The sequence below is a fragment of the Melopsittacus undulatus genome, chromosome 16, assembly GCF_012275295.1.
Source record: "Melopsittacus undulatus isolate bMelUnd1 chromosome 16, bMelUnd1.mat.Z, whole genome shotgun sequence".
Classification (NCBI taxonomy): Eukaryota; Metazoa; Chordata; class Aves; order Psittaciformes; family Psittaculidae; genus Melopsittacus; species Melopsittacus undulatus.
Window position 1 is genome coordinate 5,124,926 of NC_047542.1, and position 140,398 is coordinate 5,265,323.

Here is a 140,398-nt window from a genome sequence, read left to right on the forward strand (position 1 = left end):
CACCTCTGTGCAGTGCTCCAATGCTTCCTCTTTCCTTGGATTTACAAAGTGGAGCAGCACAGGTGCTGGACTCACCCAATCCAACACCACAAATCTGCCATCCCTCACACCCCTCTTCTCTTACCTTCACAGGTCAGGTCTGTTGGCTGAGGACAGGAACAGCATTGCTGTAACACAGAAGAACAGGAGCCTTTGGTGTCACCCTGGGGTAGGTCACAGTGACAAGAGGGCAACACGTGTCTAAGTTGGTTTATTAATTCAGTCTGTTCTAAGTTGTACAATTCTGAAAACAACAAAACGACTGCTGGAAGCCCAGAAATATTTACACTCTCGCCTTGTTGTAGTGAGGTCAGTCTATGTCGTTGCACAGATTGGTTATGTTTGGTACCACAAGATGTTTGAAAATTCAGACAAATTTGAACAGATTAACAATTGTATATACAGGAAATAAAAGGAAATTCAAGTATCAAAATACAGACAGATTAAATAACATTTGTAGTACAAATCAGTCCCACTGCCATACATCACAATTAGCAAAAATGACTACATTGCAAACTGAACGTGAGTGTTCTCTGCCCTCTTAGGGAATCTCAGGTTATTCTTCCATGGGTAAGAAAAATGTTTGAGCTAGATTGACTTTGCAAGAGCAGCACAGGTACTTTCTTTTGGGAAAATAAAAGAAGACAGGAAGTAATGCCAAGAGGAAACATAAAAGGGAGACCTTTAGCAACAAGAGTGTTGCAAACACCTCTAAAATAAAGGTCTGACTGCATGGAAACAACATCAGCAGAAGGAAGCTACAGGAAACTGTGCTGCTAGAAACTGCTCAAGTGCAGTGGAAGGAGCATTAGAGCAATTGCCTCCACTTCAGCTGCCCATAGAACGGGGCGGGTTCAGAGGGACTATTTGGCATCTGGTCTGTGTCTCAGCAGCCTTGTGAAGGTGCAGACTTGTCACCAGAGGTACAGCCTGGAAGCTGTGAGGGGACAGGCACATACCCCACCAAAGTTGCATAATTTCTTCATAAAAGAACAATCTCAAAGCAAGTTCAATGGCAGCTGAACAACTTGTTGTTTTTCCTTGTCAATAGAAAATGTAACAGGATAAAGCAGCTTCAATTCGGGGGAAAAAAACCCAAAACCAAACAAACCAAAAAAGTTCATCCCCTCCTATATAAAAAAGGACAACTCTGCATCTCAGTTACTTATCTTGAGTTCTCAGCCTGGACTCATGCCACGCACAATCCAAACTCTGTAAACCACAATCTGTCCTTAAAAAGGGGCCTGAGGCCCAGGGCAGCACCACCTTCTCCAGGCAGAGAATACAGCAGATGCATTTGGAGTCAAAAGTCATACTCAGCACCAGAAAGTTTGGGCACTTTCCTCACAGATACCATAAAACCCTGGAGGGAGGAAGAGGCAGAATACTGTGCAATGGGTGGGATAACATGACTGGGAGTCAGGGACTGGCATGGTCCAGGATCTGTCTCCAGCATGCAAGTACCTTGAGAAAACCCATTGAAATAGAAGGGGAATATGCACTGCCAAAACAACTGCTTTGCCTATGGAGTGAGAAAGAGAGTATCTGGCTAAAGAATTGTTGGATCACTAAAGACAACCACAGGATCACACACAGGACTGGAAAGGACCACCAGGGTCACTAAGCACAGTCCCCTGAAGATTGGAGTCTTCATCACCACATCACCTCCAAGCCAACCTTCCGAAAGCTCATGCAAGTAAAAAGAAAGGTGTCCCTCCTCCCAAGCAGAGGTTCAATTTGCAATCTCTCCAAAAAGACTTGTTGCCAACACATCAAATATTTACACTTAACACCAGTATGAATGCAACATATGCAGAACAAGGAATGTTAGGTTTCCTAAATTCATCAACTTAAAAAATAATCATCTCCACTCCCCCCTCCTTATCATTTACAGGTCTATGCCCTTGGGATTACGGATCTCTCTGCCTCACTGGCTAGAGAGTCTAAATGAAATCCTGACATACAGCAGCAACTGGAGTTAAACAGAAATTATCAGGGCATACCATCATAGTAAAGCAGCAGGTACCACATCCCCAACCATCATAATGCCTGTCGAGGTTACACACGTGCCATGCTACATTTGTGTGTCTGAAGAAGGAAAATCACATTTGAACACCTCTCCCTCGAGGGAACAGTCAGTACTGTGTGAAGACACGTCAGTCACAGCCCAAACTGCTGTCAGATACCCTGCTAATCTGGAAGTAATGGCACCTTTGAGATGGTGGTTTTGGGGATCCTGGACTGAGATGGGGGCTGAGCCATCCTCAGGCTGGTCTGATTTCTCCTGGGGTATGGACTGCTTCAGTGTAATGCCCCAAATTTAACTCCTTATTTGTTCACCTTCTGAATCGGTTGCACTAATTAAATAACAAGCTAGTATCAAAAAAGTGCTAAATCACAATTGAATAGACTTTAAAAAACCTCAAACCCTCAACCCTTCAGGGCATAACTGCATTTAAAACCAACTCAGGTGCACATGAGACTGGAGAAGGGACTCATCTCCAGGGGTTCAGTGCGGAAAAATGGGAAGAAATTGTGTCCTTGCCATAGAAACATCAAGTATTGCAATGCAAGAGTTCTCTGTAGGGGAAGCAAGCTCTGTACCATCGTCAGACTTGGCCACAACCACTCTGGGGTGAGAGATCCTTTGCAGACTCCTCAGGTTGTTTCCATTTGCACTTCCCCTGCCAGGCTTCTCACACTGGAGGAAGTGGTTTCCAGGAATTTGGCATTCTCTACTGTTCACCCAGAACTGAAGCAAATGTAAGTACCATTAGAGATGTGCACACCACTCCCACCACTAAGACTCCCTATTGTACTCAGGGCTGCGTGGATTCTCAGTAAATAAGGATATCGTTTTTTTCCTCACCAAAATACCTGCAGTGCTACATTTAAACTGTGAACTGGATTTGCTCTGCATCATTTTTGCACATTATTAAAGAAAGAGGTTGAAAAACATTTGTGTCAAGCTAGAAAAGGTGACATCGCTCTCAGAAGTCTCAACTTCCCTTTGCTAGACATGGAGAGAGCTGCTTTCCTCAGCTGGTGCCTGGGATCCCTTTTCCCCCCTCTGCTTTGGGAGCCCTCACTGAGCAGCCATGCACCCAACTCCAAGGCAGACACCAGATGGAGATGATCTTCGTGTCAGCAGGCCACTGCTTCTTAGGTCTCTGCCCCGTTACTACATGTCCGTGGTAGGAGACAGCTGCCCGGAGCTCAGCTTTGCAGAGGCAAACAGAAAGGAAGATAATGGAATGAATGATTTCTGAGTCATAAAACACAAGTGCTGGGAAAGATGAGGCTCATGGCCAGGATGTGACACAACCGTGAGGGTTATGGACACGCAGCGGGGGCTCTAGTTCAGGCAGAGCTGCCTGTGATCCCAGCTGGGTTTGGATGGTCACCCTTAGAAAGGCACATGCTATGGTGACCCAGTGTGGGAGGTGCTGAGGAACCTGCTGAGAGCAGGGGAGATGCAAGAACTCAGACCCTCTAGAGTCAGGCGTATGGGTGGGCTATGGCATGGTAAACACACATAGAAACTGCACTACCACACCAATCCTGTCTTTGAATGATACAGAAACCCTCAGGGCTTCCTCACAGCTTGGAAAGATGCTGATCAGACCCAACCACAGCCTCTCACAGCACCTCAGATGCAGCAATATTCTGCTGTCCATCCACCACACTGCAGTTGGCAGGATGGTCCTGAAATACTTCAGCTTCAGGGGTCTCTAAGCAGAGGAGCACTTGCTCTGTGGTAAGAGGCTCCTCAGCATGTGAAATACAGGCACTAGGCTGAGCCTTCCTGTTTCTCTGACTTTAAGACAATCTTTCTGTTCCTCTCACTTGGGTTCTTACCAGCCTAGCCCGCACTTTGAAATCAGTTTGCTGCTCAGTGCCATTAAGCCACAAATGACTTGGGAGAACAAATTTCACTTCTAAGAGCTGATTCAAGATTTTGAAACATCAGATTTCACAAGTCTGGGGAAAGAGAAGCCTTGAGGCAACAGCTCTAAGCTCAGACAAGCTGCTCCTAGCCCCTAAATACCAGGTGCAATAACCCAGGGCTGCTGTTGTGACCTCCCCACTGATGCCAACGGGTGACAACCAAGGAAGATGTGGGGTAAACTCTGTTATTTGGACATGGAGCTTTACTGGGGATCCAAGTGTGCCCCTCCTCCCCATTTCTATCTAAGGTGCCCAGCATACACATCACACAGAGGTGAGCAGGGAGCTGCTGTCCACTTCCTTCACAGCTCTCCAGGTGACACGGCTTGGACACAGCAACTCCAAGAGCAGCAGCAGCAGGGGGTCAGGAATTCTTCCTCCCGACACTGTAGAGTCATCAAATCCTCCTCCTTCTCCTCCATGTGAACTCAGTGAGTTTTGCAAACACAAGTGAATGGGCCAAAGGGGCTTTCACCACCATAACAGCATTCCCAGACTGCTCTGGCCTGTGACAGTTGCTCTGCCATCCTATGCAAACGATTCCCAGTCATATTCTGGAATTAAAAGCTGCTTCTACTGAGAAAGTAGCATTTCTACACAGAAATAGGTACATTTTCCCAGAGGAAGAACATATGCACTTGAGAAGCAGCCAGAAAAAGCAGAGGTGGCCACTGATGCAAGGGCCACTTCCAAGTGAAATCCTTGCTCTCAAGGATGGAAGGTGACAGATGTTTCAAGATCCCTATAGCCCTCACTGTGCAATGGTTTGTAGGCTGAAAATAAGCTTTGGGATCAGCAGCAGACTGATTTCAATTCCATTTCTCCCTTTGGCAAAAAAGTAAGTCTGCTCAACACAGCAGAGCTCCATCTGCTCGAGCAGCTCTCCAGCAGCGCAGTGTCCAGCCCCTCCAACACCTTTCCTTCCCAGCACGGGCTAACAACATGTGCCTTTAAAAGCTTAACCTCTTTATAACCTGCAGAGTAAGAACTATGCCCATAGCTCTGAAGTTTGTGAGTGTAAACAGGACTATGGGGGGGAGAGAATCCTACAAGGGATGAAATGCATGAAACCAAAACCCCAGCTCACTTCTGAGGGGGACAGAGCTCACAGTGGGAACGATCACAGCGGCCCGAACCAATGCTCCCATCAGAGCAGGTTCTCTGCTTCAGGCTGCACGGGGAGAGACTGTGGGCAAGGGTCCCCGTGAGGCAATGTAGTGACCGTGTGTTATTTGCAGCCAGCATCACAGTGGTTAGTGTCGGTTCGAACGGCAGGTAGGAGCGGGGTGAGTTCACTGAACAGTAGGCAGCCGTGGCTCAGTCGGGAAGGACAGGGTGTAGGAGGAGGGAGTGCACCGCAGAGACAAGAGGTCTCCATCAGTCCAAGGAGAAGAAGGTGAAATAGAAAAGGCCTGGGGGGTGTCACCTTGCCCCAGGGATTCACAGTGCCAGAGCGAGGGGAAAGACGTGACAACGGCCGGAGGCTTCCTGGCTCCAGAGCTCTGGTTCCCCAGCCTGCACCCCCTGCCTCACAGACACCTATCAGCGTGTTACCCTTGTTTCCGAGTAAGGAGAATTCACAGTGTTCAGCAGTGATCAGGTACAAAAGCCGGTTTTAAGTCTACAGTCTCCTAAGTGCTGCTGCCATTGACGTAGTGCCTACGCGGGGCTCAGTGCGAGCAGCTGGAGGGAGAGGGGGTTTAGAGCGGACAGATCAGATCGCAAAGGCACGGTTAGACTGGGTGGACACGGGGTGTGTTTGCTTTAGAAGATAGTGGTCTCATACTTAGTGCTGAGGGTCCGCTTGGAGTCCTGTTTGGGGTCCACGACCCAGGAGACACTGGCATGAGACTGGGAGTCTTGGTCCACTTCAGGGGGCTCCAGCTAGAAAATAAGGAGAGAAATGACATGTTAGGTCACCCTAATCTGGGATTCAAAGCACGGAGAGGCTGCTGCTCTGCCTAACACCCATCCCGAAAGCACGCACGTGTGCAGGGAAGCAGCTCCCCACACACACTGAGTCCTTAATGTGAGCTAAAATGTGTCTAGCCACATCAGTCTCAACCCAGCACCTTGAGCGGACCTCCTGCGTTAGGCCTGCAAACCCCTGTGACCATTAGTGACAGCTTCACTTCCTTTTACAAACAAGCATGAGAAATACAGAGTACTATAAAGATGGCACTATAAGAAGCAAAATAAAAGAGGCAGAGGGAGAGGGGACACAGCTCTGGCAGGTGAACTCCCAAGTGATTTACTCTCCTGACCAAGCATGGCTCTTTCATCTTGTCCTCCTAAATCAGGATCCTACAGGAAGGTTAACAACACCAGAAAGAGCAATGCAGTTAGTTGAGAGCTGCCACTCTGCATCAGCAGGCGAGGAGATGAGTGCTTCATCCCTGGGGTTCATCTGAGCCCATGGCATGGCCCTGGAACGAGCAGGGAGGGAAGACAGCAGTGGGGCAGGACACGGGAGCACAGCAAGAGGCATGGGAAGCAGGCAGGCTGGTGGCAGCTGGGGTGGCCCAGGTCGGATCACAATGGAAGGTGGCAGGAAGGAAGGTAAAGACCTTGGATCCAGGACTAACAGACTGCAGCGGCAGGTAGGAGGGGCGGTGAGTTGTACACGTGTGACAGTAACAACAACGGGTGTCGGGAGGGAGCGGCACCTGAGCGGGGGGAGCAAGCACAACACAGACAAAAGGAGACATTAAAGGAAGGCAAAGGCTTATGCAGCAGTCCCTGCTCCTCAGCAGCTCCAGTCTTGGATGGGTTTGGCTACGGGAGCACTCCCACACTGCAGACTGCAGGTTACTATGTCCTGTGGCCCTGCTGGGTTTGCACAGCGGAAGCTGTGCTGGACCCAGCAGGGTACTTAGACCCCATCCCACCCAGGCTATTCCCACCTTGGCTTGCCCTCATCCTATAGGGAAAGCCCTAACACTGCAGCAGGTCTGCTACCACAGCCACAGACACTGCAATATCAGTGGTGCCTACAGCTATGGGTGTCCTATCTGCACCCTGTCTGTGCCTGGGCTCCCCCCACCACCAAGGGGAGGCTTTAAGCATGTGTTTAAGCCCAAGGGAAACCCCAGATCCCGTGGGCACTCACTGCAGATTTCCTCATGCCCGCTCGTGGTTTAGGCACCGGTTTGGAAGATTTTGTTTCAATGGCTTCTCCTGCCCCAGCACCCAGGGGCTTTGCTCTCTGGGCTTGGAGGGCCAGCTGATAGGCCACCTCGAACGCCTGCCCCAACGTGAGGATGATCTCATACGTCAGGTTCTTTGGAGAGAACACACAAACACAGAGCAGTTTAGCAGCAGTTTGCACTGAAGAGAAAAAAGCCACATCATCTGGTACAGCTGATTCTGCCCGACAATAAAAGCAAGTTCTGCTTCCCCTCATTCAGTGAATGAAAAGGCTGTTAAATCAGCCTGTTACACTCAGCATAGCTGAGAGTGTATTAGGGCTTTGTGTATTCCCCAGGAGGGGAAAACTCTCTTTATACTGGAGACTGCAGTAATGAAGCCACATAAATATTCTGTGTTGATAGAGCTCCAGAGTAAAAGCATTTTGAGACAGGACTTCGAAAGGCTTATTTTGGGTGAAATAACCCCAGATCCTGGTCTATGACTTGCCAACAAAGCTGAGTGCTGAAACAAGGGGGCTGCAAAGGAGTGCAGCCCGCTGGGAGATGCAGTAACCCACTCACCACATCCACGGTGCTGAAGACGTGGCAGTAGTGGTGGCTGGTCTGCAGGTCCTTGGTGATGTAGGCGAAGGTGCAGAGATCCTCAGGGTCCTGAGCAGCGCAGGAGATGTTCCGGATCTCGTGCTCAGCAATGACATTCTGTCAGGGTCAACCACAAGCACTTCTCAGCCTTCTGGGGATGGCAAATATACCCAGCAAACCACCCGGTGGCTGTGGCACGTGTGGGCAGGAAGCAAAGCAGGTACTGGCAGAGGGGGAGTCTCCCAGCCAGACCAGTTCTAGCTCCCTCCCATGGCAGGAATCAATGGTGAACATGGCAGGAAACACGGTGCACAAACAGCCAGTCTGCCCAGCCTTTGGCTTTCAGGTAACACCACCACCCTGGTGCTCTCCCATAGCCCAGGTAGCTCCTTGAGCCAGGAAATGTGACCCAGACACCAGCTTCAAGGCACCTGCAGCTCACCTTGTTTGAGGCATCGATGAATTTCACCCCTTTGTACGTGATGGACAGTATAATGGTGGGGATCTTCTTCATATGCTCTGTGGATTTCTTGAGAAACAAGAACATTCAAGTGACCAGTTGGGAATAAATGCTTCCTCCTTCACCAGGGCCCCAGTCCATCCCACAAACCCCAGGCCCCACAAGGGCAGGCTTTGGGGGTCCTGGACCAGGAGGAGGAAAGCCTGAAACGCACCCAGCACCCCTTCCCCCAGGGAAAACACCAGTTCTCCCACTGCACAGACCTTCCAGCTATGGGGAAGTAATGGGGGAGTTCAGCATCACCAATACCTGTTATAGATGCCCTGGGCCCCTGCTCTGCCCATGGGCAGGGTTTGGGGATCCACAGCTTCACTGAGACCTCCCCAGCTCCCTGAGATCTCCACATCACTCACCACAGGCTGTGAGTGAAGCCCCCCTGGACCCATGGCTTCCATACCCTCATCTTGGCACAGGCGTCCTGCGTAGACTCTGTCCCCCGGAGGTCTTTGATCAACATGGAGCCCAAGTACTGTTTGGAAGAGGGAGAGATGTTAAAGGCTTCAGGCAGGAAACCCTGCAACAGCCAAGGGAATGTCATGGCCCCATGAGCCGCCATGGATTATAGAATCCCAGCCTGGTTTGGGTTGAAGCTCCTGAGCTCCAACCCCTGCCATGGGCAGGGACCCCTTCCACTGGAGCAGCTGCTCCAAGCCCCTGTATCCAACCTGGCCTTGAGCACTGCCAGGGATGGGGCAGCCACAGCTTCTCTGGGCACCCTGTGCCAGCGCCTCAGCACCCTCACAGGGAACAGCTTCTGCCTTAGATCCAACCTGAACTTGCCCTGTTTCAGTCTGAACCCATCACCCCTTGTCCTGTCACTGCAGTCCCTGATGAAGAGTCCCTCTCCAGCATCCTTGTAGCCCCTTCAGACACTGGAAGCTGCTCTGAGGTCTCCAAGCAGCTTCTATTCTCCAGGCTGAACAGCCCCAGTGTTCTCAGCCTTCTTCCATACAGGAGGTGCTCCAGCCCCTGAGCATCCTCTGGCCTTGCTCCAACAGCTCCATGTCCTTCTTATGTTGAGGACACCAGAACTACACACAGTGCTGCAGGTGGGGTCTCACAAGATGATGGATGGGGAGGAACAGGGCACTCAGGAGGGGAAGAAGCACAACCTGACCCTGGAGCCTCCTCATCCTCAACACCCCACGAGTCAAAAGACACTTACATTGGCCTCGTACCCGCAGGACTCAAAGATGAGCTTCTCTGGCTGGTGCTGCCAGTTCTGGACTGGGGCATAGGGGGCAGCCAGACTGGGGGGGCGCAGGGTCAGCTTTGACTCCCGACGGTCCTCCTGCAGGGCAAGAAACATGATGTGAAGCCACAACAGGTCCAGCCTGGGTTGAAACACAGATCCTGGGAGCGTTCTTGGGCTGGATGCAACTGAGGTTCAAACAGATCATGGCCAAGTCCCAACCCCAAGGGGCTGGGAGGAGGCAGGATGACAGTGACAGTGCTGGCTCTGATGCCTGATGGACTGACTGTGCCTGACCCCTGTGCATCATCCTGACTCCTCACTGGCTCCAGAGAGGTGGGAATCCTGCACTGAGCTGCACAGAGCCCCCAGGACACAGAAGCATCCCCTGACCTGGGCTTTGTAGCGCTCAGCTCTGGAGTAGGGAGCAGCCTCGAGGCCTCGGTCCTGCTGCTTCTTGCCGGTGTCCCCGCAGGGCAGCAGCAGCTCTGCAGATCTGCCCGTGCAGGAGTCGTTCTGGCTCAGGGGGGACGACGTCTGGGACATGAGGTCCTGGCACTGAAACAGACACCACGAACCCATCAGCCCATGCACAGCCGAGACACTCATCCCCTCAGCAGTGCCAGGGTGCAGTGAGCAGAGCTAAGGGGTCAGCTCTTGCTCTGCAGGTTCCCCCCTCCCTGTCCTCCCATCCCACCATTCATCTGCCACACGATCCCCCTGGATTTGCTCCAGGATGGCTGTGCAGGCCTTCTGCTGAGCACATCCCAGAAGAGAGCCTTGAACAGGGTGCTCCTAGAGGAACCAGCTTCACTAAAGCACTAAGCAAGGCACTTGAAGCTGCTGCTGAGCCGCCGCAGGAGCCCTGGGAGCCCTGCAAGAGCCGGACCCAGATGCCCGACAGCCTGGCTCTTACTGCAGGCAAGAGCCACCGCCTGGACGTGCCAACCAGCCCAGCAGACAAAGTGGAAGCTCACAGCTGCAACACACATTAATCCTATTCAACAGACTGGCTTAATTTGCCATTGACGTCCTTCCGCTCCCCATGCCAGAGCCAGGCTCCGGATCCCACCAGCTGGAGCACCAGGAAATGCTGTAAATGGCCCATTCTCTCCTACAGCCTCCTTGTAGAGCATAACAATCAGTGGAGGCTGCACCAAAGGACTCCTCTCCCCCCCAGATAACCCCCCTGTGCCTGCACGAATGGGTCCTCAGCTGGCTGCTGCCCAGCAGGGGTTCTGTAGTTGGAACAGGGCAGTGGGGTGAAGGTGCAGGGCTTGTACATGGCTCCTGAGCACCTGTTCCCAGTGCAGTATCAGGGTAAAACCCCTCTTTTTTACACCAGAACCTCAGCTCCTATGAAATCCCATGTAAACAAGCAGGGCACAGCAGCTCAGCTCACTTCAGCTCATTGAACAGCTCTGGGAATCCAAAGCAAGAGGGAAGAGCTGAGCAGCAGGGCAAGGACCAGATGTTTGGGATGGGGAACCTCCAATTCCTGCTCCAGGAAGCTAATTTGCAAGCACTGGGAGGAAGCAGGATGCTGTGCTCCCACTCTGTGGCACACTGCCCTGCTCCTGAGGCTGCAGGTGAACTGCAAACTCAATGGGGGTTTGCCAAACTCTTCTCTCAAATGCCAGTTTTCAGGAAGAACAGTGAATGAGGCAGCCAACCCCATAACCAAGGGCCTGACAAGAAACAAGCTCTTTAGATTTTATCCTTTCCTTCTTTTCCAAAGCAATGCAGTTTTCAAAGATCACTCCCTATGCTTATTACTCACAGTCCTGACCTTCAAAGGAGTTTTAACTTCAATATTGACATTGTAGTGGGGTTTTCCCCCCTTTTCTATTGATTTTGCTAAGCAGAATTTCCTGTGCATGAAAGCAGCAGAGGAAAGCTGAACATGGCTGAGCTCTGAGCCTGATACCCAGCCAGGACCTGAGCTCTCAGTAAACATCCTCAACACATCACTGAGTCCCCAGGGCTGAGAGCTGCTGATGAGAGAGGAACAATTATTCCTGACAGCCTCAGGTTCAGCTCTGTGAGAGAAAGGGATGGAAGTGAAGGGCTGAGGGGAGCACCCAGGCAGTGCTGAGCACGTTCTGCAGGGACACCAACACTGACTCACTCTCAGCTGCGAGAAGCGCGGTGGCTTTGCTGGTGGCTCCTCGTACGGTCGGTCTGCCAGGGAGGCGATGATCCGCTTGCGATGGCCCAGCAGGTTCACCTTCAGCACCTGCAGGGATAGCCCATGGTCACCAGAGGGTTTCCTGCCCCGGGCACTCCTCCTGGAGCTAACACATCTGAAGGCTGTGCTCCCATTCACAGGGACCTCAATAGGCTGGAGAGAAACCGAATGAGGTTCAACCAGGGCCAGTGTAGCTGTGCCTGGGGAGGAAGGACTCCAAGTACCAGCACAGGCTGGGGCTGACCTACTAAAGAGCAGCTCAGCTGAGAAGGACCTGGGTGTGTTGGTGGATGACAAGTAAGAATTGAGCTGCAGTGTACCCTTGAGCCAGGATGGACAAGAGTATCCTGTGGTGCATCAGGAGAGGGGCAGCAGGTTGAGGAAGGGGATCCTCTGCTTGACCCTGGTGAGGCCACATCTGGAGCACTGTGTCCAGTTCTGGGCTCCTCAGTACAAGACAGACAAGGAGCTACTGGAGAGGGCTCAGTGGAGGGCACCAGGATGATCAGAGGTTTGGAGCATCTCTTCTATGAGAGACTGTGGGAGCTGGGCCTGGTCAGTCTGAGGAAGAGCAGGGGGCTGGACCAGATGATCTCCAGAGGTCCCTTCCAACCTCAATGATTCTGGGGTTCTGTGACTCGCTGCAAGTCAGAGCCCCAGAGAGAACATGGGCAGGAGTTTGCTGCATGGCAGAAGGGGAACACTCACATTTACTATTTCAAGCTCCCAGAGGTTTTTCACAGTGTCAATAGAGCTGTAGCCACTCGAGAGGAAGGACTGGATGTAATCCTGCAGCCCCAACGAGTCGAGCCATGCAGGAACCGAAGGCTGACTGTTCCCATCACAGCCCAGGGGTTTCAACTGTAAAAGCACAAGATAGGGGTTAAAAGCCCCAGGGATTCCAAGGCATAGAGCACCAGTTAAAACCAGTTTAAAGGCCATCTTCATCACCACTAGAAGCTTTGAAGTAAAATAGTCACCCTATGAATAGGGAATGCACTTGGGATCAAGACTGGCAGAAGGGACAGCCACCCTCTCCCAGCAGCCATCCACATACCCTGGCAGATGAATATACTCTTCCTCCTCATTGTTATTCCCAAACCCCTTCCCACAACCCCTGTGATCCCTGGAGTGATAGGGACTGACTTCTGTGTCCTCTGCCCCCTCCCTGCTTCAGGGGACGGTGTCAGCACTGACCTTGGGGAGGGAGCGAGCAGCCTGGAGCAGCTTCCGGCGGTGCTGTGGGTCAGCGATCCCAATGTCCCGAAGGTCCTGGTCTTCCATGACATTGCAGCCCTACAAGGACAGGGAGGAGTGACAGGGGAGTGAAGGGCACCAGGAGCCACATCAGGTGTGGGAGCAGAGATCGTGCGTCACAGCAGCCTCCTGACCTCACCTCCCAGTATGGCCCCAGAGCCATGAGATCCGGCAGCCTGGCAAAGGTCGGATTCATCCCCCATTGCCTGGGCAGGCGAGCAGCTCACCCCACTCTGGCAGTGAGTCCCCACACACTGCTCTGTTTAAGCCCATTTTCTGCCCCCTTTTCTCCCGCAGAGCAGCAGCAGATGCATGCAGAGCACACTGATTTACCCCCCTTCAGACCTTCCATCACATCCTGCTTCCCAGCCCCTCGTACCTGGGGACAGCTCAGTGGGAAGCTCGGGCACATCTCCCCATGGCTGCAAGAGCTGTTTGAGAGGCTGCAGCTCGAGCCCAGAGCCCTCTCCCCAGCCCTGCCTCCCTCTGCTCTCAGGAGAGCCCCAGCTGCAGGGCTGAGCTGACACAGCCTCGCTGCTCCACATCCTGCTTTTGTAAGAGAAACCTAATTAAAAGTGGCCATGGGGCAATCTGCTGCTGCAGGGGATGCGGAGCAGACCGGCCATGGCTTCAGGAGCGAGAGGAGGGGGAGCACTGCCAAGAGACCTCTGGAAAGGGCAGCAAATGTTCCACATTCCACCCTTTTGGTATCTTCTGTAGTATTTCACCGATGTACTACCTGCTTTAAACACACACACTACATACCACACACTACCTGCTTTAAACACACACACTACATACCACACACTACCTGCTTTAAACACACACACTACATACCACACACTACCTGCTTTAAACACACACACACTACATACCACACACTACCTGCTTTAAACACACACACTACATACCACACACTACCTGCTTTAAACACACACACACTACATACCACACACTACCTGCTTCAAACACACACACACTACATACCACACACTACCTGCTTTCAATACCACATACTACATAGAATAGAATCACAGAATCATAGAATAGTTAGGGTTGGAAAGGACCTTATGATCCCCCAGTTCCAACCCCACTGCCATACACTACCTGCTTTAAATACCACAGCCAAACCTGAAAGCAGTGGGACCCACCAGAGAGAGGCAGAGGAGGAGGAGCAGCCCTTCCCTCTGCCCCTTCCCTCGCAGGTGCCCCCGGACAAGCAGCCAGGGCAGTGCTTTGGGGATGCCTTGAGGACAGTCATGGGTGCATTTCACAGAGCCAGGCCTGCAGCCAAGTGCTGCTGGCTCACGGAACCCTGGAACCATTCAGGTTGGAAGGGACCTCTGGAGATCACCTGGTGCAACCCCCTGCATGGGGCCACACTGCCTGTCATGCACCCCACATCCTGCATGTGAACCCCTGGGTCTCAGCCTGGGGGCAATGCTGCCCACAGAGCCCTCTGCAAGGATGTAACCATGTCCCACAAGTTGTTCTATGCAATTGGTACACTACAAATCAATTTAAACCTAATTTTAGAGGGCATTGTGTTGGTTTAGGCTCCGAGGGTGCCCGTCTGGGGCAAAAGCAGCACCAGGCTCCACTGCATTGAGAGCAATGCAATGTAAGGAGGCTGCTGCTGTCAGCAGCAGTGACAGCTCCAGCTTGTTGGCAGCAGCATCCCACCACAACAAATTACAACATCCCTCCCCTTTCTTGCTCACCGATTTTAAGCTAAAGAGCGACATTTAAATGTAGATTCCTGTAACAGCAGGGGATTGTGTGCTCAGCTCAGGGAAAGGATTAAAGGCAGCTTAACTCCCTGCACGCACCTTACCTTGCACAAGTGTTTCTGCATGAACGTCCTTGGGAGGCAGAATATGTGCAAGGAATTCATCTCCTAAAGGGAGAGAGCTTTTAAAGGGCTTTTTAAATGGTCAGGAGGGGGCTAGAGCAAGTGATGCGATTGCTCCTGTAAGCCTGGTGAGCAGAGCATTGCTACTGAAGTCCCTGCAGCAGGTTCATGGTACCTGGAACCTGCCGTTCCCAACACCTCAGCCCAGCCTGCCCCATCTGGGTGCTCTGGTGCTTAATGCCTCTGTTAGGAGATGGTGGCAGCAGGCACAGGAGCCTGAGGAGGATGGGAGCAAGGGCACAGCATCACACCCCAGCCCATACAGCAGGGATGGGCAGCAGCCAGACGAGCTGTGACAGTGGTGATGTGTAATTGTCCTGTATAAAAATGAAACAAGCTTGCTGATCCTATTTAATTTTAATCACACTCATTTGCCAGTGTTGAGCCTTCCTGGTGCTAATCCACTTTAGCACAGCCACGTTCCAAGCTGGCACTCTCCAGGAAGCCTGGTTTAGGCTGACACGGTGCCAGGCCCAAGGCAAGAGGTGTTCTCCCACTTTTGGCAACTCAGATTCAAGGAAAATGGCTTGCTATGGAGCGAGGATCCAAGCTAGTTAAACACTGTAAAGCCTTCAGCTTTCTTCAACACTCCTTACTTTTATGTGTCACATTAAATTCCCTCAGTGCCAGTCGTGTTCTCAGGGTACTTAACAAGGATAGACAGAGCATAGTTCTGAACAAATCATTACAGCCTACAGAGCATGAGCCTCCGCTTAGAGAAACGTCCTTTAAACCCATCCAGGTTTATCTCCTATGAGAAAGAAAATAATCTGCCACTAAACCACATAAACACAAACACACTGGAGATCTTTTAACCTTTCCCAACCCAACAGACGAGCTCTTTAAATCAGACCTGTTTGTATTTCACAGACAAAAGCCAAGGGGCAGGATGCTCTGCCTGGGTCATTGCCGAGCCTCTGGCACAGTGATGGCCTCAGGTTTAGACAATGCCCTGCTCCCTGCTCCTGCACAACCACCTCTGCTCAACCAGCAAGGGGGGTTCTCAGCCATGGTGACCCAGCTGGGTCCTTCCCTGCCTCTCCTGCCCAGGAACTAAAGCACAAGAGGTCTGACCTCAACAGGAGGAAGAGCTTCCCCCAGTGAGGGTGCAGAGCACTGGACAGGCTGCAGGGGGCTGTGGAGACGTTCAAACCCACCATGGACACGTTCCTGTGTGCCCTGCTCTGGGTGCTCTGCCTTGGCAGGGGGTGCACTGGATGATCTCCAGAGGGCCCTTCCAACCATAAGGGTCCTGGGATATCACCTGCTTTCAGCCCCATCCTTCCTGACCTCTGCATCACTGCTCGCACTGGACACTGGGCTCCTGAAGGGTCTGCCCCTGATCCAGGCAGGAGCCATTTCTCCGCTGTGCCACGGACGGGAGAACCACAAACACATCCAGCAGCTCATGGAGGAGAAGGGAAGGAGGCAACCACCACCCACGTGAAACAGCCTCTGGTTACAAAGTGCTGCTCAGACGGAGGTGGCCTTGACTTGGCTGCAAAGCTTCACCAAACCTGGTCCCTTTGGCCCTGGCAGGGGTCGGCCACAGATGCTGCAGGCATCTGAAACTGGGGAAGGTGAATCCCCCTCTCCTGCTCTCCAGACCAGCAGGGACTGGCTGCCAGAGAGCCTGGAGGGGCTTTATTTCCCATCCTTCCTCGGAGCTGAGCAGAGCTCTCTGTGGAAAGGCCCAAACACACACGATCATGAGGGGCACCTCTGAACCCCATCTGTGCCCTCTGCATTGCCCTGATGCAGGGCAGTGCTCTGCCAGTGACCAGTGTCCATGGCTGGGCTGCCCCAGAGGATGCTGGTGCAGCCGACACGCCTGCAGGAACACAGGCTTTTAGAGACAGGGTCACTTTAGTCACACTTCACATCTTGCTCTGTAATTAAACAGCCTGGAAGGCTCCAGGTTTCTCATTAAAGGCACAAACAGCACAGTCAGAGGGTACACTGTGGGAAGGCAGTGTCCCCTCCTGCTAGTTAGGTGACCTCAAAGGCAAGTGTGCCAAAAGCAGAGCTGCTGCAACCTGCCAGCATCCCTCCACCAGCAGGACGCTCTGCAGGCACTTAACTAGCCCATTTTCAGATGCTGGTCCTCACACAGAGCCTGGCTCCAGGCCACCCTCTCCTTCCAGCCAAGGAAGGGCTCCAGGCAAAGAAAGTGTCATATAGGACGTGTGGTCTTGTCCAGCCAGCAATGCAGCTGAATGAACCCCGACTGCTGCACTAAGCTCAGGCTAACGCAAGTGCTGCCTCTGTTACTAAGCCCTGTATTAAAGACAGGCAATGGACTGCAGGGATCTCAGGGACCAGAATGTGTTTGCTATTAAAAACAACAGATGCAAAACCCAAACACAGCTTTTGCAGACTACAAAGGCTCCTGAAAACATCTATAGCAGAACGCCTTCAGCTGCATGAGCCAAAGCATCCAGCTTTTCTTACATTAATGCATACAAAGCTCTTTTCCCCTTCAGTACATTCAAGACAATTTGCATCTTGTCAAGGATTTTGCTGCCACTGCTATTGCTTTACTTTTGGCAACCAAATGCCTGGATGTGGGAGATGGGAGACGCATCCGGCTTACCACAGACCCAGCCTACAGAGACAACCCACAGTCTGCAAACAGACTGCACCTTCCTTACCCTCAGCACCACTTCAATATCCCGTTTTCAAGCAGAATAAAGAAGGATCAAGAAGCCCCATGCTGGTCATGTTGGGAGCAGCCAGCTGCAGCCTCCAGGACCTCAGTGCAAGCAGGCAGCTCAGGGGTTGCCATCAATGGTGTGCCCAGCAAGGGGATGTGGTGAGTCCTGCATGGCTCTGCCTGCTCCTGCTGCCAGACTTGTCAAACCCCCTGCACTTCACAGCCCTGCAGCCCCAGGCAGCATCCCAAGGGTAAGGGAAGGCAGGAAGTCAGATGAGCTACAGCACAGGTATTCCGGGAGCAGAACAAGGTGCCGCAGCCAGCAGTGAGTGCCCTGCCCCACATCTATCAGTGGTTAATGACAAAGAGGGTTGGGAGGTTGCACATTTGGCCTCATCCAGCCCCTCTCTATGTCCAAACCCATCTGAGCAGGGTACAGGGAGGCACCACCAGCCTCAGTCTGCTGACTGCACAAGGGGTTGGATGGAGCTGTGCTTGAAGTAAAGCCCTGCTAATACGTTCTGCTCCACAGGACAAGATGAGCTAATGCCTTAGTTAATGGACTAACTTGTAAGCTTAACCTAGGAACAAGTTTGTGCTCTGTCCATCTGCGTGATTCAGACTCGCAGGCTTTTCACTTGAGACCCCCACTGATAGCTCAGAGCTTTAAGAGACCACCAAGAGCTAAAACCTTCCAGCTCAGAGCCTTGATCACACAGTGCTGAGTACCCACAGCCCCATGAACCATCCCTGGCTGCTCACCCCCTCCAACAAACCTGCACCAGTGGCTTGTTTATCTCAGAGCAGGCTCATGACCCCAGTGCTGGGTCCTGCACACCCCAGGGGTCACACAAATACATATTTGCAATTGGCCTCATGATCCATGGGGTTTTGCCTTGTTCTTTAATGCCATCCATAGTTCAGTGGGAACAAGGGGAAAGCAGGATTTGTTTAGCTAAGGGCATGACAACGAAGCCCCACTGGTTGTGGAAAAGGTTCATAGACAAAACCCCACAATAAATCCCAGATTAGCATACACCCTCTTCATTTCTGGTTCATTTTCTCCCCCATGCAGCCTGGCAGGGAGACAATGGCAGTGGAGGGTATCGGTCATGCTTGTCAAGTTCATGCAATTTTAGGGAGAGGAAGAAATTAACAGCTACTTTAATGGCTTTTTGAGTGTTTATTGGGCCCACAGCTACCAAGGAATCAAATGGGAGTATCCAGACCTGGTCCACCCACTTTGCTCCTCCAAATCCACTCCAAACTGGCTGCTCCCCGTGCAGTCCCTTTCCATCATCTGGGGAGCTCCAGGGCAGCTCTGCTGCCTTCCCCCAGCACAGCAGTAAGAATGCTCCCCCAGACCCTGGATCATTGCATGTCTCTGCTCTCCCTGCTCCCTATCAGGGAAAGCCCAATCCCCATAACCACAGTGGACAAAGCACAGTCCTCAGGAACCACCCAAGCAGCATCTGAAACCCACTGGAGAACTATCAAAACAATTCACTTCATTGTACAAATCACTTCCCACTCAGAAGCTAAGCAGAAGCCCTCACACAAGGGGCCAATTCCACCCTTATGTGGGGTCCATCCAGGGCACAACCCACACAGGGGCTCACCTGGGTCTGTACTAAAGTATTCTCCAACAGCTGTAATCACACCAGGTTTTCTCTTCATTTCATAGAATCCCAGACTGGTTTGGGTTGAAGAGACCTTAAAGCTCCTCCAGCTCCAACCCCTGCCATGGGCAGGGACCCCTTCCACTGGAGCAGCTGCTCCAAGCCCCTGTGTCCAACCTGGCCTTGAGCACTGCCAGGGATGGGGCAGCCACAGCTTCTCTGGGCACCCTGTGCCAGCGCCTCAGCACCCTCACAGGGAACAGCTTCTGCCTTAGATCCAACCTGAACTTGCCCTGTTTCAGTCTGAACCTCAGCTCCATGTCTTCATCACCCATTTGCTTGACCACACACACAGAAGAGAGGAAAACGGCTCTTTCATAACAGAACACTGCAGGTTACCCTAACACAGTTCTGAATTACATTTGATCAGACAAAAGCCAAGACTCTAAATGATTTGTGCACACCCTGTTATTCCAATGCCATCGTTTTTCTACCACTTCTGCCCAGTTATTATAAACAACAGAAAAAAGCAATGCAGAGGAGCCCACGGCACTACATGAGGAGAACAGATTTCCCTTTCTGATGCTGTCTCATTGAATCAGCATTAGATGCTTTCCACACACTCCATGGGCTTCAACAAGAAAATTAAAAGGCACCATTAAAAGAGGCTGAAGCTCTCTTTTACCTGCTCATTTGTGAATCAAAGTATCTCTGGACTGAATAAACAGTTCAGCAACAGGATAATGGCACAACTGCCAGAGCATGTGAGGTTTGCCCTTCTCAGATGCCAGCCTGAGCAGTTGTCTGGGGTAGCAGGGACCATTCAGCCCTCCCAGGGAAAAGCTTTTGCAAGCATCTCAGACACGTTTATGGGATCTGTGGGATCACAAAAATACTGTAGTGAGGGTGCAGGTAATGGTATTTCCTTCCCCATTTCTTAATTCCACAATGAATTACAGCAATTCCTTCTTATTACAGCAACAATGCCCCTTCTTCCCCCAGCACAGCAGAGCTCAGCTTGGCCTCTCCCATGGATCACTCCCATGTTTGCTACAGGGCACGAGGGTGCATCTCACAGTGCAAAACCAGCTTCCCATGGTCTTCCCAGAGGGAATATCTGCTGCAGATGTACTGGTGATCACAGGAGACATGACAGAACCAAGTCTAGGAGCAGCAGAACCCCTCTTGCTCCACATTCCTGTGAGCTCATTTCCAGTCAGGCTCACATGTGCAGAGCATCCTTCTGAATGGCACTGCTCACTCACTCCTGCATTTGTGTGATCTGACCTTTTCCTTCCTCCTTTGGTGCAGGAAGAGGCTATGGCTCTCCAGAACCCCCTCCACGTGGGAGGCAGCAGTGCTGGCTCCTCCTGGGTGGTGGAGTATTCTTGCTTCATTAGTCCTGTTAACATTTGGCAAGCAATTCTGCTGAGGATTTAGTTCTACTTGCAAAGCTGTACTATTGCTAAGTCAAGGGCAGCACAGCCAATGCCAGGAATACCCAGCTACCAGCTTCAATTCGGTCCTGTTTACTCATTGCACAAACAAGCCTTTCCCCTCTAATGAAAGAATTCCAGTAGGCTGCGGAGCAGAGAAGGGAATTTGAAGCACCATCTCCACTTTAGTCTTTTTTAATCCCCAGCTGGCTGAACAGACTGCTTTTTGAATTAAAGCCTCATATTAGAAGCAGAAGCTGAGTGTCACAGTCTGATTGCCCTGAGCCAGCAGTGCTGGCACTGAAGGTCACTCAGTGGCAAGGGAGGATGAGCCGAGGAAGCTGCTCCCTTGGACCATGGGGTGAGTGCTGGGGAGCAACTACACTATCACAATCACTACACATCAGTTTCCTCTTGCAATGCTCTTCTTGTCTACCCACTGGACAAGCTTCTTGTTTGCTCACAAACGAACACCTTGGGGACTCTGGAAGCCACAGGAGCCTGAAAAGCCCATGGGCCTCTATGCAGTGTGAGACCTGACACAGAAAACAAGAGTGCTTCTGTACCAAAAGACTCCAAGTGCATTGTTGCATTAATTAGCCTCACAGAGCATCTGGCAATTTGCAAACTATCACCAGGCATTCTTTGGACCTTGAAATACTTCACATAATGAGGCCCTAACAGAGACTAAGGCTTCACAAAACCCATTTTAACTCCAGGAAATCAATGACACTTGGTTTGACAGATTCTTCCTTAGCGACTGGAAGTGGCACTTCGGAAAGAAACTGTTATGTAAAACCAAAAGGAATGGACAGCCTGGAATGCCAGGAGCAGAAGCATCCAGGTCTTTCAGCGCTCGCTGCCCCAGCCAGCTTCAGTGTTTACAGCTTTAATAATTCATCTGAGAACATCAAAATCACTGCTAAAACCAAACTACTCATTTGATCCTCATCTGTACTGCATCCCAACGTTTTACTTCCACAACATCAGAAGCTGAAGGCAAGGAACACCACAGAGGAAAAGGTTCCTAATAATTAAACTTCCATTCTGGGCTGCCTGGATTAGCTTGGAGTTGCCAGGACTTAAAGGAAAGGATTTAAAGCCAGTCTTGCCATGGGTGCCAGAGTCAGCTTCCTAGTGAAACAGATAAGCAGCCAAAGGGAAACCAGCCAGGGTTTGCAGGAAATCTTTGTTACATTACTTGACCTTTTAAATTTGGGAGGGATGAACAAGGAGAGCATCCCATTCCCTGAGACCAGCAGAAGCTCATTTCCTACACTGGGAACAGCTCTGGCGCTGGATAGGAAAGAGAACCAGCCAGGCATGAACACTATTAAAAAGCAACTCCTACCACGTACACTATAGAATCCCACAGTGAGATGTATACAAGGGACCTTTGCTTTCATCTTAAAAGTAACAAAATCCTACATCAGTCTGCAATGAAGTGTTGCTATTTACTGCAAAGAAGCAGCCAACAAAGATTCCTGCTTCCAGCCTCCAGCTCCGACCTGGAGAGTGAATTTCCTTCACTATTAAACTCCTGTGCTGGCAGAGGTCCATCACCACACTCGACAGGCAGGGCCATCCCAGTAAAGGTGGTTTTATCTGCTACCTGATGGAGTGAGTGCAGCCCAAGACCATCGCTGGTCACCACCACTTCTTATACTGAAGGTGCACAAACCACAGTCAAATCCAGCTCTCTAGGGGAGTGTTGGCCCTACCAGGCTAAGGTAGGACAAAGGGATAAGGTGCTTGCCATACAGGCCAGAAGGAACGGCTGGATGCTGCCACACCACTCAACTTCTAGGATGCTTGGAGATCCCAAGCCATTCACAAGTACTGCTGACCAACAGTACTTACCCTTGCTGATACTTGTTCCTTCTCCAGCTGCCCCACACACACAGCATCACCACTGTCAGACAGCTGCCGAGTGTTCCAAATCCTGTTACCCAGCTCACAGAAGAGCTGGCAAGCACACACCATCCTGAATATCACCCCTACACACTGTTCACTCTACCAAATGCCAAGGCAGGATATTACATTAGCCCAAATGACTTTTCCAAAGGTTTACATCCATTTCTAGTAATCCTTTAGTTGCAAAACTTGGAGTCCACACTCAAACACCATTTCTTTAAGCCATGCAGCAAGAACCCTCCTGAGCACCAATATTTTCTGCCTTTGCTGGTCATCATTCCACATGAATTCTCCAGCTTTCTAACTGGTTATTTAATAACACTGGTTATCAAATAAAACCCCTCAACATTAAGCATTGCTGTGTTGTCACCGTTAGGATTCAGAGCCAACAGTGTCAGTGCAATTGGGTACAGCTCATTGACATCCTGTCTGCATGCTTACAGTAAGCATAGCTCCACCAAGAGGTCCACCACCCGCTTCACAGTCCACAACACAGACTGCCCAGTGATTTCTTCAAGATGCTACTTCAGTGTTTGAAATTCCCATTCAGAAACAGGAACTTCAGTTCCCCTTTCTGGAGTAAACTGGGTGGTAAAGATTTCAGAGGCAGAATAAATAAACCCGTATATCAAAATTACAGTGGAATAACTACATCACCCAAATTAAAAGTGAAGATGAATGACCCAGACCCAACACAATCCTTAGTTCTTCCTTTTGTCTGACCTTCCACACCCCCCAAGACCATTCTGCTGCACTGCAGAACCCAGATCTGCTCTGCAGCTGACACGGGGTGTCCATAACAGGTCCAGGTTTGACCAACACATCTGGCAGAGCCCGTAGGGTCCCAGCAGGAACTTACCAGGAAGCGGACATCATCAAAGCCGTTCAAAAGCAGCTTACTCTCATACTGCTGCAGGCCAATGGACTCCAGCCACTCCCCAACACTCTGCTCCAGCATCCGTGAACCTGACGAGAGAGGAATCGGCAGACGCTTGAAAAGGGAGAAACCATTAAGGCGGTAGCAGCGGCACTCTGAGGAAGACAGATGGCATTGCCACATCATAGTCATTACCATCAAGAAACTCAACAAATTATGCTCAGAGAACAACAAATCAGCTGGCAGACAATTCCTCTTGTGTGCACAGAGCATGGACAACGAGCTCCCAGTGCGTCTGTGGGCTCTGGGTGTAATCTGTGTCCCGGTTAATGCTCCAAACCAGAACCACCTTGCCCGGGCAGAGTGTTCAGAAGCACTGCTGGGACCAGGACACTTCATGCACTGCTTTCAGGGCGACTTTCTTGCCAAGCAAACACATGAAGCCCAACCCCATGGGATGCAGATCCACTCCTTGGCTCATCTGAAGGGGGCGGGAGGAGGGCAGCAAACTTTCACCCAAGGCATTCCCAGCCAGTTGGCAATGCGAGGGAATGAGGCAGAGCCACGCAGGTCCTCTCATCCATGCAACTTGGGATGCGCTGCCCCAGTCAGCAGGCCAGGAGCAGTGGAGGCACAAAGCAGCTAGAGAGGAAAGCCATCTTCATGCAGCTGAGACAACAGAACAGACACGACGGACGCTGAGGAAAGCAGCAGAAGCCAGACTAGAGCAGCTGTCCACAGGAGACATGCAAGACAAAGAGAGCACACAAACTGCAGCAGAAAGAAAGAAGGGCTTATACTTTTTTTCCCCCAGCAGTCCTCAAAGAGGCAAACCATGGTAAGGACTTTTTCTTGCTGTTATTGTGTTAAGAGGAGCAGAGGCAAGAGTGACCCCAAGCACGAGGCTGAGAGTCCCGGCACTGTCATTTTACCACTCATCCCGACACATGGCATTCCAGTACCAGCTGCACTGATGAGTCTAACTACACCCCTGCACTGGGTGACAGCAAGAGACAGAGGAATCAGTCCAGTTTCCACCTAATGCGTTCAGTCCTGTCAGGTATCTGGTACATGCCTGTATCTGCCCTTCCTTCATTTTCTTCAGCCAAGCTCAGCTGCTGCAGCCGAGCCCCTCACTCAGAGAGGGAGCAGCTCTGGAGGAGGAGGCATTTCAGTTCCTTGCTTCCAAACCATGGCAAAACAAAAAGAAACCAAAGGCAAGCACCCTCTTCTCCTGTCTTCCTGCAGCAGCTCAAGTCCGAGACATGCCCTGGCACCTCCCCTTAGGATAAATGGGATTCTTCCCAACAGCCTAAGGAAACTGCGCAGACAAGCTCTCCCTTCCCTCACCCCTCTGAAGGGAGTCCAATGACTTGTTACTCTCCTCTAGAAAAGCTTGAGACCTTAAATACGACCCCCAAAAAAGTTCAGAGATCTCCTTTAATCAGGGAATTTTCTATGCAAGACAGGCAGGATTTTTCAAGCTTCTCAGCACGTCTGTTTCAAGGGTAGATGCAAACAAAAAGATGCTCAGGAAAACCAAAGTTTGCTTCTTCGAACCTTCAGGTCAGCTGAAGCTGGCTGGTACCTTCCAAAGCATCCTCCCCCCCCACCTGCTGCAATGGCTGCACAAGGCAGAGCTCACGGTGCCATCTGGAGATTCTTGGGATAAGGGATCCTGCTGCTTCCATCCATAGCAGAGCTGCTCTGGTCCACAGGAGAGCTCCTCTGCCAGGCGAGTCCGACAGAGCTGCCCAGTCTAGTGCACACTGCAGCACGAGCAACGCAGAGATCACAAAAGGTTTCTGCCTCCCTCCCCTAACGCAGCCTCCAGAAGGGCAGCAGCTAAACCTGGAATCCATGCAACAAGCTCCTGCTCGGCCGGGGTCTCCATCCTGCCCCTGTGTGGGTCAGCATCTGTGTCCCTCCCGGAGCAGCGTGTCCTTGCGGAGCGCTGCAGTGCTTTGTCTGAAGGCAGCGAGCTCCACTCGCAGCCTTGTCTCCGGCGTTCGCATCGCCTGTCCCTCCCTTCATCCCCTTACCCCTCCCAGCTTTGCCATCCTCTGCACGAGCAGTGAGCACAAGCTGCAGGAGAGGGGAGGGAGAAGCAGCTTTCCAACTCTCTGGTGGCAGTGAAGGGCTTCTCACTGCTTCCTCGAGGATGCACTATTGGGGTTTCCAACGACGAGGTTACTGCTCTGCTCTGACAGTTCCAAGTGATTTGTGGCTGGCTCAGAATGAATTCATCAAGAGAGAGGTGAGGAAACTGCTTGCTGCCTACTACAGCATTGCTAGAAGCAGCCGGGGATTGGCAGGGGAATGAAACCACAGCTCTGAGCTCCTGAATTCAGGGTTTGAAAAGGTTATTTACTCTTCTCAGTCTTTTAACACACTCATAAATGTATTTCTGCTTTTACAGGGGAAACCTACAGTGACACCAAGTGCAGGGTTTTAAAACCACTTCAGATCAAGACAAAATGAAACAGGGGCTGGGTACTTGGAGGAAGGGGAGGGGTTTACTTCAATAAGAAAAGGAGAACAGATGCCCAAAGCATCCTAGGTGAAAATAAAGACTAAAGTACACTTAATGTATGCATGTTACAAGGATGGCACAAGAACAAATGAATCCCAGTCACTGTGCCCCCCCCCAGCAAGAGCCTGATCACAACTTCTGACTGAAACAAACTCCTGATGCTCAGCTCCATCCTCCTTATGCTCCACGTTTCATGAATCCTACCTTCAAACGGTTTGCAGATGCAGAGGGGGAAGCAGTCAATGGAGTGTAGTTAGAAATAATGAGGGTATTTCAAAGTTGCAAAGCAAGCAAGCCAAGCAGTTCAGTTCCTCTTGCAGGACATTTTTCATGTTACACAGCATGCTTCAAAGAAAACAGGAAAGGGAGAGGGCTACCAGGGCTCAGAAGGGCTCTTTGGGAAGTTACAGCTCCAATAATGACTGTTAGTGTAAAGTGTGAGGATGAAATAAGGATGGGGGCCATGCCAGACAAAAAGCATCACCCTGTTTATGTGAGAACAGTTTAACATGACCTGGTGTGGCCTGAGGACACTCAACCAAGCTTCACCCAGAAGGTAAAACTGACAGTCCAAGTAAGCACTGATGAAACCATCACAAAGCAAGCATGCAGGAGAACCCAGTCAGGCAGATATTGCCACAACTGGGAAGGATCATCAGCTGGAAGTCCTTAAGTCCACTGAGGAGCCATAGAGCCCATTGAGGAGAGCTAGAATCTCAGGCAGTGCATTAGGCAAGATGGATGCGCAAGGTAAATGCAGTCACTCCTGTCACCAGCTGCAAGGGAACAGCCAGCATCCAGCTTTACTGAACTAAGCTCAATTAGCCAAATGCACATTGCTAACAGATTTCCTCCTCTTTTGTCCAGTAAAACACTAAGCACATTCTTCATGTCTCAAGTCACAGGTAATTCACTGAGCCCCAAATGCACTCCCTGTCCCTCCTGCCTGTATCAAACTGATTTACTGAGCAGAGACCACTCACCTAGGACTTAATGTCACTGCTGCTGTAAAAGACAATAAAAAGTGTTTCTATAAATACATCAGCAACAAAAGGAGGGCAAAAGAGACTCTCCATCCTTTGTTGGATGTGGGGGGAAACAGTGACAAAGGATAAGGAAAAGGATGAGGTACTTAATGCTGCCTTTGCCCCAGTCTTTAATAGTAAGGCCAGTTCTTCTATGGGTAGCCAGCCCCCTGATATGGAAGACAAGAGACAGGGAGCAGAATAAAGCCTCCACAATCCAAGAGGAAAAGGTCAGTGACACCACTGAGACACACACAGGTCCATGGGGCCAGATGAGATCCACCCAAGGATGCTGAGGGAGCTGGTGAAGTGCTCACTGAGGCACTTCCCATCAGTTCTCACCAGTCCTGGCTCACTGGGAGGTCCTGGTTAGCTGGAGGTTCACAGAAGTGACCCTCATCTACAGGAAGGGCTGGAAGGGGGATCCAGGGAACTACAGATCTGTCAGCCTAACCTAGTGCTGGGGAGGTTTATGGAGCAGATCATCCAGAGTGCACAGGACAACCAGTTGGGTGGCAGTGTTGATCTGCTGGAGGCTCTGCAGAGGGATCTGGACAGGATGGATCAATGGGACAAGGCCAGTGGGATGAGGTTCAACAAGGCTTAATGCCAGGTCCTGCCCTTGGGCCACAAACCCTGCAATGCTCAAGGCTTGGGGAAGAGTGGCTGGAAACTGCTCATGGGAAAGGAGCTGGAGGTGCTGAGTGATGGAGCTGAACATGAGCAGTTTGTGCCCAGGCAGCCCCCAGCATCCTGGCCTGTATCAGCACCAGTGTGGCAGCAGGGCCAGGGCAGGGATTGTGCCCCTGCACTGGGCACTGGTGAGGCTGCACCTGAATCCTGTGCTCAGCTCTGGGCCCCTCACTGCAAGAGAGACCTTGAGGGGCTGGAGCGGGGACAGAGAAGGGAATGGAGCTGGTGCAGGGCCTGGAGCACAAGAGATGGGGAACGGCTGAGGGAGCTGGGGGGTTCAGATGGAGAAGAGAAGGCTCAGGGGGCACCTGATGGCTCCCTCCAAGTGCCTGCAGGAGGATGGAGCCAGGAGGGGCTGGGCTCTGCTCCCAAGGGATAGAACAAGGGTTCTTCCTTACAAGCTCTATCAGGATGACAGGGTTGAGCCTGTTGGCCAAGAAACAGCTTCTAGCTCTAAATTGTGTAAAGATGCCAGAATGCACCTAATTCTCCTACCATCCAGAGGCATTGCCCATAACACCATGGCAAGGCAGGGAAGCTTTGTTACGGTTTTAGGGAGGAAAGCTTTATGGTACAGAAACCAGTTATTTGCCCATTTGTGTGGGAAGTCTGGGGCATGGCTGGTACCTGAAACCAAGTGCTTCAGGGCCTGCGCTTGTTCCAACATGACTCCAAGGGTCCTTGCTCTCCTTGCACATAAGTCAGTTGTATGTAATACCTGCCTGTATCAACAGACTCCACAGGAAGCAAAGCATTTTGCCTTTCCAGGCAATTTAATGATTCCAGACACCAAACTAGTTAGGAGCCCCAGTACCTTCCAAGCCCACCCATGTTTGGGGATGAGAGAGCATTTGGGGAGTTCCCTGCAGCTCCCTGCACATCTGTGGTATGACCTGAAGTGTTAAACCAGCCCCAACAAAGCCAGGAGGAGCAGAAAACACCAATGTCCAAGGTGCAGGCACCCCAGGCCACCCTCTGCCTTTGCCTCTGCCCACTCTATGGTTCACTGTGCTCACAGGTAAAAGGATTAACAGGGAATATGTAACAGCAACAGGCCCCAAACCCAGTGTAACACAGGGGAAACCTGCAGGAAAACCCTCAGCTTAAGGACAAGGCAGCTCCTGGGGCTGCCCGATTCCAGGCTCACGGAATGGTGTCCATTTTGCTGGAATGCCCCTGCACAAGGCTGAAGTGCTGGCTCCTCCTCTCTCCTCCATGTTAGACCTCTCCACTGATGCTATCGATCCATCACACGTGCTGCTACAGCCACAGACTGGCTTGGGGAGGGCTTGTCATGGAGCAGGATGCTGAAAGGTTGACACTGCATTAGGCCAAAAAAAACCCCTTCTGACCCCAGAAAATATAAGCCCTTTTCAGTACACAGTATCTAGGGCAGGCACAGGTTAAACTCCCATTGGGGATTCCTTGTCACCAAAGCAAAAACCCAGGTGATAAATGGATGTGAGATAAGCTCTGCTATGGCAAGCGTGAGCTGTGTGTGCAGATCCATATTAGCATCTCATCAAGAGAAGACTCTGCCCAGCCAGAGCAGTTCTGATGCAGCAGGCTGGAGGTGAAGGATTTAAAAGGACAGAATCCCTCGTGGTGGCAATTCTCCAGCAAGCTCTTAAGTTCTGCTTTTGGTTTTGCTCCTGATTTAAAGGCAGAGAAGGGAATTCATGCTTAAAGCACAGGGGAAGCACATGTCCTGCAAGCAGCCTGGTTTAGCAGAGAGCAGTGCCTTCAAGCGTGCTCAGAAAAGCCTGGCACAGCCTAAGTTGAGGCACATGGCACATTAGCCACAACCAAAGGGCACAGCCACCACAACACCTGTGTTGTCCTGCAACTGGCATCACCCCAATGCTGCTCTCAGCACAGCCACAGTCCTAACAGAAACAGGGATGCCTTCAGTGCCATGGGTTAGTGGCGGACTCAGCAGTCCTGGGGTAATGGTTGGACTTGATGAGCTTAAAGGTCTTTTCCAACCTGGCTGATTCTGTATTTCCCCCACAAGAGGCACTGGGAGAAGGTGATGTCCCTGAATAGACAAGGCTGCTCTCAGCTATTGGGATAGTGGCAGTAGATCAGCCACAGAGTACCCCAGAGGGCAGTGCTGCTGCAGCTGAGCTGATCTCACCATCAGAAAGCATTTCCTAGGACAGTGTTTTCAAGGTGGAGATTTTCTAAACCCCTTAAGCAGAACATGACATTGAGGCACCTTCAGTCCCCAGGCAGCAGAGTTCATCAGCATCCACTTCATCAAGCTCTGTAGCTGTGTCTCACCTCCTGAGCAGCTTGGAAATGGAAAAGCATTGAGACAGTCACCGGGGGAAGGGGCAGGTGACTTCCCCACTCTGCAAACCATATGGAGACCTGTCCAGGGATATTTGCACCAATATCAAAGCATCCTTCCTCTATTAGCATCTCACCTGCTTTCCTCAAAAGAAGGCACAAAAAGTATAGGAAAAACCTGTCAAAATGATCCTGTTTGATGTGCAGAGCCAAGGCAGGCGATGAGGTCACTGCAGGAGCAATGGAAGAAGATTTTAAACCAAGACTTGGCTCTCTCTGCTGCTTCAGTCTGGATCCTGAACACAAACTCAGCACAAGGTTCACTATTCCCCATGCTCCAGCTGCCTTTACTTCCAATATTTATGGAAATGAGAGTGTTTTAACCCAGGATAGTCTCCCATCGCTCTGATGCTGCACTGCAGAGATAAGAGTTATAACAGTTGCAAGTGTGGCTGGAGGAGGACGTAGCTCTGTTCAAGGAAAATCAATGCACTAAATGACACTACCATTCCTCCTTCACCTTGTTTTATGGAAATGAGGAAAAGCAAAGACAAACTGCACCACTGAATAATCTCACACACTATTTATAAAGCTTTATAATAAAATTAATAAAACTACATTCTTCAAGCTCACAGAAGTAGGTGAAATAGCTACAAGAGAGGAACTGTAATGAGTTTTCTCTGACCTGAAGCACTGACATCTAGAGATTTATAGGTGAAAACTGGAGAAGTTACGTTAAAACATGGGCTGCAGAAAAAGCAGTAATTTTGCTAGGAAACTGCCACAACTCTCCAGCTACTCCAGGTCTGGTTTAGAGGCTGAGTGGCAGAAGCAGCTCTTTATACCCCATCCCTGGCAGTGCTCAAGGCCAGGTTGGACACAGAGGCTTGGAGCAGCTGCTCCAGTGGAAGGGGTCCCTGCCCGTGGCAGGGGTTGGAACCAGATGAGCTTTAAGGTACTTTCCAACCCAAACCAGTCTGGGATTCTGTGATGCACAAGGCTAAGTACAAAATTCCCAACCTATCCTCCCAGGACTGAAAGTATTTTGTGAGCCTTAAAGAGCAAAACACTAGAACATGGTGGGGTCTAGAGAGGTTCTGCCCATTTCCAAAGGGACAGACCCACACTTACATAATGAAAAAAGCCAAAGAGCATCTCCCTACTGCATTATGGATTTGAAACAAAAGCCAGGCTGTTTTGGGGATTGTGAGACCAGCCATCAGTCAAGTACATAGCAGCTCTGCTTCACATTGACTCCTTCAAGCAAATCTTGCTGCTGTCCACCAAGAAGAACAGAAACTTGAGACAAACACATTCTGAAAGGCAGGAGAGAACTTCAGTTCAGCTTTCCCAGAAGCTATGGTGAGAGCAGTAATTGGAGGAGCCAGGATCAGGACTTTCTACCCCTAGGACACTGGCCAGAGCCCTCACACCATCTTTCAGCTGCAAATTAGATTTCATTTGTGTGTGTGTGCAGAAAACCTGATCTTCCTCCTACACACTGAGCAGAGACCAGTTGGGCAGTTCCAAGTACCAGAACACGGTGGTTATTGGGCTGGGTGAGCAGGGGCAATGACACAGCCACTCCAGAGCTGGTTTTACTGCATGAACTTGCAGAAGAGCACAAGAAGCATCCCAGACCATGCACACCAGTCAACAGCTCTCACCTCCACCTAAAGGGAAGGACTCTAAGGAGTCACTTCAAGTATCAGAAGCCACCACTAATAACTGCAATTCTCAGCAATAAGCCTTTGTTTAAAGCTATTCACCTCAACATTTCCCATATCCTAAACAGAAACACCAAGTCCTAAAATTGATGCACAGGCAGTCTCAAGAAGCAGCAAGACCATCTACACACACACTGCTGTCACTGGGTGAGCATACATCACCACCACGGAGCTGGTCTCCCCTTTCCCAGCAGGACGGGGGTACCAGCTGCAATGCTCTTCACCCCAAAAGCCTGCTGTGAGCAAAGGGCAGCTGCTTTATGTTAAGAAGCTGAGGGGTCGGCCTCGAGTTACATGAATGCACCAAGGGGAGCACTGAATTAAGATTGCTGGTAGCAGCAGTGAGCACCACGCTGGGAGGCCAAGGTCTGCTCCTTCTGTGCCAGAGCCTTCCCCTCCCTTCTGGGAGCCAGAGCAGGTTAACAGTGTGCTCTCGGGTTTGTTCAGACACACGAGCTGGGTACCCTACCTGAGATCCTCTGCTGCTCCTGCGAGAAGTCAATGCCTTCGCCGATGGAACTCATGATTTTCTCAATCTGAAAAGGGAAAGAAGCACACGCTGCATTATTCATAACGCCTCAGAAAAAGCAAAGGCAGCCCTTGGGTTTCTCCTGCCATGTGACTGCCAAAGCAACGCAGGAAAGGATGGCAAGATACCTGTGACCCAGAAAAGGGACCTCAACACTTTGCCTGGAAAAGGCCTGGGAGGGATCCTTAGAGGCTGGGATTCCCTTCCAAAACCTACCAGTGCCTGAAAACAAATGGCTCTGGCAAAGCCATCCCTCTGGAGCACAAACCGAGGGAAGAGGAAAGGCTCCGCTCACCCTGCACAAACATGCAGCCCCTTCCACCAGCAGCAAAGCCCAAGAGAAACAGTTCCCCAGCTCTGTCACAGCACAAGAAAGTGAACTTGGCTTCACCTCCCCAAGGTTCTGTTGGGTATTTCTGGGTTGTTGGGGGGTTTTGAACCACATGTCCCAACCCTGTGCATGGGCGCTGTGCTCCTCACTGCTCCCACTGAGAGCAGAGATGCTCAGAACGAGTTTGAAAGTACATCAAGCAGCAACATCATGGGGGCAAATGCCGCAATTACCCAGGAGAGGGAGCTAAAGACAATGCCATCCCTTGATTTCAGTGATCCGCAGTGCAGAGCTGAAGGCAAACCTCATGCAGTAAGGAAAAAAGGGTAAAAACTCCTGCCTTAGAGAGTGCTTTTTCAAGTGTATGTAAGTGTACGTAAGGGACACCTCACACTAAAGCATGCCACGCAAGGCTTCGTCCAAACTGGCCTTGAACACTGCCAGGGATGGAGCATTCACAACCTCCCTGGGCAACCCATTCCAGTACCTCACCACCCTAACAGTAAAGAATTTCTTCCTTAGATCCAACCTGAACTTCCCCTGTTTCAGTCTGAACCCATCACTCCTTGTCCTGTCACTGCAGTCCCTGATGCAGAGCCCCTCTCCAGCATCCTTGTAGCCCCCTTCAGACACTGGAAGCTGCTCTGAGGTCTCCATCAGCTTCTCTTCTCCAGGCTGAACAGCCCCAGTGCTCTCAGCCTGGCTCCATACAGGAGCTGCTCCAGCCCCTGATCGTTCTCGTGGCCTCCTCTGGACTTGTTCCAACAGTTCCATGTCATTTTTATGTTGGGGACACCAGAACTGCACCCAGAGCTGTAAGTGGGGTCTCTCACAAGAGCAGAGTAGAGGGGCAGGATCACCTCCTTTGACCTGCTGGTCACACTTTTTTTGATGCAGCAATCCAAAGCACTAAGCCCACTGTTTCCCAAAGAGCAATGAGACACTGCAGAGGCTCAGGTCTGGCTGCTCACCCCCATCCTCAATCTATAACCATACAGAAAACTAAAGAGCCCCAGTGAGAGAATCCTGAGAGGAACCTCCCAAGCAAACCTTCCTGTGAGGCACTTGAGTGCACTGTTGCTGAATGCAAAGCACTGTCTGGCAATGAAGAGTGGGGGGAAATCAGCAGATTTTTTCCTCCTGGTCTTTTAAGGATAGGTTTTGGGAAGACATCCAAGTTTTCCTGACCTCATCCCGCAGCCGCCTCTGCACTGTCTGCATCCCAGTGGGATGCTTTGCTTGGTGCAGCTGCATGAGCTCCCAGAACTGCCTGACCAGCAAGGAGAGCTTCCGGAAACACTGCAAGGGGCCAGGACATTGACTTCCATTCAAAATCAATGGCAGCTTGAAGCTGAGCTCCAGCAGACAGGGGTTTATTTTGGTGAGACAATAACAACAGAAGAACCAGACAGTGTTAAAAGGCTCCTGCCAAGTCAGATCTCCAACAAAGTCCTTCCTGTTTGTGGGGAGCACACAGGCAGGGCACTGGTAGCGTGAAATCTCACCAGGGAGAAGGCATTCATGCCATCTATGGAAGAGTCATTAAAGGCTGTGGATCCTCTGCCCCTAGGAAACCATGAGGAAGAGCACTTCTGCTGGCTTGAAATACAGTTAATGCTACTTTACTGGGAGCTTTGAAGAGCAGCCTGGAAAAAAGAACCAGAATTCAGCATTCTGACATGTCTGGAAGGAAAGTACATTCTGAAAAGAAATGTCAGTTAAAGGATGAGTTTTAAGACACTGGATGCACAGAGCCTACCACCAACATGATGCCTCCCAGTACATAAGGAAAAAGCACCCATTGCTCTTCTGCCCCTGGACACAAGAACAACTTGAACATGAGAGCTGGGAGATACCCCAGAGCTGGAGCAATGCTGAGCTTCCATCAGGCTGCTGGAGCTGTGCAAGTCTCAGACAAAGGCCAAACACCATCAAACACTGACACAAGGGTTAGCGGAGTCACTAACAGGTGGCAGGAGGAGCAGGCAGATCCCTTGTTTCACAGGAGGGTACAAATGCCAAAGAAAAACTGATACAATAAGCCAGGAATGTGAAAGCTTTCACTTACAGAAGTCACTGAGAGCTTCAATCCAAACCTGCAGGTCAGCTGTCCAAGACATGGGGTTTTGTGGTTTAAACTCAAGTTTAAGACTAAAAAGACTAAAAAAGGATGAGGCCAAATAAAAGGTAAAAATATCCTGATTTCAAGTGGACAGAGCAGCCCTTAAGTGACAGAAATGACACCCAGGGTGGTTCATTCTGCAGCTGCTGGCAGTCCAAGCCATTGCTTCAGCTCAGAATGACACAGTCACACAGCATCCGATTGTGCTGTTTAAGACTCATTCTGGCCGAAAAAGGAAGCCTCAGAAATACAGAGAGTTGCAAGGGAAAGTTGGAGTTGTCATCTAACCTAAATCAGCAACTCTGCACTATCAGCAGCACAAGTAGGGGATCAGCTGAAGAGGAATCAGGAGGAATTCAAAGTCTGCCTTGTGATGCTGACCTTTTATTCTACCCCAGTTCTGCCTTTTAACTGTGTCCCCCTGTTAGAGGTGCTTGTGGGAGCCACCTTCCCTCCACCAGCCCCACACTCAGGTTACACACCACCTCCAACACCAGTTTAGTGCTCATCATCTGCATTTAACTGTTATGAGGCTGCAATAATAAGACTAGAGGGGAAGGACACAATCCTAAAGAGGGAACAAACGCTTTAAAGCATCCCTGCCCTCCACAGCTGGTCCTCAACTACACTGTACAGCACTAAGAGGGGCTGGAAGAGAAGATACCTTGAAAACAGCCTATGCCAGTTTTTTAGCCTGTTCTTTCCCAGTGGTTAATTATTAAAACACAAAAATACCATGTTTAAATATAGCACTGCACTTCAGACTTAGCTGGGCCTGAACACTCAGTTCCGATTTGTTTTGGCTTAACCTGGTTTTTTCCACTGAAGCACCAAGCATCCATCTCTGAACAGGTTACAGGGTGGTTTATTTTACCCACATAAATAAACCTAAATCTCCTCAATTAATACAATCATATCTGTTATTCTTAACCTAGAGAGGTACCTGGCTCCACACTATAAAGGTATCTTGGCCAATGAACCCTGAAACCCCATCAGGAAAGGAAACAAAGTACTGCAGAGCTGAAATACCTTGGAAGAAGGAAAGGCTGCAAGGATGGGAGTGTCCTTCATTGAACCCCAAACCAAGGGATGTGATGGGAAGGAGCTGCAGAGCAGTTACCAGGAGTGAAGCAGATGGATTTATTTTCACATTTGCCTATGTCCTGATGAACACTAAAAACACCCCAAAACCAGGAGCTGGGTGCGGCTGAGCATCATCCCGGGGCTGGGAAGTGGTAAGTTCTTCCATGCAGGCAGGCTCATAGCAACTGGGGATTTACTCCAAAACAGAGCTTTATCTTAAAACAAACACTTCTGACTAATGGAGCAAAAGGTATTTGTTTGTAGGCCAGTAAAAGCCAAGCCAGCTTGGAGGACACACTGGATGCTGAGGTTTGTTCTGCTGGCAGGAGGTCCCTGACACCACAGTCCTGCAGAGCTCACAGGGCTCACAGCAGAAGCATGAGGCAGGAGTGTGTGCTCACAGCTCAGGCTGTGCTGGGCTGCACCCCCAGAGCCTGAGCACAGGTCATGGAGGGGCTCCTGCCCCTCTGCTGTGCTCTGTGAGACCCCCCCTGCAGCCCTGATCCAGCTCTGGGGCAGCAGCACCAGAGGGACCTGGAGCTGATGGAGCGAGGCCAGAGGAGGCCATGGAGCTGCTGCGAGGGCTGGAGCAGCTCTGCTCTGGAGCCAGGCTGAGAGAGCTGGGCTGGGGCAGCCTGGACAAGAGAAGGGGAGAGCTGAGAGCAGCTCCAGTGCCTAAAGGGGCTGCAGGAAAGCTGGAGGGGATCTATTATCCCATCTAAATCTCCCCTCTTTAAGCTTAGAGCCATTCCCCCTTGTCCTGTCCTGACAGGCCCTTGTAAAACATCCCTATCGTTCTATGATCTAATGGCTTTCTACATGAGCAGGACGTAAAAAACCTTTCCTCTGGCACTACTCCTCAGGACCAGCAGGACACAGGGATGGATGGGTTCCACATCTCTGGCAACACTGGTGCCAGGTACAGGGCATCAAAGCCACCAGAGCCCCTTCTCGTCAAAGGCCAGGCACAGTTCTGCAGAAGCACCACTGTGTAGCCAAGGCTGATGTGCTCCACTTCCACCCCTGCCCTGATGGACATGAAGCCATAGTGCCCATATTAATCCAGATTTTTCTCCCCAGAGCCAGCACTGAAATTTGGAGCCAGTGAGTCCATTGAGAGAGACAGAGGAAGATTAAACAAGATCCGGGGCTTTTATCACCAATATAAAAGGCAGCTTCCTGCATCACGAGCTGCCTGCGGCAACTTATTTGCATGCAGAGAAAGGAAGCTTCATTCAGAAAGCACAGAACTGAGCAGCACTCCATCAGTGTGACACTCACCCTGGTTTGGGGGCATCTTTATGCTACTGCAGCTTTCTGGAAGAGGCTTAGTAAAACCTCACCTACAGCTGAGAAGTCCTTACACTGACCATCAGTCCAAATGCAGAAGTTTGGTTCTGCCTCTGTGTGCAGCATCCAAGGACACAGCAAGGTTGTTCTGAGGGAAGAAAAACACACACATGCACCTAAAGGGAGCCTACAAGAGATCTGGAGAACGACTTTGGACAAGGGCCTGGAGGGACAGGCCAAGGGGAATGGCTTGAACCTGCCTGAGGGGAGACTGAGCTGAGCTCTTAGGCAGAAGCTGTTCCCTGGGAGGGTGCTGAGGCGCTGGCACAGGGTGCCCAGAGAAGCTGTGGCTGCCCCATCCCTGGCAGTGCTCAAGGCCAGGTTGGACACAGGGGCTTGGAGCAGCTGCTCCAGTGGAAGGGGTCCCTGCCCGTGGCAGGGGTTGGAGCTGGAGGAGCTTTGAGGTCCCTTTCAACACAAACCAGGCTGGAGTTCTATGACATTGTATCCCTGAGGGTGGAAGCAAAGCTCCTCACACCCAGCTGGGATGTGTCCTCAGAGCAGAGGGGATGGCTGGATCACAGCATCCCCTAGGACGTCTGAAAGGGATGGAGCTGCAAACAATAGCAGGCAGGATCAGGGACAGTACCTGCTGGCTCCTCAGTGCAAGTGTAGTCCTGGGAAATTTGGATCTGGGCCATGAACCTCATTTCTAGATGGGTGACAGCACATAAAGCACTTCTGGTTTAGATTATGATGCTTCAGCTTGTGTTCTCAACATCACCATCCCAGAGAGCAGAAGCCTCATACTTCATCACTCAGTATATTCTGTGTATACAAAAGATACCAGCCTGTGTTATGAGCTCAGTGTAACAAATACCAAAGGCCTGGAGAAAAGAGTGCTCAATTTATTAATTCCAATTTAAGCTACAAAAGCAAGCCAGTTGTTTGAGGCTCATTTCAACACTTGAGCTCCCATGCTCCATCCTCCTCCAGCACCATGTGCTTTCCACATACAACACAAGGACTCACTAACACTGGTATTTATTTCTAGATGTTTTGCAACTGCTCTTTGCTGATCAGGGCACACACATTTTCTGGCTTAATATGGTCTCTGAGAAACTCATTTGGATCAGGATCAGGGACTGTTGCTTCATAGCACTCTCCAGTCTATGTTTTTGTACAAATCTGAACACAAACTGAAAGGAACTTTGGGTATAAATCTGCATTTCCCAAGCAGTGTGTGGTGGATCTGCAGTTTCAGAGCCCTCCAAATAGCAGGGGGTTTCTGACAAACACCCAGTAAAACCTGCTGTTAACATGACAGGAAAAATGGCCAAGTGCACATTGCATCTGCTCACAGCAGTGAGATGGGTGGATGCTGGTGATTCTGAACTCACACTAAAATTAGGCTAACCCCCCTTAAGAATATTGAATCAATTCACTGTCTTCACAGCTACATTTTCATGCTCTCACATCCTAACTCACAAAGCCAAAATGCCAGACTCTTGGTGCAAAGGTTGCCTCCAGGTTGCAGGATGCAACAGGGCATGGGGAAGCCCACTTGGAGACTTGAGATAGAGCTAAAGAAACTATTGGGTTATGATTTTAACAAGCCATTTGCAGGAAAAACATAAAAGCTTTCAGTTCAAAAAGTGAAGCAGGATGGAGGAAATCTCACCACTGCAGGCAAAGGGAAAAGGGACATAAAGAATGATGTAAGAATTCCTGACCTTAGCACAGGAAAAACAAGAGGAAACATTGGGATATGGAGATAATAGAATAATCAGCCTAATAATTAAGTTGATTCTGATCCTGATGGACACACTTGTTTAGAAGAGCAGAAACAGAACAAAAATACTGACCACATCACTGCCTTTCCCCTAAACAAAGCACAATCAGAGACCATTTCAAACAGGCAACGGGACAACTGGAATGAGAGCTTAGAAATAAGGGGCAGCTCTAGGCAAGGGAAGCACACCAAGCCCACCCCACACTGAAAACAGGCTCTGCCTGCACCCACCAGGGCAAGTGAGGTGTTAAACACCTGAACCAGATTCTGCTGGCAAGCAAAGAAGGAGCCCTGTAACCCACAGGGCATGGTCCTTGGCCCATGTAAGTGTAAGCACACCAGGTCAAACCAGAAATGGGATGTCCAGCCTGCATGCTGCAGGTGGGGTGGATACAGAGAGGATGAACATGTTATCTCTACTGTGTTTTTCACCTAAACACCAGTATTTTAACCTACAGCTTGGGCCATATGGGAGCCCTCACCAGGTGAGCTGCATGTGCTCCTCAGAACAAAACCCACTGAGCTTCCCCAACACAAACCAGCAGCTCTCCCCCTGAATAACAAGGAGGATATTTGCATTTTCTTTCAAGGCAAGCTGGCAGCTCTGAATTTAACTTTTGCGTGTCCTTTTTAGGCAGCAGGTTTTACATCAAGAGCTTTTCCTCAAAGTTTCACATTTCAATGCAAGTGTTCTTAATCCTCAGCTGTAAGCCTGTAATTGAGGCACTAACTCCACTAGGTACTTAAGCACCCAAGCAGCCCAAGGTTAATGGAGCTCAAGTACTTTAAGGCATCCCACAGCAGCCACAGCCTCTAACAACTTGCTCCCCAGCTCTTCACAACCCGCAATGGAAGGTATAACACATGTACCATTTACTCCTGGCATCCATCTTTATGTGACATTAAGAGCCCCCCAAATGGGTCAGCACCAGGTAAAACAGCACATCCACTGTTACTACAAATGGGAAAGGATTCCTTCTGCACATAGCGAAACATGGAGCACCATTGCAATGGTTCATAGGAGATGATGGTTGTCCAGTGCCATAATGAGCTGCAGAATATTCATTAATTCTTTAACTAATTCACTTGGTGGGGGGAATGCATCAGTGCCAGACTGTGCTTCTCATCTTATGCAAAGTGAAATGCACGTTTTATTCAGTTCCCTGCTTCCTTTGAAGCAGGTTTAATCTCCTCCTAAAAGAGCTACAGACAGAACACAAAGCAACTACCTCATTTCGTGACAGTGATGCTGGAAGCTCCGAGCCCTAAGGTTCCTTACAAATTCACCACCAGAGCTCACTTACTTGAGAGCAGAGAGTTGGAAGTGGAGGATTAAGGGATGTCAGGAGCCAGGTCTGAGGCTCATTCCTTGCCCCTAAACACTGCACAGATCATTTTCCTTACCAACACCTATGACCCAGAAGAGCAGGAAACTCAAAGAGCACCGTGCTTCACCTCCAGACCTCTGCTCTGAGCATGGATACCGATATGGGCTGTGACATCAGGCTGCACAGATGCATCTCCTGGATCGGGTCTTTATCAATAACAACCTCACTGCAATCCTCAAAACACCCCAAAGCAAAGCAGCCTGCCCTGGTGCAGGCATCGTGGTTGCACAGGCAGGAGCAGAAAGGAACAGAGATGAATCACAGGAGCTGCAGCACATCAGAAACCTCTATTATAAACCACTAAATCTGAGTTCCTGAAGATACTGCCTAACATCTCTGCATTCTGCCGAAGCCAAAAGTCTCCCTTCTTTTTCCTCCTCTACAGAGCCCATTTATCTGCTATGTGCATTTAGGGGGTTTCATTTCACCACCTCACTTCATGCTGCAAGAATCACCAAATCACTGAATCAACTGGGTTGGAAAAGCCCTTTAATCCCATCCAGTCCAACCATTCCCAGCCCTGCCAAGGCCACCCCTAACCCATGGCACTGAGGCCTCGTCTCCGCTGTGTGAGCACTTGCAGGGCCGGTGCCTGCAGCCCTGCCCTGGGCAGCCTGTTCCAATGCCTGAGCACCCTGTGGGGCAGGAATTGTTCCTCAGCTCCATCCAAACCTGCCCTGGTGCAGCTTGAGGCCGTTTCCTCTTGTCCCATCCCTTGTTCTATCCCTTGGGAGCAGAGCTCAGCCCCTCCTGGCTCCATCCTCCTGCAGGCACTTGGAGGGAGCCATCAGGTGCCCCCTGAGCCTTCTCTTCTCCATCTGAACCCCCCAGCTCCCTCAGCCGTTCCCCATCTCTTGTGCTCCAGGCCCTGCTCCAGCTCCATTCCCTTCTCTGTCCCCGCTCCAGCCCCTCAAGGTCTCTCTTGCAGTGAGGGGCCCAGAGCTGAGCACAGGATTCCAGGTGCAGCCTCACCAGTGCCCAGCAGCAATGCTGTGTGGGACACTGCTCCTCAAAGCCTGCACATGGCTTTTATCAACCTGGCAGCATTTAAGGGACAGGAAATGTTTGTCACAGCTTCTTCACAGTTTTTAGAGGACATCTCACAACCTCCTCAAGCCCAGCACTGCTCCTCTGCTGCGTCTCCATTGATTACTCTGTCAGGAAGCTGCTTCCCCAGCAGAGCTGTGGTAGCTCAGTGAGTGACTGTGATAGAAGTTCTACTTCACCTTGGTCTGTCTCTCTCCTTTGGCACAGACGGATCTATCAAATGGATAAAAGGACCTGGAAAAAACCCAACACAACAGAAGCTGGGGCAGGAGGAGAAGGACTTGTTCAACACCTAGACCTGGCTGAGGATGGTGAGACAGCATAGGCTCAGAATAAAGCAAAGCTCTTACACATCCCTTAGTCCTTGTTTAACAGCTTACTATTCATATCAGACGTGTATGTTGCCTTGCATCCAGAGAGACCTGGAACAGCCTATCAAGAGAGAAATGGGGTCAGCTCCTCCTGGATCACACCCTGGTTGCAAGGATTTGCTGAGCAAACACCAAGGGACTCCAGTACCACTGTGGAGGATACGAGGTTTGCCTGCCTGTAGCAGGGCTTGTCCATGAACCTGGGCAGATGTGCAGGGCTGGAGCTGCTCTATGAGGGAGGAAGGCAGAGCAGAGGTGAGATAATCCACCCAGGAAGGGGGCTGGCAGCCAAGCCAGGCACCAAACCCCCCCTTCCTCCTTCAGGAGCACAAACAGCTCCTCCTCCTATACAAACCCCACAGTGAGCTACAACTGTCCTGCACTCATCTCCCATGATGAAAACCCAATCTATCTTTTTAACCCTCAGCCAGCTGTGGGAGGATTCAAGTATTTATGCTGAGTAGGAGCTCTCCCCCCTCACACACTTCCCTGCCCCACCTTGCTTCCCACTCAGACATCTGAGCATCTTCAGTCCTCTCTGGGCAGTACATTGCTGTTTGCTTTCCTTGTTTCTCTGGCTTACAAAGAGTTTCCATGGGACAGCACCACACACATCCCTGCTCCCATGAAGGAGCTGGTGGGTCAGGAGGCAGATGGGACAAGCTCAACAGACTCCTCTGCAGCATGGAGCACAGCACAGTGCTGTCAGCATCTGTTCTTCAGGCCAGGTCCGTGGAGCAGGGGAGTTGCAGCTGGGAACAGGGATGAGCTTTGCCAAGTGAATCATTTCTTCCCCATCCCACCCTTTTGGCAAAGCCAGCACCACCTTTCACTTCCAACAAAGGGCATTGGCAGCATTCGGCTGGGGAAGGGACATGACCCTTTGCTTCCAAGCAGCAGATATTCCTACTGTCCCTGGTCACCCACGGCCCAGATCCCACGGATCCCATCTGCCCAGACATAAACAGGTCCCTCCCCACATCCCCAGCACCCCATTGACACACCTACTGCTGGCAAAGCCAGTGAGCAACACCCACAGCTTGTCTGCTGCAGCTGCGCCTTACATGGAGCTACACATGGATCACTTTCTTCTCCAGTTGCCTGCATAAAGACTATGAAAATTAACAGAATATTGCCCATAAATTTGCCGTTGTTTCCCCTCAACACACAGGAAGAGCCACCCCTGTTAGCAACCACTTGGCTCAACAAGGTTTTATATCAGCCTGGTAACTTCAGAGGCTGCAATCCTAATTCAGAGCAGCTGCATTATCCCATTCAGGGAATTAATGAAACCTCCAAACACAGCACTAACTGATGCTTAAATCTCACTGCTGCCATTATGACCAGCACATACAAATCACTGCAAAAAACCCCAAACGCTCCCCAAAGGAGCATCTTTACTGTTTCTTAACCATCATAACAGGTTTATTTTACAAAAGTATTTACCACACAAACTCTTATCAGCAGCTCCATTTTATGCTGCTTCTATAGAAGACTGATCTGTGAACCATACCCTTCCTGCTGACAGCACCAGAGTGCAACCAGGAGTCAGGAGACCCAAAATGCCCCTATAGTCTGTAGAAATCAAAGAGCAAATTAAGGTAAAGGCAGAGAATCACCAGCTGATGGCTTGTCCCCTTTCTTATGACACTATTTCACTTTCATACTGTTTCTCAGTGGGAACAAAACCATCCTGCAGGAAGAGGCTATTGCCATCTCACAGATGGAGAAACTGAGGCAGGGAGGAGAAACCTTTGTCCAGACTCGTTCTGGCTGGTCCATGACAGATGAATCAGTGCTTTAGGCAAAGGATGCTGCTCCCAGATTAAAGCAATTCCACAAATCATTTAAATTGCACTAGAAAGCAGGAAGACAAAGAAAACCATCAGGTTTTGACAGTACAAATCTAACTTAGACCTGGCCGCTGCAGCCAGATGAGAATATTCCACATTCCTTCTCTGCTTTCCTCACCTCAACAGAATGGGAAGGAAAAGCAGGTTTTCCTCCTGTGGCTTGTTAGGCTGACCCTGGGTGGAAATGATGCTCTTTGTTTACAAGCAGGGAAGCAGATCTGGGGGTTGTTCCTCTGAGCAGAGGAAGCACAGGCACACTAACACTTGACCTCTGCTACTACTGGAGTCATGCAGCATTGCAAAGCGAAAGGCTTCTTCCCTTTCAATATCCACTGTAAACAGTTCAGTTGAGCATGAAAAGCACAGTGAGAATTACCCCATCCTTTCAACTCTGGCTTCTGCTACAGGTTCCCTCACTAACATCATGCTCCTACTGACCCGGGTGATTAACAGCAAAGTCTCTACAATCAGAACTGCTACAGAGGAAACCAGAGCTATTTGGCCACTGAAACACTGCAGTGAGTGAGCGTATGAACTGAAGGATAGCCTCGTACCAAGGAGGGATTCCCACTTTGCTGTTAGCACCTTTGAATACCTCCCTCTTCCACAAAAGATGATTTTATCCCTATCGGAGGCAGCTGAGCATCACTCAGCACACAGAGGACAGGTGAGCAGGGGCACAACCAGCCCTTGCCCAGCACACACAGCTCCACACCCCCAGCACCATGCCAGGGAATTTATTCCTCTCAGTGTACAAAGAGTGGTTCATGTGAGCTTATCTCCTGTGCAGTGCTGCTGCTCCACCAGCAGAGAATCATCTCCAAAGAATGCTTCAGTAATGCTGCGGTGCTGAATTTCAGAGGGACACTTAATCTCGCCCGAGTGCTTCACTACGGCCAACTTTCTGAGCATGAAATATTTAACTATCCATAGGCTTCCTGGGCTATAATAAAGTGACTGGTAACAAGCCTCTGAAGTAAGTATGTGAAGAGGAAAGTGGGAGATATTAAATACATAAAACAAAGTCTAATTACTCTCTTCCTTCCATCCCCTGAACCCAGGACACTGCTCACGCCTCCAGCAGCAGGGACTCACAGCCAGAACATCTCCCCTCTGGATATAGGGAGAGTGCATAGGGGAAGAATTGGGAAGAGGAGGTCAACACAGATCTGGAAGGAGCACCATTATCAACTCTCCCTCATTCTGGGGATGTAAAACCACATCTGGCTTGCCAAAAGAAATCACACCCCGAATTTGAGCAACTTTGTAAAGCCCCTCACTTCTTCAGTTCTGCTCCTCCCCCATTGCAGTTAACTGCCTGTTAGTACAATGTGAGAGTCAGTACAAGTAATGAGAACCACCCAGAACCCCCACCTGTGTGGGAGAGAGGAGCTCGTGCTGTACACATTCATCCCGGCACAGAAGCTCTTAAGCAAGGTCAGCCTTACCTCATCCCACTCGGAAGCAAAGGACGGGGACTTCTCCAGCCTCTTCTTCCCAGTGCTGCAGTTGGAGAGCGATTCGCTGCGGCTCCCCATGGCATCGTCCTCTGTCGGAGAGCAGGTCAGGAGATCAGAGTCTGATTTCGACAAGCTGCGGCTGAGTTTGAGCTCAGCCTTGGGTTTGCTGCCGGGGTGGGCTCTGCCCACAGCTCTGTCCCCCTCGTCCTCAGCACCGCCGGGGTGCTGGGGCACGTGGGGCGTGCCTACAGCTCCAGGATCCGCCCGGTTGACGTGCGTGTGCTGCACGGTCGCGTAGACCACTTTCTGGGTTTGGTCTGGAGAGCTGGTCCGTACCGAGCCACAGGCAGGTAAGGCAGCATCCTCCAGCTGCATAGCACGTGCCTGGCTTGGAGCTTCCGTGCCGCCTTTCTCCGCGGAGGAAACGAGCCTGAAAGGGTCCTCACTTATCTCACAGATGGGGGAAGATCCGTGAAGCAGCCCCGAAAACTGCTCTGGAACCTGGATGTCCTGACCGTCAGCAGAGTCCTGGCTGCGGCTCCCACTGCTCCTCCTGTGGTCTTCAAGGAGATGAAAACAGGGCAGGGGGGAGGAAATTAAAAACATGGAAGAAGCAGCAAAATTCCATCTCTCCCCCCCTTGCCTTCCCTAGCAAGGGAGGCAGAGATAAAGAGAGAACAGTTCCGTATTGTTCCGCGTGCTCAACTTGTACCCAAAGTCATGGCATTTATGAAATTCCAAACACTGGCCTGATTTATGCAATCTGGCAGCTCTCCTTGTTGTTTTATTCCTGTTAACACTAACTATCAGGCCTTGCTATATAAGGCTAAGAGAAGTGCTAACTATATCCTGCAGAGAGAGCAAGTGAGGTGGGAGAAGCGGAGTCGGAGGCTCCTGGAACATCTGATAGATTTCCATAAAGGCCAAAGTGTTATTTAGAGCAGCGCTCCCTGCTCTTGGCACGAGCTGCAGGGTGGGGAAGCTTCTGGACTGTAATCAACCTGCCAGTTCCAAAATCCATCCCCCAAAAACAACCACTGCTTTCCTCCCTAGTGGTTTCTGAGTTTAACCTCTCCTCCCTACTCAGGGGAGAGAAATAAACAGTTGAGGCAATAAAGACTTGTTCAAGAAGCCTCTCTCTTGCAAGGGAAGCACTGAACACAGAGCGGTCTCATCTGCTAAGGCAATGGAGCACCGGCTGTCCCAGAAACACAACACTGGTACACCAACATCTTTAATATCAGGTACCACGCTCCTGCATCAATCATGAATAATTGACTGATCCCAACTGCATGCACTCAGCCTGGTCACAGATGAACGTGCACATGAACTGTAAAAGCAAGGCTCTGTGAAGCTAAGAGCATAACTTCAGCTCACCAAGGACTCCTATATCCACCCGTAAGTATTTGTAAGTTTTAACCACTTTCATGCAGTGAAGAAACACCCTTCATTCTGAAGACTAAAACAAGAACAATAAAGAAAAGCAGCCCCACAGCATAGCTCTGAAATGCAGGGAGGATGTTCAGCCCCCGATAACGTGGCTCAAACACAGGGAGGATGTTTAGATGTGAAGAGGAAACCGTTTGCTTTGCGAGACAGCAGCTCTCGGAAGCCAAGGCAAAGGAATCCTCATTTCAGTGAGGCAAAATACACTAATGAATTTTACTTATCTTTAACTAAAAGCATCCTATTAGTAACATGAGAAAGATCAACTGCTTCCCCAGAAGCGCCCCTCTCAGCCCTAAGCTTGACCAGGTCATTTTCACACACTAACACCCACCTGGTTTTGTGTCCTAATACCAGGAATGAGGCAGGAAAACTCAGTCATTGGTCTCTGCAAGCCACCTCAGATGGGCTGTACTGTGCCCCTGTGTGCTGAGCAGAGCTGGGCCCTCTCACAGGCATGTGTTTACTCCACAAGATGCTCAAAGCACTTTGCTCAGTTGGCAGCTGAGTCAGGAGCAGCAGAAGCCCGAGCGGAGGTTGACTGCCCGGGCAGCGTGCCGCAGACCACGCTTCCCACTGGGATCAAGTGATGCGAGGCCTCATTGCAGTCTGGATCCTATGAGTTAAAGATTCCAGGACAATGAAGTAGTTGTTGATGATCCTGCACGGGCACATAAACCACAAGTTGTGCAGCTGAAGTTGCCAAGGGGGAGGCACATTCCCTGCAGGCAGGTGGTGTCAGCAGCACCATCCCCAACACTGGGGAGTGCCAACAGCAGCACCCATCAGGAGCTCAAGACCAGACTATGTTCAGTTACTTTGCATAAAGTTAGGAAGCTGTAATGCTGGAGAGAAACCTAAGAGGAGATGAGACATGTTGCATTCACAGGACACACTGGTCTGAATAAGATAAAGCTACCAACGTGGGAAGGGGAACACAGCATTGAAGGGACACTCACAGTAACCTAAGGAGAGAAGGGAAAATCTCCTGCAAAATCAACAGCCTTTCTTCTCAGACTCACTCCTTCCCTGGGAATCATTTCTTCCATGCCCCAGCTTAACCTTTACTGACATTTGTGCTGAAGGCAGGGAGGCGGCTGGTGAAAGTTTGTGCCATGTGCTGGAACACTTGAGTCCGGCCAGAACAAAATGCTCCAAGCTGAGCTCCAGAGCCTCACAAAAGGACTCCTGTTGAACAGAAATCACAGCCACCATTCATCCTTGCGCCCATGAAGGACTTGAAACACAAGGAAGCTGCCAGGGAAGGAAGGGATGAAGCAAGAGCAACAGCACTTGCTCAGAAGATGTGAGGAACATCTGAAGGAGATGTTCAGAGCCTGCCCTGAAAGCTGCAGACACAACTCATGTAGGAACAGTCATCTTGTTTCTTCTCATCGAGGTGCATGTGGCAGGAACCCTGAGGGTTATCCAGGCCTTAGCCTTTGGGTTTCAACTAAAGGGGCCTCAGGATCAGCCAGAACAACCACTGGCCATGTCAGGAAGATAGACCATTTCAGGATAGGTTACTGACATGATCCAGTTGATGCACTGATCACTTTCCTTGTGGCACAAAGATGAAAACAGCAGTCACTTTTCAAGGATGTCGTGAATTTGGAGAAGGGAAAAATAATATTCAGGTGCTAGAAAAGCAAAAAGCCCCCAGCTCCATCCATCTGCTGCACCCTGAGGGATGTGAAAGCACCCTCCTACAGTTACATTGTTAAACTGAGAAAGGGAGACGTCCTTAACACAGGGACTTCTGTCCAGCTCCCTTAGCTGATCTTACACCCAAACATAGACATCTGACTGGTCCTGACTTCTTCAGCCAATGCCTGCTGCAGGTTTCACCAACAGGAGAGGCTGCTTCCAACACCTAATGGGAACAGGAGCCCCTTTCTGGGTACAGCTTCCCAGGCAGGATTCAGTTACAAGCGTTCCTGCCAGCAGCCTGATGATCCCAGATACAAAGCACTTCCTAAACTCCTAACACTGAGCTGCAATTGCCCTGCCTCAATTGAATTTCTGTCCCTGTATATCATCAGCAGGATTTGTTTCATGTCCCTGGATTAGGAGAATGAAGCTGTTATTGCAGCTGCTTTTTGCTTAAGCTCCCAACCTTAGAACTAGCAAGGGCATACCCTAGCTTCTAACTTTGATATAGGAAAGGCTCCCTATGCTACATCATGTCAGAATTTGTCAAGTGAGGAGCATGCAAATCTATCTCCTGTGTCACAGAAAGCCAGCAAGGAGGAAAGTGGCCTTTAGGGTGCACTTCAGAAGCACAAAAATAACCTTCAGCTGCAGTAAAACCAAACCAATGGCTCATTTACAGTGAGGTACTGCATGTGAAATCCAGACCTGTACAGTGTGCTCCTGGATTAGTCTCACCAAGCTCAGTCATGCTGGATAGTTTATGCTCCAAAAGCTACCTGAACTTGTGCTCTTCTGTACTCCCTCCTCTATTCCCTTTTAAGGAAGAGCAATAAAACACTGCCCTAGTTGCTTAATATGATTCTGAAGAGAAGCTTCTAAATACATCATGACAACAGAAATGAGGGCTTGGACCTGAGACGTGGAAAGAGATCTGTCCTCCAGCCATGATGAAACCAAGGGAGGGCATGTAGGCTCTGGTTCTACACTATCATTCACCTCATGGTAAACCAAGAGGTTTCTATCCCTTCCAACCTTTGTTTGTGATACCCATGTGTCCCCAAGGATCCCCTACAGTGATATGCATCCCGCTGTTCCTGTGGTCATAATTTGGCTCTGGGAAGAGATATTTCCTTTAAATCTCTTTGCAGCATGCTTTGGTTTTTATCACTGCCTCATTTCAGACCCTGGTTTGGAGCTCAGTCATACATCTGGTTGGACCAGTATAACCACAAAGAAAAACCCCAGCAATAGCAAGGGCAAAGTAGGCACTTCCTGCTGGGCTTCCTATGGAAACAGCACAGCAGAACCTCAACAAATACCAGGTTTTAAAACTATCAGAAGGGACCAGGTGAGTCCTACCTGAGGTGGTTACTGCTGACAGCCCTTGTGGGTGACTCTCCTGAAGCAAGACAGACATCAAAACTCAGCAGTGTTTTCTGCAGCCATCCTCTATCAGGTCTCCGAATGCAGGAGCTGAACAGTCTCCTGGTCAGTCTACACAGATTTCACCACTCTTGGCCTAGTTACAAGCCCTGAACACCCTGACTTCATGCATGTGACTGCACGGAGTTTCCTTACCAAAGGGGATGGGAAAGCATTCGGCTTCAACCACTTCTGATACTCTGCCTAAAACATGAGGCCAACTTTTCCCAGTGCTCCAGCATGTGACAGCAAACTGCTGCAAGGGACACAAAAAGCAGCCAAAGCCGGGCGGATAATACCACATTCATCTCCTCACTGCATACACGACAACAGCTATCCCATATGAAAGGCACCATTAAACCCAGCATGCCTGAAATTCAGCCTTTCAGCTGCCCTCAAAAGCCCTTCTCAATCCCCCACAAGAATCAGAGTCCTCCTCTTCTGACCAAAGGCTCCTCCAGAACGCATCAAGTAACATCTAGAAGCCCAGTCTCTCAGATCGAGAGCCAAGAAACAATTCAAGGCCATGTTCAGCCTGTTCCTTGTCCTGGGATTAAGCTGCTGCCTTTGATGCTCCAGGACCCTTCTGATCCAGAGGTGGGAAACTCCTCTAACACCCCAAGTAAGGCCTTAGTACCTCCTTCAGCCCTTGTTTAACTTCTTGCCAAAATGATTCTGCTACTCCCTAAATGCATCTTCTCCGCCAATCATATCAGTATATACCTCACATTTCATACTTGCTGCATCTGCTTCCACATGTCCTCCTGGCATCTGACCCCAAGTACTGCAAAAGCAGGAAACATTTGCTTTTGTTCCCAGCAGATTGCAAAGCTGATCCACCCTCCCAGAGCAGTTAGGAAATGCCTGTGCAGAAAGAAGCAACCTGTAAGGCTGGGACAGAAAGAAGGGATGAAAACCACACACCAGCAAAGCAGTCAGTGTCTCTTTTCATATTAGGGTTGAGAAGCCTGAAGTCCACAAGCAGAGGTGGAAGATGACATGGGGCCCTGTCAAAGCTCAGCAGCTCCTGCAGTGCAGGGAAAGCTTCCAGCTGGGGACACGGTCACACATATACTTGTGCCACAGGGATCACTCTGGGATGTCATGGAAAACAGCTGGTACGCTCTGGAGAAGGGGGATGACCAATCATGTCTCTTTCTCCAGGCCCACCATGAAGAGCAATGGGAGATGACCCAGACAAGGTGAAATGCAAGAGATGAGAAATGTGCTGGCTGGGCCACTTCTCTGAAGCAGCAGCTCTTCCCCTCCACCAGATCCATGGCTCCACCACATCAGTTGGTACTAACTGCATTTAAGAGAGCAGACAAGTCCTGCAAGATGAGAAAACTCAACTGCATCCTGGGATTTCTCCCACTACAACAGTGGGAAGGGCTCTAGGTCTGTTACAAACACAGTAACACTGTCCATAGACCGAACCCTAGCTGTTCATTATATGACTTTGCTCTGGATCCTTAACAGGCTAAAGCTGCTTCCTGTAAGCTCCCCATGAAATGAGGCTTAGATGCCTGCAGTACTAATGTCTTCATGTGTTCAGGGACAGAGATTTGCATCAAGGACAAGCAGATGCATTACTCTGAGGTTTTATTTTAATCTGACACACAATTATGACACACCTTCACTCATATTCATGAGGTCTGGACACAGTAACCAGAGAAAGGAGCAAAGCAGTCAGGAATAGATTACACTGAATAACCAGCCATAGCTGCACACTGAAAAGATAGCCTGAAAGCTTCTGGCTCAATGGCTGTCAGACTATTCCTGGCTGAGACCACAAAGCACCAACCTGAAAAGCATCCTAACGTTGCCTCCGGCAGCAAGTGGCTTTGGCAAGTGCTGGTGGGAAAACAGTGACCTCTTGTGCCACCCTATCCAAGCCTGGAGTACAGCAGGACTCAGGGAATGGAAGTTATCATGCTCCAGGAAGGGAGGAAAAAAAGCTGCAGGTCTTACAGAGCCATCAATGAGGCATCACATCAAGTCCTCATTATCCACTGTTCATCCTCAGTGAGACGGTTTCCAGGTTTACAGTCCCAAATTAAATCCTTCAAAATTCCTGCTCAGGACTTCGGAATAAAGCAAGACATGTTTTTTCCTTTAATCTGTTGTTGTTGTTGAAGGAAAGCCAAAAGCCCAGCACCAGCCAAACACAAGAGACAAGGTGTTCCCAGATCCTTTGCAAAGCACATAAGTCCCTCTGGGAGAAGGGAGACTAGTTTGATACTTAACCTGGCTAGGTGGTAGATTTTCAGTCAGTTCTAGACAGGGGCTTGCTCAATACGTGTTTGTTTTCCTCCTTTGTTAGTTTACATCTCAAATTAGCTTTAATACATGGGGGGATGTCGATTTTAAGACCAGGATAGCAGGGCAAATCATCTGCTGGTATAAACATGTGAAGCCAGCAGGGCTTCTAGTTCAGTTGGATGGAGAATACAGCTCATATGAATGCTTGTATCAGCTCATCTCTTCCACCCCTCTGCATTCACTTGACTCTGCCCAGGATTTGCTTAATCTCCAAGTTAACAGAAGAGCTCTTTGCAATCTCTTAGTTGTCAGAATAGAGCTGCCCTTCCTCTGTGTACATTTTGTACAGGAACATTTAGACCTCTCCTTTCTAAAAGTGAAGATTACCAGGAAACAAAACAATTGCAATGCTGACCCAGCCACCCCACCCAACAAAGAGTTTAACTGTTCCAGCTACTCTCTGCCCTCTATATTTTCCTTTAAATGCATCTAAGCAAACAGCTCTGCTCTTTGGATGGGCACTTACCTTTCGTTTTCCTATCCACTGCAATGGGCTTCTTAGTTTCTGCTGTAAGCAGCAGCTCGTAAGGGTGTTCCTCTTCTTCAGCTCCACTTCCCCTGCTCTTTCCTCGTGCACCAGAGGCCTAATGAAAAACAGCATAATGCAGAGCTCCACAAAGCAGTGCTATTTATCCCAGCAATAAAGCACAAGGCCTCTTTATGCCATGGTTTAAGCAAGGAATTGGCAGATGCAACACCTTCGCTGTGCAGTGGGATCCAAAATGTAATACTCCCTTTTTTTTACCCCCTCAAAAAACCCCCCAAACCCCCTTTATTTGATAGTATTTAAGAGTGCTGACAGCTTTCTATCACTGACAGATTCACTGTGCCAGGTTTGCAGACAGCCTGGAGGGGGGAAAAGAGCTGAGGCCCTTATTCATCAGATTTACTGTTACTACTGGAATTTGCATCGTCATTCACTATTTAGTTGCTGCTCTATTGGGACAAGGCTAAAGAAAATAAAAAGCCCAAATCCCTTCCTCCTTCTCAGAAGCCTCAGCTCTAGCATTCCTAACCTCAGGATGCACAGTGGATTTAGGACTAAAGAGCCTCAGGCAACACTGTATAAACCGGTGTAACCTCAGGATGTGCAGCAGTGACTGTGCCCATTTTAACCCCAAAAAGTCTCTGATTAGCAGTTGTTTGTAATACTGGGAGACCCTCCAGCAAGCTGCTGGAAAGCCATCATCCACGTGCATGGTCTTGAAGCAAGATCCAAATGAGTCTTGCCACAGATGCACACTTTGGTCTACCTCAATGTCAATGGTCTGACATCCTTACAGAGCCACATGTGCCATCCCAGTGTTAACTGGGCTAAACTGGGCTGTAGGGCACCTTGCCTCCATGGTCAGCTGCCTTCCAGCACCATCTCCTGGCCAGACCCTGATGAGTTGATGCAACCCTGTTTCAGGAGCCATGTGTGCCTACAGCCAAGGGTGCTGGGGCCAAATCCAAGCCAGAAAACAAGTGATCCCGACCTACTGCAAGACAGGGAAGTACAGGTCTGAACAAGACATCCTCCCAAAGAGGGCTCTTGTACTGCTCTGGAACTGCCACTGTCTAGACAGCAGACTAAGCACCACCTCCAATTTCCTCCCCAAGTGAAAGCATTCAAATTGCTTCAAGGGCAAATAGGTACCTACCTGACAGCAATCTAGCCAGGACCTCTGGAAGCCTAGGCAGCCTTGGGGAGGCACCAGGAGCCAGCAGCACAGACAGGATTCCAACATCCGTGCACTGCTTCTGCAAAGCCCAGCTGGCTTTTAAATCAATTTCTCAATGGGAGGAAATGGGGCATGTCCGGCAAAGAAAGTCTTTGTTTTACCTGCTCAAAGCAGGAGCTGTCGGGCAGAGCTGCTCCTTTTGAGGTGAAGATGCTCAACGTGAGCAAATTAAGGAACAAAACCTCTAAGCAGATGGTGGCACAAAACCATCAGACTTTAACAGTGGGTGATGAGCTCTTGCCAGAGAGCCTGGAAAAATATTGCCCAGCAGCAGCCTGGCAGAGCAGTTGCAGCCTGGACCTCGAGCAGGCACTAGGATACCTCTCACACTCTGCAGATGATGATCACTGTGCTCTCCTCTTTCAGATCCATTGAACATATTTGAAGGCAATAGCTCCTCAGCAATACACAATTCCCAGCTTTTGCTCTGTAAATGTTTGTGTATGTATTTATATGCCTGGTTGCATTTCCTTTTCTCCATCTCTCATCCTTCCAAGCTCTGTATAGGATTTTTAAATAGAGTTTCAGGTTTAAATTCACCCAAAATGAAGACCATTGTTTGCTGGAGAACTGTGCTTGCTCTGTAGGCTCTGCAACCAGGAGCAACAAAAGCAAATCAACTTCTCTTCCAGTTCATCTTTCATTTATTTGTACATGTTGGTGAGCATGTAGAAATATTCACTATCAGCAAAGCCCAAAAATGAGATGTTGTTAATAATGAGCATGCTCTTCAAAGTGTATTTAATCCACAGCAATGAACTCAAAGACTTTGAAAGGATACCTCATCTCTTTTCTCTCCTCCCTCAGCAGAGCTGCAGACCAAGCTGCTAGAACAATCATGGTGCCTTGTCTTTCATCTGCACTTCCCTTTTGGAGATGAGGAGTAAACAAGTGAAACTGCAGCCTCATTTGCCAATGCAGACTCTTACTCAGCTCCAACCCCAGAAGGTTTCTGCAGATAGTGGAAGGTGGCACTCAAGCAATCAGCTCTTCTGCCTGTTTGTACTCATGTTTTTCCATGATGAAAGTGAAAATGTTCTTGTTTATGCACATCTGTTTTGACTGATAGCCCCATCTTGGCAACTGAATAAAAAGACTACTTTCCAAACCAGAGCTTGGCCCAACCCCAGAACACTCAATGACTGACTGTCCTGGCTCTAATGTGAGGGCAGGTCTAGAGGATGAGACCAGGATGCTGCAATGAGACATTTACAGCATTCCCTAAGCTAATTCCTGTTCACGCCTGCCCAACCCAGGGAGAAGAACATGTACTGAGATGATAAATAAGGGGCAGGAGTCAGAAAAGCAAAGCACCCCAGAAGTAGCAAAGAATCAGAGCCAAAACAGCCTTATCAGTACACCGAGAAGGCAGTGACACACACACTGCCAGTAAGGTCTATCAGTGAACTTGGTGACAAATCCAGATCTCCCCAGCGGGTCACTCTGTACAAGTCTATTTGCCAGCAAGACTTCCTTTAATGGATCATATTTCCAAAGCCATTAAAACCAGGACAACCCAGCAGGTGCTTGATAATTAAATATGGCAAGATAACTCAGCAGGGGCAGTCAGGGCACATCTCCCTCCCTCATGTTTGTCATCATGAACACATTCTGCTTCCAATTATGCTGTGACCTGTTCCCCAGCCCTCTTCTGCTGCCAGCCAGCCATGGACTGGTTTTCACTCTGCAAAGCCATTTCAACAGCAGTGATCAGCCCACAGTTTCACATTTCAGGTGAAATTATGCACTGTTTGGAGCTTTCCTCTCTAGAAAAAGCCAGTTCTGTTAATGCAAATAATGTTGACTCATGTCTCATGTAGATGTGATATACTTCAGAAAACAGATCACATTCCTGCCTTGCAGAACTTCAGCAGATCAACACATTCAAAGCAAAGCATCTGGTGAATGGGAGGCTGTTACAAGACACTCCACTTGTTTTACATAGAAGCCACCGCACTTGGAAAAGCAAGGAAATCCTCAAGATCTGGGTTTGCTTTGAAGATTTTCCTGGGTGTCAGAAGTCACCAAGACACATTTGTGGTTTCACACCCCCCACAGATGGATCTCCTGGAGAGCCCTCACATCCAAGTGACGTAAAATGGAGTAAAAATGAGCAATTGGAAGCCCAGTGACAAAGATGCAGAACAGGAAAGCTTTAGCTTCATCAAAAAGCAGCTCACATGCATTGACCTCTGCAGAGACAGCTTTAACATATGCTGGGCCAGATTCTCAGCTGAATTCAAACCCCTGATCCCTGTTCACGTCAGTGGAATCCACAAGCCCACATCGTTCCTCCACATCTGGAAGCTCACTGGAAGCAGGAACTAATGGCCCTCTGGGTTTCAGTCTCAAGTGAAGATGCATTTGGTGGGATCATTACAAATGGGCAACAGTCCACATCACAATGGGATTCAGAAAAAACCCTCTTCCTAAGGGAATTCCCAGCCAAGAATAGGAAAGTAAGGCTAAAGGGCAACACAGAGGTGCCCTGGAAGAACTGCACAAAGGAAGTTCCCATGGCAAGTGACAGAAGCAATGCTGGAATGAAGGAAAATTTCCCACTCACAACCCAACTTGCAAGGTTAATATCATAGTTGGCTCCTCCCAAATTAATTAAACTGATCTTTACACCACACTCCTATAAAGGACCCACATACCTCACAGGAAGCACCATGGCCTATCTTCTCCACATGCTGCTCCTCCTCTTCATCAGGTGGTGGCTTGGCAGGTGGCGGTGGACGTTCCCTCTGTGGTTTAGGAGATCACAGTCAACTGTGCTGTGTTAAAGCACATCCCCTTCTGCTCCCACCACCGTGTCCATGCTGCTGTGGATGCAGCATGGGAGGGACCTCCTTAAATTCATGTGGGTGGAAAAGTTCAGTCCTACCAGCACAGAGCCTGAGACTGCTACTGATAACAGAGCACCCCGTTGTGCTCTGCAGTGGTGACACTGCACAAGGCCAGCTCTGGCCCACGTGAGCACCAACTGTGCTGTCAGGAGGATGAAACTGCTGGGGTGGAAGGTGCTGTTTACACAGGCTTAGTGCATTACCTCAGCCAGTCCATTCAGACCCAGACTGGTAATCTCAGCGCAGGGCAACACAGCCGAGGTCAGTAATGAAATCATACAAATGGGTAGAAAAGCGAAGACATCACTTGTGTCTTAATAAAACAGTAAGTGATTCCAGAGGAACCTTTTATAGAGCAAAACCCTAGAGATCAAGAGACAATGCAGCACTGCATTCCTCAAACATCCCAGCACTGCCTGTAGGCAGCGAGAGCTGCACAGCTTTGCCTCCATGCAGGGCTGAACACAACTCCGCATCATCTCCTGCCCTGCAACAGCTCCATCTAACGGCAAAGGGAAAGACGAAGAGGTGGATTGCTCACTCCAAAGCCAAGCAAGCTTAGGGATAAACTCCAGCAAGCTCCTGGAGCACATCCCTGCTCCTCCCTTTTCATTGCAGTTCAGCCTCTCATCTAACCTGGGACAGAGCTGAGCCTATTTCACACCAGACACCATCAACACAGGACAATGCATAGATGGATGTAAGCCACCAAGATTCAGTAACAGGATAGTGTACTGCCCATTCTAGAGGGATCTGTCTGAGATGTCAGGCTTCTGGAGCTTTTGTTTCATTTCTACTATACTTGCTAATAGCACAGGAAAAAAGATACCCCTCTGCAGGGTGAGAGGAATCATGGTTTCTGTATGAGCAGCAGTTTAATTATTCTTTGCCTTTTGTCCAGAACTGCATCCACAGAACAGGCTTTGTAAAACTAAGCAGAAAAGCACCCCTGAAGCTGACACAGCACGCTGCAAGGCCAGCATCTGCCCCATAGGCATTGGTTGCTAACGGGGCAGCAAATGCAAGTAACTGAAGGAAGGTAAGGAAGACTTCACTGTAGACAGTTCCAGGAACTTTGCATTGCTTTGTAAAGCCTTGAGTACCCTCTACAGATCTCTGCAAGTAATACACACACCCCAAAATAAAAGGTTCCACTGCCAACTAGATTCCAATGGGACATTCTTCATTTCTCGAGAGCCTTCTCTTGGGCAAAGCAGAGAGCAAGAGAGGAGAAAAATGCTGCACACAAGTTTCCAAAGCATTTTTCTACCCCAGTTAGCCCTTCAGCTAAGTGTAATGTCCCAACAAACCCAAATCCATTGGCACCCAAACTCAACAGCCAGAAAACAGATGGAAGCAACATGAGGTGAAAATCAGCACAAAGAAGTGGCTATCTGTAGGCAATACAAGAGGGGTTGTGTGAAGAGGCCAGTGAAAAGGAGAGGTACCTGCCTGCTGCAATCAATGTCAGGGATGGGTTTAAAGACTTCCTCAAGCTGGGGGATTGAGATTCTTTGCAAAATCATGACATTAAAGGCAAGTTGCCTATCCTAAGGCAAGCAGGGAGGAGCACACATAGCTACATACAGGCCTGACTCCTGCTGCTTTGAGACCAGTTGATTCAGGTTCCTTATTCAGAGACTCCCGATCTGAGGATCTCCCACTGGCAAGGCTGTCCAGGGAGTGGCAGGACGTTGCATTGTACAAAGCTTCATATGGGCTCTCCTCTTCTGGGTTCACATCAAAGTCTATGATCAGTTCTGTAACTGCTTTCTCCACATCACCTGGAAGAGGAGGAGGGACACAAAGACATCACTCAGGGCTTCTGCCCCTGGAAAGGCAGCACTTGAAGAAGAAGGGTGTTAGTGACTGTTGTGGTATGAAGCCTACCCTGAGATACCCGGCCCACAGGATCAGTGGGGGGAACAAGTGGTGCTTGAACAGTCTTCTCCACAGCTTTGGCACTTTTCTTCCCGATGGTGTAATCTGCAGTGAGGTGGGAGGACAGGGTCAGTTTGTGTCAGTCTAGTTTTACATCCACTTCAGCATATGCTACTTCCTCCCTTGTGGATGGAAGGCCAATTGTCAGCTTATGAACTCTCAAAAAAAGAACCCATTATTAAAACTTGCAGCTCAGATCCCAAAATAGAAGCAGGAGATCTCTTTAATCACATACACAAGATTAAGGATGGGCCTTTGAACTTTTACAGGAGTCTTTAATCAGAAAGCTGCAAAGCTCCTGCATGGACACAACGTCAGGAGCAGATTACTTCATGCTGTAGACACAAGCTACATCACTAAACAGAGACGTAGTCTGGTTTTCTGGAGTCATAAGAGAGAAAACAACTCTAGCCACCATTCAAATCACAGGCAAAGGCAGAAACATTAAACCTACATGCACAGTCAGCCAGCAACACCTCACACAGCCAGCTCACAGGAGCAAACTAACAGCATTTACCTGCAAGAACTTCAGTTATAAAGCCCATTTTTTGTCTGCTATTTCAGGATAGAGATAATACCCACCAGCCTCACAGGCAAAGCTTAATTAAAAGTCTGCAAAGTGCTTTGAACCTGTAAAGCTCTCCAATGCAAAGCATGAATAATGAACACCGGTTGCACACACTTCTGATCTCTCTCCCCACAGCTGAGAGGAAATGGAGACAGCATAATTACAAGGTATGAATTTAGCTAAAGTGCCACATTTCGCTCCCTAACTTGGACAGACACAATGGGCCAAGCTCCTTAATAAGCCACAAGTAATCAAGGCCTTTTCTGTAAGTCTCATCTGTGAAAAATCCATGCCCAAGCTTCAGAATGAAGTGAGGAGCAGGATTTAAGATCTGTGGACAACTATTTGCCTACAGAGCCACATGAAGGGACAGCTAATCCAAAACCATTTCTAAAGCTATTTACTTCACTTTCTGCAAGCAGATTTAGGCTCTCTTTAATTTTCAGTAACTTCTAAAGTGAGTTAAACAAGCCTCAATTAAGCCACTGGAACTGTAAAAGTTATGTCACACTCTTTCAGCAAAGGAGCCAATCCCCCTAAAGCCCATCCAAACATCCCCCTGCAAGAGTCTGGTCTGGAGACAATTCACCTGAACATTGAAGCCTCATTAATTCCTACACCTGTACGATTCTCATTGAGGGACCTGACCTGAAGCTGCTTTGCTTCCAGCATCTTCCAGGACTACAGAACAAAATCCTGTATGTGCACTAGCATTCAGCACCCCGAACTTCCCCCAGGCACAGAGCTACATCACTTACCTTCAATAAGAGCTGCTATGTGTTGGCTTTTCTGAGAGGGAAGCTCCCTCACAATATCCAGAGCTGTCAGTCCTCTGTTATCCTTTATGTTCACATCAATACCTATGGCAAGAGGTGTAGAGAAGGCAAAAGCAAGAATATCTCCTCACTATGCGCAAAATCATGTCTCCATGTTAAGTCAGATCTTACGTTTGTGATCATCACTGGGGGAGCTAAAAAATGCTCTAGAGAGACAGACCTGAAGCCAAACACTGAGAGAGAACTTCTATAGCCCTCTGCAAGGAACTCTGGTAGCTGGTTGGAGAAACATGCTGCCACTATAATGGGGTTTCCTCAAGTTCTGGGTGAAGGCATCACCACATTATTGCTTCAAAAGGGGATCAGTCTCTCACCTGCAGCCAGCAATATTTGTACCACATCTGTCTTGCCAAACAAAGCAGCTTCGTGCAAAGCACTGCCTTTTTCAGTCTGCAAATTAAATGGAAAAATAGCATGAAGCCAGACTGGGAATGGGGATGGAGGCATGTTTTAGAAGGTTACAGAAGCAATAAATATATGCCATCATATATAAAGCACAGGCAACAACATCTACACCCGAGGACAGGCTATCAACGTTATTACAATGCTGAGAATTTGGAATGGAAAATGGGGATGGTCTCCTCAGAGACATGCAGGCCCAGGTTAGAGACCAAGAACGGACTTTGTACAACTTAGAGAGAGGTTGTGTCCTGGAAAAGAAAGACAAGGCCACCCCATACAAGCTAGAACTGCAAAACCAGCGTATTCACAAATGGCTTGATAGGAAGAGACACAGTTTGCCTCCATCACTATCAAGAGCTCATGGTATTGCGGGACAGAATAGTTTCAGCTTTTTTTCTCCCTTGCCATGTGTCTGGGGCTCTTTATCTAACTACCAAGCAGGCGAGAAGCATGCACAGCACCAGAACCCCTCTGAGCAGCTTCTCAAAGCAACTAAGAGCTGAACAAACAGCCCAGAGGCAAACAAAGCTACTGCTTATCTTTCATAAAGGATCCCTCTGGAAAGAGGGTTAGGTGGAGCTCTCTGTATGGTAACCACAGGGATTCTCCATCCCCCAGCTATCAGAGCAGCTCTCCACACACAGCCACACCAGATACCTGATAGTTGCTATCCATGCCAGCATCCAGGAGGACATGGACTACAGTTTTGTGACCATTCCTAGCAGCCAAGTGCAGAGGAGTGTGTTTCTTAGTGTTGCAGCTTAAGAGATTGGGGTGAGCGTTCAAGAGCATCTTCACAACTTCCAGCCTCCCGTAGAGTGCAGCCAGGTCCAGAGGAGTCTCAAACTTGTTATTGCGCATGGTGGGGTCAGTCAGCTCCTCCAGAAGGACCTTCACCACCTCTGTGTGGCCATACTGTGCAGCACAGTGCAGTGCGGTCTCATTGTCGTTGTTCTGGGGAGTCACAAATGACAGTGCATCAGAACAGGGCATTACAGAGCTGCCTCATGCCTCGCTCAAACCATTGAAGTTTAAATGCAAAAACAAGACCAAAAAGGCAGTTGGGAAGCAGAGAGCCTGAAACAGCCTGGAGAGAGCTTTTCACCATCTCAGTAGCCATTTACCAGGCACAGACAGCCCCTCATGAACTCATCAACCAACCACTCAGTGAAAGCTTCAGAACCATCCAGAACAGTAAGCTTTACTCAGATATCCTAGATCAGCTCTATAGGAAATAGGTGCTATATGTGTAATAGCCTGCTTTTAAAGCACTGAGGTCAAAATCAAGGGACCATGCTGAGGTTAAAGGAAGGGATTGTTGAGCTGGATCTGGATTCCCATTAATCCTGCTAGCACTTGGGAAAGGCAGTCTGTTATTTGCTGGCAGCATCCCATACTTGGAGGTGCCACAAAAATAGAAGGCTGCAATGTGTGATAGGCAAACTGCAGCATGAGTTCTATCTGCTGTAGCTTAACTGTCATCATTTTAGATTTAAACTTCAATTGTTTCAAATCCTACTTATCCTGATTATAACAGTCATTCCACCTTTGCAATTCCAAAGCTCGCAAGAAAGGGTGCATTAAGTTACATGCAGTTTGTGAATTAAAGCAGTGCAATCAGATCATTCCACCAAGAAGCCAAGGTCTCAGGAAGAGCTGTCCAAGCAACAGGAGGACACCTCCACAGTGAAAGCCAGATCCAACCAATGCATGCAGCATTCGGCAGGGTAAAAATCAGCAGTGCAAAGCATTGAAAGACAAGCGACCCAACCCACTACACTTACAGGTGCAAAATCAGAATGTTGCTAGGGTTAAGAAAGCCTTTTCTTAAATTCACCTCAAGTTTCTGGTTTAACTGCTGTGTGTTACAGAATCGGTATGCACAAAGGGATTTTGGTTTAGGACTCTAGAAACAAGTATTTATCTAACAATTTGACCCCAAAATAACTTTAGTATAAACTGTTACACACTTCAACTTCAGCTGAAAGAATCACAGTTGAATTTGTCATTTTAGTTCCTATATAGGAAGAATAATTCCTATTGAAAACCAAAAACAAAACCAGAGAACAGACCTGTCTTGAAGGAGTTATAGGTACTACTTTAGAGACCAAATTTGATCACAAGTACCTTCCTTTTGGCTTTCACATGCACTTTCTTGGATACCAGCTTGTAGGAACAGTCATTTTGCACCACTTCACAACCACACACTGCAGAACTTACTCTGTTATACAGGTACTTTAATCTTATGACCATGGTAAGTCATCCTAAGGATTACAGGAGTCATGCATGTAACCCCCCACTTGTTTGGATCTGGTATGTGCATCATTCTTCAGCCATGTGAGAAGCAGAAGGGAAGTGAGGAGCTCTGGAGAGGCTCTGTGCAGCTGCAGCTTGTGTAAAAGCAAAGCCTAAGGAGGCAGGAAGCAGCATCAGCCACATGCAGGAGTGAGATATTCAGGAAGGCGAGGAAAGCACAGCATCACTGTTAGCACAGAAGGTCAAAGTCAAACAACAGACTCTATACTTGGAGTGGCAGAGGCAGCCATGATGAAGGAAGGCACACATAAGTGGACAGAAGTTACTCAAGTCTGCACATAAAATATACATATGGAGTGAGAAGGGGAGAGAATAGACAACTACAGAGATCACACCTATCAATCAGTTTCATCTGTTGCTCTCAAGGCATTTAACATTGGTAAATCACATATTAACTGACAGGGAAGGGAACCTGGGTATCAGTGAGCCCACAGCACAGGACCAAGGAACTCAGCCTGCCCCATAGCATAAAGGAGGCTCAGTACCAATTCCTGCAGGAGGAGATAACCCTGGTCCCTCTGGAGCAGTGGGTGTCTGCAGAGAGTCATGGCAGACACGCACTGCCTATGCCACATAGTCCTGGCTACCAGGGGTTTCCCCTCTCATCCCTCCCTGGCACAGAGACCACATCCCTCAAGGGTGCTTTAAAGCACACAGCAACTCCAAACACCCACCTGGTCGCTCAGGAATGGAACACAACATCCTTTAATAACATAACTGTTGGAGGCTTCCCCCATCTTCACTGCAACTTAGTCTGATTTCCATGAGCAGACCAGGGCTCTGAGATCCCCAGGTGGTAAAAATCCCCTGAATCATTCCAGCAGGTCCCCCACCACCACCACAGCCTGGGACTGGAAACCCCCATTACTGCTCAAGTCTTTATTGCCTCCATCCTGGGAAAGTTTTGAGCAGCCACAAATACTAGAGCTGACCAGGCAAGGGAGTCTGCTCCCTTCACATCACCTCTGCAAGCACAAACCAGAGTGGAGCCTGAACAACACGCAGGAGCTCTCAGACATACATATTTATTGGAGATGGAAGAAGAAAATTCCTTTCCAGCAGCCACAAGGCAAACGGCTTCAAATTTCAAACCTTCTTAGAGAAAGAGAGCACTTAAGAGGGCCCAGGGGCTGCATTCCTGCAGGAATCCTCACATCTCCCCCCAGTTCACAGCTGGGAGCAAGAAGCCAGGCTCGAAAGATGCCTCCCTACAGACCACAGAATGGGAACACAAAAAGGAATGCCTCTGCTTTCATATGGGCTCCATCAAGTTTTTCAAGCCCTGGTAACTGAATACTACATACCATAGGCCTTATACTCCTCATCAGATGCTAATATGGAGAATCTATAACCACTTAAAGTACATGGGTCTGCACCGCCGTTCCTAACGCACCAGAAGAGAGGTTCGACTTAAGCAGGGGTGATTGGGTTTAAATAAGGGAAAAGTTTCTACCCTTCTAACCTACAGAGATTTGAATGGTTGAATAAAATGCCAAGGGAGACTATAGAGCTGTCCCTGTCCAAGGCTTTGGAGAAGCTGCTACACAAACACTGGTCAGCAGTGGTTTAGGTAGATATGATCCGGCCTCAGGGCTGGGGAAAGAGGCCATAGGACTCTTCAGTCTCATCCAAGCTATTTCTAAGATCCCTGTGGAGGTCTTTTGTCAATGTATACACATCTAACAGAGCCCTGCCCTATTAAAAACCTACTCTGCTGCCCCAGTGACACATCTGAAACTAAAGCACAGAAGAGCCATGTCTCACAGGCATAAAAGAGAAAACATATTAAGCAAAATCCAAACTTCCCCAGGAGGTAACAGCTAAAGGACATCACCACCTGAGGCACAAAGCTGGCCAAAAGAGTTGGACCAGCTCCTTCCCTCCTTCTGCAGCATGTGGTGTCCACGGGTATCCCACGCAGCACACTGCCAGGAGCAGAGGAAGGATGAGCAGAACTCCTTCCTTTACAGCACCTTAAACCCACATCTGCAGGATTCATTTGCTTCCAACTACAAAAGACAAAGGTGGTTTGTGCAGTGCACAAAGCTGAGCTGTGTGACAGCCTTTTCTACACTGGCTCTGCCCAAATGGTTGGTTCCTTCATACACATTAAAGAACTAAATTCAAGATAGCAGAAGGTACTGAAGCAAAACTGCTGCTCTATCTCCTTTGCTTCTGACATTTGTTATTCAGAAGTCCTGTAACAGAGGCCTCCTATTGAACTAAGATGTTTAAAAGGGACATAAAAAGAAGCTTAGCTATTGCTTTAGCTCTTAGGAAAGCAAGAAGCTTCTGGCTCTCTTATCTCTTCCTCAACAGGGTATGAGATTGTAGTCCAGCCTTATATAAATGCTTCCTCCTTCTCCTAAATACCCCAAAATGTTTGGAAAGATGAAACATCTCTCAATTGTTCCTGCATAACATCCCATTCTGCATTGGAGTGGAGAAGCTGAAAGCATCAACTAAGAATGACACTCACACTTTACACCTGGACTTTTGTGGTTCTCCCACCTGCAGCCAGGCTACTGAGAAAACATCCAGGTTTGCAGGACGTAAGATTCCACATGCTCTTCATCAACCCTGGGAAGAACCTGGTGTAAAGCTCATCAGAACTTGTGAAGAACCTAACAGATTGTGTGTAAATCATCTCCTTAAACCAAGGCACAGGTTTCAAAACCACATTGCCTTCCTCTCAAAAGCACCACAGCCACCTCTGAAAGTGAACTGGAAGTTTAAAATAAGGCACTTATCCAAAATGTAAAGCCCAAATTAGAATACACAGTAAGAACTCCCCCAGAAAGTGAGTGGATTGTGCACTTCATTCATTCAACATTCTAATGCTGGAGTGCAGAAGATTTTACTCTGTTACTGACAATGATTCAGAAAGTCCCTCTGAGGCAACTGAACTGCTCAACTGTGATGCTTCCACAGAAGACACTCACTGTTGGAAGAATTCCCACCTGGATGTGTACGTAGATATATTTGTGCTTAAGAGATACGCACTGGAGCATCCTGAAACACAGGTCTGCAAACCCAAACCCAATTCCCAGTGGTGAGCAAGCTCGGGAACTTTGATATGTGTTTTTAAGGCACTGCAGATAGAGTAGAGTGAAAGTGCTAAGTGAACTCTGAGAGTTTAATCTGCCATGGATGGCTGGATCCCAAATAACTACCTGGAAACAACCACGAAGTGGTGGCTTACAGCAGAAGAACCTCATAATAAATCAGCAACTCTTCTGCCACCACTGGCCGGCAGCTTCACTATAAATAAGAATAACTAATGGTGTCTGAGAAGACACCACCAGGAACTCTCTTATCTGCTTCTTCAACTGCTCAGCCTCAGTGCATGGAAGTGCTGATGTCATGGCTCAAGAACAACTAAAAGCAAGAGGAGCAAAACAGGCAAGAAAACAGGAACAGAAGACCAGGGCTGAAGGGTCGGACGACACAACAGACTTAACATTCAAAAAAGAGAGACTGATGCAATAAGCAGGACATGAAGGACTTGGGAAGGGAGGCATGAACATTACTGCCTTCCCTTCTCCCCACCACCAGAGTTAACTGTCCATTCAAACAACAAATACAGCATTTTGTAGGAGGAAAGGCAGGAAAATCCACTCTAAACAGCCCACAGAGAAAACACATCCATGTTTAAGCAGGAAAAAATCCATCTCTTTGCATTTATCAGCAACATTAGCACACGAAACAAAACCTAAAGCATTTTTAATGGAAATAACATTACCTTTTGGAAGTCATCCAGCCCAATCAAGCAAACTGACCATCACCGTGAGTCCTACAAGGCTAAGCACTGAAGGAGCCCCCAGGAAAAGTAAGGAAAAGCTTCCCTTAAATTATGTTTCTATAACTGCTTTGAAGAAAGAAACCCACAGTAAATAAATTGTCATATTTTTCCCAAGCTGCTGCAAAGTGAACAGGTATTAACTGCAACTGGATGACATTGCACCTGGAAGCACACGACTGCAGCTTGGAGTAATGATGTAGTGAAATGCTGACAGCAAAGTACACACCTTGGCATTGATATATGGGTCAAAGGGGCCGTACTTTTTGAGTTCTTTGATCTCAAGAGCATTCTACAAAAAGGAAGAGGAAAAAGAAAACAAAAAATGTGATCATGAAATGGGTGAGATAAAGCAACAAAGCAATGGGTGACTCCCAAGGGGTGGAAATGACAGAACACAGCATCTTGTTCCAGTCAAAGCTATTACCAGCAGAAGCCATTCCAGCTGCTGATTCCTGTAACTTGAACCACTGTGCATTTCATTGACAAGCCTTCAAACACAAGCAGCATGGGCTACTCAGTTGACTTTTCTCATTTAGAAAGGTTCCTACTAATCAGACATTAATGAAACATTACCTGGAAGGATTACACTACTAAAGCTTTTAATCTGTTGCAAAGGTTTGCCTTATACCTGTTCTACTCAGAGCAGAAGAGTTTACAGTCAGGGCCCTCAGTCAGTTCTTATCAGATGGACTGCAAACAGCTAACTACACATCTCAAACCTATTTGAACAGACTGAATGCCTGCAGCTGTGCCTGAAGACATTATTAACCACAGCCCCAAAGGGGAAACCTATCCACAGACATTAAACACACCCCCTTTTTTTATTCCAATAGAGGAATGGTAGTGAATAGCATTACCACTGTATCACTCATTTTGTGATGCTTCAGAAGCAACTGTTCAGCCCTGGAGCAGCCCAATGCATCAAGTTAGCCACCTTATACCAAGGAACAGAACTTAAGAAAACTTAAGCATGGCTCCCTGTTGCCATAAAGTGTGGCTGGAAGCAGTATTAGGACTCCTAAACCCAACTCCAAAGGGAGGTTTTGCTCCTCAGTGGCTGAAAAGTATCCACCTTAAATCAAAATTAAACAGCAAAACCCACAGTTACCAGCTGCTCATCTGGACTTGGATTTTGCTAAATTTGAGCCCTGAGTATCTGACCTACTTGGGAATTAACTTCTGAACATGTTTAGCCTTGTACTACTAAGGCAGACAAACTTATTCTGTTTTACTCCTCTCCTCCTGGATGAAAACCTGAGGGGTTTAGGAGTTGATTCACAGGGACATGAGATATTCCTGCCTCAGGGACAGGACAACCAAGGGCTATGGTCGCTTTAACCATCTGATTTGGATGTATTTCTGCATGTCTGCCCAAGCTCCCTCAGCCATAAGTGGCTCAGTAACACTGCTCAGTTGGCCTCACTCAGTAAACCAGTCCCCTATCTAAAACTCTTCAACAAGAGCAATATTTCGGTCTTCCAGCAGTAGCTTTCCAGAAGTTCCCTACTGAAAGATATCTGCTGACTTCCACAGGGAAGTTACATGGAGCCAGCCCCCCAGTGTGGACACAGCAGCCACTGTACAGAACAGCTGTCTCATACCAATCAAATCCTCTGCATCCCAGACCAAAAACCCATCACCTTGACAAAGGGAAGGAATCCACCAGATTGTTTATCTTGCCTGATTGCAAAACAATTTCTTAAGATTAAGCTAGGAACTAATCTGGGGGCTAATAAGGTTACAGTTATCTTGCAACTTACAAATTAGTTCAGTGGAGCAAGTGCTAGAGACAAGCCAGGAGAGTAGCTAAGAGAGCATGGCCAAACAAAGACTAAACAAAGCTGCTTTGATTAGTTCCCAAAGAAGGGAGCCAATGTATCTTTTGACAGAACTGAAACCTTCTCTGCTATCCAGCAACTGAAAGGAAATGTGAGTTAGTTTCAGAAGCCCGGTACGAAAGCAGCAGACCACTTTCTAGGTGCTGAATGGTTCTCATACTTCTCTATCTCTTTATAAACATATATTCCTTACTCATTCAACCACTAACCCAGAACTGGAGGTATTGCTTTAGGCAGTGCTCTTCTTATCCCACTAGCAAGTAGGACTTCATAACCATTGCTACTCCTTTGGCCAGGAGTCAGCTGAAGTAGTCTCTCACCATCCAAAGAAAGCAATTCAATAGTATATTAGAGTAAACCACACAGACCTGCTCATTCACTTTGGTATGTGAAGGTCCTTGGTGGATGAGGAGCTTCACTATGTCTGCATCTCCTTTCCAAGCAGCCAGGTGAAGAGGATAACAGCCTTTGCAGTCTGCTACGTTGGTTAGTGCATCATTCCGCAGCAGAACTTCCACAATGTCCCTGCAAGAGAAGGAAACTTCAACCCATAAGATACTCAGTCCTTGCTCCACAGCTTCTGCAGCAAGTGCTGCACAAAAGGCTAATCTGAACGGGAGTAGTTCAGAGATGCTCTTGAAATGTGTTTTTAAAGCATTCCTATTACATGCTGCCCAAGGAAAATGAAAGACTGCTGAGATGAGCTCAGAGAAGATCTGTGTCACCTTCCTACTAATGGAGCTGAACAGGGACTGAGGTCATCCACAGGCCACTCTGGTGAAAAGTGAATTGCACCAGAACAATGAAGACAAAGGTTTTAACGCTATTCAACCTCCCAGTATCTTAAGCAGCAATGAACACCATGAGATTTACCACGCTGAAGACCAGAGTTACTTAAAAATGTTATATACTTGAAAGCAAACTTGAAGTGTTGCAGGCACAGCAACACACTGGACACCAGACAGACTGCAGAGGACTGTTGCTGGAGAAGCCATCTTTAATATGTGGTTATATCTTATCCAAATTTTCTATAAATAAAAGAGTGGTTGAAAACTTCAGTGTTTTGCCCAATTTTAAGAGATGCACGATCATACTGTGCAGCAGGCAATGCCTCTACAGCTTCACTGCACTGATGTTCTTCACTTCTTGTCCTCAAGATGGTGTAGTGCTGCACCACTGCCAGATTTTTAGTGGGAACAGCATTAGAATGAATTACATTCATTAGGTGAACAAATTACACAGAAACCATAGCTTGTAAAGCACATAGTATCCCCTAAATCAAAGGCATTATAAGATGACTCACTTATGACCATTCAAAGCAGCATGGTGCAGTGGAGTGTATCCAGTACTGTCAACGCAGTTCACATTTGGCCCCCTCCAGATGCTGCAAGACAGAAAACGTACAGGGAACACTTAGGCATACACCAAACAGATGGACAGCTGGCAAGGACGAGTTTGAGCAGAGTTTTCACACCAAGTTGGTTATCTGGAAGCAAACGAGGGGCTGGACAGCTGTGGTTAAGAGCAGTAATAGAGTACAGACCACAGAGAGCACTGCGCCAAGCAGAGGGGTTAGCGGCACAAAGCACACAACTGGTACAGGAATTCACTACTCTGTGCTTCATCAGACCATCCTGGTTTTAAATCAGGGATGTTCGCCTGCTCCTAGACTGCCTTTCAGCCATACACGTGCTTGCCAAAAAGCATATTCAGATGAACACGTGTCTATTAAATTTAACCACAAGAGACAGTAAATCATCAACCCACTGCTAACTGACACCCCTCTGGAGAGCTCTGATGGGTCTGGGAAGCCCTCTTCCCTCTGTGGCAGGAGCCACTAGGAGTGGAAGTCCAAGACTTTGGGGTACAGAACCTGCTCTGCATCACCAGTGTGATTCCCTGCAGACTTCTTACTGTCCAAAAATCACTTCCATCTGACAGCTGCTGCAGTCCATATCAAAGAGGAGGTGGTCTCTGAGCTCCAAGGATATTGTTCACTTCCCTCCCTTGTTCAGAAGTTGAACACCAAGGATTTAAGGATTAACCCTGTAGAGCATTAATCTTCCCTCTAACCCCTGCAAGATGTTCTATTTAAACCAGTGGAGAAACATGTGTAAGGAGCTGGCACTGCTCTTGAGCTTGCTGATAAAGGAATTGGGCTTCCACTGCCACTCCTCCCAGGGCTACCACCCTCTCCCAGAAAGGGCATGTGAACACACATCAAGATGCTCCTATAAGCAAATTGAAACCATTCACCTCTTTGTCAACCCACCTTCCCTGTATGCTGGCCCATGTTAATACTGTCAGGAATTATACAGGATTTATTATAAGCCTGGACAATCATGCCTGTGCTAATACAGTACACTTGCCTGCGCTGTTTTCTTTAACTAGGGGTAGAACTTACCAGCATTCTCTAATCCCCCGTTTAATTGGTTTAAAATAAAGTCAACTGTTGTTCTTTATTAATTAGGCCTTTCCTGATCATTTCATTTCCTTCCCAGCATGTAACTGCTATGACTCATTGTAGGATACAAAGGCAGCCCGAGCAGTAACCAGGTTTCCTAACAGTCATTAACTAGATGAGTCCCAGCCAGAAAAAACACTACACCACAGTGTGCAGAAGCAGCAGGAAAGGCACCAAACCAATGGGAATCTCATGCAGACCAAGTGGAAATTCAGGAGTAAACTCAGCATGTTTCAGGTGGGATTCAGAAGCACACTCTGAAATGGAAAGTCTCAACCCCTCCTGAGTGACTCCTGATCCAGCAGAGCATTACAAAAGGCTTTGCAGCCCTGAGACAGACACAAGCTCCACTAGAGGAGAGGCAGCTGAGGGGAAACTTTATCCAAGAGGACAGGCAAGTGAGCCACAAAATCCAATTTGCAACAGATCAGGCTGCTTATCCAGCAGCATTCCCATACACCACCACTCACTTCAGAAGCAAACAGCAAACCCACCCATGATGGAATGCATTTCAACTGCTACTAACATCATTTGCAGGATGATGGCTTCAACTGCATCCAGAAGATATGCACCAAAAAACCCAATCAGACTGAGTCCAGGAGGAGCCCTTCCCCATCCAGCAGCAACAGTCCTGAGGTATGAAGGGGATCTGAGTAATTCTCAAGCTCTGGTTTATTCTTGGCAGTGGGTTCACGCAGTGTGGTTGCCCAAATAATTTATTGCTGGATTTAAAGTGGTGATTAATGGTTAAAACTAGTGCCAGAAAGACTTGTGTGTAGTCTAGAGCAGTTCTAAATGCTGCACCTGCACATCCCCTTGCACAGGCTGCTAACCTGAGACCAAAGCCAGAGTTCAGTGGTTTTACATCCTAAACAGAGCTGTGTTTTGATGCTGAGCTCAAAAAGCTTCAGGGTGCATGTATGAAAAACCAGCAGCATTTAATGCAAGTGTTACTTCCAGCTGAAGTTATGAAGGAAACCCCAAGTTAGTGGTGCAATGGGCATAAACCAAGTCATCTGCTCCGGCAGCAGGTCTGGGGACTGGAGCACAGGGTATCCACCAGAGACCCTCTGATGGGAAACAATTCCATAAAGAACACGCTTCCATAAACTTCCGGAGGAATTTTCAGGTTAATGCTTTAGAGTAAAAGCAAAGTTCACTCAAGGCACTAGGAGAAGGAGAGAAACTGGAGCCCAGCATGGAACTGGTTCCACAGCAAGCACCGGGCACTGTGGAAACCAACGGGCAGGATTTGAAGATATTAACTCAAACATAACAATCTGCTGTGTCCTTCCCTCCCCTCTGCCCTTTTAGTCTTGCAAATAAAGCAAGCTTTTATCAAAGAAAGGTCAAATGAGCCAGAAGTTCAGACTGAACGGATCCGAGGAGAGAACCAGTTATATTTAGATGAGGGCTGCACTGAAGGATGTCAGTCTCTTCCCTCCTCTTCCTCCCCAGCCCTGCCAGGAAGGCCACAGCCTCCTGAGTTAACAGAAACCAAAGCTTCCATCCCAATTTTATTTATGCAATGCACAGCATTAAAGTGTCAGACTAGGAAGATCCCAACTTAGATCTAAACACCAGAAAATAACTCTGCTATAATCGGCAGAAACTAGGAGCTGGAAAAACACTGGCATGTCCTTCTGAAAGACACCGATGGTCCCTGGGCACTGTCTGCAGGGCCTGGTGCATCCGATTTGAATGACATCTCTGTAGGAACTGTGGCAGAACTACTGGAAACAAAGCCCAGGCTCTAATCTAAGACATTATTAGGAAACCCCCTCAGATCACTCTGGGGAGGAGGTGAGAACTCAGGGATGAAAATGACATCTTTGGAAGTGAGGAGTTTGCCAGGTCTTTTCAGGCCAGACAAGGACATTTAGAGGGGTTTAAGTCACCAGGAACAACTCAGCAAGACTCTGAGATGTCAGGCTCATAGGTATGCGAAGCCCTGTTCATCCAGCCCACTTTGGGAGCTCTTACAGGAACAGTGTGCAACACAAACCAGACTGGGTTGGGCTGGAAAGGACCTTAAAGCTCCTCCAGCTCCAGCCCCTGCCACGGGCAGGGACCCCTTCCACTGGAGCAGCTGCTCCAAGCCCCTGTGCCCAACCTGGCCTTGAGCACTGCCAGGGATGGGGCAGCCACAGCTGCTCTGGGCACCCTGTGCCAGCGCCTCAGCACCCTCCCAGGGAACAGCTTCTGCCTTAGATCCAACCTGAATCTCCCTTGTTCAAGTCTAAACCCATCACCCCCTGTCCTGTCACTACAGCCCCTGATGAAGTCTCAGTGTGAGCACATTTCACAACACAGAGAACAATAAAAATGCTACATTAAGAATCAAGCAAGCTGCTTTTATGGAGACACAGAAATCCTGCAGGGACATGAGGCATCTGCAGCAGCTGGGCAGGCTCCATCCCCTTTAGAGGGGTTTCCCCTTCAAGCCACTAACCTCCTGCTAAGGCACAGATGCTCACATCAAGGCCAGGGGCTGCATCTCCACCTAGAATATATTATCTCCAATGGCTTCCAGATGAGAAATTAAATGAGAAAGAGATGAGCACTTATTTATGGTGCTGTGAGATCACGCAGTGGCAAAGCCTGAATCAGTTCATGTTAACAATACCTACTTACAGACCTGCTGCCCTGATTTTACAAGGCAGAGGGGAAGTAATTCAGAACAGGGCACTATGAACTCTGCCTTCAGCAGAAATAGACAAAATGCCAGGAAATCCTAACACCAGATCACTGTGTGATGTTCGTGGAGCCTGGCAAGCCAGGGCATAGATGATGACTCTAGCATCACACGGGCTTTACTCCCTGCTGTGCTACATAGCCCTGGGGAAAGCCCTACTTCCAGACCTCAGTTTTCCCCATCTGTAAAATGGAAATACAGAACTGAGAGAAGCAGAGCACAAAGCCAAGTACTATCTATGGACAATGTGATTTGGGGGCTGTTTGTGATTAAACAGAACAACAGATCCCAGAAGAATGCTGTAAATACAAGTCTCCAATAAAGCTCAGGGAAGGGCTGGAGCCAATTCCACCAGCACCCCTTCACATCAAGGGGGGGTTGTTTGTACATTAGCAGTCTGTTATGAAAGCAAACTCCTCAAATGATTACCTGGATTTCATCTCCCTTTTGCTCCACCACAGCAGTATCCTAACCATGTCCATGATGGATCTGTTTGAGGCAACTGAGACAGAACATTAAAGGTGTATGAAGAGCCCTGAAAATGACAAAATCTGCTCTGTTTAAGCTCATTCTCCTCTCAGCTTTCTCTTGCTCCATGATTCAGCAAGTGCTGGAGCTTTTTAAATAAAGCTTCCTGTTTGTAAAAACTGCTGAATAAAGCACATTGCTTTAGGTCACGATAAAACCCAGCATTTCCTTTAAACAAGACCATATTTGTCCTCTTGCTTTTCCATTTATTTCTTCCTGACTGTAGTAACTTTGCTCACAGAATCATCTGAAGCAGCGGGTTAGAGCAAAGGCCAAGCCACTGAAAGAACAACTCAGTGCTTTCAAGTCAAATGATGAGTCTTTAAAGCTGATTGACAGTCTCACTTGCATGGATTACAGAAGCCAAGACCTCAGGGACCAGTACTCTTACCTGTGCAGAGCAGACAGCAGAGCCCATTGCTACCCTCTGTATTTACATACCCAACACTAAAGACACAAAGCACAAAACTAGTGCCATCCCTGGTTCAGATACCAGAAGCCAGTGTATGTGAGTGGCTTGGCCCAGGATCACAAAGGAAGCTTAAAGTAGCTGAGAACTTGTCCCAGATGTTTGTAGACTTAGTTCAATGCCTTAGAGACAAAGTGTCACAAGGGCAGTGGAGGCTGGAGGCGGATTAACTCCTAGTCCATTGCCTGGAGGACATCACAAGTTGATACACACATATCAGCTATTAATATCCATGCAACTGTTAGATCCCTGCAAGGAACACAACCCCCTTTTGGTATTTCCTGCTTATAGACTGGTAATGCAAACAACTCACTTGCTTTGTGCAAGGCTTTAGGTTTACAAAGTGTGCTTAAATTCCTCTGCAGAGGGAGAAGAGGAGCACTACACCCATCTCACTGATGGGAAGGGGTTTGGTGTATGGAGTAGGGCTCACAACGGAGCTATGAGCCCTCTCCTTGCATGCCTCAACCACAAGATAATACAACAGCCTTTCCAAAAATAAACTGCTGATGCAAGGCTGGAGCAGATTAAAGCAGAGGATTCCTGGGGCAGGGGAGAACGTGGCTACATCCCAAGCAGCACTTTCTCAGCCCCTTTTGGCAGGCTTCAGGAAAGAGCGTGGAGAGCACTGGTTAGATTCCAGCTAGCGGAGAGGCTGTAAAGGAAGCCGAAGTGGTGATAGATGATACATGGCTTCTACACTCAACTTCTGTCCAGACTTTTTTTGCTATACATATAAAAAAACAAAGCAGTTAGTTGGATGACTGCTCCCACCCAAACCCCTTGGCTGCCCTCTTCCTATATGCTTGTTCTCACCATCATCCTCTTATGCCTTTCACATCCTCCTTTCCTCTCTGTTCAGCACATTCCCTTCCAACACAAGTGTTTCCCACACAACAAACCATGGGACATACCATCTGTGCATCTGCTTGGTCTGTTCTGCTCAGGCCAGGAGAGTTCTTGGAGCACCTAAGCTCAACAGGAGCTTCATTCTGACTACCACTTCCAGTTCATTGTAGAGCTGACCACAAAAGTCCTTTCTGCCTTTGTTAGTGTTTTCCTCTAATTGCAGCTCTAAAAGCAGAACACTGAAGAGTTTGGCATTGCCATTATCAGTCACAAAACCAAACTCAGACATACTATAGGAAATGTGGGTGGCCATTTAATACAGAGGCTAATGATATAATGCTCTGCAGGGAATGCAGGCATTTTAAATGCATGCAGAAGTCTCACTTCACATTCCAGTCCTAGGCAGGAAGCATTTGCTGTATATAAAATTCTCTAACATTGCTGCCTCCATTTTGCTATTGGAAAAATACAGTCATTCACATTTAGCACTTCAAACATGATGATGTTGCCAAGCATTTTACAACCAAACACAGATGTTACGTTCTACCTGATGTAGAAGAGCACTGTTAAGAGCCATGGGGCCAAAGGGGAGAGGTACGGACTGGTTTGGTTTGATATGTTGTTGGAGTTTGGTTGTTTGGTTTGATTTTTCTCTCTCTTTTTTGCAATAATTCAGAGCAAAGTTTTCTTCTTGACTGACAAGACTAAAATGCAGCTTCAGAGGCTTAAAAGAAAGGGAAGAAGCTGAATGATCTGAGCTAATACATGTGCTTCTCAAGTGCCTCTAGACTTGGCAAAGACACATGCAAGAACAACTGTCAGCAAGGATGTATCCATAGATCATACAGCCCACAAGGCCTCTTAAGAGCTGAAGCTCTCAACCAGCTTTTCACACTGAAAGGAGCAGGGAAGTTAGAGCAATGTATTGCCAAGGCTATCAGGGGAACACTGGAAACATCCTTTACACAAACAGTAAGTTACCTGGATAGATCTTGATGGTACAATGAATACAAGCTTGAATAATTAGGGGTAAATGAAAGAGCACATCTGGATTTACAGGGTAAAAGGTGTAATGCTGAGTAACAACATTGTAAGCTGCCTAGAAGATGTTTCTGCCTATGTTTCCTGCTGCTGGAATTCACCATGTCCTCACTGCTGCGCTTAACAGTCTGCAATCAGAGGAAATGAGAGACCACTGACTCCACATACAAGAGTTAACACACTGGAGAGTACAGCCCAGCCCTGCTGTTACAGCACCAGCACGGAGTTACACGCTGCTTTACACTCCTACTTCCAGAAAGAGCCTGTGGTATGTGAAAAATCACCACTGGGATGCTGTTAGTTCTGCTAAGCAGCAATTTCCCTGGCAATGAACACACGAGCAGGAAAGCAACACCTATAAGGAAAGAGCATTGGGATCACAAACATCTGTGCAACGCATCAGTTTTCAAACATGAAAAGACCAAAACTGCCAGAGCAGACAGACTGATCCTCCTGGGATCTGGACATACCATTCCAGGAAATCTAGATATACTTGAGACACAGGACATAGGTTAAAGTCAAAGGTAAGGGGCACATGCATTAAACGTGCAGCCACTTGAACTGCTGAACTGAGACACAGACGACTGGTGAGCATCACTCCTGAACTGACAGAACATACCACAACAGGAGCAACATGGACACAGCTCTGCAGGGAAGACACTGTCCATGTGGGATAACTCGAGTTATCAGCTGAAGTCTCCATCTCACAGCTATGGAGATGGTGATCAATGTTATGTCAGCCCCACACAAAGCTGTTTTCAGGGATTCACAAGGCAGTGATATGAGATCTCACTGTCTCTGTTCTTCCACACTGTCAAAACATCCCTTCTTTCCTCACAGCTTGCACCAGCCAGAGCTGAGTCAGGCACTCAATCTACCAAGGAATGACAACTGTGTTTCCAAGCAGAGCAAACAGGTAAAGACATGCAGAATACACACTGCAACACTAATTCAGTGCCTGCTGGAGGTGCTTTTCCCACTCTAAGTGCAGGCAGCTCTTTCCAGAAAATTCCTTTCAAGCACATGAAAAACAAGAGTTTCCCAGTGCTTGTATTCCTTTGCATAGATACAGAACAAATCCTGACAGCTGAACTCAGTGGAAGCCTGCTGACAGCATCACGCTGCAGCATTAAACGTTCTCCTTCGACAGGTAGTGTCCTCACCTAAGAGAAACTTCAGATTTATGGACATGTTCATAGGGAGAACTTATTTTGTAGCTGCATTTGTGCAGGGACCATAATAAGGGCAGAACACGTGAAAACAACACAGCTGACACTGCACAACACTACAACCCAGTTCCAGAGCTGCTGGAGTTTAGGCTATCAGAGACCTGCTCTCAAGATAGCCAGGAGTGAAGGCAGAGCTACTGACAAGGCATTTGGGTGAAAATGCTCAGCTTCAGTCCACTTGCTGTCACACAGCAGCCGTCAGACTCTGGCCCTCTGCACAGTACAAGACCAACTTCCCAGCCCTCAAATGCTTCCACTTTGCCAGCTCATTTTCAGCATGAAGCAATAGCTGCGAACAAAGATTGCTGACAGCTCCATCCTCATTGCCCAACATGAACACTTCAGCCGGTGTAAGGTTAGCAGCATACTGTGAAAGAGCCAGCATTTCAACCAGTGGAGCAACATCATGCAGCAACTGATCCTCTGTTGGCCAAACAGTTCCTTCTCTTTATGAACAGAGAAGAACCACTGGGTCTTCAGTGAGTAGTGAAGAGCAGGCGGCAGGAAACCTGCATGAGTTTTCAAAGTGACAGCAACCCCATGAAGGACCAGATCAGGACCCGTAAGAGGCAAAAGATAAGCTCATTTCTCTCTCTCAGTACCAGCCTACCAACTCCCACTCCTCATTTCAGGAGGCTGTTTCAGGTTGGCACAAGAACTATGACAACCACACATTTAACCTCTGGGCTTGCAGGCTCACGCTATAAAGGAACAAGACATGGCTGGCATTGCTAATAGAAAAGCATCCATCCAAGCTAAAATTCCCCACTAGGAAGAGGGCAGCCCCAGCCTCACAGATAGCTCCTGGCAGTGGAAATGCATTTCTTTAATGTCTGGTGGGGGGTGACAGTGGGCTCTGTCACCTGCATTATGAAACGAGAGGCAGAAAGGAAGGGTCAGGCGTGTGTGTTATGTTACATCAAAGAATCCCTCCGAGCAGGAGGCAAAATAAATAGCTGCAGGAGGGGAAAAAACCAGGTCTGGTTTGAGTGCATATGCTGCCCTTTATTCTTAAAAGCATTACAGACACTCAACTCTGCAATCTGCTCCCATTACGGGAGCATTTCCAGCTGATTACATGCAACGGAGCAGAGTTCACATACAACACAGGCTCTACCTGCTGGTATTGACTACAGGGGCCAGATCTGAACAAAGCTGTTCTGAAAGAAGTGCAAAAACCTTCAGTCATCAAGTCAGGGAAAGCCAACCAGTGTCCTCCATGGGAGAGCAGCCAGGAGCTCTGGTTTCTGATGCGTACAGTGTCAGGAGCATCCCATTCTCCAAGCATGTCCAAGGGCAGCCTGTTCCCAGGGCAAGAGAAGGGATAACAGGAAGGTAACACCAAAATGGCATCAGCCACAGGTCCTTCACGTTTTCAGGTCACAAATGTTACCCTGCCTGATGACTTTGCACTTAGCTCAATTGAAGGCAAAACTCAGAAGAGATGAGATTTCAGAAGGAAAGAGAAGGAAAATGCCCACTGGAGTAATTTAAAAAGAGAGTTTGAATTTAGCTTCTAACACACATAACTGAAAGGAGGGCACAGCCTCTACTACTACCTTAATAACAGTATTCTCAACCCAGAATGCCTGTATGTAGCAGGGAGCAAACCCTGAGCACACAAGACACAGATGTGGGATTTTTATATGAGGCCCTGAAGTAGACAACGCTGCCTTGGTCAGGAAACTGAGCTCTAAGAAAGTATAGAGATTTGCTCACAAAATGCCCACAGAGCTCTTAAGGAGGTTTACTAAATACCAGGCTTGTGGTGCATCTTCCTTTGCATCTGACTAGATGGGATTTTGAGGAATAGGAGCAAAAAGCAAGCAGAACATCCCTGCAGAAACTCAATAAACTGAACAGCATTATGAGGGTCAGATACAAGAACCTGGAACTGACCATTTCATGGAATTACAAACTGGAACCAGCAGGGCTGCTACCATAAGTGTTCCTCACTCTTCATCTGAAGCTGAGCTCTGCTGTTGCCACAGTAATGGAGAAGATGCAACTAAGTGGAAGAAAATGCAGTATTAACAGGTAAATAATCAGATAGAGAGACAATTAGCAGGACACATCTAGTTGGGCTGTGCTGAAGAAAGGTACAAGACCTTCCCATTGCCTTCCCTTCATCCAGAGCTTCCAGAGAAATGGCAGCAAGCTGCCTGGGCAACCACAAATTCCTAATCAAAACCCCCCCAAGCTGCAGCTGGCAACAGTGGATTTTCCCTCCCCCTTTTCTCCTTTGTGAGATGATTTAACAAGCTACAGCATCCCAAGAGACATGACAACCAACCAACAGAAACAGAGCAACGTGGCTTGAACTGTACATGTCCATCTGTGCTGTTCCCTTTTGACAGACACACAAAAGGTCTGAGTTTGGAAGTAAAAGTGTTGCCAAAAGGAAGTTGTGCAGAAAACCATTGTGGCAGCGTGCACTTCATTCCCATGGCCTATTATTCCTGTATGGGGGGAACTGATGCACCAATTATGTGTTTTGGGATGGCAGGTAATGAGTCACTCCCTGCTAGCTGTCTATGCTGCAGGACAGCTACATGTTCATTCTAAGATGAAATCAACAGGATTAAAACAAGTCAAAATTACTTATTTTTTTCCTAGCACCCAAAGTGATCTGATCCTACATGATCTCAGTGGGAATTTGGGAACCTTGCACCTGGAAGCATATAGGAAAGGTGGTTAAGTCTTAAACACATTCTATACAGAGAAATTAAACACACCTCCATGTTTTCCACCATCTCACAGTGCCAAACAGACCTGTCCTCTCCCCACTCTGGCCCACGGGAGCCAAGCTCAGATGCTCCACTTGGCCACCGTGCCCTCCAGCCCAGGCAAAGCCATCTCCATCCCAAGTCATCATGGAATGACACCAACCTACTCGCTCCCACAACAAGCCAGCTCTTCCTTTCCAGCAAGGCTGCTGCCTAGAACTGCTGCCCAAAACACTGACGCTTATGTCTGACCTGGCGTAGATGAGAAACGGGGAAATAGGCCAAGTAAAGCAGAGCCAGAGAAACAAAGATCCAGAGACTGAATCAGCTCTTCCCTCCATCAATTAAAAAGCAAATGCAATTATTTTGTATCAATAACTGCAGCTGGAGTGCACTTTTGCCTTAGGGAGACTGAAAGAAATGAGAACATGCCATTTCCCTTGTGACACTGCGAAGATCAGCGACGTGAAGGCTTTGAATTTACACTGGCATTGAAGTGCTTAATTGTTGAGACAGATGGGGAGTGCACATGCAGGGAGAGACCCCACATGCCTTCAGCAGGGACCCACAGGGTGCCAATCCCTGTGCATCAAGACAACATTCAGCTTCAGTAAAAAGGAAATTAGTTGCTCTGATATTGAAGACCAAATGCAATGGGATGGGAGAAGAGGCCCTCAAGGAACAAAACACAGGACTGGAGAATTAAGAGCCACGACAAAGCTTCCACTTAAGCATTTGGAGCAGACTTTGCCCTTCAACACAACCCACATCAGCAGCAGAGCTGTTTCACCCACACAGCTCAGTTTAAGCATGTATCAAATCCCAGGGCTCCAGTGTAATCAGAAGGTCTCTGAAGACTAAAGAAAGACAGGGCCAAGCAAGAGATGAACTGGCAACAATGTGGGACACAAACATGCCACTACTCTGACTCCAGATGAAATTCTTTCTTGATGAGCTTTTTAATTGGATGCCCAAAGAGCAAGTAACAAGGAAACAAGAGAGCAAAGACCGTAAGGGTAAGAAGGGAAACAGAAAAGTGACCCTGCAGTGGCTTGGATGGGAACACTATAAGGACATACCTCACCCATCCTGTTCAAAGAGCACTGTGATAAGCTCCTGCTCCCCCTTGGTAAGCATCAAGCAAACAGAGAAAGCATTAACTTAAGACACGAGTTCTTAAGAAAGCTTAAAGAACAGTTGAATGGACATGAAAAAGGATGTCCTTTTCCTCCAGAAGCATCTGAGAAACCCAGCCTGTTAAAAAGCAGGCACAAGAGTGAATGGCCGAGGCAGGAAGTTATTCCCAAATCCTGAGATAGCTCCTATAAAGCTGTCATTGCTTGTCTATGCTATGCAGAACAGAGATAAGGTCTGAGCTGAAAACCAGGAGTGGATAAGTGAGCCAGCAAAATGATATGTATTAAATGCTAACTAAGGTCCTTTCCCTGCTAACTGCCTCCAAAGAGCTGTGGGGAAGGCCAGAAGGGCAGGGAGCTCCTCAGAGAGCTGACAGGCATCTGTGGAAATCTCCAGCATCAGTAAACAGAATAAATACTGGATCAGGCAGCAAAGAGAGCTCTTTCCCACACATTTCACTGTGCACCTTTAAGCTTCCAGCTTTCCTCTACCTGCTGCATTTGATTTCACCCAAGATGACAAACCAGCCTCAGATAGCTTCTTTCTTCACCAGGTTTCTTTGGGGCACACACACAACATGAAATAATGTGTTCCAAATCCCTTAAAACACTTCTGCCTACTTATTTGAAAGCATTTAAAACAGTTCTGGGCTTTTCTTTCCTCTGATAAATACAGTTCTCCCAGCCAGGAGCTGCTTTTAGTGGCAGAGCCTTTCCCAGCCTACCGTCTTCAACACACAGGAGGAATGTCTCTATGCAAGTCAGGGTCCTAAATTATAAACTTATGCAGGGATAAAACTCTCCATTACTTCAAACAATTTCAGGGTCATTGCAACTCAAAGAACCATCTCTCAGCTGTGACAACTTAGACCCACAGAACTACCAAGAACCTAAAGCATTTCAGATGGCTTCAAATGCTTACCTACTGACAGTGACAGCTTTTGAGATGGAAAGCACAAAGTCCTTTCTGCAGCTCTCCATAGTTGCCTTGGAGCTGCACTGAAGACCATTAAATTGTACCCAACTTTCCTGAGGAATTTCAAATAAAATGAGTAAGTGAAGCATGAGTGACTTATAGAGAAACCCAGCCTTCATTCTGAATCTGTACTTAGAACCTACAGCATCTCTGAGCTCTCTTCTCTAGGCCTGGCAGGAAAGCAGGGCTGGACTCCTCACAGCATCTCAACCACTGAGTGGTTTCAGCACTAACCTCAGCACAGACACCCAACACCACGCTTGGATGACATCCTTCACGCTGGACAAGCACAAAGACTGCAGTTTGCTTTTTATAACCAATTCTCTTCTTTTTAGGGCTTTATTCTCAGCAGAAAGGAATGTCAAGAAGACATCCTGGTTCACTCCTTCTGTGAAGTAATTCCTGTTGAGGTTAAAGGAAATAGTCTCCAAATGCCAAATCCAGCACTAATTATGCATGGCAAAGTTCTCTGTGTTTTCAGCTGTTGCTGACTCAATGGAGATGAGCCACCGGAGTTCAGACATATGGCTTCAGACTCCACAAAGCTGTAAAGAGAGCCCAATGTCACAAGAGGAATGCAAGTCATTTTAGATCATGCAAAGGTAGCTACCAAAACACTCTAAAGACAATCAGAAATCAACCATGAGGGCGTCTCAGGATGAACTGAGGTAATTTAAACAACTCTTATGTGACATCCAACACTATGCAGAGAGAAATCATGGCTTGAAAAAACACTGTGAAGAAGTACTAGCAGAAAGGAAAACCTCCACTGAACATACAGAGTCATCCAGGTTGGAAAAGCCCTTTCAGCCCATCCAGTCCAACCATTCCCAGCCCTGCCAAGGCCACCCCTAACCCATGGCACTGAGGCCTCGTCTCTCCAAATCCTTCAACAGAACCAAGACCAGAATGCAAAGCTTTAAAGTCTCCAGAATTTACGTTTTCAGTATAATCCTGTTCCTGCTTCCTAAAAACCTTGCTCTGGTGCTGAAATTAAGAGCAGTAAGGAAGGCTCTGGGAGCCCATCTGCATCCCTGCATGGACAGACTTCAAACCTCAGCAGGCATCTTTAACCAGATTACATTTAAACCCAGGCAATTTACTTTGTGATGCCAAACTTGAAAGGATTTTTCAGTGTCTTAATTAGGATGAGGCAAAAGTCGTATCACCTGATTTCCAGCCCACTTCAAGGTTAGATTTAAAGACCATCTATCACATCTTCAGCCTGGCTTGCCCTAAGAGTCTGGAAAACAGCAGGCAATAGGATAGATATAAATCTAATGAGATCATGCATTTACATAAAATTTATGGCACTCACTTTTAGACAGGGCTGTGTTCTTGTGTCCTTAGCATGTGGCACTACAGACACCTCCTTTTAGCTGGAAAAAGGCTTATTTTCAACTTTAGTTTCCCTTTAAAAGAAACCGTGTCTATAAATAACAAGGGAAGAGCACTAACATAACATGGGTTTACCAAATCTAAGCAAGATGAACTAGAGCTCTGATTTTCCTTAAGCTAAACAGCAGATTCTCTCTGAGAGCCCAGTGAAAGCCTTGTGCAAGCCTTGGGTACACACACTCCCGTTTCAAAAGCAACTTCTGTAACTTCATCAACATCCTGATAGTTTCAGATGCATTTACTGGTACAGTCAGGCAAGGTAGGATTCATCATCAACAATGTACATGGCCTCAGCACTTGGCATCTCAGGGCCTCCCAGACAGAAGTTCACCTTTACTAACTGGGGGGGGGGGGGGGGAAACAGCCACCTTAATGCTTGTATGTGCCAAAGACTGCTAAAAGGCTTGGTTTAGAAAAAAGTAAAGCACCACACAAATGTTCACATTGTACAGATAAAACCAGTTTGAAATCCAAAGCCATTATCCAGCAGTCTGGATGCTTTACTGGGTTTTTCCTCCAGGATACAAACATCCACAGCAAACTCTGCCCTGGCACACACTGCTATGGAGCATCAGGCTGCATCAGAACTGGGCTGCATCAAAAGGAGCATGAGCAGCAGGTTGAAGGAGGGGATTCTGCCTCTCTACCCTGGGGAGACCCCACCTGCAGCACTCTGTGCAGTGCCAGTGTCCCCAACATAAGAAGGACATGGAGCTGTTGGAGCAAGCCCAGAGGATGCTCAGGGGCTGGAGCACCTCCTGTATGGAGCCAGGCTGAGAACACTGGGGCTGTTCAGCCTGGAGAAGAGAAGCTGATGGAGACCTCAGAGCAGCTTCCAGTGTCTAAAGGGGGCTACAAGGATGCTGGAGAGGGGCTCTGCAGCAGGGACTGCAGTGACAGGACAAGGGGTGATGGGTTCAGACTGAAACAGGGGAAGTTCAGGTTGGGTCTAAGGCAGAAGCTGTTCCCTGTGAGGGTGCTGAGGCGCTGGCACAGGGTGCCCAGAGAAGCTGTGGCTGCCCCATCCCTGGCAGTGCTCAAGGCCAGGTTGGACACAGGGGCTTGGAGCAGCTGCTCCAGTGGAAGGGGTCCCTGCCCGTGGCAAGGGTTGGAGCTGGAGGAGCTTTGAGGTCCCTTCAACCCAAACCACTCTGGGATTCTATGATTCAGCTTGAGTTAAAGGGAATCAAGAAAATTCAGCTCAGCTAGTCATCCAAACGTGTCAAAGGTCACCTCCCAGCCCATGCCACAGAGAGATTTCCTGATCAACCTTGAACTTTCCCAAGCAAGCCCTGGAGTCACTGCAGGACAGAAAGGGTTTAAAACCAGGTTTAAAAATGATGAACAGCATCAAAGCTCTGCCTTGCTGTAAGCAGAGCATCTCCCCCCCGATGTGAGGTGCAAGCAAGTTCAGAAAACAATCCTTTGGGAAACAGGCTATAAATAGTCCTGAGGACCTAGCCCAGGCTCTCCAGGTCCGGCAGAGGAAGAGGGCACATTCACACACTCCAGCAGCAATTCCTCTCTGAACACAGCTCCCATCTTCCTGCCCTCTGCCTTTAATTAAGCTTTTTACCCCTTCATCAGTCTATCAAAGACCTTCCTCTTGCTGACAACTACAGTCCCAGGTGGACCAACAGTTCAATTCCTGTTTTCCTCCCTTCTGCAGAAGCAGCTGGATGAGCTTCTCCAGGCTGTTGCCATAGAAACAAACCAATCCTCAACACTTATTTTTACCAGTTTCTGTGAAATAGGATTTATTCCATTTCCATGACTAAGCTGTACTCCAGAGCAAGCTCTTTGGGACATCTCAGCATGACAGGACCTCACACCTGGTGTCAGTGATACAAAGAAATGGCCTTCACTCTTACTCAAAAGCACCTTCTTCATTCAAGAGGACACTTCACCTTGAAATGATTGGTGCAGTCAGAGTGTTACTGAGTTGTGCCTGGATCTGTGAAGTGGAAAAGAGCAGAGGAGTGGCTGGCACAGCCTGGAAGACCATGGATATGCTGGGAAAGCTCATCTGAGCACCCACCAGACATCAAACACCCCCTGTGCAGGCAGAAGGATCACCACTGAGTCCCTACAACCTGCTGCACTCACAGGCTGAATGTGGCTCAGTGGAAGCTCCTCATGGAAGGCAAAGGGCTCACACAGGGTCAAGGCATTAGCACATGTTACCTGCTGCAAGCTTCCAGGAATTTGCCTTATCCTTGTCCGAGTGCAGCTGGGAAAGGCCTTTCCCTTTCAGTATGAGATGAACTGCACTTGTTACCCATATTCTGTACCACATCTTTCATTTACATCTTTTACATCCTGCTTTCTCCTTCAATCTCACTAAAAGAATGCATTATGTCATAAAAATCCTACTGGATGAACACTGTTTTTTGGCTCAGCTGCTCCTAAAAGATCAAATACTGTTTCCCACATTCATCTTCAGAAATTTCAGCTATCTGCCAAACAGCCTTAACCAGCCAGAGTAGGACCTACGTCATGAAGTAGAGCAGCTCAGCTTCCACCAACAGTCCATATGCAGCTCTGAATTACTACATAGACAGCTGCAGCAGGACAACTGCTCCGCAAGCAAAGGAGAAAGGAAGGGGAGATCCTGCTCCTCTGTGCTGTCACCTGCAGGTTTCTGCCATTTCCCTCCTATTGGATCTAGGAACTGCACAGCCTCATGAAACAAGAGTTGTCTGTTAGCTCAGCCGGAGTGATTCATCCTGGAACAACACTGCTGGGGAGAGAAAACAGGGGACCTTCATCAGGGACTGTAGTGACAGGACAAGGGGTGATGGGTTCAAACTGAAACAGGGCAAGTTCAGGTTGAATATAGTCAATGGTGGTGTGTAGGAATTCAACTATATGGTTGAATATATTCACTGAATACAGGGAAGAAGCTGTTCCCTGTGAGGGTGCTGAGGCGCTGGCACAGGGTGCCCAGAGAAGCTGTGGCTGCCCCATCCCTGGCAGTGCTCAAGGCCAGGTTGGACACAGGGGCTTGGAGCAGCTGCTCCAGTGGAAGGGGTCCCTGCCCGTGGCTGGGGCTGGAGCTGAAGGGTCTTAAGGTCCTTTCCAACCCAACCCAGTCTGGGATTCTATGGAAACCTTTGTGTTGAGCATTCAGTGCCCAGCTGAACACTGCACAGCTCCTGCCTTTGAAACAGAGAGCTCTGGATGTACTCAAATCCACAGTGACATTTCTTCAGTTTTGGGACTGCAGACAAAAGTAGAGGGGAATGAAGCTGTGGAAATGTCAGTATCTCATTGCTCAAACATCCCATATTTGTTTACATGCATAGCTGTGGTCTGGGTCCCGAAATTCCTACACAGAGCTCAATGGCAGGACAATAACTTGGGGGATATAGATTGAAAAGCCATCAGGGATTCTCACAAACATCCACTCACTCCACTCCAGTGCCACAGGCATCCACTCTGCCACCAAGGTAAACACAGAGACACCCCTTGCACCAAGTGCTGAAGGCAGCTGCTAATTCCAGCACCAACAAAGCCAGCCCTAAAGTCTTCAAGATGCAGATGTCAAGCCTGCACCCAGCATTTTAACCAAAGCATCAGTGCAGAGCTCAAACTGCCCCTGCAGGCACCCCAAACACAAACAACCTCCTCAGTCCTCAGGCTTCCTAGAGCTTTTTGGGATCCTCCAGCCAGCTCTGAAGCCAGTCTTGTTCGAGGCATGGAAAGTAAGTAAACTGCATGTCATGGATGCAATTCACTGCTCCTCCCATGATGGGGCAGAGCATAAATCTTGTGTGCCTCGTGAATGCTAAGAGCTGCAAAATGATGCTCCTGGGAAGGAGTGTAACCTAGCAATTGGAAAAGCAGCCCAGGAGTGCTGCCTCCTCACCCTGCTCCTGGCCCTGAACACATGGGGATACTGCAGCTATTTAAATCCTGAATCCATCACCAGGCAGTGCCTGGCTTGGTTCTGACATCCTCAACCTAAGCTGACCTATCTAACATCCTGACCCACCTGCCACCCCTAACATCCCATCTTTGATCACAGTAACTCCCCCTTGGAGTGTTTCAAGTATGAGCATATGGATATATCCCAAACCTGTTTGACACTTCAAAACACTCTGCTGGGAAATTCTCAAAGCAAAGCAAGAATTAAGCTGCTGTGTTCTCACCCTCCATCTGACACAGACACATTGGTGCTCCCAAGAAAGCAAGTCCCAGGACACCAGAGGACTTGGCATGTGGGTAAAGACTGATGGGAACTCAACAGCCAGAAGAATCCACCCCAGCTTGGACACCCTCCTATCTTATAGTGCCAATGTCCTAACACTGCCAACACAGGACACTTTTACTGACCATTAGCAGAGATTTCTATCCAATGTGCTGTGCCCAAAGCATTTTGCTTGAAGGCTGTGACACCTCAACTGATTCAAACCTGTTCCCAACTCCTCACCCATTGAACTCAGCTCCTCACAGTCTCCGTAGCACCACTGCCCCTCCTGTCCACTGCCAAGCAAACCAGCAGGCACAGCATGGAAACCTCAGCCTGCGCAGCCCGTCTGAAAGGAAGCAGGACAAAACTCTCCCAAGGGAGTTTCCCAGAAAGGAAAACCACCTACACAACAATTTTCCTGTGCACTCCAAGCAAGCCCTGGGTGCTACCTAAAAAACGAGTCCATTCTGAAGAGGAAAATAGGGGAGCAAAGCAGGGCATGGATAACGCAACTTGTCTGAGGTCCCATGGCAAACTTATGGCAAGAAAACCCCAGTCCATCCCAGCCACATCCCCAGCCACAGAACTGTGCCAACCAAAGCAAGCAAATAAAACGCTCCAAAGCTGAATTAGAAGATCCCAAAGATCCAAAACACCTCAGAGGCCCTGCCAATAATTGCAGCCTTCCTGAAGGATTTGAAAAGTGCTTAGAAAACAATTCACAGAACAGAGCTGGTGCACACCTAACGCCCATGGCACTGATACTCTCACCAATCCCAGAGTTCAGTACCTAATTAAAGAGAGCTCTGTCCTGCTTTGCTGTTTGCAAGCAGGGTGTGGAATAGAAGACAGTTTAAAAGTGGGTGAGATTATTAATCACAGCCCCAAGAGCAGTGAAAGGCCCAGTGGTGATTTTCAACACAGCCCTGGTTTATGTGAAAACAGGAGCACCTCCTTTCTATGGGGGGAAAAGAGGGAAATATTCTGCTTGTACCTTTACACTATCTTTAAGCTCAGACCTTGGAGCTGCTGCTCCCTATCTCAGCCACACACTGCAGGGCTAGCTCTTAAGGACACAATGTGATAACAACACACCTGAGAGTGGACACACACACAAACAGCCTTTTCCTTATCATGTAAAGAGCAATTCCTCTCCTCCCCAGCTGGCTGCACCATCGGAATGGGACTTCCCTTCCAAACGGGAACACAGGAGGCAGAAAGGCTGCAGCCAGACCTCGGATCACCAGGAGAACATGTAGCACTAACACATCATTCCTTTAAATCATCCGGTCACACAAGAACAAGTGTGGAACCCCACTTCTTTTGAAAACAGAAATAACTTTCCTGTCTCCTAAGCATATTTAGAGCGTTGGAAGATCCTTGTTCAGCCATTACACCATGTTTCCTAAACCAAACAAACTAGTCACCAGCAATAAGTGCTGCAGATTGAGTAGAACGCTTGCTGTGGCTTCCCTAAAGCAGCAACCAAATCCCTTCCCACAACAGATGTATACAAAAAAGTCTGGATCCACAGCAGAAGTCTCTCCTTGCTAACTTACAGAAGATGGTGTACACAAGCTGGGGTGAGCAGCAGCCTCAGTTTCCCCTCTCGCCAACAAAGATCCAGTCTTCTCACATCAAGAGATGAACAGAAAAAGCTTTTGCTGCAGATTTGGCTTTAACACAATTCATCCCTTACTGCTCCTGGCAAGACCTACTGAATGCAGCTTGATATTTCAGGCCACAGATTGGTTTGCTACTTCCTGTCTTTAACTTCAGTGAAGCAGTAAAAAAGAATAAATAAAAAGAAATCCTAATTCTGCATCCTCTGTGCAGAAGTACCCCCAAAACCCGACTAAAGCTCATGGATCCACAAAGCATTTCTAACAAGCATTAAGCTGTGGTTACATTAAGTTGTTTTTATCTCCAGATGCTCACTGATCTCCAAAAGCCACTTTTGCCCATGTTCTGTGAGAGATGCTCTGCAAATGAGGCAGGTCAGAGTGTGCTCAAGGAGCAGAGATGTGCATCAGGCTCCTGGATCCAGCTTTCCACAGATTTCCAGGCCCTGAATGGATCAGCTTTTGGATGGCAGCATGAAGCCAAACCTCCCCCAAGCCTGGCAAACCACCACCTCTTTGTAAGCCCCACCATCTGCTTTGGCAAAACCAGAAACTGGTCTCCCTCTCCTCTACTGCTGCTTGTCCTCCCCGGTACCTCAACCTGCTGTTAGTGTCCCCTCATTCACGAGCTTTATTCTCCTGCCTAATATTCCTAGTGTTACACAGTGGCACATTCGCCCCCCAGGGAGAGCCTTTATCTTTAATTGTCCTTGCATTTCCTTTTCATTTGGCTTATCACAACCTGCTTCCTGCTTACCTGCAGAACCTGGTGATTCCACTGGAGTTTGTGCACGTCTCACACCCACAGGGCTCAGCTCAGTGATCTAAGCAGGAAGTACGAAAGCCTCAGATCCTGACAAAGTTCACATTGAAATTATACTAAACATGGGGGACAGTTAAGTTTATGTGATAAACCAACACATTCCACAGACCTTATTGCTGGAGGCATCTTCTATGACTTTGTGGACTGGCATTTGCTCTCTTTAGAAAAGAAAAAAGGTGCAAAATGTTTCATACGCCAGCTCAGAGCAGTCCCTCGGTCAGCACAAACACCAGGTATAAGAAGGACATGGAGCTGTTGGAGCAAGCCCAGAGGAGGCCACGAGGATGCTCAGGGGCTGGAGCAGCTCCTGTATGGAGCCAGGCTGAGAACATTGGGGCTGTTCAGCCTGGAGAAGAGAAGCTGATGGAGACCTCAGAGCAGCTTCCAGTGTCTAAAGGGGGCTACAAGGATGCTGGAGAGGGACTCTTCATCAGGGACTGCAGTGACAGGACAAGGGGTGATGGGTTCAGATTGAAACAGGGCAAGTTCAGGTTGGATCTAAGGCAGAAGCTGTTCCCTGTGAGGGTGCTGAGGCGCTGGCACAGGGTGCCCAGAGAAGCTGTGGCTGCACCATCCCTGGCAGTGCTCAAGGCCAGGTTGGACACAGCGGTTGGAGCAGCTGCTCCAGTGGAAGGGGTCCCTGCCCATGGCAGGGGTTGGAGATGGAGGAGCTCTGAGGTCCCTTCCAACACAAACCAGGCTGGGATTCTGTGACACAAAGGAGTGTGTTTGCTGCCATGAGCTCAGAGCCACCTCACAGCCACACAGGACACTGAGCAGTCACTCAGATGAGTCCACGCTACAGAAAACAGTTTTGAACCTGCCCAGCGTGTCCAAGCTGCTCTCCAAACAATCATCTCACAGCTCCATTTAGCAGCTGCTTCCACTAAAGCCTCATCACTATAAAACAAGCAGAAATCTTCCCAGGTGGAGTCAGCTAAAGCAAAGTAAAAGCCCAAGAAGCCGACAGATCACTGGAAGCAATCATAATGCCTCTGAAGCACTGAAAGTCCACTCTGCATATCTCACATGCAGCATCCACCACAGCACCCAAGCCTTGGAAGAATCCCCAGCAGCCTCCTAGTTCCCAGTGCTGCACCCACAGATCCTGAGCTCTCCCACCACTGCCAGTTTGCCAGAGGTGACCACAGACTATCCTCAGGGTCACTGCTGGCATCTGGAACACTGAGATACAGGAATACTGCAGCCACTGCTCTACAAACAGTCCCACGACCCACATGGGCTTGCAATCACACTGGGAATGAGCATTCGTGCACATGTAAACTCTTGTAAACGCAGGGAGGCTGCAGCAGATTTCACACAGCAAGTTAAGGACTGCAGTGACTCCCAACGTGCTGGAAACACCAACACGCCTCCAAAACAAAACCCACCATCATGAGCATGCAAAAAGCCTGACATTACTCAGCAGCAAGGAAAACAAAACACAGTTGAGGGATTGGGAAGTTTTGGTACATTTGGTGGGAGAAGGGTCTCACTGACAGACATTTTAGACGGTTAATGAACACAAGAGCAATGAATGACAGCAGTGGGATTCACCATCCTTCAGGCACAAAACCACATTTACACGTGGAAAACCGTGTTAACTGCTCAGATCAAAGCCTGCCCCACTCCCCAGCCCAGCTGGAATCACAAGCACTTCTCCTACCAGGGAAAAGGGGTCGCTGTGTCAGCCCCACGCATTGCCGGCCAGCGCGGCGGAGCTGTTAGAACAAGAGGCTGATAACACTCCTGGTGTGTATTTAACTCCACTGACCCTCTTCACTTTAATCTGAACACCCTGCAAGTACATCCACCTTCTAACGCAGACGAGCCTGAAGTGGTCAGAGCAGCCTCTCACTCAAAACAAGGGCCCAGGGCATTTAACGTATTAAAAGAGAATAAAGCTCAACCTGAGATTACATTTTGGAGGAGTAACGTGTGCACTGGGGAAGAAAAAGCTCTCAGAGTCAGCAACAGCAAGAACTGGTAAGGTTACGTGAAAGACAAAATGGATCAAATCTGGCCACAAATGGGCAAGTCATACCCCTGGAACAGTCAGGTCCTACAGTGACAGTGTCACCTAGCACCGGACTCCAATCTCCTCCCCAGTATAAACCAGCTGCTCAGGGAACAGGAACAGCAGCATTTCCAGGAGAGCAGCTGAAATGGCAAAAAGCTGCAAGTCAAGAAATGCACCAGCAAGTGGTTTCACTGGGAGATGCTGGGGAAAAGGGGGAGGAGAAAAAACTAACAAAGGTCTCAGAGCTTCAAAACGGAGCAAATTACACAGCACAGTACTTTAAATGCTAAAGTAAACGAACATACCCTCCATCTGCTAGTGCAGCCCCAGCACAGAGCCCAGGGCAGGCTGCTGAGCCCCAAACCTACCCTACCCACAGCAGAGGAGCTCTGCAAGCCATGAACATTACACTGAGGAAGGACAAGAGCAGAGAGGATGCCTTGTCCAGCACCCAGCTGCACATCTGCTCCATTAAATCCATCCAGCAGCTCTCCTCACCATGGGAACATACACATGCCCTGGCTTCAGCCAGCAGCCTGACCCAGGGTCCTCCTCCACACACACCACGTTTCCCAGTCACACCAGTCTGCAGCTACAGATGGTAACCAGCAGCACCCACAGCCCTGCAGCACTTTGATCCCCAAGGGACATGCCACACCTGAGCAGAACCCAGCACTCCAAAGAGCCTCCTGTCCTCTCCCAGCTCCAATCACTGCTACTCCTCACCTCAGGGCATGTGAGCCTGACGAGCTCCACCACCAGCCCCTCCAGCATAGCCTCCTCACATCCCTGGTCCCACAGGTAGCATCAAACCCTCAGGGCTCCTCCAGGCTGTCCTCACACTCCAGATCCATGACAGCCCAATGCAATACCTCATCCCATCCCCTTAACCCTCAATTCCCATCCAACTCACCCCTTCTCTGACCCACACTGGCCCAGGTGCCCCGAGGACTGGTCCCCTCAGTCCCTCTATCCCTGCAGTGTTGCAGCCCATATCTGTGTTCCCTGGGGCTCCAGCCCTCACCACTGAGCCCCAGAGACCTTCAACACCCCCTTGCTCACAGCCTCTCACCCCGGCCTCCACACAAAGCGCACACCCAAACCCCTGCAGCTGCCTCCCTTCCCTACAACCCCTGCCCCAATCCCCTCAGCCCCACAACCCCCACCTCACGTCTCCTAACCTACGGACCCACAACCTCTTGTCTCCTCCAGCCCCTATCAAAACCACCCCATAGCTCCAAACTCCCAACCTGCTCCACAGTCCTACAACACCCCAAAAGCCCACACCCTCCTGCCTCACCCACAGCCCCCCAAGCCCTGTAGGGCCCCCAGCCCATACAGCGTCCCCTTCACTCACAGGCCCACAGCCCCTTCCTGATACCCCCACCTCCTCCTCAGTCCCACTCCCACAGCCCCCCCATCCCTCAGGCCGCGCCTCACCTGAGGAGACTGGACAGCGGGTGCCCCACACCGCCGCTGCCGCTGCCTCCACCGCCGCCTCCCCCCCCGGAGCCGCCTCCTCCTCCTCCGCCCCCCGCGGAGCCCCCGAAGCCGGAGCTGAGGCGTTTCCCCGATAACAGCTTCTCCACGGCGGGCAGGTTCCCGGTGCGAGCGGCCTCCAGCAGCTCCTGCTCCTTCCCCATGGCCCGGCCCGGCCGCCGCCGCCCGCCGCCGCCTCCCGCCGAGCCACGCCCCCCCCCGTGCGCGGCCTTCCGGGGCGGGGTCAGAGGAGGGGCGGGGCTTGTGCACGAGGGGGCGTGGCCTCGCTCAGGCCCCGCCTCCGGGGCTGTTATTCCCAGGGGCACGATTATGTGCATAACCTTTTGGCTCGTTTTAGTTCATTTTATTCCTTCCCCGTGTGATTAACACCAAAGTGAGGATCCAGCACGAGCTGCAGGGTGAACGGAGCCGAGGTTGGCCAAAGCAGTGTGTGCTCACAGCCCAGAATCCCCCCCATGTGCCGGGCTTCACACCCAGAGGGTGAGCACAGGTCATGGAGGGGCTCCTGCCCCTCTGCTGTGCTCTATGAGACCCCCCCTGCAGCCCTGATCCAGCTCTAGGGCAGCAGCACCAGAGGGACCTGGAGCTGATGGAGCGAGGCCAGAGGAGGCCATGGAGCTGCTGCGAGGGCTGGAGCAGCTCTGCTCTGGAGCCAGGCTGAGAGAGCTGGGCTGGGGCAGCCTGGACAAGAGAAGGCTCCTGAAGGGGAGACCCCAGAGCAGCTCCAGTGCCTAAAGGGGCTGCAGGAAAGCTGGAGAGGGGCTTGGGACAAGGGATGTAGGGACAGGCCAAGGGGAATGGCTTGAACCTGCCCAAGAGAGGGCAGACTGAGCTGAGCTCTTAGGCAGAAGCTGTTCCCTGTGAGGGTGCTGAGGAGCTGGCACAGGGTGCCCAGAGAAGCTGTGGCTGCCCCATCCCTGGCAGTGCTCAAGGCCAGGTTGGACACAGGGGCTTGGAGCAGCTGCTCCAGTGGAAGGGGTCCCTGCCCGTGGCAGGGATTGGACCTGGGGGAGTTTTAAGGTTCCTTCCAACCCAAACCGGGCTGGGATTCTAGGATTTTCCATCTCTCACATCTCTGATAGACTGGAGGAGCCAGGTGTAAACCATGTGCAGGCACCAGCTCAGGGGTATATACAGAAGGTATGCATGCAAAGGAGGAACGTATGTAAATGAGGGTACATATAAAGGAGGAATATCTTTGCCAGAGTTTTCCTTCCATGTGTTTATTGGGAGGATGAATAATCACAAGCACTTTTGCAGCTGTTTTCCCACAGGGAAGTCTCTGGGGTGCGTGGCATTCTGCACTGCATGCCAAGGAAGCAAAGCAGTTAGAAGCTGTTATCCACTGCATAATGCTACAAGCCAGCATAAAAATCATTTCGATATGGTCAGATGGTTTGTTTGAACACACTCTTAACAGTATGAGCCCTCACAGATGGCTGCTCGCCGCTCGAAGGGGATGAGCATGGGTTGATGGCAGCAATTTTTGGGGGAAGCCCTTTACAGCTCTGTTTGCACTTGAAGAAAGTGAAGGGAGCTCGTCCTGATCCTGTGTTGTGCTGCACACAGGGATCACGGCATTGGTGTCCAGCACACCCACTGAGTGTTCATTTGGGCCTTCGCATGCACTGCTACCTTCATGCCGGGGGGCTCAGGGCCACCAAACCTCAAGGATGAAGAGGATAATGCACAAAGGCTGGAAATTTCACTTATTTAGCACCTTTTGACAAAGGAATTCCAAGTCTTTGCCTGCTGGGATGAATCCTGCAGCCCTATATTAACATTATCCCACTTTCCAGCACAGCAAAGACACAAAGCAGTAGGGTGAGAATCGCTATGCCAAGGAGGGGCTCCCAACAGCTTCCAGGACACAAAACTAGCAGGAAACCCACAGCCATACCTCGAGGAGGTCCATGTCACTGTTCACTCCCCTCTGGGCCCAGCCTGGGGCTGTGCTGGACACCTGCTGTAACGTGGCTCCTTGTCACATCCAGCTTCAACTACCGTTCAATGCAAAGGGCTTGCGCGGCTGGAGGGAATCCCCGGTCCTGGCCTGCAGCCGCAGCCCGGCTCCCCCTGCGCCCTCCCACACCCCCTGCTTGCCCCTGGCCACCCCAGTGCCCCCAGTTCCGCAGCTCTTGCCCTCCCAGCCCTTCCCACCCCACACTCCTAAGACCCCCCCCCCTTTCCCATTCCAGTCCCCCCCTTTCCCCAGCCCTTCCCACCCCAGTCCCCCCACAGCCGCTGACCCGTTGCCCTGGCGACAGGCCCCGCCCCCCGCATCAGCCCTACGTCATCAAGAGGCGACGCCGCTGGGAGCGCCATGGCGGAGCCTGACGGTGCGGGCCGGGAGGAGCTCGGGGCCGGCGCCGCGCAGGAGCCGCCGCCCGCGGCCCCGTCCCCGTCCCCCGATGGTCCGGCCATGGCCGCGGAGGAGCCGGCGGCCGGAGCAGGGGAGGCCGGACCGGGAGAGGCCGGAGCGGGCGGCGAGCCCAAGGGGGACGGGCTGGACGGAGAGGTGAGGCCGTGCTGGGGGCGCGGGGAGCGGGGTCCGGGCCCGGAGCTGACCGCTGCGCTGTCGCGCAGGTGAGGAGCGCGGAGAGGGAGGTGGGGGACGGGGAGGACCCCAGCCTGCAGCAGGCAGCGGCGAAGAAGGTGAAGCTGGAGCTGAAGGAGAGGAAGGAGAAGAAGCACAAGGTGGACGAGGACGAGATCCAGAAAATGCAGTGAGTGCAGGAGCGCAGTGGGGCTGGGGGACGTCGGTGCTCGGGGTTTGCTGCTTTGTGTGCGGTAATCAGTGAATACAGAGAGGAGCTCTTCGTCAGGGACTGGAGCAATAGGACAATCGGGATCACACTGAAACAGGGGAAGTGCAGGTTGGATATAAGGAGTAAGTTTTTCTCTGGAAGGTGTCCCTGCCTGGGACAGGGATTGGAACTGGATGAACTTTAAGGTCCCTTCAACACAAACCAGTTTGGGATTTAGTAATTCTGTGATTGCATCTGTGTGTGAGCCCGTGGTGAGCAATGGCTGTAGCTCCATCCTGGATCCCTCCTGAACAGGCTTTGTGTTACAAACCTGAGCACTGCCTTCCTGGCTCTGGCAGGAGGCTTGGGAGGGTCAGAGGGCTTTGCAGGACTTGCAGCAGGCTGAGGAGCTTCAGGATTCTGTGCTAATTTTTGCTGTAATAATCAATGCTCTCCATGCAGAATACTGGTCTCTTCCTTTTCTGAAGAACAGCTGAACCGTTATGAGATGTACCGGCGCTCTGCTTTCCCCAAAGCTGCCATTAAACGGGTATGACATCAGTAATGCTTCACCACAGATGGAGTCTGAGCAGGGCAAGCAGGCTGAGCCTTACTAAGCCCAGCTGGCGTCTTATCTGGGCCTTGGTGTGCTCTCCTCCAGTTGCATCTCAGCCCCTGTGGCTCAGACCATTGTCCTTGGCTCTGCTGATCTCATTGTGTCCCAGCTCAATGCCCTTGCATGGCTTATGCAGTTAAATCAGAATTTACTTTAAAGTGATGCTGGTTTGGAGGGCTGTGAGGCAACGGGAAGAAGCAGTGGCTGGTTCAGGGTCAGCAGCTGAACAAGCAAAGCTAAAACCTTGACAGCCAGCATGTACCCAGCCCTGTAGATCTAATTCTAAAGATCAGTCACTGCTGTTCTCTGCATGTCTTGAGCTGTCAGTTGATACTTGACAGGCTCAAACTGCTAAATACAAGTTAAAATGCTTCACCATTGCCATGTGTACCTCACTCAGCTGACTCTCCTCCTCATGTCCAGCTGATCCAGTCCATCACCGGCACCTCCGTCTCTCAGAATGTGGTTATCGCCATGTCCGGCATTTCCAAGGTCTTTGTTGGGGAGGTGGTGGAGGAAGGTAAGTGGCAGATGTTGAGGAGGCAGTGGAAAAGATGGGATGAATGCATTGCATGCAGCAGAGCAGGACAATGGAGTAAAGCTGGATGTTTTCTGGTTTTCTGCCCCTGTGGGGCCCTCTGAGCTTCCAAATGCTGTGGTTAAGAGCCAAGCAGAGAAGGGTGGTTTATGGTGTTGCCATTAGTCCCCTTTAAGCCTGTTGGTGTCACTGCTCACCCATCAGCAGAGGCTCCTGGTTTATCCCTTCTGAGGAGAACTTAGCTCTTGCTCTGCAAGTCAGCCTGTGAGCAGGGCAGTAAGGATCTTCTCTTGGTACTGCTGTGGATAAATTCAGCCCAGAGGGAAATTAGATACTTAAGTCTCTTAAACCTGTAAATGTTTTCCGTTCCTGGGAAGAGCCAGGATCTTTCAGGGACATGGGCTGGGAGGCTGACCAGCTGTGTCCCTGCTTGCTTGGCCTGGATGAGGAAGAGGCACAGGCTTTGCTGCCAAAGTTTGTATAAACTTGTCAGGCAGAATGTGGCCTGTGTGTGCTGGGGTCACCCTTACCAGGGCCTGCTGCTGTCTCTGAGGTGCTGTGTTGCCTGAGGTGGTTTCTATAAGCAGCTTCAGTGCTGTCCTTGGTAATTTCCTGTGGTTATCTGCTTCATGTCCTTGGCAGGTGTGAATGATACCTGAAATGATAGAAAAGAAACTGATCTGTAAGTCCACTTCTGCCACTGCCATACATAACACCCCAGAATACACCATCCAGCCCAGGGCTGGCTTTAGAGCAGAAGGTTTAAATAGTAAGTGCTTGTGTGGCTCCAACCAGCGTAGGCCTTAGTAGCTAAGTGGTTTGGTCTGGTATTGATGTCCTTAGGACTGACTTTTCACTCAAAGAGAAGCCCAAAAAGCATTTCATTCTTATGTGTTAAGCTAAATGTGAGCTGTAAATCCCAATGTTAACTGTTGCCTTTAAAATTTAAGCTCAAACAGTAGGAAATGGACTAAGCTTAACTGTCTTGCTTATGGGAACTCTTCTTGGTTTTTGATGTGTAGCACTGGACGTGTGTGAGAAGTGGGGGGAGCTGCCACCCCTGCAGCCCAAACACATGCGGGAAGCGGTCAGGAGGCTGAAGGCACGAGGACAGATCCCCAACTCCAAATACAAAAAGATCATCTTCCACTGAAGTGTCCTAAGAGCAGCAAGAGAAGACAGAAATGGAAACAAGCTTCGTGTTAACCTCACAAGAGCCACAGCAGAGCTATGGGACTGGAGCTCCTGCAGGAGTGTTTTGGAGAGCCTTGAGGGACTGCAGGGAGTCTTCAGGCCATTGCTGCTGCAGTCTGGCATGGGATTGGAGCCACATCCCTGACCTGGAGCCTTGAGCACCTCTGCTTCAGCAGAGCAGGGGCAGGAACATTCAAGGCCTTCAGTGCCTTTTTACCCCCCAGGATCCTACTTTCTGCTGGCACAGATGTAGAGCTGTCCACATACAGCAGTGTCTGGGTTTGTACATTAAACTTATTACTGTGTTCTCAGTCTTGCTGGGAAGCGCCAGTTGGGGTTTGATTTGAAGCAGGGGGAGTGCAACATGATGATCAGTGTCAACCAACCCTGATGTGTTCAGGAGGCTTCACCTTGCTTTAGGCATGTGGTGTTCCAACTGAGAGCTGATGCTTTCAAAGGTGGTGCTGGGATAGTCCTCACTCAACTCTTCCCAGAGTGAGTTTTATGGAGCTGTCTAGGAAAACAGTACAAAAGGAAGGTGAAGGGCAGGGAAAGGGGGGTGGGAAAAGCATGAGCCTGGAAGGAAGTTAGTAAGTTCAGAGAACCAATAAAGACATGAGTGGAAACACACTGCAACAGAGTTCCAGTACTCAGCCAGGTCTGATTTGCTTATTACCCACCTGTATGTACACTGGTCCCCTATGAGCCTGATACAGTCAAGGGCCTTTTCACTGTCCAGCTCATTACACAAAGGAATTCCTTAGGTCTTGGAGCAGCTGAGGGGATTGGGAATGGGGGGGAACCTCCACACTCCTCAACCACAAGGCTTTCCAGTGGCTCACACATGCAACTAATGGAGGCATCAACCTCCCAGTACCATGTGCTGGTGGTGCTGTTAAGGATGGCTCCAGGAGATCCTTGCTTGCAGCAGGGACTGGCTGTTCCCTGCTGGAAGCAGCTGCCTCTGGGACTCCCAAATTCCCTCCTCAGCCAGGGGATTAGCAGCTATAGGAGTTGGAAACCCATGGGAATTACAAATAAATAAATAATTTTGCTCACCAGCCAGAACTCTTAAAAAAACCCCAAAACCAACAAATAATGGAAATAAGTTAAAGTCCCAAATAAGTTTTAAAAAATGGAGCAACAAGAAAAAAGGCCAAATATCACGATTAACAACCGTACAACAAATTACATACATATATACATACACAGAGACATCATTCCCTTAGCCTGTGGACCAGGGGACACACACACACTGTGTCACCCGGTCCCGTCATCAGCACGTGACTCTTGTTGACAAACTTTGGGTTGTAAGGAACAGCCGCGGTGCCGGAAGATGGCAGCAGGGAACCGGGGGAGCACCGACCGTTACCGCGGGGCTGATGCTGCGTCCCGAGCCACGTGTTTGATGGCCACCTGCAAGCCAAGGGCAGCGTTGGGCTGAGCCGGCCCCCGCCGCGCTGCCGTCCCCCGCCCCACCGCCGGCCCTGCCACTTACCGGGGCGCTGTCGGACAGGCGGACCCCCGAGTACACGGACCCGAAGCCGCCGCTCCCCAGCAGCGGTCCCACGCGGTAAAGCTGCTCCAGGGGCTCCTTCTCCTTCCCTGCGCGCCAGACGCGGCCGTTACCGCTGCAGCCGGGGCTCCAACCGGCCCCTACCCGCCGCCCCGGGCCGAGTGTCGGCGTGCAGCTCCCCGCCGGTCCCGGAGCGCACATGGGCCAACGAGCTGATCTTCGAGAGCAGCATCCCGGTCCCGGAGCGCCTGTGCCGCCTGCCCGTGCCCGGCCCAGGCTGCAGCGGCCCTGAGGGCACCGGGCCCTGAGGGCTGCACCGGGCCCAGCGCCGCCACAACCGGGAGCCGTCCTCGCCCTCAACGGTATCATCCGCGCATGCGCCGGGCTCCCGGTGCCACCGGCGTTAACGGCCGCGGTGCGGCACTTACCGGGCTCGTTCCTTCCGCTCTCAACGGCAGCATCCCCGCAGTGCTCCGCGTCCGAGCTCGCTATGGGGAGCCCATTCCTCACTGTATCCCTCAAGCCCCGCCGGTCGCAGGGGTTCCCCCCACGTGGCTGTGCTCAGGCCGGCCGAGGGGACTGCTGCAGGGTGAAACGGGAGTTGTTGTTCCGGTTTGGGGCTTGCGTAACCCCCTCCCAACTAAAACACGGTGACCGAGTTCACATACACATGACCCTGGAGGAAGGGAACCCAAGCTGGGGAAAGGAGGAAGGAAAGAGGGGAATAAACCCCTTTAAAAACGTGTTTCTTTAGCTGAAGCTGCTGCGTTTGACTGTACACAGGGAAAGGTTGTGCAGCTGGCTTTTTACAGTGAATAAGTAGGGGGTTTCCTCATACAAAGGCCCAGGAACTCTCACTCTAAGTGATGTCCTCTCCTACCAAAGGGCAGTGAACTCCCCATCAAGGAGAAACAAGGGGTGAAAACTCCTTTTCCCCCAGTCTGTGTGTGCAGTCCCCGTGCCACAATGGGCAGCAAGGAGGGAGCCATGGGCAGCCATCTGCAGCTCTCCTATCTCATCCACCAGGGCTCCTTCCCCATGGCAGAGGTCTGGGACATGGATCTGGTGTCTCTTGGCCTTGTGGAGGTCTCACTGCCCAGGAGAAGCAGAACACAGGGGATCAACCAAGATCATTTCCCAGCACCCAGAACTTGCAGCACTCAGGCTCACAGGCAGGACAGGATGGGACCTTAGAACAATACTGTGCTCTGACCCAGGAGATGGTTACCTTGGCATGACCTACGGCTCTGCTTCACCAAGCAAGCACAATGGTAACCCCTTATTTCCAAGTATCAGCTGGGCAGGGAAGGATGGTCACCAGGCAGGACAAGATGGAGCCTGGGCATGATAAGAGGATGTACCTTAGAAGGACAGGGTAGTACCTCAGAAGGACAAGACAAGAGGATGCACCTTAGAAGGACAAAATAGTACCTGAGCAGGACAGAACAGTACTTTAGAAGGACAAGATTGTGGCTCCAGAAGATGAAAGTGTAACTTGGGAAAACAAGATGGCGCCCGGGCAGGACTAGATGGTGCTCAGCAGTGGGGTCTTGTCAGGGGACACTGTGCCCCTCTTCCCGTCCTGCAGCACAAGCCCCATGAGCACAAACCCACCATCAAGAGGCAGACTTGAGCTGGTGTAAATGTCTTCCAGGAAAAGCAGAGAACAGGGGATCAAACAAGATCCTTTTCCAGCACCCAAAACTTGGCTTCGCTTGAACACCAGACAGGACAAAATGGCACCTGAGCAGGACAAGATGGCACCTGACAGGACAAGATAGGACCTTAGAGGGACAAAATGGTACCTTGGAAGAACAAGATTGGCCTCTGACCCCAGAAGATGGTACCTTGGCAGGACAAGATTGTATGTGGAAGGACAAGATGGTGCCCAGCAGCAGGGTTGTGTGGGGGGACACTGTGCCCCTCTTCCCGTCTGCAGCACAAGCCCAGTGGGGACAACCCCAGCAGCAAGGGCACAAACCAAGTGCCTGTGAGCACCCGGCCTCACACTGGACCTGCTTGGCTGCTCTGTGGTGAGGTTCCTAAGGAACAGCCATTGGTGAGTGCTGAGGGGCAGGACTGGGCCGAGCTCAGGCTGCACCAGTGCTTTGGGGGTGCTCAGGGACATGGCGGCCACCCGAGGAGCCTGGCCCCTCACAGCCACAGCAGCAGGGGGGAGGTTTGTGCTGAGAGCAGCTTGGAGGGGCAGAAGTGAGAGGGGAGGTTCAATACAAGCCACAGCTCAAAATAGGCCTAAAAACGGAGGGTGTTTGGAGCTGCACTTCCTGCCCCTCACAGCCCCAGAGAGGAGGTGAAAGATGCAGCTGAGGTAAAGAAACCCAGAGCGAAGGTTTCTCAGCAGTGACCCACACACCAGTCACACTCCAGGCATCCCTGTTCCCACAGAGCAGCCCCATGGCTCCCAGAGCGGTGCTGGCCAGCCCAGGGTGAGCCGGGAACGGGATCCATCCCTGGGGCAAGCCAAGGGAAGGAGGCTGGAAAACAACCTGCAGACAGGGAAACGTGTCCCTTCTTTGAGCAGACACACAGCACTGGGCACACAGCAGCAGGGGCCAGGAGGTCAAGCAGGAGCAGGGCTTCCAATTCAGCACAAAGTGATAAAATCCCAAGAAAGAACAGCAAATAAAGGACCCAAACCCAGCAGCCCCTACACCAACACACCGCAGGGCTGGAAGTGGGGCCTGACAGTGTGGAGAGTAAAAGCTCGAGCGAAGCATTAACCACTGCTGATCCCAAGATCAACTTCCTCTGGCTCCACACTCACCGCAGCCGAGCTGGAGGTGGGGACAGCCCATGGCGGCTTCCTTCACCCCCCAGCACCCAGCACCCGCTCTGCTCCGCGCCAGCAGAGCCGGAGCAACAGGATCTGCCTTACCAAAACTGACAACATCCGGCGTCTGTCGGGTGCTTTGATGTTTGTTTACTTGCCAAACCCAGCACCAGGATGGGAACGAAAGGGATCCAGCACCTTGATCTCTCCATGAGACCTGTCCAGAGCAGTGAACGCTGGAAGCATCCTGCTGAGGGATGGATCCATCCTTCCCCCTGGTTAATGTGGCCCAGCAGCCTTTGAGTCAGCCCCGATAGGACATACACTGGTGGTCCCTGCAGTAGCCACAATGTGGTGCTCAGCACCCTGCACACTCGCATCCTTCATCCCACCCTGCAATACACAGATGGCTCCATCACATCAAGTGGTTCATTTTTATTTAAAACCGCATAAAAAAAATAAGATTTCTGAGTTCCCCTGTACAATATGAACTATTAACACAAATCCACCGGCTCAACACTCGGCTACACATTGAGACTTGACACACAGACAGCCTGGGCCAGCTCCCCTGGCCCAGCCCCAAACAAGACACCCCTGGAGACAACCAAACCTCATCTGCAGACTGAGACCCTGCCCGTGGCAGGGAAACAGCAGCAAGCCCAGCTGTGGGCACAGGGAGCTGGGAGCAGGCAGCCGCTCCACACCCCCCCAGGCTGCTGGCAGGAACACTACGGACCTGGGGGCAGACACAGGACACACACGGAGGGAAGACCCCAATGGAAAACCAGGGGATCAGCAGCTGCAGGAGCAAGGCTCGGGTTGGAAACCCATGGGAATTATAAATAAATAAATAACTGCCCACTGGCTAGAACTCTTAAAAAAAACAAATTCATGAAAATAAGTTAAAAACCAAAACTGGAGCAACAAGAAAAAAGGTCAAATCTTATCACTATTAACAACTGTACAACAGACTTTGCTCCTCTCTAACTTTGTCCATATTTACAGCTCTGTTGGTTTGCATTGTTTGTGCATTTGTGAGGGCACAGATGCAAGGAACCCCAGACGAATCCACGTGAGATGGAGGCACCGGAGGCATTGCCCGCTGGGCTCCCGCATGTCCTCTGACCTTCCTGGGAAGGAGCTGGAGATCCAGGCGAGTCTCAGAAAAGCACCAGAGTAGGAAAATTCAAGTATTTCCTCCAGCACAGCCCAGATGGCAACTGAAGGCACTGGAGCAGGGGCCAGAGGAGAAGAGGCACCACCCTGGACCTGCCCCCGCCAGCAGTTCTTCCCTGTGGAAGCTTTCCTCACAAGAAGGTCCCTGTTCCTCTTGTGTTCCTGAACCCAGCAGGTCAGGAGACACTTGGGAGCCTCCAAGCCCAGGAACAAAACAGAAACAAAACAAAGAAAACAAAACAACAACAAAAACCAAACCACAAAACCTACACCCAAGCCCCAACCCCAGCTCCCTGATAAAACCCACCCCCAAAAAAGCCCAAATCGCCCAAAATCCCAAACCTCCCCTGAAAAGCCAATCCCAAAACTCTACCGCAGTCCCCCTGAAACCCAAAATGGACAAAGGCAAACACCGATCTCCCCCAGAAAACAAACCAGAACAAACCAAAACAAAGCAAACTAAACAACAACACAAAGCCCAGGGTAGCCGGGCCGGATGGCGGCCACTGGTGCATGGAAGACGAGGTCCAGGACAAGGTGTGCAGGTGCCACCTGAGGATCCTTGCTCAGTTCTGTGCTCACAAGGACAAGTCTGGGATTCTGTGCCGCTTGTGGCCAGGAGCCGCCTGGAGCTGTCACTTGCCAGGCTCCTGGATGAGGCTGTGCAGGTGGATGTCGGCTGTCTCCTGGGGCAGGTGAAGGGCTTGCAGCCACGTGTGGTTGAAGATGTCTTCCAGGGATGGTCTGTCGGAAGCGTGCAGGGATAAACACCACCGGATGAGGTGCTGGCACTCTGGGGAGAGAAGCGGGACCCACCGTCAGTCACACGATGCTCGTGTGGAGCCACCTCCCAAACCCCATTCTCCCCTGTGCCACGAAGCCAGGTACCCACCGACAGAGACCCGGCGCCGGAAGAAGACCTCCCCACCGATGATGTCCTCATCGCGCTCAAAGGGGACGTCCCCGCAGACCATGTCATAAAGCAGCACTCCCAGTGACCAGATGGCTGCTGGTCGGCCGTGGTAGCGGTGGTAGCGGACCCACTCCGGCGGGCTGTACACGCGTGTTCCTATGGGATACAGGCACAGCTCAGCGGGCGGATGCATCCCTGGGATCGCAGAGGCTGTAGCAGGGCCCCACGGGGACACACACACTGTGTCACCCGCTCCCGTCATCAGCACGTGACTCTTGTTGACAAACTTTGGGTTGTAAGGAACAGCCGCGGTGCCGGAAGATGGCAGCAGGGAACCGGGGGAGCACCGACCGTTACAGTGAAAACCCCACCACGGGTGGGGAAAACCCTCCTGCCCCCCCCCCCTCAGCTATGGGAAATCATCAGAACAAGCCTCGGCAGACGAAGGAGCTGAGCAGCCCCAGCGCTCCCATGCCTGCAAACCGGCCCTAGCACGGGTTTGGCAACCCCCAGCCAGGGGCAGGGCGGGTGGCAGAGGCTGTCGGCTCCCGTTTCACAACATCCGCCCCTCGCCAAAAAGCAACTTGGCAGCTGCTGGAGAATGAACTCCCCCTCCAGCAACGCAGGGAACTGCCGGTGCCCAGCCAGGCTGGGCCCTGCACTGTCTGGGACTGGGAGCATCCCCCCAGCTCTGGGCTCACCGTCAAATTCGGTGTAGGCTGTGTCCTTGAGGAAGGTGCTGGAGCCAAAGTCGATGAGCTTGAGCTCTCCGGTGGACAGGTTGATGATGATGTTCTCGTCCTTGATGTCTCGGTGCACGACGCCGCAGCTGTGGCAGTGTCGCACAGCCTCCAGCACCTGGAGGAACAGCCCCCGCGCCAGCTCCTCAGGCAGGAACCTCCGCTCCGTGATGAAGTCAAACAGATCCTGTGACGGCTCCGGACGCTCCAGCACCAGCACGAAGCTGTCGGGCAGCTCAAACCAGTCCAGGAGGTGGATGATGGCGCTGCAGCCAGAGCCCACCTTCTTCAGCATGGCTATCTCCATTGGTACTCGAGTGCCGTTGGGCTGCGGGGGGACCGTGATGCCATCAGTTGGGCTGATGCTGCGCCAGGGGTCTGGTGCCCCCTGCCCTGGGGTTGCTGCTGTTTTGCCCTGCCTGGTCCCACTGGTCCTGGGCTTCCCCCGATCTGGGGAAAGCTCCACTGTCCCCCTGCCCGGCCCCTACTGTGCTTGGATATTTCCCGGTCCAAGGGATACTCCAGTACTCTCCTGCCCAGCCCCACCAGTACCAGGCATCCCACAACCAGGAGAAAGCTCGGCTGTCCACCAGCACAGCCCCAACGGTGCTTGGGTATCCCCCAATCCAGGGGATGCTCCAGTACCCTCCTGCCTGGCCACAACAGTACCGTGCTCCCCTGCACCGAGGATGCTCCGGTGCTGCCCTGCTCGGCCCCATCGGTACCGGGCATCCCCCACTCAGCTGCTCTGCGTTCCCCGGTGACGCCCGGATCCCCCTCCCGCTGTCCCGGTGGTCCCGCACTCACCAGCTCGCCCCACGAGGAGATGCGGTCCCGAGCCACGTGTTTGATGGCCACCTGCAAGCCAAGGGCAGCGTTGGGCTGAGCCGGCCCCCGCCGCGCTGCCGTCCCCCGCCCCACCGCCGGCCCTGCCACTTACCGGGGCGCTGTCGGACAGGCGGACCCCCGAGTACACGGACCCGAAGCCGCCGCTCCCCAGCAGCGGTCCCACGCGGTAAAGCTGCTCCAGGGGCTCCTTCTCCTTCCCTGCGCGCCAGACGCGGCCGTTACCGCTGCAGCCGGGGCTCCAACCGGCCCCTACCCGCCGCCCCGGGCCGTTACCGCCCTTACCCGCTTGCAGCTTGGCGGCGTGCAGCTCCCCGCCGGTCCCGGAGCGCAGATGAGCCAACGAGCTGATCTTCGAGAGCAGCATCCCGATCCCCTCGCCCGGCCGGGGCCGGTGCCGGCACCTCCGCAGCCGCTCCGGGGGCTCGGAGCCGGCAGTCGCGGTGCAGAGCGGCCGGGGCCGGGCGGGGCAGCCCCGGGGCGGAGGCGGCCGCTGCGGGGCGGGGAGGGAGCGGCCGCGGCCCGGCTGCTCCGCGCGGCGCCGGGCCCCGTGTGTGGCGGCGGCCCCCGGCCGGCCCCGGGCGTAGCGGGGGCTGGGGGCGGGCCGGGGAGCGCCAGGGGGCGGTGCTGCCGGAGCCGGCGGCGGGGCCCGCCCAGCGCTGCCACCGCCGGCACCGGGAGAGCCGGGGCTGGGGGCTCCGGAGCGGGGCACGGCGGAGCAGCGGCTCCGGGCAGCACCGGCTGCGGTCGCGTCCCGGCTCTCAGGGGCACCACCCCCGCTACCGAGCCCTCCTTGTGCCGCTTACTCCTCACGTTATCCCTGCAGCCTCGCCGCTCGCCGCCTGTGCCCGGCGTTTCCCGGTCCCCATCCCGCCCGCTCCCCCCTCGCCGCTGTTATTTCATCGCGGGCAAACGTGTGTCTAAACTTTTCCCTTTTCTAGTAAAAGTGGTGCTGCCAGCTGGGACTCTTGTCTGTCAGCGCACTTCTCCCTGCTTTCCCCCGCAGAAGTCGCTGGCTGAGATGCTTTCCCGAGTTCCAGAGATAAGATAAATAATTTACTGGATGGAGGTCTCCGATTACTCACTCTATTAGCATTTAGAGCAAAGAGCTCCAGCCACCGGGAACTGAATTATTCCAGACGAGGTCCATCTGGACTCCCTCGCCCGAATGAGACCGAGGAGTTCCCAACATCCCACACATACTTGTGGGATGAATTGCTTGAAATCGAATGGGGTTTACTGGAAAAGCTGGTGAGCTCCTGTCTCCTTTAGTACGTCTTGAAAGAAAAATAAATAAAGAATAAAACACAACCAAAAGCAGCCTCCAAAGTGGTGCCTGGAGCTGTGGCTCAGCTCTCGCACCAGCCAGGAAGCACTCACCACCGCTGTTGCCTCCTTTAGATTTACCAGGAAAGCAGCACATCCCCTTTCAGGAACTGAGACAACTAAAAACCTAAAACCTGAAAAACCTCCATTGGTTTTTACTCAGAAGGTGGCATTTGATTTTGGGGACAAAATTGGAAAACCTGACCCTGCAGCCTTCATCATCCCCCCCCCCCTTTTTTCCCCCACTTATTTATTTTCATGTATGTTATTGTTGTTATTTGGGGTGATGCAAGTTGAGGGTGGAGGAGAGGGGTGGGCAGGGCCTTTCTCCTGCCTTATTTCCACCCAACACCCGGGCATATTTGGGACAACTGGTTCTGCCAGTCAGCGCTCACCCATGGGACAGGGTGACTTAGCATCTGGCCCCAAACCCATCATCAAATTCCTTGCCAGGATGATGAAAGGTACGGATGGGGCTGCCCTGGAAACCCAGCTCTTTATTGACAAACAAAGCTCACCCAGAGCTGCTGGGCCTTCCTGGGGGCTGCCTTCCCCTGACCTCCTTGGGAGGTGTAGCCTTGTCCTCACTCTGCCCCAACCTGCTCATTAGCGTGGATGGGAGCAGCGTCTCTTGCAACCTGGATGAGCTGGGGCCACATCATCCTTGTGCATAAACCTGCCCATTGCCTCGGGGGGCTGAGTCAGCAGGACTCTTCCTGTCTGTGCCCAGGGGTTGCATCCCTCCTAGGTTAGGGAAAACCCCCATCTTGGAGGTGATGGGAAACATTCCTCCATGCCCTGGCCATGCAGAGATGGGATGTGGCCCCATTTCCCACCCAAATCCATCTGTCTCCAGAATAACCCATCCCTGCTCCCCAGATGACCCCAATCCAGGGCTAGAAGCCATCCTTTCCCCCCAGACCCACCCCACATACTCACCTTTCCCCTCCCAGCCTGGGTGAGGCCATTGGGATGTGTCAGACATTCAAACTAACATGAAACAAACCCCATCCTGCTGGCTACCTGCTTTGCCCTTGTCCATAGGGATCATCTCTTCTCCCAACCCTCTTCCTCCAGGGTGAAAGCCACCAAAATGGATGCTGGAGAGCAGCCTGTGCCTTCTAGCACTTGCATGGATACATGGATGTCTGAGCAGAACAGGTCTTTCAGCATCCCTGATCCAGACTATCTCTTCCCACCCTTTGGTCAAACTCAAGGCTTGACCCCCGAGGAGCAGTTTGCAGCCCAGAGGAGATGGCATAAGCCTTGCAGGGAGTTCAAACCCAAGTGCAGGACCATGCCTGGGAAGAAGCAGGACCCTGGGCTGGCACATGGAGCTGGTGGCAGGTCTGCAGGAAAGGAGCTTCCAGCAGACATCAAAAGATCAGTTCTCAGCCCTGCAAACAATCCCGGCAGCTTTGGGGCTCTTCAGTGGCATTCCAGTCTAACCGGGGCTGCCTTGCATGATAATCAGGCTTAATTACCGCTTTATCGCTTGATTGCTGTGCTGGGCCCTTGGAGCTGCTGTGTTGCTTTCCCAGTTTACTTTCTAGATTTCCTCCCCCTCCCTTCCCCAGCAGCACAATTAGCAAAGAGGTGAAAATGGGGAGGGTCAGGGTATCACACCCGGGGGTGGAGGGGAGGATTTGCTGCCCAGGAGTCCCTGGAGTGGAGAGTTAAAACTGCAAACAGAACAGCAAGGTCAATGCCAAGCCAAGAGCACAGCCCCACATCAGCCACACGAGCACCCCCCTGCAGATGGGACAGCATCTCTGGAGCAGGGAGGGGAGGACCGTGGGGCTATTAAAGCCATGACACAGAAAGGCTGTGGTTTTCCAAGCATGAGCTTTGAGTCACTGCATGACCTTGGCTGGGCCTGCTCGGGGCTCATGGGCTCCGGTGCCCGTCGAACCGGCTGGGCCAGGGCGTGGGGCTGGAAGCGGCCGCACGAACCTGCCGGTGCTCAGGGAAAGAGTGAAACGTCCTCAGCAGAGATGCTCCCACCTACACGTGGTGAGCAATCCTCAGCCACACCAGCGAGGAAGCGAGCACTGCCCTTGGCCGGGCCCTGGGTGCTGCGGTTGGGACACCCCAAGGTGCCATCAGCCGCTTGAAGCCACCTCTATGGTGCCCTCGTGTCCCACTGGTGGCTTTGGAAGTGCAATAAGATGGGGGTTCATCCCTCAGCATCATCGTGGTGCAGGTGGTGGGCATCAACCTGCAGCATGCAGCTGATCCTGGGGTGCTCGGAGGTGCTGGCTCTCCCCCCAGCCATAGATTGGGATCATGGATGCTGGGAGCCAGTGCAGCTGCAGGGTGCTGCTTCCCCTCCCCATCATCTGGGTCCTTGTGGTCACCCCCAACCCATCTGAGCCCCCAGAGCAGCAATGACAGCTTGGAACCCCATATCCTATCCTGGGGCTGGAGTCACCTAAGGACAGGGAGGAGGAAGGTCCTCACTGATGTGCTGGAACACTTGATAAAGCCCCTAAACCATCACCCAGTCCTGACCTTTGGGTGCCAGTCCCTGCTGGTTTAGGAAGGTGATGGGACCTGCGGGCAGGGCAGGAGGTGCAGGGACCCATCCTGCTCCCTGGGGCGAGCAGACCTGGGGGGTTCTTCTTCAGTTCAATTTCCTTTTGTATATTGGCTTTTTAGCGCTGGCTTTTGGGGCGAGGTGTGCGGGGAGGCGGCAGCATGGCTAATGGGCTTTGTGAATGGAGCCGCACGGGGGGCGGCCGAGGGGATGGGGAGGTGGAGGGAGCCACATATTTGGGATTCCTTCATCTGGGTGGGCTCCTTCTCCCCAGACTCTCAGGATGTGGGAAATGGAAGATGAAAGGAGCTGCATTTCCAGCCTCTCGGGTTACAATGTCTGAAGCAGAAAAGGGTGGTTGGGGGAAAAAAAGGAGAGGGAAGGGGGGGGGGAGGATTGGGATGCTACAGGGAAACCTGGGTTGGGAAATGGCCCGAGTAGGTTGGGGCAGGGAAGGGGGCGGCTGGGGCCGAGCCGCTCGTGTTTCACATCACGTCAGGGCTGAGGAATTTCCTCTGCTCTGGGGGTGCCTTGCAGAGAAAAAGGGGGAGGCTTTTAGGTTAGCTGGGGATGAATAATAGCCAAGAGGCGAGGGATTAAAGTGTTACCCAGGGGCTGCTGTTTACAAGCAAACCCTCTTTGCAGAGCAAAAAGGGAAAGAGGGATGCACGGGGGTGAAGGTGGGGACCCCACCGTGTGTCACCCGCATCCCTTCCCCATGAGCACAGAGAGGCCATTGCCCCTGCTCCCATGAGCTTTCCCCACATCCCCTCTGCAGCGAGGTCCCAGCAGCCAGGCTGTCCTGGGGTGTCTCCTGCATGCATGGGCTGTCCTGGGGTGTCCTGGCTGCCTCGCTCTGTCCTCCTGTGGCCCCAAGAGGTTTCCCATCCTTCCCGTTCCCCTCAGTTGCAGCTGCCCAGATCCTCCCTGTGCACAGACGGGAAAATCCGCTTCCCTAAGAGGGCAGGGAAAGCCGCAGGGCTCTGGGAGGGGGCAAGGGCTCAGTACTAAGCCTGGGCTCAGGGTCTGTACCTTGCTGGGTGATGGGAGCAGCCTCGAGACTGGCATCCCCCTCTGGCATCATCCCAACCATCTCCTGAGCCAAGCGCAGGTTTTGTCCCAAAACTGTTCATTTTCATTTCCCCTTCATTGCTCTTTTGGGTGATGCAAGGTCAAGGTGGGGAGGAGGGGACGGAAACACTTTTCCTGTGTTATTCCGTTATCCTCCATCTCTGATCTGACAGCTGGGAAGGGACCATCACAGGGTGGAAGTGCAGCACCCAGACTGGTCCAAAGGATGCTGCAGGATCAGACCATGCCAGCACGTGCTGCAGCAACCGGGCTCCTCTTCCAGGGGTTGTATGCTAGGGACAGGAAAACTGAGGCAGGAGGAGGGGATGGAGATGGGCTTATTCCACCCTAAAAAGGGAATGAAAGGGCAAAAAATGATTTGCAAGCTGAGGAAGATGTGAATGGGATCAACCCAAGTGCTGCCTATGGCTATACCAGGGAGAACCCTGCACTCAAGGGAGACCCCTGACTGTGCATGGGGCTCAGGATCTGGCCCCATGCCCATGGGCTGGCAGCACTTGAGGAGCACAGACTGTACCTCCAGCCAAGGCTCAGGCTGTCCTGCTGTAACAGGTTTTCCTTCTGCAGAGGGTCTGCATGAGAAAAGCACCTTTTAAAGGTGATAAAACCGATTCTGGTGGCTGATGGAGGAGCTGACAGTGCCCAGCTCTGCGCTTCCCTGCACACCCCTGCCTATTCCCAGGTACATTCCTGGCATTGCTCCGGCTGGGAGAGCAGGGAGGGCACTGACCCCCTGAGCATGGGAAAAATGCCTGTCTGGTGTGGGACAGGAGGTGCAAACAGTGTGGGGTGAGGAGGTCAGCCGGGAAATCCCTTTCATCCTTCCCCGGGCTCTGGGCTGCACGTGGCCCTGGAGGAGCGGGAGAGGGTTTTGTCTGCCTTGGAAAACCGGAGGCTCCTGGGTGGCCAGATCCCAACTGGAGGAGGCTCAATTGCCACATGGGGTGGATGGTGGGGAGATGGGATGGATGGGTCACAGTGGTCATCCCTGGCATAGGTGATGGGCAATAGGTTTGGCCTTTGTCCCTTTACACAGCTCAGAGGGACACTGGAACCCCCAGACACCATCCCCTGCCTCCTGCAATGCCCACAACACCCAGACTCTGTCCCCCACTGGGGACACGGAGGTTCCTGGGTACCAGTTCCTGCCCAGCATCACTCCAGGAAGCTCTGGGTGCCCAAGGGAGCTGGGCCATGGTGCTGCCCCCAGCCTGAAAACCTCCTGGTGGGAGCCCAGTGCCATCCCATGAGGGCAGCCTGCAGACCAGGCTCTCCCTGTGCTGGGTGCAGAGGTTGGGCCTGATGCTGCACTGGGGCAGGCACAGGTCTCTTGACAAGAGGCAGATTTCACCTGCTTGGCAAAACAATCCTGAGAGGAGGAGATGGGGGAAGCCCCTGAGGAGCGCAGGGGATGTGGGACTGTCCCACAGCCCCTGTGTGCCCTCGGTGCCATCACTGCATCTCTTTATCCCACCTGGACTATAACAAACCTCTCCCCATGATTTGAACCCTGCATTCCCTTCAGCAGCCCCAGAAGTGCGTTGCTGTCGTCATCCTTGTTGGTCAAAGGAGGAGTCCCATTGCAGCCGCCGAGCCGGATCCAGCCTCGCTTCCAGGAATCGGGACTGTGGGTGACAGCTGGTGCCTTGGGTCACATCTGCTTGTCCTGACGTGCTCAGGTCCCCACACACCCATTTCCTAAAGCACCCATGTCCTGATGCACCCGGGTCATGCTTCCCTGTGGGACTTCAGCTCTCCCTGGGGGCTTCTATCACCTCTTACAGTGGGGTGAGGGCTTCTCCTGCCTGTGCAAAGCAGATGGTAAAACACAGACTAACGAGATCAGAGATTAATCTGCACTTTGCTTCCAAATCACATAATCATGTAATTATTCTCAGTATCGGGGTGGAGCAAGCTCCAGGCTCCAATCCCTGCTCCCTCCTGGGCCAGTTCACACTCAGGATGGTGGAAGGGGCACAGATCCTGCCCTGGGGCTGCTGCAGGGCCCACCAGGAGGATGGGACTGCCTGGTGCCTCCAGAACTGTGGCCAGTGGGAAGTGACAGGAGAGGACCCAGCTGTACAGGAGCAGAAGATCCTCATCACCCCTCGCCCTGCCACATCCCAGTTCAAGCCTGCACTGGGGTTCCTGCCTTGTACCAGGGCAGCACCACATCCATACACACCTTCACGCACCCCTTCACCGACCAGGAGCAACCTCAGTGACTCCCAGTTCCCAGCAGTGAGAAGCACTGGGGTTCAAATGGGGTACTGTGGATATGTGATGCTCTGTGCACCCACACAAGAGCCGGGTGGCATCAGCCCCAGCTTCACAACCAGCATTTATGATGAGGAAAGGGGGGAAACCTCATGTTTCGGGTGCATGTGTGGCTGGAGGCCCCACACTCCTGGTGCCCAGCGCATGGCCCCGTTATCAGCAGGGCTGGGCTGCTTGCTGGAAACGGGCGGCAGCAGCACGGGGTGACCCCACACTTCCTTCCTTTCCTGGAAGCTGCTCTCTCTGAGCATCACACTCACACTGATAACTGCTGCTTTCACAGCGCGGGGCCAGCGGGTTCACTGCCTGCTCTGTCGCTGTCCTTCCTGCCCCATAGGCACCTGCTCCTCCTGCCTCCGTTTCCCCACCTTTGTAGAGGTGGAAATACAGCCCTGGAAGCCATGGCTGCTTGCAAGAGGAGCAAGAGTGTGGATATGTTGTGCTGTGAGGTGAAATCATGGAATGGTTTGGCTTGGAAAGGACCTAAAGATCATCCAGATCCAGCCCCCTGCCATGGGCAGGGACACCTTCCACTACAGCAGCATCCACACAAGGACCAAGGCATCGCCATGGGATTGCCATACCCGAGACACCCAGCTCAGGGTCAGCAGAAGCACCGGGATGCTGGGGTCATCCCTACAAAGTCAGTGCAGGGCCGAGCGTGGCTCCTTTGCCTTATCTGGGCCATGCAAGGAGGAAGTTTGCAGGGTGGATTCCAGTGGGCAGGTAAACAGCAGCCAGATGGGACCCAGATACCTGCCCAGAGACAGCCGCTGAGCCGGGTTTGCACAGCCCGGATGCTTGTTTGCTCTAGGGAGGGCTTTTCCCTCCGTCAGACGTCAGTGCCAGGGCTGGGACGTCACCCCAGCACCCTTACCGGGCTCCTTTGTCACCTTCCTGGCCAGGTGCCTGCATCCGGGGTGTGGGCACTGCTGTGGCACGGCAGGGCTGGGAGGTACCACAGCATCATCTCCCATAGGCATGGACCAGCATAATGTGCAGGCCTCCCCCATGGGGGCCAAAAGGGCCCGGGGAGCTTTAGGTGCCTGATCTGGTCCCACTGGACCCCTTTCTATGGGGCAAGGGGATTCTGCTGTGTCCCCACCTCAGGCTACCGGCGGTGGATGCCAGGCACATCCTGGCACATGTGCGGATGCACCTTTCACCCAGCCCTGGCACGATGCTCTCAGCCCTGGTTGCGAGATCTCTTGGCTCATCTGGTTCACCCTTCTCCTGCCACACCCAGACAGCCTGCACCCTTCCCTGCTCCAGAGGAAACTGTGGCTCTGGGTGTGCAGGGCTGATGCTGGGCCATGCTGGGAGGAGGCCATGAGGCAGCCAGGGAGGGCTGAGCCTGGTACTAGGGCTACCTGAACTGAGCATCACACACCCATTGCAGCACAGCAGCCTCTATCCCAGGCTGCTGCTGCAGTACCTGAAGCCTTGATGCTTTTTGTATCTCTCCAACCCAGTGGATGCTGGTGGGGTCTTTCTTCTCCCAGCTCTCCATCTCTCTCATCCCTTCCCTTTCCCTATAGCCAGGGTGCCTGCAGTGGAACAGCTCCAGGATGCAGCACCCAACACAGCATTGCCAGCATTTCATAGAATCCCAGAATCCCAAACTGGTTTGTGCTGGAAGGGACCTCAAAGCTCCTCCAGCTCCAACCCCTGCCACGGGCAGGGACCCCTTCCACTGGAGCAGCTGCTCCAAGCCCCTGTGTCCAACCTGGCCTTGAGCACTGCCAGGGATGGGGCAGCCACAGCTTCTCTGGGCACCCTGTGCCAGCGCCTCAGCACCCTCACAGGGAACAGCTTCTGCCTCAGAGCTCAGCTCAGTCTCCCCTCTCTTGGGCAGGTTCAAGCCATTCCCCTTGGCCTGTCCCTACATCCCTTGTCCCAAGCCCCTCTCCAGCTTTCCTGCAGCCCCTTTAGGCACTGGAAGACTGTTACAAGCTCTGTATTTCCCTGCACTTTGGTGGTAAATACAGCAAAGCCCACAGGGTTTCTCGCTGCCACAGCACAGCCCATGGGATGCTGCTCCTGCCCCTGCCGGGGTACGGAGGGAAACACCAGGTCAGGATCGCAGCAGCCACTCGGGGCTGTGTTCACTGTGTCAGGAGCTGTAAACTGGCCGGGGTTAATTGAAAGCCGGTGCTGTGGGTTTGGCTTAACCTCCTCCTCCTCCTCCTCCTCCATTAGATAACGTCTCGCTGAAACCACTTTGCAAACTCACAGCATTCCTGTGTGCTGAGCACTGGGCAGCCGGCAGGACACAGCCACGATGGGTGCTGCACATGCTGCGGCGCTGCTGGATCAGCTCCTCTGCACTCATCCTGCCCCGGGGCCGGCAGGCAGGAGGTGCCTATGGCAGTGAAGAGAACAGACCCACTCGTGACGTGCAACCTGGATAGCAACAAGACAGGATGGCTGGGGGTGGTGGGATGCAGTAAAACACAGGGTTGTGTGGAAGGAGGCACCCGAGGGTCCCCTGGGGTGGATTCAAAGGGCTCAGGTTGAAAAGAGAAAGTGAAATGTCTTATTTGGAGGGGGAAATCTAAGCAGCAACTGGGGTGTTCCCAAGAAGAGCTGGTGGGGAGAAGCAATGCTGTGCACTGATGCTCTTACCTCTATGCATGGCATTGGAGCTGCTTCCCTTTGACCCAGCAGAGGGAAACTGAGGCACAGAGCCAGGCAGGTCTTGAGGGGGCCAAGGCTGCACTGGGGTTCTTGGGGGGAGCCCATTCTCCTCTGGGGCTCTGCAGAGCAAGAGGAAACCTGCAGGTTCTGTAGAGGGCACATGGAGCCCAGGGGCACCCCACTGCCTCCACCCGCCTGCCCCAGTGATGGGGCTGAGGAGCTCCAGCATCCGCAGGAGGGGGAAGTTGGCTTTGCCAGTGGAGTTCAGGCAGAGGGCAGGGGCAGTGAGGAATGTCGGTGTCCTCCAGCCCTGCGAGGAATGCCATGAGTCATGGGGAAAGCATCCCCAGGCCACCAGCCCCTCAGCCCAGCCGGCCAGGATGGGGACTTGAGGCTGTGAGTGCTGCACCCTGGTTCTGGGATGAGCCCTGGGACACCCTTATTACACACCACAGAGATACCCAGGGCAGATGCGGTGCCACCTGCAATATGAACCCAGCAGAGATGCTGGAGGTGGCCATCACCCTGGTATCTGGGCAGGGGATAAGGGCAGGCCAGGAGCAATCCCCAGCCCTGGGGAGGCCAGACATGAACTCAGCCTCTCCGAGTGGGGAGAGATGACGTGATGCTGGGAGGTCACCCGGGGCTGGGAAGCTATCCCAGCCCAGCGCTCCATGCTCTCCTGCTCGGCCACCTCCATCCCTCCGGAGGCAGGAGGGAAGGGGGAGAGATGTTTCCTGAGGCAGCTCCAATTCACTCCTTCCCCCAAGGAACCTGGTGTTTGCAGCTTTATCAGCTCACCACAGCTTCGTATTGAGCACTGGAGAGCAGGGAAAAGCTTTTCCCAGTGGCACCTTCTCAAGGCGCTGAGCCCCAGATGCTGCTTCCCTTCAGGTTGTGCTGCAAAAACAATGAGGAAAATGGTGTTTTGGGGAAGAACTGAAGATTCCCGCAGGAATTGGCGGTGGCATCACAGGGTCTCCTGCCAGCAGCCGGAGCTCATCTCTGCTGCCTAAGGTGCAGAGGTCACCCCATCACCATCCCTCCTGTCCCATGCCCATCTCCCCAGGAAGAGCAAAGATCCGATGCTCTTGTGACACCTAATGGCAGTTACTGTTATCAGACCCACGGCTCTCCCAGGAAACCTCAGCTCACTGAGCCACCCATCAAGGAATGTGCTGGTACCCAGCCTAGGGCAGTGCTGCTGAGCCCCATGGGGCTGTCCAATGGGTTTGGGAGATGGAGATGAGGGAAAGATGAACCCAGGAGCTGTTTTTTCTCCCTGTTCCTGACGGAAACAAGTTGTGAATGTGCTGGTTGTCCACTCACCTCCTCCCACAGCCTCTTGAACCTGCTGGCTCCCTCCAACCCCAAACTGGTGCTTGTGGAGCTGAGGAGAACCAGGCGGGTGCACAAACACTGACTTCTGCTCTTCAGTTCTCCCCCTACATGAAGGGAGAGGCAGGAGCCTGCCCACAGCCACAGCACCAGACATCAGAGAATCCACAGCGAAGCACCACAGAGCAGCCCCAGCTTCCCAAACCCTGCTGCTGGAGGAGCACCCTGATAAACCAGCCCTGTCCCTGGAAGGACACGTCCCTCACATCACAGCACCAGAGCTATGGCCAAGGGCTCTCCCAGGTTTGCATCACCCAGGTTGGAAACCTCCAGGCTTGACCCCAGATCCAGCACCAAAGGGGTCAAACCCTTTTAATTACCCAGGATCACCAACCAACCCCATATCCCTTAACTGCCCCTTTGCCTAGATCCCACAACCACTTTCCAAACCCATCCATAGGGATGGGATCATCCCATCACACACACAGTCCAGACCTGCAGCTCCTCCAGGCCTTTTTCCCACTGATGCCAGAGCAGGATCCTATGTGAAAGATGCACTCAGTGCAGGAACTGGAACCCAAAGGGGCTGCAAGGCCCTTTTGCACCCCACATCCCTCTTCTGCCAGCATGGGGTGCAAGGACCATGGGTGATGCAGGGGAACGCACTGGCAGAGGATGGGTTTCCAGGAACTCAGCTTCCACACCACACAACACACTCACCACTACTTCTGTTCCTGGGAAGAGGGGTGATGGAGGACATGGCACAAACATGAGCAGCACCCATGGGTGGCCCCAGGCAGCATTACAGGAGGAAACCGAGGCACAGAGGAGGTACCTGGGCTGCCCATGGGAGACATGGGCTGGTGTCATCGCAGGGTTCTGAAGGGAATGTGGGTACCAGAGGCGGGAGCCAAGCCCAGGAGCTGGGAACACATACTCCAGGCTGGAGCAGGGGATACAGCCCCGGGGCCTCCTCGCTGCCCCCTCCCAGCATCTGCATCCACCTTCAGGCTGTTTTCCCTTCCTGAAGTGGCTCTTTGCAGGGCCTGGCAGAGGGGGCACTGGCTTTAAGTGTATTTGATGGATAATTCCTCATTACTCTAATGCATTTGCAAGCTGGGATAATTGATGGATGCTGAACAGGATGCGCTTCCGACAGTGGGCTGGAGAAATGGACTCCCATTACTCCCCAAACGTTTCTTTTTACCATTGAACTCCTTTGTTTCAATTGATCCTCAGCTTTCCCATCACTCGCTGTTCATTAATAACCCCCAGAGCAGCTGCTTCCCCTCCTCCCAGCCTCAACCTGCGATGCCAGAGGCTTTCACAGGGCTTTGGGAGTTGATGTGGGCATCGCTGCAGGTCTCTTTGGTAATAAACAAGATTTTCCTCCCCAAACTGTGGTCAGAGCTGAATAGGAGCAGGGTAAGGGCATGGCTGGTATCAGCCGGGGCAATCAGAGGGGTGCAAGCTGCTTATCAGGAGGGAATATAGGGTGAAGTGGGGGAGGTGGCCGAGCCCAAGGGAGAGGTCGCCCCTTAGGGCTGGTATCAGCCTAAGCCAGGCCTGGAGCTGTGCCCAGCTTGGCCTGTGGTGCTTTTATCTGCAGCTTCCTGTGCTCTGGAAGGGCAGCCAGGGGTTATCGGCTCTGCCGACCCTCTGTAAAGCCCTTTCCCCCCTGGGGAGGGGTCTCTTCACCCTGCAGAGCCCCTCGGGGGCCAGCAGCCCCCTGGCATCTCATTCCCTTGGGGTCTTTACAGGAACACCCCTGGCATGGCTGCAGTAAATGGAGCTGCAGCCCCTGTGCCCCTTTCCAGGCTGCTGTAGGAGTCAGCAGTGCTGGGTTTGGCCCAAGGGCCGTGTTCCCAATGATGCTGAGCTGTTCCCATTCCCCATCCTGGTGCATCCCAAGCTGAGATGCTCCCTTGACGCTTCCGCCATGCACCCAGACTAACCTGCATCCCTGCTGCAGCCCCATCCTTGGCCTCTCTCACCTCATTTGGAGCTCACACTTTCCCTATGCCTTCCTCCAGCAAACCTCAGGTCCTGCACGACCATTTCTCACACCCTCACTTCTCCTTTCCAGTTCCCTCCCTGAGCTGCAGAAAACCTGCAGCTTCTTCAGGAGCCTTCCTGCTATCACCCCCTTACAGCACATGGGTCCTCCCATTGAGCCTCTGCTTCCATTCACACCAATTACTTACCATGATGTGGCCTTACCTGCACCATCCTGGATCCTTCCAGCCCTTTTCTCACCCACATCTTGCCTGGGATGAAGCAGAAGAGCCTTGGCACAGGAGGAGAGCAGCCACTGGCCTGGCTTAAGGCAGAGGTAGCAAAAGGAGCAAAGCCCAGAGGGAAAACTCAGCTGAGGCTGCTCAGGGCTTAAGTAGCCCTGGGGTGGGTAGGGTGAGGGGTAATGGATGGATCCAGCTCAACCTGGGAGATGTGATACCTGCAGCTGGGTTGGAGGTGGCTGGGATGGAGGGTGGAGAACAGGGGACCTGAAGGAGATGTTCTTGTCCTTGGATGCACTTAGGGAGTCTGAGACCTGGCACAGCTCAGGTCTGCTGGTCTGTGAAGGTGAGAGTAGCAAAACCTCAGTCTCAAAATGTGTTGCTGCGAAACCAACTGAAGCATGAGGTTGAGCCCTATGAGCTCCCCAGAACATGGGCTGCACCCCATGAGCAAAAGCAAATGGGTCTGGGTGGTTGCTGTTGGTCCCCAGATCCCTGTGCTGGGGAGCAGCCATCTGCAAACATGCTCATTTGCACAGCCCCAGGTGAGCTGATAACTGAGAGCAGCTCCAGTGCCTAAAGGGGCTGCAGGAAAGCTGGAGAGGGGCTTGGGACAAGGGATGTAGGGACAGGCCAAGGGGAATGGCTTGAACCTGCCCAAGAGAGGGGAGACTGAGCTGAGCTCTGAGGCAGAAGCTGTTCCCTGGGAGGGTGCTGAGGCGCTGGCACAGGGTGCCCAGAGAAGCTGTGGCTGCCCCATCCCTGGCAGTGCTCAAGGCCAGGTTGGACACAGGGGCTTGGAGCAGCTGCTCCAGTGGAAGGGGTCCCTGCCCGTGGCAGGGGTTGGAGCTGGAGGAGCTTTAAGGTCCCTTCCAACACAAACCATTCCATGACTCTATGATTAACACACTCCCTGTAACAGTAAATACCCCTCTGAGAGGGGATGAGCAGGAGGGAGACAATGGGACAGCAGGGACTGGGGCCCATAACCAGTCCTGAAAGTGACATCCAAGGGCAGATACCTACACCAGGCTCTTGCCCAGAGGTGTCTGTTGACTCTGTAGCTGCCTCAGGAACATTCACTTTTGGAACCTGCCCATTTGGGGCAATCCCAAGCCAGGACCAGGCTTCACCCTAAGCAGATGTGGGGGGTCCTGGAGCTTCCCCTGCCATGGCTCCAAATCCCTTCCCAAACCCTGAGCTGCAGCACTGGCCTTAAATCACCATGGGAAGGCTGGTAAAAGCCTCAGTGCCTTCAAGCATGAAACACAAAGCACTCACCATCCCCTTTCAGCCTGTTCCCTGAGTGCCCAGCTCACCACAGGAAACCTTTTATATCCCCCTCCCTGTTCTCCCCTCCCAGCCCCTCCATGAGCAGCACAATCCCAACCTGCTCCCTGCCTTTAGTATCTGAAAAACAAGGAGGAAACCCAAGGCTGCGATGAACTTTCTCCCATCTGAAACAGCATGGGGGGTAAGGAGGAAAGATGGGAGGCCAAATCCATCCCATCCCCTACGCTGACCACAAACCCACATATGCCAAAGGGGTGGGTTTTAATGGGGAGGTCTTGGGGAGGCATTTTGCAAAGAGGGAGGGAGTGACTGCAGATGTGTGACGGGGATGTGGAAAGGTCCCCAGTGCTCCACAGCTGGATCAGCCTCCAAAGGCCAGGTTGGACACAGGGGCTTGGAGCAGCTGCTCCAGTGGAAGGGGTCCCTGCCCGTGGCAGGGGTTGGAGCTGGAGGAGCTTTAAGGTCCCTTCCAACACAAATCAGGCTGGGGTTCTAGGATTTTCCCTGCTCATGGTGAGAGGTGGCCAGATCTGCTCCTTCCTGGCCACAGTGGCATCCAGGGCAAAGCCTTTGGCAGAGGAAGAGCAGTCGAGCTCCTGCCTTGGCTCATGTGAGTATCTTTCATCCCTGCACAAACGTGCTCTCATTTAAGATGTAATTACTGTATGAATCAGCCGTTCCAGCAAGCGCCCGACAGCTCCATCCCTGCTCCCTGATGCCTCTCCCAACTTCCCCTATTCCCCCATCCCAAGGGATGCAACCTCAGGGCATCCCCCAGCTCCTTTTGGGCTGGGTTCTGGGGTAAGCAGGATGGGGGCTGCAGAGCATCGTGTCCCCCATGCAGTGTGGACGCCCTGGGTACCACAGTGCCAATGGAGGCTCCGAGCTCCATCACCCTCCGGCTGCATCCCGGGCTGGGGCTGGCAGGGAGCAGGCAGGGCTGGGCGGCTGCGATGATTCCATGCGGAGCAGCCCTGACCTGCTGACAAAGGCACAGTTATTTTTAAACGCAGCCACTCAGCAGAATCCACCTCCAACCCCGTCCTGTCCTGCTGCTGCTGCTGCCGTGAGCGCTGGAACATGGGACAGGAGGGTGATGGTCCCTGCTCCGCACCCTCCCAGTCCCCTCCCTGAACCCTGCTGCCTTTTTAGGCTGTTGAATCCTCCATGGAGTGATGGGAGCATCACAACCTCCTTTCCAGCACTATTCATAGCCCCGTGTGTGCGTTGAGCCCAGGGCACCTCACTTCCATCCGCTGGGGCTCCCCAGAGCATCCCCCTGCTCCATCTACAAGCAGTGGAACGGATCCTGCTCAGCCCAGGGTCAGGCAGGATGAAGCCACTGCAGTGATGGCTACAGTACAGGGACCAGAGCAGCACTGCAGTGGTATTGCCCAGCCCTTGTCCTTGTGCAGGGTGGGAGCACGGTGCTCCCCCATCCTTCTTCCTCCCTGCTCAGTCTATGGATCAGGAGCAGCCCCAGACTGGCCGTGCTGCAGGATTCCCCTCTCCATGCCAAGGCTGATTGGCATCAGGGACGGATGTGGTCAGAGGAGGGTTTGGCGTTTGGAGCTGGAGCTGCTCCAAAATCCCAGGGTGAGAAAGTCGCCCCAACCACGCTCCAGCTCCAGACACACAACTCGTGGGGTTAGTGATGCTTCCTTTGGGTGAGACATCAGAGCTCCGCCTGCAGCATCCCTTTCCATCCGGAAACACTCCGGGGGGTTAATTCCCTGTGATGGGGGGGATCTGCTCCAAGATGGGCAGAGGTTGTGCTCCGAGCCCCGAGGCAGACACGCTGCCTGGAGCCCTCCTTCCCTTTTATTGCCACGGGGTGAATTAATACCCATTTCCTGAAGCTTTTATGGTTTCCTCCCAAATGGCTCTTCCATCAGGGGGATATTGGCTTACAGCAAATACCAGCAGCAAGAACAAGCTCAGGCTCTGCCTGCTCCTAAACCCAACCATTGCATTTGGGCACCGTTAGCCTCCCCCCAGCAAGTCCCTTCCCTGGAGCCGGATGGATGCTGCTGGCAGCAAACGACCCCGTTGGGACGATGGGAAACACTTGGAGCTCTGCTGAGCCCCGAGGGGGGTGGATTTGGGGTGGCTCCGGGTTTCGGGCTGTTCTCGGGGCGCTGGTTTGGCTGCCAGGGCTCCTGCCTCCTGCTCGCTCCGAGCACACACGCACCTCTCGGGCTGGTTACTGTAGAAACGAAATGAGCCTGGGGAGGGAACGCGATCCCTGAGCTAATTACGGTAATTACAGCTTCACACCAGCTGCTCGCCAGGTCCAAGCACCTTCTGTAACTTGTGGAGGGGATCAGCAGCGGGTGTGTGTGTGTGTGTGTGTGTGTGTGTGTGTACACTCCAGCTCCCGGGGACCATGGGGGCTTCCGTGGCCCTTGGGATGGGCCGTGTCCCTCCCCACCGAGGGTGACACCGAGGCTCGGGGGTGCACGGCCCCAGATGTGCCTTCCAGATGTGCCGGCATCTGTGGGTTCCAGGCGGGGCTGGGAGCCCGGGGTGGGTCTGGGGAGCTGCTTTGGAGCGGGTTTAGTGCTGGGGAGGAGCCCAGGTTGCACTTACGGATGTGTCACTTTGGCTCAGCCGGGTTTGGGTCCCCCTGCATCCCCCAGGGACCTGAGGCCAGAGGGTGCAGGATGAGTGCAGGGAGGCGACAGGATGCAGGGTGAGGGTCAGGTTTGGGGGCTGGAAAACGGGACATCTGGGTCGGATGAACCCACTGGAACCAGTTAAGCACCCTGGGGACAAGGCAGAGGTGACCCCTGTGTGGCCACCCCAACATGAGAGGGGGGGGGCAGCAGCATCCCCGGCTCTGCAGCCTCCATCAGCCGGTGAAATGTCAATGCCCAGCGGGTGCCCTCCCACAGAACACGGCTTCTGGAGCCGATCCCCGGCCCTGGCTGGGGCTGGAGCCAGGGGAATGCGGCCGGAACTGCCCTGTGGGGCCGGGGGGGGGACCGGGCTGGGGACACGGTCACGCTGCGGAGCGTGAGCGCCGGGAGCCGGCGGTGATTCAGCGCTTACCGGCACGCTGCTGTTTGTCACCGGCTTCATCACGGGGCCGACATCAAATGGGGGGGGATAAATAGCGCAGCAGAGCGGGGGTGGGCAGCGCTCCCTGTGATGGGTTTCCCCATCCTCTCCCCCCGCTGCTTTCTCCGCCTGGTGGAGTCTGATGGAGGGAAATAAACGCCTCCAAAACTCACTCTCTCTGCCGGGTTGTCCCCGTTTGCCCTGTGCTTTGGCAGCTCTGCTGGGGCAGGCGGGGATGCGGCGAGAACGGGGAGAGGAGGGAGGGATGGTGGGAAGGGAGGATGTCCTCATGGATGCTCGGCCTCAGTGGGATGGTGGGACCGAATCAGGACCTCCCCACCCCTGCAGCCCGTTCCCTGTGGCCTTGGAGGAATCTGGCCTGAGGTGCATGGGCATGAGAACTGCCCCAGCTTGGTGCATGGATCAGAGGTGGGAGTGTGGTCCCTTGTGATGGAGCTGTGAGAGGGAAGGAGCAGATCTCTTGAACGGGTCCCCAGGGCTCAGCCCCCACCCTGGGGAGGGTGGTGTAGGAAAAGAAAGGCAATCCTGTTCTGAGGATGCTCTGCTGGAGCAGGATGGATCCGAGGCAACAGGATGGATCCAGTGCAAAGGGAAGGAGCCAACGCAGAAGAATGGAGCTGGCGCAAAGGGACAGATCCATCACAGACTGATGGATCAGCTGCAGGAGGCTGGCTCTGCTGCAGGGGCTGGAGCTGCTGCAAAGGGACAGGTTTGATGCAGAGGGATGCATCTGATGCAGTTTGTGTCACCCCCAGCCCTGCCATCAGCACGGGGTCACCCCTCTGCCCTGGCAGCGCTGAAACGGACCCATCACCTCCCCTCACCCCAGATGAACACCACCTGCGTCTCAGTTTCCCCACAGCCGAGGGGCAGAGGCTGCTCCATCCCCTTTCCCTGCACATCCCCATCCATTCAACCACCCCTCCGGCCGGACGGGGCTCTGACCTCCTCCCGCAGCCGGGAAGGGCCTGAGGGAGGGAAGTGGGACGAGTGTGAGCTTTCCCCTCCCGGTTATTGACATCCCTCCCCAGTGCCGGTGCTCGGTGGCGGCTCCTGGGGATATTTGTAGCCCACTGCAGGGAATCACGGTGGGGAGCAGCGGGGGCTGGGGAGGAAGATGCTGCAGCACAAAGCCCCATCAGCATCCCTGCTCCCAGATCCCTGCCCAGGGAGGAGCCCCGTCCTGGGCCTTGGCACCATCGCATCCCTCAACGCTCTGCTGGGACCCACGGAACCACGGCCACCTGCTGCTCTGGAAAGCAGGCAGTGGGGCTGCACCCTGGCACGGGGAGGCGCAGGGTGTGCAGGGGAGGCCGCAGGCGGCTGCTGCCTTCTCGAGACAGGAAACATTAGCACACAGCACTGTCTGCATCCCTAATGATGCTCGCTGCCGCTGCACGCTCCCTGCCCAGCGCCGCTGCGGATGGAGACTGCGGGAAAGCCGGGGGATGGCACCCCTGGGTGCTCTGCTCCGCCGCTATGGGTGCTGTGCAGCCAGCACCGCCGCATGCACGCACAGCCACGCACGTGTTTGTACATGTACACATGCACACACGCGTGCACAGCAAGCAAGGGGCACTCATCAGCTCGGGGGGTGACAACTGGGGGGAGGACCCTTTGTGCCAGTCCGTTCTGCACAGGGATGCCAAAGGTGCTGCAGCATCACTCACCGTGACCCCGTTATACCCAGTGCTGGAAGCAACCCCAAATTACCCCAATCCCAAAGCTCGTTGCAGCCTGCAGCAGCCTCAGTGCTCTCAGTGTCAGCTCCTCAGGATGTGGGCATCCAGGGACGTGGTACCCAGGACCAGAGCTGAGCACCCGGGGTGCAGGTCTGGGCACTCAGGAACAGACACCCAGCACTGGGGGCTGAGGTGTGAAGGACCTCCCTCCTGTTCCAGGCACTTTCCCAGTTTATTTTCTCCCCTCTGAGATTCCAGCTGGCAGGATGGCGCCTATAAATATACATAAGAGCTCATTTACATGACGGTTTAGTCGGGAGCAAATTCCACAGCTGCCTGGCAGACAGCTGGGTCGTGCCCAGAACCAGCCGTGCCTCAGTTTCCCCACTGCATCCCAGGCACAGGGGAATGGCTTTCCCTGCATTTTTGGTGCTCTATTCCTGGAAAGCCCAGGCTGTTATTATCGAGGCTATTTATAGCCCAGTAAACGGGTTATTAATATGATTATTCACAGTGTGGCAATGGGTAATTGCTCCGGGGGGGAATGACACCCTCTGTGTGTGTGTGTGAGGACGGTCCCGGCCCCAACCTCCCACCAGCACAGGAGAAAACTCACCCCAAAACGCACAGGGGGCACTGGGGGGTGTCTGGGGGGTGCCGGGGTCCCACTGCGGAGCCGGGGGGGTCACGGCTTGGGGGAGGCTTGAGCTCCTGCTTGGATCACGACCATCGGCTGAGTCACAGCTGGGGCGCTGCTAATTAAATGTAGTTCTTAATTAAGGAGCTCGCAGGGAGCCGGGCTGGGCTCTCAATCACTGCTCACAGAGGCAGCTGTGGCCACGCAGGACCTGGGCTGTGATGAGCAGCTCAGTGCTCAGCTCTGCCCCACGGCTGCTGCTCTCCCAACCCCTGGAGCCCATGAGGATGAGGAAGGCTCATGCTCCATATCCTCCAGCCCCGGGCGGGGTGAGGGCAGCCTGGGGTGCAGTGAGTGTGCCAGGGCTCAGCGCAGGGCTGCTCCTGCCCTGTGACTCAGGACTGCTTCACGTCCCCCTCCCGTCCCTCCCCAGCACCTGAGCCAGCCTGGTTATTAACATTAATAATACCCCCCCATGCAGCTGCTCTTCACCGACCTCAAAACACAACCTGAAGTAACCCCGGTCCTGCTGCCGCATCCCCACGGGATGAGGGAACTGGGGCAGGAGCAGCGCCAGGAGCTTTCCCTGCTCACAGAGAGCTGCAAGGAGCAGCAGCAGGGATGCACCCACAGCGCCCTGGGCTGGGTGAGCCAGAGCATGTGCGGAGGGTTTCCTGGCTGGGAAAACACCACAAGGAGAGGATAAATAAAACGAGGATCAATAAAGGAGCCCGTTCCGAGCTCTGCCCACGGCAGTGATGTCCCTGCGGGAACCGAGGAGCTGAGCTCTCCACAAGGATCTGGTGCCGTGGGCAGGAGCCGGCGCTGGGGCTGCTCCAGGCATTGGCAGTGCGGTCATGTCCTGCAGGACTGAGTCACGTTCCAGCGGCCGCAGTGACTCAGGGCAGAGGGGGGAGCAGTGGGCACATTGCGGGAGGAGGAAACCAACCGGTGCCAGGCTCCCCCTTCCCGACACGGGCGCAAGCAGCGGATTCCTGCGGCACCGGGAACCACCTCCCGGCTCTGCGGACGGGGGATGCGCGACCCGAGGCTCAACGGCACCGAACGCGTGGTGCGGGGAGGCTGCAGCCCCCTCCCAGCTCCCCCGAGCCTGGGGACACCCCACAGCGGTGCAAAGGGGGGTGCAGCCGGGGGGATGTGGGGTCCCCCTCCTGCTCCCGTCACTCCATGGGGGGGTTGGGGTGCAGAGCAAGGGGGAGGGTGCCCCAGTCCTGAGGCTGTTCAATGGTTTTTTCTCGGGGGGGGGGGGTCACAGATATTCTGCATCATTGGGCATCACCTCCTGTCCTTACCTCCCCCTGCCCAGGCTGGGTTTGGGATGAGTGTGGGGCAGTGGAGGCCATTCCCCTTGCTGCAGGCTGGGTTTGGGATGAGTGTGGGGCAGCAGAGGCTGTTCCCCTCGCTGCAGGCTGGGTTTGGGATGAGTGTGGGGCAGCGGAGGCCGTTCCCCTCGCTGCAGGCTGGGTTTCCTCAATGAGGGGTGACCCGGCCCCAGCTGAGCTCTGCCGTGTGGGTTTCACAATGTATTTTGGTCTGTGCTTACCAGAAGTGGCAGTGGGGGGGCTGCGGTCGGGGGGTTCCCGTAAGCGGCCTCGGAGCCTTCCTCATTCTCGAGAATAGGAAACCAAGAGGCTTCTCCACAGGGTTTCGCGTTCTGCATGCAGAGGACAGAGGCTGGATCTTGACCATGGCTGTGACACTGCTGAGGGCCTGAGACAACCCCTCAGTGCATCTGCTGCGTGCCTTGGGTGCAAGGATCCCTCCCCTTCCCCATGAGCCTGTGCTGGGGATGCTCATGGCAGCCAAGTGATGCTGTCTCCCAGCCAGCCCTCTGTGGGAATAGGGTGATGCCAAGGCCATGGGAGCAACCTGTATCCCCTCATCCTCTTCATCCCTTGGCCACCCCTCTTCCCTGGCAGCCCCCTTCCTATGGCACACATGGACACCCCATCCCGGGCAGTGCTCAAGGCCAGGTTGGACACAGGGGCTTGGAGCAGCTGCTCCAGTGGAAGGGGTCCCTGCCCATGGCAGGGGTTGGAGCTGGAGGAGCTTTAAGGTCCCTTCCAACACAAACCAGGCTGGGATTCCTTGATTCTATGGATGCTCTGTTGGTCCCTGGGGGCTGGGAGCGCATGGGGCAGCAGCTGTTAAAAATAGCACCCAGGTGCCCTCTGCCCCAGGAGCCATTTCTTGCTGGGTAAACAGGAAATCTATTCTTAGCCCCATTCATGAGCTGAGGCAGCTCCTGCTCAGGGCTGCTTTTGTTCCTGCCTGCCCCAGAGGCCACACCGAGGCAGAACCTTCCAGCCCCATGGGCGTCCCCTTGCTGGGACCTTCCCCCCGGCAGCACCCGGCACCCCACGGCTTCCATCACACATGTGGGAGGTGAGGGTGGTTTTGGGGTGTCTCTGGAAGCCCCCGTGCTGGGTGGCACCCAGAGGGGCAGTTGCTTTGGCAGAGCTCTCCTCCCCCATCAAGCTCCTTGTCCCCTTCCTTGATGGTATCTCTCAAGTTGGAGGAGATAAAGCCACCAGGGTTGGTTTGGGCGAGCCGAGCAGCCTGAGGAAGGAGGATGATGCTCACAGCTTCTGCCTGGCTCCCTCGTGCTCACCCCCAACGACTGGGGTTCATCTTTGCTCCTCATCCTTTCCCCAAGTATTATCCCTATTTGTAGTATCTTGCTTCTGTTCCTGCTCCCCATGGATTCATTTAGCCCGTGACACCCCTGAGCTCTGCCAGAGGCTGCTGTGGGATCCAGGCACAGGCATCAGCTGCTGCTGACAGGGACAGTGGCACCCCAGCTCCCTACATGGGGCTCCTGCTCCCCAGTTTAGCCCCTGGCAGGCTCACAAGTGGTGACTTCTGCCTGGGCAATATCTATGGGGAAGCTAGAAAGGATGTGGAGAGAAAACATGTGCAGCTGGAGCCTGCAGCACTGTGTGAATGAGCAGGGATGCTCCTTTTGCTGACTGGTGATGGAGGGGGGAGATGTGCCCCAGCATCACTGCCCTGCACCAGCAGCTGCATGGACCTGGCCCTGGCCCTGCCCCAGAGTATCCCCCCCCCAGGAACAGAGTGACTGAGAGAGGCACAGGAGTGGAAGGTGCTGGCGGGCAGGATGGGTGCAGGGGAAGGCTGGAATGGGCAGGAGCACAGGCTGGATCAGCACTGCAGGCTGTGGGGCTGCTGCAGTCTGAGGACAGGAGCAGGACACCCTAAACCCAGCACCCCTGAACCAGAACAAGCTGTGTCTCTGCAGGGTGACAGCGCAGGGCTGGTCACAGACCAGGGGATGTGCGGCCGCGGTGACAATCCCATAGGAAACTCTGCACAAGGGACCCCCAAACAGGCTCGTTGGGCTGCACCGGGGGTTGCAGGGCGGGTTTATCCCAGCGGGCTCCGTCCCACAGAGGCTTTCACACAACCGGCATCCCCCTGCAGCATCCTCAGCATGGGAGGAAGGCTGAGGCGCTGCTGCCCTCGGGCGGCAGCCGGCGGCAGAGCGGGCTGAGGCTCCCTCAAGCAGGGCTCCGGTACCTCCATCCTGCCTGGCCAGTGCGGAAAGGGGGAAGGAGGATGCAGCTCGTGTGTTCGGTGACAAACGTGCGTCCACCATGTCCCTTTTGTGCTGGAAAACCAAACCGCAGAGAGGTTGGGATCTGCCTGATGAGCAGGATGGGAATGGGGAGGTTTGACCCACCTGGAGCTGGGCCTTATTCTGCTTCATGTGCCTGCAGGAGGATGGAGCCAGGAGGGGCTGGGCTCTGCTCCCAGGGAACAAGGGATGGGACAAGAGGAACCGGCCTCAAGCTGCATCAGGGCAGGTTTAGATGGAGCTGAGGAACAATTCCTGCCCCACAGGTGCTCAGGCATTGGAACAGGCTGCCCAGGGCAGGGCTGCAGGCACCGGCCCTGCAAGTGCTCACACAGCGGAGACGAGGCCTCAGTGCCATGGGTTAGGGGTGGCCTTGGCAGGGCTGGGAATGGTTGGACTGGATGGGATTAAAGGGCTTTTCCAACCATTCCATGAATCCATGCCCCTTCTCGCCCCCATCTCACCCCCACCTCCCCAATGGCTCCCCCTCCCCTGTACGCCATGGTCGCACCCCCGCGCCGTGCGCGGTGACGCAGCACGCACCGGCGGAGCGGGCCGCGCAGGCGCAGTGGCGGCGGGGCCATGGCGGCGGTGGTGTCGCCGCTGCCCCCGGCGGCTCCGGCGCCCCCTGGCGGTGGCGCGGGGCCCCCCGAGGGCAGCGAGGCGCTGCTGGTGGCGCTGGGAGCCGGGCTGGCCGCAGCCAGCCACCCCCTGCTCTACGTGAAGCTGCTCGTGCAGGTCCGGGAACGGGGGCATCGGGGACCGGGGGGGGGATCGGGACCGGGGGGGGATCGGGACCCGGGGGGGGGGTGCCCCCATAGGGAGCGCTGTGTGTGGGGAGCGCTGTGTGAACGCCCCCCCCCCTTGTAACAGGTGCCCCGTGTGAAATGGGGGTGCGGGGATGGGGTTAGTGTGGGACGGGGTCTCTGTGTAACCGGGAGGTGAGGGCAGGTGTGGAACGGGGAAGCGGGGTTGGTAAAGAGAGCGGCACAACGGCAGCTCCGTCTGTGATGGGGAGCGAGGGACACCCATACAGAGAGGTGTTGGGATCCCCCCATATGATGGGATCGGGACACTGTGTCCAGTGGGGACGCCTATAGAAATGGGGGGGAGGATGAGGGTACCCTCTGGAATGGGGGCTGCTGTATAAGGAGGGGTGGGAAATGCTTGTGTAAAGGGTGTCCTGAGACCTTCTGTAACAGGGACCCCTCCAGAATGGGAGGGTTGAGGACCGCGTGTGCCCTGCAGTGGGAAAGGGACTGCCAGTGCCATGGGATCCCCATTTATCTGAGGGCAGTGGGGAGAACAGGGCCCTTTGGCAGCTCACGGATGCTAGGATAGAGGCTGCCTGGCTTCAGGGGAATGCCAGACAGGAACCTACTCATTGGGTTTCTCTTGCAGGTCGGGCACGAGCCACTACCTCCAACCATTGGAAGAAACGTGCTGGGAAGGAAGGTCCTTTACCTGCCCGGCTTCTTCACCTATGGTGAGCGCACATCCCTCGGTGCCAGCTTAAGGTCCTGCCTAAAACCAGGCCTGGGAGCTGCTGACCCCCAGTAGTACTCCCACATCCCCACTGAGATCATCCTGAGGCTGCAGCGAGACATAAAACCCAACAGCTGGTTGTAAGGCAAAGATGTACCTACCTGTTGGTGGGGACAAGGAGGTGGTGGCCCCGGTGTTGGTGCTTCATCCCCTTCCCGTGGCTGAGTTTACACCGTAGCAGAGGGGTTGGTGGGGGTTTAGGTGGGGCAGGTTTGTTGGTGGAGGGTTTGGTGTGTGTTAGAGACAGCAAAGCGCCTGCCTTTGCTACCAAACAGCCCTGCAATAACTGCCCCCCGCCCTCCTCGTTTGTGTTGTAGATGGAGCCCTAAACGGACAGAAATCCCAAGAAAAGGGGAAGGTAATATGTTTAGAAGGGAAAAAAAGTGACTTTTTCCTCTCGTTGCAGCTGGAGCAGCACGGGAGAGGCGGGTGGATGCTCCGTGATCTTGGGGGTTGCTTTCCCAGTGGGTTTGCTGTGGGGAAGGGGAGCACACGGTCCTCAAAGCCAGGTTGGGCTGATCCCAAACCTATCCTGGGCCACCCAGAGCTGAAAGCACTCAGATGCTGCCCTTTGGAATATGCATTTTCCAAATGGGTGGGTGGTGGAGATGCACAGATCTTAGCTTGGGACAGCAGAGGATGGGGAGCAAGAGCAGTTCTCACAGGCATGTAGTGGGTTGTGTTCCACCTTGTTATGTCAGGGGGAAATTGGGATGCATTGTTTTGGCTGGAGACCTAAGGAAGTTTGCCTGGGAGAAGGTGGTGGGGCAGGAGCTGAAGGTGCATTTGTGAAATCCATGTTAATCTCCAGGGTGGAGGAGGGAGGAGGTGACACCACACAGCACATGAGATGATCCCTCCCTGCCCCGCTCCAGTCAATCTGCCTGTAGCCGTTCCAGGTGAGCAAAAGAGTCAAAAGATGAGGAGTAGCCCAAAATACTGGAGCTGTCCTTCCAGATTAGATAGATGACAAGGAATAGTCACGGATTTTGTGCATCCTATATGAAGTTCAGGGTTGTTACACTAAATCACTACAGTGTGGTGTTGGCTGGAGGTCTTTGGGGCGCTCTGGCTCCCAGCTGACAGCAGCCTGGTGTTTTCTTACCCAGCCAGACACATTGTGGAAGTGGATGGGAAGAGAGGCCTCTTCCGTGGTCTTACTCCTCGCCTCATCTCAAGCACTTTATCAACCATCACCAGGGGGAGTGTGAAGAAGGTAAAGGTCAGCTTCTCTCTCCATAAATCAGATGCAGGGGTGGCTGGTGCTACTGCAGAGAGCCTGCATGTGCCTGCCCCCAGCCGTGGCTGCACGTGGAGGACTAAAGAGCCCAGATCTCTCCTAAGGGCTCAGAGTACTCCTCCAGGACAGGAGAACAGAGCTCATATCCCCCAAACTTCATTTTAAACCTGTTTCTCATTTAATTCAAACAGACCTTCTTTTCACCTGTTTCACTTCCCATCCTTCCTTCTCCTGTTTCCCTCTTGCCTGTTTTTCTCCTCCTGTCTAGAGCACAATTGCTCTTGGTTTCCTCCTGTCCTCAGACATTGAGGGTTTTGGGTCAGTGTCTCCTTCAGTTTTGACCATGTTTCTTCTCTCTCCACTCAGGCCTTTCCACTGGAAGACATGGAACATGTTTCTAACAAGGATGATGTGAAGACCTCCCTTAGGAAAGTGGTGAAAGAGGTGAGAAGGGGATGTTGCATCTTCATGGGTGATCAGGGTGATCACAGTGATGTGCCTGGAGAGCAGAGGAAGCTTAAACTGTGGGTTGTGGGTAGAATTACTTGGAGAGAACCTCTGGGTGAGAAGGCCTGGGATTTAGTAGCCACTCTGTGTCCACCTATGGAATATTTCATAGGAACAGAGGTCTACCATGAACAACAGATTTCAAAAGGGGACTTGAAATGGGTTTCCCTGTGCTGAGGGAAAGGCCTGAGCTGTGCAGCTGGAGCAGAGCAGCTTTTCACACTGGTGTGGGTTTGTTTCTTCCCAGACCTCCCATGAGATGATGATGCAGTGCATGTCCCGCGTTGTCTCACATCCGCTGCACGGTGAGTCCTGTCCTGCTGCCTGACAGCTCTCTCTGGACTGGGGGTCACCCCAAAACCCTGATCACTTCATGTGCTTCTCTGTCATAAATGACTTCGTATGAAATCAGAGCAGATGCAGGTCTGAGCCTCTTAGGGAGGCTGACACTTGGGTTGGCCTTCAAGGACCAACCCAGCAGAGCAGTGAGGTGCTTCATTCATTCATCCAAGACTTCATCCTATAGAGCCCATTTGGGTTAGGGCCAGAAATCCCTCCCATCACTTACAGTACCAGGGAGGTCACCAGTTTCTAATGAGGACCACTGAGAGGAGCTGGAGGTGACACAACTTGAGGGAAGGGAGGGCAGAAGGGTCAGGGTGTATTTTCCTTCACATCCACTGCAACCCAAACAGGATTTGTTTCTTTGCCAGCCCTGTGTTTCTCTCCTCCTAGTGATCTCTATGCGCTGCATGGTCCAGTTCATAGGCCGGGAAGTCAAGTACAGGTGAGTGGCTGCAGCTCTGAAGGGTCTGGGCATATAGAAGCATGAGTCTGGGAGTCAGCAGTGCCAGGTGCTCTGTGCAGTGGGGGATGTGGCAACCCAGGAGGTTTGAGTGGCCAGAAAGTGAATCTGAGCTGTGCTTAGAGGGTGGGTGAGTGCAGGGTGAAGGCACAGGGAAGGCTGGGCTCTGTACTCAGGGTGCCTTGGTCTGCCTTGTGCCCATGGGGGTTTTGGTGGCTGGAACACACCTTTCATCACACGGTGCGTCTGCTGCCGTCTTGCTTCAGGTGTTAATAGGAAGGGAAGTCAGCAGGGAGGCAGAATAGGTAACACAAGACATTGCTGCAGCCCTGCAAGAGTTTTCCAAGCCTGTCCCTCTGCAGGGCAAAACTACACTTGCAGCCACATGAAAGCATGCTGACCCATGACAGCCAGCACGGGCTTCCAGGGACACCACAGGGTTCTGGGGCTGGGAATCAGCTGAACCAAAGCATGTGATGTGCTGTGGTTGCAGCACGTGTATCCGCTCACACAAAGCCAAGCAGAGCTCTTCCAACTTCAGCACTTGAATGGCTGTCAGCAAGTTGAGTGTTCTCCTGGGCAGACCTGACCCTCCTTCACAGGTTGAGGAGAAGCAGCAAGAACAGAGCTGCAGAGCCACTCTGCAGTGCTGGCACAATGGCTGGGGTGCCACTGCTGTGCCTGGTGGCTGCAGAATGCGTGTGAAGCTGCACAGGACAGAGATGGAGCAACCCTTGACACTTACAGCTCTTTTCCTTCCTTGGCAGTGGTGTGTTCAGTGCCATTGGCAGGATACTTAAGGAAGAAGGGATCCTGGGATTCTTTGTGTACGTGAGTTGTTGTTTCAGTACCTTTTCGTGTAGTCCAAGGGCACTGGTGGCTCTCCTGGCTGCTCTGCCAACCTCAGTTAGGGTGGTGCTGAGCTCCAGAACCTTGCCTGACCCTGGGACTCTCACATCATTCCCATGAGCACAGATTAAATCTGTGGCTTTGACAGCATTCCAGCTTGGCCATTAAGTTTGGCCCAGATCTTATCTTCACTCAAACCTTCAGAGCCCAAAGAAACCCAGCAGTGTTTTCATACCTTTCTCTTTTTCCCTTGATGCTTCCTTGTGTTTCAGTGAAGGGCCATTTAAAGCACTTGTTTGTGCAACAGGCACCAAGATCAAGTGCAACAATGAGACCCCTTGTTGAAATAAAAGCCAGAGACTGGATAAGAAGCACATTCCTTGAGGAGCACCGTGGGTGCATGTATCGTGAACCTGTTTGCCTGTACGGCAGGAGTATGATGCTGCCCAGCTCAGTGGCCTTGCTGACTGGACCAGAAGGAGCTGCAGGGTGCTTCCAGCTGCTTATGAGCCATGGTGGTGAATTGGTGGCATCACTGAAGTGGAATTCCATTGGATGTGTGTATGGCTGGAGAGAAACACTTTCAGGGGATGGACATATCTCCTTCCCCTCATATCTGCAGCAGTCTCCTGCCTGCCAACAGGCCAGAAGGGTGTTCCCTGGGCTCCAAAACTGTGCATGGCCAGCTTGAAGATGGCTTGTCCCAGCTCTCTTCTTCTGCTGGGTCCCATCCCTGTACATCACAGCCTTCCTCATCTGCCTGCACCTGTTCTAGCTTTCAGTGACTTCTCTTTTACAAATATCCCTAGTCCAGGTTTCCTTGGGCATCTCACCGGGCTTGAGATGTAGCACAGATGAATTTGGGTTTTAAGACCCTTTCTGCAGCTCTCAGAGCCCCTGGTCTCCAGTCATCCCATAAGCTTGGGCCTAGCATCCATTGTTACTTTGATGATGGAGAAGGAGGGATGGATCCTTACTGCACATGGAACAAACGATGTGATTCTCTATCGACAGATGGGTAAGGTTTTCCTGACGTGGCCTCCGTTTCTGGACTTTATTAAGCCCCTGTTGTATCTGCAGCAGCTCAGGAGTCTGCTTCAGACCTGACTGAATTAGAGAAAGGATTTTTTTCCCTCAAAGGCTGAAAGCTAAACATAAAGCAGATCTTCTCCTTGGGACCAGAGAGCTTTGATTTCCTTGTCCTGGCCGCTGCTCTCATCTGTCACATCTCTTCTATTAAGGGCTTCTGCTGTGCTCAGCCCCCAAGACCTGGGCAGCACCTCCAGAGCTGCTGGGGCCTTGACAATATACAGCTTATCTCCAAAAAGCATAAACCCCAAGCAAGCAGCAGGCTGGAGCAGAGCGTGTGGTCCTGACTGTGCTGCTGCTGCAGCAGGGAACAAACCCGGTCCCCTGCTCCAAATGAGCAGCATCAGGTTTGGGAAGAAAGGGATGACTTGGATCTGTGCACTCGGAGGTGGCTCTTTCCAGCCCAGCCAACACTCAGGTGGCTCAACAGGCTCATTTTCAGAACTGAACACATCTGCTGGTGAAACACAGCTTTAATGCACACTGGGATCCTTCTGCAATGCAACAACCACACAGCCAAAGCAGGAGGCTCTGCGCTCCGTGCCTGCAGTGGTGCAGCAGATGCTGGAGAAGGGCTGACCTGGAGAACCCTTTGAACCACGTTAATGTTTTAGCCATGCTTCCAGGGGGGCACAGGGAACTGGGGGAAATCAGAGGGACTGGAGTGCTGCCCCTGTTAATCCCACATTGCATTTTAGTTTCTAAAAGGAGGAAGAGTCCAGAGATGACCTTCTCATTCTGCATCCAGAAGAGCATCTGTAAAACGAGCTTGATAGATCCACTTCATCTGTGTCTCACTCGGGTTTCAGAGCAGGAGCTGGCCAAGGAGGGATTTGGGTAGAAAAAGGTGACTTGGCTTGGTCATGTCTGAATGACAGATCCCAAACTTCCTGCTCCAGAGCATCCCCTGGAGCAGCTGCAGCACATGTAGGACCATGTTTGAAGGCTGGGAGGGCTCTTCCCTTCTCTCTTTCACTTCCTTCCAAAGTAAAGGTGCATTCTGGGGGAGTGGGTTCCTCTGTGCTGGTGGAGGGAGGGCTGAGCGCCTCAGAAAGCAGCACTTGAGACCCTTCTGCACCTCACCCCCCTCTTTTCACCCTTGCAGGGGTTTAGTTCCTCACATCCTGGGGGATGTCATCTTCCTCTGGTGCTGCAACCTCCTGGCTCACTTCATCAACACCTACGCTGTGGATGATAACGTGAGTGCAGGTGCCCAGTGGAGGGGTTGGGGGGCCCATCCCAAGCACCTGCACTTGGAAGGAGTTAACAGGAAGTGGGGGGTCATTGAATACAGACACTGGGCTTTGAATACAGCCCTGTGAAATGGCTGAGATGCTGCGTCTGCTCAGGGCTGTTTCAGCTGCACTTTGGGGGGGAATCAGCTTTGATAGCAAATGTCTTCCCTGATTCCCAGCTGGGATGTAGTGTGATTACTGTGGCTTTCCACCCTGTTCCCCAGCCACATGTCCCGTGTTTGAGGCTCAGAGCGATGTTGCCCAGTGACTGACAGCCTGGTGTCACCCAGCTCCTCCACAATCCCTTTGGTTTCTCTTTGCAGTTCAGCCAGGCATCGGTGATCCGGAGCTACACCAAATTTGTCATAGGGGTACGTAGGAAACTTCTGTGTCATTTCTCCTCTTCCTGCCATCTGTGGGGTGAGAGCTCATGGTCTGGGGCAAAGGCTGCTCTGTCCTTTATATCCAAATGAAGATAACTTTGCTGACATGCCAAAGCTGGGAATAGGTTTTGTGACATGGTGAACATTAGAGAGGCTACTGGTTTTCTGTGCTTTCAGATTGCTGTGAGCATGCTGACGTACCCATTCCTTCTCGTGGGAGATCTCATGGCAGTGAACAACTGTGGGTATGTCCATCACACTGAGATCTAAGGCTTTCCCTTCCTTTCTTCCAGCCCCTTGTTGGCTGAATCCACTGCTGCGATTGTAAAGCTTTCATACAGAGCCATAAACTCGATGGCACCTCACAGAGCCATCTCCTTGCCTGTCCCAGGTTGCTTATAGGGACAGACAAGAGCAGCACAAAAGCTCAAGTGGAGAGAAACAGGGGGGGTCATGGTGGTGTGGCCCAGTCTGAAGTAGACTGGAGGCAGGAGGGATCAAAGGGATTGTGCCAGGGAGCAGCACAAGGGAAAGCAAAGCTGCACACAGCAAAGGGTTCAGACAGGGGCAGGACCAAGTTGGCTTTCCCAATCCCATTGCTACATCTGCATTCATGCTTGTGGGAAGGGGACTGAATCCAAGGTGCTGCTGTGGTGTTTTCCAAGTATCTGCTGGCTCTTGGAGGCATAGATACAGTGCATAGTCTTGGATTAATGCATGCAGGTAACGCTCCAGGGGTCATTAAATCACATGATCTGTTGCACTGTAAATACTGAGCTGGTCATTTGGCCTTCAGCCCAGTGCAGACACTGTTCTGTGTCCTCACTTACACTGACGGCTGCTCTTGTGTTACCTGTGGGATAATGTGACACCTTCACAGCTATTCCTCAGCTATTCCTTGTTGCCATGCAGGTTGCGCGCCGGCCTCCCTCCCTATGCTCCTGCATTCACGTCCTGGATCCACTGCTGGAGGCATCTCAGTGCTCAGGTGAGGGTCACATGCAGGCCTTGGGGCTCCCAATGCTCCTTCCTGAGGTTCCTGAGCCATGTCCTTTGGGTGCTGTAACCTGTTTTCACCCTCCAGCTGTGGGACTGGTACCCAGCAGGGCAGTACTGCTCTGCCTGTTACGTGCCCTGAGCTGGCAGCCTGCAGCCTTTTAGCCAATGCATTGCATGCAGCACAGGAAGGTGGCTCTGCCCTTCTCTATTCCTTATCCATGGGGGAAAGGCCCAACTCCAGCAGCCATGGGGCTGAAACCCCACTCTCTGTAGCACCGCAGGGTGCTCAGGCCTTGCAGTGTCCTGAGTCAGGCTGCAGTTCTCTGGCCAGGTCCCAGTGTGGCTGCCCTGACCCTGCACTTTCTCTTCCTCCTCCTCCCCAGGGGCAGCTGTTCCGTGGCTCCAGCCTGCTCTTCCGCAGAGCTCCCATCCCAGCCTCCTGCTTCCCCATTGACTGACTCGTGGGCAGGGAGAGGTGATGAGCTTGGACTCCTCCAGAAACCCTGAGCTTGGTTTGATATTTGTATAGTTTTAGTTTTTGATCCAGATTCCATGGTGCCAGAATAAGACACCTCCTCTCCAGTAAGGCCAGCACCAAGTTGGCTTCTGGGCATCTTGCTTCAGGCTCCAGCTGGACCAAAGCTCCATCCTCATGGCTGTTTCAACCAGGATGTGCAGCAGAGAGCAGAAGAGTGTTGCCTTGTCTCTTTGGTCCAGTTTATGGCTCTGGGAGTCTGAGAAACCAAGAAATGCCCAGATAATGAATGAGGGACAAAAGACTGCTTCGTTCTGCCTGAGCTGGGGAGCAGCAGGAGATCCAGGGTCTCCTTGCTGGGAAGGCTACAGCAGCTGACCAGCTTCCTGCCTCTTCTCCTCTGGAGAGGACAAAGGTTGGCAGGGCTCATCCTGAGCAAGACCAGCCTTGCGACCTGTATTTGAGGTTTTGAGGGTACCTGAGCAGTAGGAAGCTCAGCAGAGGGAAATGGGAGTATCAAAACCAGAAAATGGAAACACATCCCACTATAAAGAACAGCACAGTCCCAAAGGGAGAGGCAGAGCTCGGCTCAGGAGTGGTGTTGGGTCTTGGACATGGAGAGAGCTCTCAGGAGGGGCTGTGTGTTGTGATGGCAACTGCTTTAGGAAGGCTTTTTGTAGCAGGATGGGCTGACGTAGGTGGGATCCATCCCACAGAGCTGCTGGGTGTATCCTGGGTGTCTGTTTCCCAGGGAACATGGGGCCTGGTTGCACTGTCAGTGGCACCACAGGAGCATCTCCCTGTCAGCAGCACCAGGAGCCCCACGGGGCTCC

The 140,398-nt window shown here is 51.7% G+C and overlaps 4 protein-coding genes and 1 long non-coding RNA gene across 16 annotated transcripts in view; 2 read left to right on the forward strand and 3 right to left on the reverse strand.

Annotated features, from left to right (window-relative positions):
* Positions 1-234: 234 nt before the first annotated feature.
* Positions 235-93,752, reverse strand: ANKS1A (ankyrin repeat and sterile alpha motif domain containing 1A). Of its 4 annotated transcripts, none has more exons than XM_031042892.2 (25): positions 93,550-93,752; positions 69,245-69,325; positions 68,310-68,466; positions 66,330-66,392; positions 60,643-60,939; positions 59,898-59,973; positions 59,506-59,607; positions 58,129-58,224; positions 57,826-58,022; positions 56,047-56,136; positions 52,132-52,249; positions 44,811-45,382; positions 32,026-32,092; positions 23,269-23,375; positions 12,816-12,914; positions 12,327-12,479; positions 11,559-11,666; positions 9,824-9,988; positions 9,404-9,529; positions 8,636-8,707; positions 8,161-8,247; positions 7,698-7,835; positions 7,097-7,267; positions 5,774-5,871; positions 235-3,259 (listed from the first exon to the last, which is right to left on the reverse strand). In XM_031042892.2, the coding sequence occupies exons 1-25, from the start codon at positions 93,750-93,752 to the stop codon at positions 3,256-3,258; spliced, it is 3,447 nt and encodes a 1,148-aa protein (XP_030898752.2). In that variant the 3' UTR covers positions 235-3,255. The 4 variants fall into 4 exon arrangements, with proteins under 4 accessions (XP_030898752.2, XP_033925586.1, XP_033925585.1 ...); XM_034069695.1 differs by adding an exon at positions 6,555-6,653 and having other exon boundaries at positions 235-5,871; XM_034069694.1 differs by having other exon boundaries at positions 235-5,871.
* Positions 93,753-95,866: 2,114 nt separating this feature from the next.
* Positions 95,867-100,364, reverse strand: LOC115945327 (uncharacterized). Of its 4 annotated transcripts, none has more exons than XR_004550331.1 (4): positions 100,203-100,364; positions 99,913-100,120; positions 99,091-99,214; positions 95,867-98,165 (listed from the first exon to the last, which is right to left on the reverse strand). It is a non-coding gene; the product is annotated as an uncharacterized lncRNA (long non-coding RNA). The 4 variants fall into 4 exon arrangements; XR_004550329.1 differs by having other exon boundaries at positions 99,115-99,218; XR_004550330.1 differs by having other exon boundaries at positions 99,091-99,218.
* Positions 95,918-99,020, forward strand: TAF11 (TATA-box binding protein associated factor 11). Its single transcript, XM_005142158.3, has 5 exons — positions 95,918-96,127; positions 96,196-96,335; positions 96,819-96,906; positions 97,396-97,492; positions 98,533-99,020. Exons 1-5 carry the CDS (start codon positions 95,933-95,935, stop codon positions 98,661-98,663), a joined length of 651 nt encoding a protein of 216 aa, XP_005142215.2. The 5' UTR covers positions 95,918-95,932; the 3' UTR covers positions 98,664-99,020.
* A 3,067-nt stretch (positions 100,365-103,431) lies between the features above and the next one.
* On the reverse strand, positions 103,432-107,167 carry PIM1 (Pim-1 proto-oncogene, serine/threonine kinase). 2 transcript variants are annotated; one of them, XM_034069689.1, is made up of 6 exons: positions 106,972-107,166; positions 106,781-106,887; positions 106,648-106,698; positions 105,802-106,168; positions 105,080-105,256; positions 103,432-104,980 (listed from the first exon to the last, which is right to left on the reverse strand). In XM_034069689.1, the coding sequence occupies exons 1-6, from the start codon at positions 107,051-107,053 to the stop codon at positions 104,823-104,825; spliced, it is 942 nt and encodes a 313-aa protein (XP_033925580.1). In that variant the 5' UTR covers positions 107,054-107,166; the 3' UTR covers positions 103,432-104,822. The 2 variants fall into 2 exon arrangements, with proteins under 2 accessions (XP_033925580.1, XP_030898778.2); XM_031042918.2 differs by having other exon boundaries at positions 106,781-107,167.
* A 23,957-nt stretch (positions 107,168-131,124) lies between these two features.
* Positions 131,125-140,398, forward strand: part of MTCH1 (mitochondrial carrier 1) — a 9,892-nt gene continuing 618 nt past the window's right edge. The window contains exons 1-14 of one of the 5 annotated variants that reach the window (XM_034069835.1): positions 131,125-131,176; positions 131,840-131,924; positions 132,301-132,341; positions 132,795-132,882; positions 133,093-133,199; positions 133,590-133,667; positions 133,978-134,035; positions 134,466-134,517; positions 135,303-135,362; positions 137,579-137,672; positions 138,032-138,079; positions 138,269-138,336; positions 139,004-139,079; positions 139,474-140,398. The exon at positions 139,474-140,398 is cut by the window's right edge and continues 618 nt beyond it. In XM_034069835.1, the coding sequence (XP_033925726.1) occupies positions 132,834-132,882; positions 133,093-133,199; positions 133,590-133,667; positions 133,978-134,035; positions 134,466-134,517; positions 135,303-135,362; positions 137,579-137,672; positions 138,032-138,079; positions 138,269-138,336; positions 139,004-139,079; positions 139,474-139,548 (765 nt within the window). In that variant the 5' untranslated portion in view covers positions 131,125-131,176; positions 131,840-131,924; positions 132,301-132,341; positions 132,795-132,833 and the 3' untranslated portion in view covers positions 139,549-140,398. Of the gene's footprint in view, positions 131,177-131,839; positions 131,925-132,300; positions 132,342-132,794; positions 132,883-133,092; positions 133,200-133,589; positions 133,668-133,977; positions 134,036-134,465; positions 134,518-135,302; positions 135,363-137,578; positions 137,673-138,031; positions 138,080-138,268; positions 138,337-139,003; positions 139,080-139,473 lie in introns of those variants that run through there. The other 4 variants (XM_034069836.1, XM_034069837.1, XM_031042910.2 and 1 more) reach the window with 4 other exon arrangements.

Excerpts from the sequence above, each read along its gene's own strand:
- PIM1 (XM_031042918.2), bottom strand. The coding sequence starts at position 107,053 with ATGCTGCTCTCGAAGATCAGCTCGTTGGCTCATCTGCGCTCCGGGACC. Across the intron at positions 105,257-105,801 it reads AGCCTACACCGAATTTGACG|GAACACGCGTGTACAGCCCG; the intron begins GTGAGCCCAGAG and ends TGTATCCCATAG. Across the intron at positions 104,981-105,079 it reads CCGGCGCCGGGTCTCTGTCG|AGTGCCAGCACCTCATCCGG; the intron begins GTGGGTACCTGG and ends TTCTCTCCCCAG.
- TAF11 (XM_005142158.3), top strand. The coding sequence starts at position 95,933 with ATGGCGGAGCCTGACGGTGCGGGCCGGGAGGAGCTCGGGGCCGGCGCC. Across the intron at positions 96,128-96,195 it reads GGGACGGGCTGGACGGAGAG|GTGAGGAGCGCGGAGAGGGA; the intron begins GTGAGGCCGTGC and ends GCTGTCGCGCAG. Across the intron at positions 97,493-98,532 it reads TGGGGAGGTGGTGGAGGAAG|CACTGGACGTGTGTGAGAAG; the intron begins GTAAGTGGCAGA and ends TTTGATGTGTAG.
- ANKS1A (XM_034069695.1), bottom strand. The coding sequence starts at position 93,752 with ATGGGGAAGGAGCAGGAGCTGCTGGAGGCCGCTCGCACCGGGAACCTG. Across the intron at positions 32,093-44,810 it reads TTGCTTCCGAGTGGGATGAG|ATTGAGAAAATCATGAGTTC; the intron begins GTAAGGCTGACC and ends TTCCCTTTTCAG. Across the intron at positions 12,480-12,815 it reads CTGCTCGCTCCCTCCCCAAG|TTGAAACCCCTGGGCTGTGA; the intron begins GTCAGTGCTGAC and ends GTGCTTTTACAG.